The sequence below is a fragment of the Aplidium turbinatum genome, chromosome 18, assembly GCF_918807975.1.
Source record: "Aplidium turbinatum chromosome 18, kaAplTurb1.1, whole genome shotgun sequence".
In the NCBI taxonomy this organism is placed as follows: domain Eukaryota; kingdom Metazoa; phylum Chordata; class Ascidiacea; order Aplousobranchia; family Polyclinidae; genus Aplidium; species Aplidium turbinatum.
Window position 1 is genome coordinate 9,904,755 of NC_137489.1, and position 144,179 is coordinate 10,048,933.

The 144,179-nt window shown below is 36.7% G+C and overlaps 6 protein-coding genes across 8 annotated transcripts; 4 read left to right on the forward strand and 2 right to left on the reverse strand.

Moving 5' to 3' along the window:
* The first annotated feature begins 5,871 nt into the window (after positions 1–5,871).
* LOC145787720 (heterogeneous nuclear ribonucleoprotein A1-like) lies at positions 5,872–16,151 on the forward strand. Of its 3 annotated transcripts, none has more exons than XM_082599523.1 (12): positions 5,872–6,040; positions 9,546–9,737; positions 10,074–10,151; positions 10,626–10,713; positions 11,433–11,555; positions 11,870–11,956; positions 12,190–12,240; positions 12,643–12,705; positions 13,282–13,317; positions 13,626–13,799; positions 14,266–14,402; positions 15,018–16,151. In XM_082599523.1, the coding sequence occupies exons 1-11, from the start codon at positions 6,035–6,037 to the stop codon at positions 14,379–14,381; spliced, it is 1,014 nt and encodes a 337-aa protein (XP_082455649.1). In that variant the 5' UTR covers positions 5,872–6,034; the 3' UTR covers positions 14,382–14,402; positions 15,018–16,151. The 3 variants fall into 3 exon arrangements, with proteins under 3 accessions (XP_082455649.1, XP_082455650.1, XP_082455652.1); XM_082599524.1 differs by having other exon boundaries at positions 12,190–12,225; XM_082599526.1 differs by lacking the exon at positions 12,643–12,705.
* A 6,154-nt stretch (positions 16,152–22,305) lies between these two features.
* LOC145787613 (E3 ubiquitin-protein ligase RNF4-like) lies at positions 22,306–27,650 on the forward strand. Its single transcript, XM_082599384.1, has 4 exons — positions 22,306–22,446; positions 23,216–23,316; positions 23,577–23,726; positions 25,353–27,650. The coding sequence occupies exons 1-4, from the start codon at positions 22,416–22,418 to the stop codon at positions 25,509–25,511; spliced, it is 441 nt and encodes a 146-aa protein (XP_082455510.1). The 5' UTR covers positions 22,306–22,415; the 3' UTR covers positions 25,512–27,650.
* Positions 27,651–41,232: 13,582 nt separating this feature from the next.
* Positions 41,233–57,235, forward strand: LOC145787711 (nociceptin receptor-like). Its single transcript, XM_082599511.1, has 8 exons — positions 41,233–41,579; positions 42,205–42,366; positions 45,233–45,351; positions 48,522–48,661; positions 49,864–49,962; positions 52,703–52,902; positions 53,781–53,939; positions 56,559–57,235. Exons 1-8 carry the CDS (start codon positions 41,334–41,336, stop codon positions 56,712–56,714), a joined length of 1,281 nt encoding a protein of 426 aa, XP_082455637.1. The 5' UTR covers positions 41,233–41,333; the 3' UTR covers positions 56,715–57,235.
* A 967-nt stretch (positions 57,236–58,202) lies between these two features.
* Positions 58,203–81,893, reverse strand: LOC145787167 (uncharacterized). The gene is made up of 8 exons (XM_082598894.1): positions 81,739–81,893; positions 73,893–73,977; positions 73,625–73,725; positions 66,587–66,857; positions 63,107–63,679; positions 60,466–60,622; positions 59,176–59,302; positions 58,203–58,673 (listed from the first exon to the last, which is right to left on the reverse strand). Exons 1-8 carry the CDS (start codon positions 81,891–81,893, stop codon positions 58,478–58,480), a joined length of 1,665 nt encoding a protein of 554 aa, XP_082455020.1. The 3' UTR covers positions 58,203–58,477.
* Positions 81,894–104,126: 22,233 nt separating this feature from the next.
* On the forward strand, positions 104,127–105,949 carry LOC145787287 (26S proteasome non-ATPase regulatory subunit 6-like). Its single transcript, XM_082599000.1, has one exon. It carries the CDS (start codon positions 104,182–104,184, stop codon positions 105,358–105,360), a length of 1,179 nt encoding a protein of 392 aa, XP_082455126.1. The 5' UTR covers positions 104,127–104,181; the 3' UTR covers positions 105,361–105,949.
* A 4,148-nt stretch (positions 105,950–110,097) lies between these two features.
* LOC145787476 (tetraspanin-13-like) lies at positions 110,098–119,039 on the reverse strand. Its single transcript, XM_082599224.1, has 7 exons — positions 118,896–119,039; positions 118,105–118,183; positions 117,734–117,822; positions 116,964–117,044; positions 116,340–116,489; positions 112,309–112,449; positions 110,098–111,960 (listed from the first exon to the last, which is right to left on the reverse strand). The coding sequence occupies exons 1-7, from the start codon at positions 118,953–118,955 to the stop codon at positions 111,886–111,888; spliced, it is 675 nt and encodes a 224-aa protein (XP_082455350.1). The 5' UTR covers positions 118,956–119,039; the 3' UTR covers positions 110,098–111,885.
* Positions 119,040–144,179: the final 25,140 nt, after the last annotated feature.

Sequence of the window (144,179 nt, forward strand, 5' to 3'; positions counted from 1 at the left end):
TCCCTGGAATACATGCGGAAGAAGTTCTCCAAATGGTGATCACCTATGTATTGAGAACGAGGGATCAGAGACACAAAGCGAAAAATCCATGAATGGCATCGCGGACGTTGAATATACTTTATTTCAAGAGCTTTATGCCCCTAAAAAGAGCGATGTTGGTGCAGTGGACCTCATTAACACTTTCACTGCCGGCGTTTTGAAAAAATAGGAGAAGTTTTCCTCCTCCTCTTGTTACCATAGTAATGAAAAAATATGTTGCCAAACGATTGAAACGCACTTTGTAATTTTGGAGCAAAATCGGTGTTGCAATTGATCGTTGAAATGACTATTGCATTTACAAGCACGCCAGTCAGCTAAACAGTTTTTTTTTTTGCATTGAATCAACCTGTTCAGACGTGAAATCACTGTAAAGAAAAACAAAAGGCCAACTGAGTGATTCAACGTATTCAAACATTGAATCAATGTAGGCTAAATACGAACTGCTAGGCTAATTCGGTTCTTTGAACAAATTGAATGGCTTTTGTAAATGTTTTTCAGTTGCAACCTATACCTAGTCAGCAAAAGTTACCTTTTTACACGATTTCAACGTCTGGCGACGTTGAAACGATGTAAAAATGACAAGTTTAGCTAGCTGGTAGCTAGGCTACTGTACCAAAGTTTAACTTAACCAATTAGGCGGTTGCAAACATATTTCCTTTCGATGAAACCTATAGGCTACCACGTTTGGTTAGCCTTTACATTACATTCAAAAATTTTGTTGACAGACATAGCATGGTCATGGCCTATGTTCATAAGAAAATGTTTGCTTGGATTTTTTTAGCTACTAGGTTTAGGTAGCCTACAGGACTTCTAGCTAGTACCGGTAAGCAGTTTAGTGACCCTAAATGAATAGGTAAATTAGTCTAAACCTTAAAATAATAGAATATTTCAATTACCTTGCTAGATAAAAAGTAAGCTCTTTTACATGACCTATGTGCATTGATCAATACACTTTTTTTGACTAGTAGCCTAACTTTATACTAGTAGCCTGGCATCATAGCTCTGGCATCAGACCATAGATATCTTACATATAGATATGCAACTCAGCAATCGTGGAATTATCGTCACGCTCGACTGACTTTATGGACATAATCAACAATCAAGGTTGCCAGCTTGGCTAGCGTATCTATGGTAGGCTATTATTGTACGGTTTGGGCTTGGCGAGTGGTGGCTTTTGAGCTTCTTTGGAATATTTTTGATGGCGTATATTTCAAGTTTTTACAGAATAGCCTACTATGAAAAATCAAGACAATAATCTTTCTTCACGTAGGTTATGCAACTTCTGTTTCATGATCGTTGGAACTATCATTTAAGCTTATTTCCAGTGACTCATTAAAGCTTGTTGTAGGCAGTTTACAAACCTGAGAAAGAGGGGAGCCGGAACGATTTTAGGGTGAGATATACGGTAGCGATAATTGTCAAACATTTTCAGGGGTTGTCGAGGATTTTCAGGGGTTGTCAGGCATTGTAGAGTAGCTACTTTCAGGCATTGTTGGGAATTTCCAGGCATTGTCGATCAATATCAGTGGTTGACAGGTTTGGTAGTCATTATGGAACATTTTCAGGCATTGTCGAACATTTTCAGGAATTGTCGAACATTTTCAGGGGTTGTCGAGCATTTTCAGGGGTTGTCAGGCATTGTAGAGTAGCTACTTTCAGGCATTGTCGGTAATTTCAAGGCATTGTCTAGGATTTCCAGGCATTGTCGATCAATATCAATGGTTGACAGGCTTGTCAATCATTATCAGTCATTGTCGGAAATTTTCAAGAATTGTCGAATATTTTTAGGTGTCAGGGGCTCTCAGGCATTATAAAGTACTTTAGATTCTTTCTGGCAGGCATTGTCGGCAGTGGCGTAGCTAGGGAATGTGCCGCCCGGGGTGGATTTAGATTTTGCCGCCCCTTCAAGAAAAAGCATGTGAAAACAGGCCCGGATTTAGGGGGGGGGGCAGAGGGTGCAGGTATCCCGGACCCCCCGACTTTTAAAGGACCCCCCTACGTGAAAAAAATGTGATTTTTTTACTATTAGCTTTTGTGGTTTCTGCAAAATGCTGTGCAGTGCTGGATTGATGCTACTGTAGACGTTGAGGGGGTGTTTCGCGCCGTAGGAGAATTTTTTGCACGGGGGCCCCTGATCTAAAAGTGCCCGGGCCCCCCATTAGCTAAATCCGGCCCTGTGTGAAAATGAAATGCGTTTTTTATCAGATTAGAATCGTAGTCTGAAAGTGCCGCCCCCAGACGTGCCGCCCGGGGCGGTCCTCCCCTCCTTTCCCCCCCCTAGCTACGCCACTGATTGTCGGACATCTTCAGGCATTGTCTGGGATTTCCAGGCATTGTCGAACATATTCAGTGGTTGATAGGTTTGTTAGGCGTTGTCGAACGTTTTCTTGGGTTGTCGATCATTACCAGGTTTTGACAGGTTTGTCAGGCATTGTCGATACTTATGATAGCCAGGTCATTTAAACGCTGCTGTGTTTGTGTATACCGTAAATACGTTTACAACCTACGCAAAATAGAAAGGGATCATTCTGCTGCGCATGCAAAGCTGGGAATAAAAATGCATGAAAATGTTCGACAATGCCTGACAAACGTGTCAAAAACCAATAATGATCGACAATGCCTGGAAATCTTAGACAATGCTAGGAAATGCCCAACAATGCCTGAAAGTAGCTTAATCTAGAATGCCTGACTACCCCTGAAAATGCTAGACAACCCCTGAAAATGTTCGACAATGCCTGACAAACCCGTCAGCCACTAATAATGATCAACAATGCCTGGAAATCCTAGACAATGCTTAGAAATTCCCAACAATGCCTGAAAGTAGCTACTCTACAATGCCTGACAACCCCTGAAAATGCTCGACAATTCCTGAACATGTTCGACAATGCCTGAAAATGTTCCATAATGACTACCAAACCTGTCAAACACTGATATTGATCGACAATGCCTGGAAATCCTAGACAATGCCTGGAAATTCCCAACAATGCCTGAAAGTAGCTACTCTACAATGCCTGACAACCCCTGAAAATGCTCGACAATCCCTGAAAATGTTCGACAATGCCTGAAAATGTTCCATAATGACTACCAAACCTGTCAAACACTGATATTGATCGACAATGCCTGCAAATCCTAGATAATGCTTAGAAATTCCCAACAATGCCTGAAAGTAGCTACTCTACAATGCCTGACAACCCCTGAAAATGCTCGACAATTCCTGAACATCTTCGACAATGCCTGAAAATGTTCCATAATGACTACCAAACCTGTCAAACACTGATATTGATTGACAATGCCTGGAAATCCTAGACAATGCCTGGAAATTCCCAACAATGCCTGAAAGTAGTTAGCCTATTCTACAATACCTGAAACCCCTGAAAATGCTCGACAACCCCTGAGTATGTTCGATAATGCCTGAAAATGTTCGACAATGCCTCACAAGCCTGTCAACCACTGATAATGATCGACAATGCCTGGAAATCCTACACAATGCCTAGAAATTCCCAACAATGCCTGAAAGTAGTTAGCCTATTCTACAATACCTGAAACCCCTGAAAATGTTCGACAACTCCTGAAAATGCTCCACAACCTCCCAAAAAGCCGACAATGCTCGACAATGCCTGACAATGCCCGACAATGCCTACAATGCCTGACAAAGGGTATTTAGAGGTACCCTCTGTGACTGTGATTTGTTTTCAATCGCCAGAATCTCCATAAAGCAGTCCATGCGGAACGAGAATGTGACGTCATCACAAGCAATCCATACGTCAACTTGAAAACGAAGAAAGTTTTATTTAAACAAAAACTAAAAAAATATATTAAAAATAAAATTGTTTTGCTGTGCCAAGTTTGAAGTCAATGCATACAGCCATAGCTACGCTGTTAGCCTTCAAACATCGGTACGCACCACTGAGTTGCATATCTATATATAAGATATCTATGATCAGACCTAGAAGTTATTGCTGAATTTCAAGCTTCACACTGATTGGTGTTTTGATTTCTATTTAATTTTTAAAGATTTGACGGGGAAATGGGTTAAAAAACGTTTTTTTTTAGTTTAAAATTGAATCAACCTGTCAGGCCCCAGGATTGGCAACACATTAGGATTTTTGGGGCATTATGATGTCATGGGGTGAACAATTACATCACAAATGACTAGATATCTAGTCATTTGGCAGTGAAAGTGTTAAAAGATTTATACATGCTAAACTATCACAGCACGCTTGGAACAGTAATACATTTCCGACTAAACGTTTTCAACTTGTTTTTGAAATACAACACACCAATACTAACCAGCGCTGCTGTGGAACGCATGTTTTCACTTGGAAAGGACAATATGCGCAGGGGCGCCGGAAGCAGGGGGAGCGGATGCCTCCCTGCCCTCAAATTTCTGTGGATGGGGAGGGAAGAGGGGGTAATGGTGCCCTTTTAAAGTCATGTAAGCTACTGCACTCCTGCACACTTTGCAATATAACAATTTATGCTATTCGCTTTTAGCCTAATTATAATGTTCTATTTTTGCCTCAAAATAATATTCACGACACAAAATTCTCCATCACAGTAAGTTATATTACATCATTATAAAATAGCATGATGCCCTTCCGTGCCATTGTTCTTTGTATAGCGGACACTTGTATCATTACTCGATAATGAGCTGATAGATGAGCATTATCGCTATATCTTATCTTAAAAACTTACAAAAGAAATTGGCCTTTCAGCAACAAAAGTGCCCTTTTTTCATACTTCTGCCCATCCAGTCAAAAATCGCTCCGGCGCCCCTGAATATGCGTCCCAAACACAGCAGATTGTCAGACAAACGTTTTGATATGCTTGTTTTTCTGCAAGGAAATAACTAATAGGCTGAGCAGCTAATTACAATACAGTCTCAAAACATAATACCTGCTCTTTATTTATAGCTATTGTTAGCCTGAACTTGGTTGAAATATTTCTGTTTTATGAGACGCTGGCAAAAAATAGCGCTAGAAATTAGCGCTGACGCTGACGCCGTCAATTTCTGTAAGAGCTTACGCAGTCCTTTACGCCGTAAAGTTTTTAGGCAATTCGCGTTGACGCTGACGCCGTCAAATTATTTCAATGACGCGTACAACACTGTCACTATGTAATACTATCACAACAACACTGCCTTTGAGCTTGTTTCTAACTTTTACCGATTGATCCATAGTTTCAATGGCAGTTTGGCTGCGAGTTTTAAAATTATTTGACAACACAAATGTTCACTTTTCTCCGTTTGTTGAGCCACACGAACGAACTTTTTCGGGTTTGTTTGCAGAAAGGACTTTGAGAATGCGTTTGATTAAATTGTGATTGAGGACAGTTTAATGACAAAATGTTTTCGCTCTAGCTAGCACATCAATTAGGTTTGGATACTTTTGAGAAACCTGGCATAGGTAGGCTACGGAGACCAAAGGCATCGAAACTGATCATTTGAAGTTTGGGTGTGTTGAATTGTTTTTGCCACCAAGTTATTGATTTTACCAGGCGCTGGTAAAATTTTACTTGGTCGAAACTTGATTTTGAAGCCATTGTTGTTTGATTTTGCGTTCTTAAAACTTTCTTTAAAGCGCAATAAAAGTTCCCCTCGTTGTAATTTATTACAATTGCGTGGTCCCTTTAAATTGAGTAGAAAAATTTAAAACGATGCAGGAATACGTGTGAATTTGGCAAGTTTATGATTTTGTGTGACTTTGTGTCAATGTGCAGTGTAACTTACACAGTGTAAGCGTACCTTGTGTTGTGTGGTTCTTGCTTGCTTCGTGGATGTGGTCACTGGTCAGTGCCTCAGTGTTTGTATTTCATAGTTTTTTTTGGTCAAGTAATAGATTACTTACTACTTAGGTCAGACTTCAAGGCTGATTGAATTGATTAAACTTTCAATCGATAGCGGAAGTTGTTTTCTAAATTGTGGAACTGTGTTGTCTGAAAAGTCTTCCTCAATCCTACTTTTACTACAGCACCATCACTGAGTTTACGAATTACAATGCCAGTAAGAAAAAATCTTTTGCTTCAGTTCAGTTGTTTTTATTTCTAACCATTTCAGCAAATTTTTATGTTCATCAGACAATTTATAGATGTTGATGTTTGTAAAACTTTAGTTTATTTGGCTTAATTTTTCAAATTCATCGCTAAATTACATTCTATAGGCCTATACTACGGTATCTTGCATCTGCAAAAAATTCAGAATGTTGTCACTTATCAAGTCACTTACCGTATTTAATTAGGCAGTGGCTATTTAACCGGCACCGGTCTTTGAATCTGAAACACTATTTGACCGGTCATGACGTCACTTCTTTCTTTTTCTCTTTCAAAGCAAAAGACGAGAAGAGTGCGTAGGCTATATAAGTTCTAAATTCGACAATTATGTCAACTGATACGGTGGAGCGTAGGATACGTCTCGGACTGGTGTTCCAGAGGGAATGAGTTCAATACTACGCGGAAGTGGTTTTTTTTTTTAATTTTTAACTAAATTTTGACCCAAAGTGACTCAATCGTTAGGCTGCTGCATTTTTGTGGTCAATTTTTAATTTGAGTAGCCTACAGCCCAATTTTTTATGTCGTTTCAACTATGAGTTTTATACGCATTACATTTGTGCGTCGTTCGACAAATACGGTCACATCCTCTTATGACCAGAGGTGGGCACCCGCTACTTTTAAAGTAGCGCGCTACCGCTACTTGGGCCAAAGTAGCGCGCGCTACCAGCTACCGATACTCGGGCCAAAGTAGCGCGCTACCGCTACTTCTTCCGCTACTTTTGTCTTAAAATGACACTAGGAAACACTCAAGTCCCTAGTGACACAAAAATGACCTTGAAAACAAATGTTATCATTCGTTTACGCTGTCATTTTAACGTCGTTATAGAAAACACATTCTAAGGGAAATTTATTGTTATGCAACTTTCAAAAACACGAGCATTTCAAAATGAGAGTCACCAAGTCCTGCCCGCTTTTTTGGACCATAAGTCCAGCCCATCTTTTCCAACAGAGAAAAGTCTCTCCACCGCAGCACTGGAAGGAATGGGGGTGTTGTATTTAATAAACAAATGTTTTAACTCGGTATTCGAAAAGCTCAAGGACTTGCTCTTGTCCGAAAAAAGGGCGTCCACAATTGCTGCTTCCTTCTGCACCGACGTTTCACGGGATGGAGCAAACACTCCAAAAAATACATCCTCGGAGTCATGACTGATGTTGGTGTCACTCTTCTCGGTATCAACCTGGCTTGATGTCTCCCGCAACAGTCGAATTACATCTGTCTTGACTTTTTCTCGCAGTGCGTCAGCATCATCCGTGGAAACGTAGTGCAGAAATTGTAGCCATGACGTCTTGAAGGAGGGATGAAGACATGATGCCATAACGCATTTCATGTTGTTGAAGCACTTGTTGAATCGTTACTTCACCCCTTCAAGGACTTTCACTTTCAACTCCTCACAGGTCACAAGATCACTGATCTCGGTCAACTTCTTCTCGCAAATTGTGATAGTTGGAAGCAAGACTCCGTAATATGCCTTGGACTCGCCCTGGAGAATGTCTAAAGCCTAGCAGATAGGCTTCATCACACGGAGATATTCGCCGAAGAAGTTGACGTCAGCTAGAAAAGACCGAAACTTTGCAACCAAGCCGATTATATAGCTGCTTCACCACGCCAGCATTGCAAAAAAAACAAGCATTTTTTTCAATTTAATTTAAAAAGTAGCGGGTAGCGGGAGTGCGACTGAACAAAAGTAGCGCCTCTCTCGCTATCGCTACTTTGGAAAAAAATAGCGCCGCTACTCCAACTAAAAAGTAGCGCCGCTACCGCTACTTTTACCAAAAAAGTAGCGCCGCTGCAAAAGTAGCGCGCTACTGCCCACCTCTGCTTATGACAAACAGAAAATTATCCAGAGAAATTCTCAAATTCAAGAAAATTGAAAAACTCTAACTTTATTACTCATAGTTGAAAAGACATAAAAAATTGGGCTGTAGGCTACTCAAATTAAAAATTGACCACAAAAATGCAGCAGCCTAACGATTGAGTCACTTTAGGTCAAAATTTAGTTAAAAATTTAAAAAAAAAACGCTTCCGCGTAGTATCGAACTCATTCCCTCTGGAACACCAGTCCGAGACGTCTCCTACGCGCCACCGAATCAGTTGAACATAATTGTCGAATTTAGAACTTATATGATACGCACTATTCTCGTCTTTTGCTTTGAAAGAGAAAAAGAAAGAAGTGCCCTATATAGTGACGTCATGACCGGTCAAATAGTGGTTCAGATTCAAAGACCGGCGTTGATTGAATAGCCACTGCCATTTAATTACACAAGAAGTTCTGTAACACATAAATTTCCATGCATGCATGCATTGCTCCTGTATCATCATCTTAATGTACAGTGCCCAACAACATGGCTTGTATTATTGATATATTATAAATGTTATTATTATTATCATTTTTGTGAAAGTTTACGGTATGTATTGTTGGCAACAAATACCAGGATGTGCTATTAAAGAAGTGCTTGACTTTTAAAAGTCCCACTGAAGTGAAAATTTCAGGATGCAACCTAATTCGTACCATGAACAATTTGTACCATGAACAATTCGTACCGTCAGTTCGTACCTTGAAAAGATCAAAATAAAAAAAAGCCGAAGTTGCTGATTGCAGTTTCTGCAAACATTTTAAAATTTTCCGCAAACAAACAAAAACTCTTAAGATCATCATCAGAAATTTTAAAATGTTAGCGGACACTCCGATCAACCCTAATCCTTTAAAAATGTTTGCGGAAACTGCGATCAGCAACTTCGGCAAACTCTCAGGATCATTTCATTACCAGAAATTTTAAAATGTTGCCGAAACTGCGGACAAATGGAAACTGCGATCAGCGACTTCGGCTTTATTCTATTTTTTTTCTTTTGATCTTTTCAGTTTGTTTGTTTGTGGAAACACCCTAACCCTTTTAAAATGTTTGCAAAAACTCCAATCAACCCTAACCCAACCCTTTTAAAAATTTTGCGGAAACAGCGATCAGCAACTTCGGTAAACGCTTAGGATCATTTCATCACCGGAAATTTTTAAATGTTTGCGGAAAAACGAAAACTGCGATCAACGATGTTCTATTTTTTTTCTCTGGATCTTTTCAGCTTGTTTGTTTGCGGATACATCTAGGCTACCTGATACTCCTATACCCTAACCCTTTTAAAATGTTTGCGGAAACCGATCAGCGACTTCAGCTTTTTTTAATTTTTTCTCTCGATCTTTTCAAGGTACGAATTGTTCATGGTATGAATTAGGTTGCACCCAAAATTTTATAATTGTTAAACGTAGTGCCTACCAAAAATCATTTTTTACTCCAGTGAGACATGGTACTGTACGGTTGTACACTTTATTAATATTTTCTTAAAAAAAAACAAAAAACGGGGCTGGTGTACAAATCTTCGCTCTCTCAAAAATATCATCACGTCATAGGTTAGAATCGATTTATAAATACTTAGTTTGTATTCAAATATTTGTACTTTTTTTCAGTATACTGGCCGAAGTGAAGAAGAACAATGCAGAAAACTCTTCATTGGAGGAATTTCCTTAGAGACAACCGATGACATACTGAATGACTACTTTTCTGAATGGGGCAACATAACTGATTGTGTGGTTATTAAAGATGGTTCAACTGGTCGTTCTAAAGGATTTGGATTTGTAACATATGAGAGTGAAACGGAGGTTATTTTTTTTATGTGAAATTATGTTTGCTATTTAATCGAACTTAAATAAAACCCATATATATATATTTATTGTTTATAGTTTGCAAATTCTGTCACAAAATGTGTCCCCATAAACTCTGAAACCTAGGTGAGAGACCTGCAGGACTGAAGTGAAGAAAATGATTTGGCATCTAATATACAGTCTTTCGCACTTTCTCATTGGATGCACACTTTTTGTTTCTGTTTTATGTACCGTACGTTTTGTATAATGACCATCCATCTATCCTATATCTTTTTTTTAGTGCTTTGTTTTTAATTGTCCAAAATTTTAATATTTGTCATCTTGTATGTCAAGGCCGATGCCTGCATGGCAAAGAGACCACACAATCTTCTTGGGAGACAAATTGATGTAAAGAGAGCAGTTTCCAGAGAAGTAAGTTAAAAATTTTGTGGAAGTACTGTATTTTTATTTACTGGTCAACAAAGCATGTCTTAGAAAATTGTAATTTTTTTTTCATTTTTGGCAATTACTGTTTCGTATTTGCAGCCTATTATTATTATTCTATTTAGCGACTTCTGAATGGTTATTATGACTCATGAGAAATATTGTCGTTTTTTTTTTCTTTTTTAAACCTGCAGTGATAGTAAATTATAAGATCAGAAAACAAAATCATCTCAAGTATATGGTCATTTTTTCAACAAAGCTTTCTTTAAAACTCCAGTGAAAATAAACGTTAATGAAAAAAATGATCAGGAAGATAAAATCAGAAAATAAAGTCATTAACTAAATAATACTAATAGAACAAGCACTCTCAGGCCAATATGAGGCTTGTGTTGTACTTTTGTTGCTAAGTGCTTGATAGGCTTCTTTGTCATTGTGTTCCTAATGTGGCATTTCTTATTATAGGAATCTATGAAACCAGGTGCTCATGTTCAAGTTAAGAAGGTGTTCATTGGAGGTATTAGTCCGGATTGTACTGAAGAATGGCTAAGAGGTATTGCTGCATGTCACACTTCAATTTTTGCTGTATACATAAAGCTTGTTAGTTCAATTGTATGGGGGATGTGTGGTGCTGAATAAAGTTATGCTTCAAAATTGAACTATGTCGTATAATTTATAAGATGTGCGACCACTTTTCAAGCTAGGCTTTTTGTATGCAGAAAGTCCTAAGCCAAACAGCACCTGTTTTAAGAGAAGCTATTTATGTAATTTCTAAAAACACAATTAATTTGGACAAAGTTGGAAATTCTTTTATGTGCAAATTTCTCATATTCTGACAACCACCTTGAAATTTTCAGCAGATTAAGTCTATACATGCAATTTATTTTTAGAAAAGATTTATATATATATAAAAAGTTTAAGGCATTGTCGAGAACCAAAATTTGCTGAATTTTTTTTATCGCATGCCATGCCTGTTCCTGGCTTAAGTGTTCAACTGTTCATGCACAGTTTCCATTTAGCCTGGGATTTGACGGCATTAAAAGTTGTTTTGGTTGTAGCATGAAAGTGATCCTTAAAACTATCGAGAAAGGGTCAAGGATTCTGTTTTCCACATTCTTGTTTTTATTTGACTTTTCCGCAAAAAAAAACACTGTGTTTTGTTTTGCTTTCATCATAACGTGGCCAAAAGATGTTGTTTAAGAAAGCTTTGAGCGAGTAAGTTTTTATAATATAAATCTTTCATTTGCTATTATGATTCACTCTCTTTTTTAGAATATTTCCAATCGTTTGGTGACATTGACAGCTGTGAGATTCCACACGATCGTGACAACAACAAACCTCGTGGCTTTGCTTTTGTCACATTTAGCGACTTCGACACAGTTGACAAACTAGTGTGTAAGTTTAAAGGAACATTGAAAACAAGATGCAACATCTGGGCTAGTGTTGTCAATCTTGTAATAAAACTTAGGTTACTTTTCAAGAGTTTTTAGTTGTATATATTTGAGTGGTGGTTTTTCGCACCACACTAAGCAGATTATCATGAAGTATGACATTTAGGCGCAGTCAAGTAGCCTTTACTGTTGCGCTAGATGATTAAGGTGCTGCCTTACTCTGGTCTGATTTTGACACTATGTCTAGAAAAGTGTATTATATTGGATGCATTGTGGTGGCGTCCGAGCCGGTGTAATTTTTTGTCATTATTTTGTCAGCGAAACGAGTTCATGAATTTTCTGGAATGAGGTGTGAAGTTAAGAAAGCTCTTTCGAAGCAGGAAATGGAAAAAGCGAAAACTCAGGGTATGTTGTATCCTTTGATTCGATAGTTTGTTGTTTTTTGACAAACTTATAAAGCCTCTGAAAACTTGATTTCCGCAAGCAGCAAACTGCTCTGTTTGCTTGTGTCCTGCATTGCTGTGTTGGTCTGTATAACATTAGCCAAGAAAGCAGTGTAGAAAATTACCTTTTGCTGTGCAGTTGTACAATGTACATGTACAATTGTACATACAATTTTAAATTTCACTTCATTGCAGTTGAAATGAAGTCAAGCCAAAGATACGGCGGAAGAGGTGGAAAGTCTTTTGGTTTGTATTCAACATTTTTATTAATTCTGCTAGTGCAGTTTTAGTAGTAGTAGTAGTCCAGTTTTAATCCGGTGATGTCCCCGTTACAGAGTGTGGCCGGATTCACCTCCAAGTGCCGCAATCGCCTTTACACCCTGCCATTTTTTAAATTTATTAATTTTGTTTGAGGATAAAGATATTAATAATAGCTGATTCTAATAAAAGCATGATCATAGCTGAAAATAACTTCGTTGTGCTTACGGTGTGTTAAACATTACATTCATGAATGCTGTCTTCATTGATCTAATTTTCTGACCCTCAAACTTGAAAGTGCAGGTGGCATAATATCCTAAAACACTGCTTTCATGGTTGTTTTGTGGGTATTTCGCATCTGAAGAGCTAACAAACTTTAATTTGTGGTAGGCGGCGGTGGTGGCAGAGGTGGTTCCATGCGAGGCGGGGGGGGACGAGGTGGCGGTGGTGCAAGTATGTGTTGTTTCTTGTAGCTGCTTTAACATGTCAATTTTCAGTAAGACCCAATGACACCGTCAACCAATCAGATCGTGTGTAAGTGGCTATCGTCCAATTGTGACCCTTCTAGCACTCAGCCAGAGAGTTGAACTTTGTTTAGTAGTTACAGAAGAAAAAAGAGTAATGACAGGGGTGGGAATCGAACCTATGTCGTCGAAATGTATTCGCTTGCCTTAATTCTCATGTCACGCTGGCTACGACGGAACATTTACTTATGTTACTTTCTATCAGAACTGTTTGCTTTTTTTTTCTGTTATAGGCCTACCTCTAACTTCTAATTGGTTGAAACGCTATTCTACCTGTACGTCTTCTGATTGCTTCAAAGCTTTACTGGCTCTAACAAAAGTTGTTATGTTAAAGCGGCTACCATTTTTTCTTCTGTTATTAAAGTTTCAATCTAAAGTTTTTGTTTTGAAACTTCAGTGTTAAGTTTTTGCAGAGAATACAGATTCTCATACCCAACCATCATTTGCGCTTGTTGAACCACCACTCTGTGTCGGCGATAAACTGACTCGTTATTGTGCTTTTTAGGATACGGACATGGTGGTGGCGACAATAGATATGCAGGTAATTGAGATATTATAATCGACAAAAGGATTTGACTGCGGTTGATCAATGTGACTGATTTCTGTCACCAATGAGACAGAAGTAATGGACTTACAGCTTTTTTGAGTTAGTTCTGCGTTTTTAATTGCTCATAACGGTTGAAGTTGGTTTTTCTAGTACAGGAAATCACGATTTTTTGCAATGCAATTCGGCTTTGAAGTACCTTTTTTTGGCAAGATACCATTGTGTGCTCGAAAATTATGAACGTGCGTATTAGCATCACCCCAATAGCACAGCTGCTTTGATGATAACGAACTTTATGAACGCAGGAGGGGATTCTCATGGCTACAGCGATTACGATGACTACAGTGGCGGCTATGAAGGCTACGGCGGACGTGGAGGGTCTACTTACGGTCGCGGAGGGTCAAACTATGGACGTGGCGGATCAAATTATGGACCAATGAGAAACCAGTCTGGCTACCGTGACAATGGGCCATACGGAGGTCTCTTGTTGTCATGCAAATAATGTTTTGTTCTCGTGCTTCGTACTCAAAAGATTACCAACTATCGCCAGCTCTACTTTTGCTATTCAGCTACTCTTGTAAAAGATTAGACTGGACAGTGGACACGTTTGTTTATTTCAGTGGCATTGGCTTAGGATGACACAGGAAAAGCTGTACGTTTGAAACTTCTCTCGTTTTAGCCCAGACGAGAGAATGAATATTGAATATGGGGTACCTCGTCATAATTAAATTCCTTCAAAAACCTCATGCTGCCGACCACAGTCTCAGGGTCCAGCTTATTTAAAATCAAATTGTTGTTGCTACGTATGCAAAACTACTAGGATAAGCTTTAAACAAGATAATGATTTTTTTCTTATATTTATTTTCGTTGATCGCTACTATTACATCACCAAAGGAAGGATAATGTGCATTATGCATGTAGTTCACCTAAACTGCTTTTGTACAGGTGGCTATGGTGGTGGCAATGGCTATGGTGCCGGCAATGGTTATGGTGGATATGGAAGCGGTGGAAATGGAGGTGGTTATGAGAACAGCGGTTATGGCGGATATTCCAATTGGTAAAAACATGTCGCTTTTGGTCAGGTAAGTCTGAAATACTGTGTGTTTAACAATTAGATTTGCTCAACTAGTCCATTCCTTTAGTAATACGCTACTATTTTAGAGCAGCAATACATTACAATGTCAAAATGGTTTCATCATCAAGCCTGTTATAGCGACTACTTAATGTATGTATGAAACCTACTTACACATACTGTATTTAATCCATATTAAAAAAACATTCACTGTTATATTTCAATATTCTTTTCAAATTTTTATTTTTGTTATCTCACGTTGTGTATCAAATTGTTTTATGAGCGTTGAAATTCTTAACATCACCCCTATATTTTTATCTTCAACGATTTTAATCCATGAACCATACAGTCATGCGTAGCATGGAACCCAAGTAGTGGTACTAAATCATCATTCTATATATTCTTCGTGTACGGGAAGCGGTTACAATGCTTCTGGTCAACGCCACGGGTAAGTTCTATAACTACACAACAGCTGTTGGCACGCTGGAATATGGAACCCCCCGACCCCGTCAGCACATCCATGAATGAAGCGATGCTTAACGATCTATGACTATTCCTTAAAGGGTTTTTATTTTCACGTAGTTTTTCCTACACTTACAGCAGCATCATTATTTTGTTATTTCAGGTAGGTATAGGGTCCGAAGCACTAAGCGTAGGCGCCAGGGTATTCCCGTCCACTCTATAGGGAGCTTAAGGCACTGCTGTCATCTCTCAACGGCCAATTCGATAGGGTGAATAGGTCAACCAAGCAAACCTAGCTTCATAGCAAAGCATCCGCACTAGAGCAATAGGAACATCCGAAAAGATAGCTCTCGGTTAGGAACTCCACTTTTGTCACGTTCTATACCAGGATATTTGCAAGTGTACCATTTCCATGTACACAACAAGTTCAACAACTAACTGTAGGTAAATTTTTTTAGCAGTTTTAACGAAGATAACTTGCGGAATGTGCATTTGTTGAAGTTATTGTTATCGTGTGGGAAGCCCAATGCTGACCTTTAGCTGACCAACCCTCGCATACCTACCGTAAGATCAAAGCGACTTACCGAAATCCTCTTGTTACATGAACTTTGTTTCATGCCAGCTGTCTTGTGTCTATTTAGAGACCTACTCTCTTTTTTGTTGTAAAAAAAAAACGACAGAAAATCGTTTAATTCTCTATTTGGACAAAGTTCAGCAACAAACCTTTTAAGTTTCTGTGTTTTTGATCCGATGTTTAATATGTACATTTGATTCATTGGCAATGGCAATCAAGAAAATGTATTTGATTCATTGGCAGCGCAATTGCCATTTAGCATTGTAAAACAGAATCACTCCCCACATAACGTTCTGACCTTTTGCTACGTAGTTTGTCTTGCTGAAATATTTTTATTAATTGAAATTTCAATAAAAGTGCTCCAATAATGTGTAGTTCATGCTTGTAATGCCTTTCAACTGCCAAGCTGTTGAGCTCTAGTAGGCTAAATTAAATACCCCCAGTGATGACAAAATCCAAATCAATTTCAGTAACGGAATATTAATGCCAACAATTTTGATATGTCATTAGGAAATCAATATCAACTTTGCTGCGTTATTTACTGAGTTTTCTTCAGGTATTTCCAATGATGCATCTTGTTTTTACGGTTAACAATTTTAGTTCTGTAATATTTTTACAATACCTGGTTTTAATCTGTTGGATGATAGTGAACATGAATTAAAATGCGATTTCTTGGCGCCTTTTTGGATGTTGTGCTGTAGTAAATGTCGCCATTCATTTCAACGTGTCTTGAAATATACCTTCACTCCTTTAGCATTATTGTAGCTACACTGCCGTCGTAAAACAGATCCAAGTCATGCAAACCTTTTGGAAAATTTCGCACTTTCCAAACCAAACGATGCTTTTTGCGGAAAGCGATAGTAAAGCACTTTGAACTCTGTCACCGCACTATAAATGACCATATTAACTGATGGAAATCAGGGATGATGGAAATGTTTACCGCGTGTGGAAACTTTATTTCAACAGATAATTTTACTGCTAAATTGGGTCATGTCGTCTGGGGTGTTTGAAATGGTTGAATCAAGTTTTTCAAACTTAGTGCCGTGTTTTTATAAGGGATGACCTTCTTGGCATCAGCACAAGACTGATTACTCACTATGGAACAGCAAGTGGTGCGTTTCGCTTACCAGTCGGTCCCATTAGATCAGTGGTTGGTTACACGCCAGAGATCAAGCTGCACTTGTTATTGTTCTCGCTCTCGGGAGTGTGCACTTGAGCATCGTATTTTAAGACCACTCTCCATTCAGCGGAACCCAATCGATGGAATAATTCACTGACAACAATCGGAAACTTCACTCTGTCAAACTGAATGATCGGGCCTGCGTCAGTAGTGCAATGCCACTAGGCTACACAAGTACACATATACGAAACTGTCAGGATTAACCTCTCAAAGCTTTCTTGATCCGAGAATAAAAATTCCTGCAAGCAATCATACCGGGGTAGCCTCCACACTAGCCATCAAGACTTCTAAAAACACATGTTTTCAGCAGTCGAGCGTAGCAAGAATTTGTACAGTATTAAGTTCCGTGATATTAAAAAAAGATTGGTTTACATGAAGTATGTTAATAAATTGAAAAGATAGGCATTGAAACTAGGATCCGCTCATGTAACTTACAGCTCTGGCTGTATAAAAATGAACTTTTTGTGTCAGATGCGTAATTCGGACTCACACTAAAGAAAAATTAAAACTCACAAAAAGGTAGGATTTTATGCAAAACCTAATTAGTAATAATCTCAAAGCCTAAGGTGAATATCTTTGAAGGTCTCTAGTATTAAACTGATGGAGGAGTTCTGCCCGAGCTGCTACTATGCTGCGACGATCCTTTGTCCATTACTAGCTGGTCTGTCTAAGACATCGATGTCTCGCATAGAAGTTACATTTCGCAATTTTGATTCTCCGACATAGCCTATCCAGCGCCATGTGAGCACCATTTCACCCCCCCCCCCAAAAAAAAAATTTGCTATTGATCTCCTATGTTTAGTGATTACTCTTAAAAAATAGGACCAGAAAGCGTTTAGGGCGGCAAACTCCTTCAATGTGGGGAAGGAATTTACATTCATCATTTTAGCAAAGAGCAGGCTAAGTAAACATCTTAGATTTTATAGAAAAAATAGGCTATGCAGAAGCAAATCTAGAAAAAGTTGGGATAGGGCCAGAGTTTTAAAAAAGTAAAATTTATAACACAAATCAACAATGAAATGCAAAACTTAATGTTCAAAATAAATGAACCGGAAAGGGAGTGTGTAATAAAAAGCCCTTTTTTGCCAATAAAATCCTGGGCGGGCTGAATTTTGTTGAAAAAAAACAGGTCTTTTACAACTCTGTATAAAACTCTAAAAAAAAAGATTATTTGCAATGTTTTTGACTGTGATTCAAGCAATACCGACATTGTGAAAAGTGGTCGAAGTTGAAAAAAGTCTCAGGCTAAAAAAAGAATAATTGTTTTCCTCTTCCAAACAGAACGTACACTAGTGCAAGCAGTAGCCTACTGCAGCGGCATAACTAACCAAAATATAGCCTGCGACAGAAAACATAGGCGTATAATTGCGTTTGTTGAACTATTTGGAGCATGTTATATTTTAATCTAATTTGTTTTATTTAATTTGTTTTATTAATTTGTTTTCTTTTATATTAATGTCTTGGACTGGATCGTCATGCTATTATCTGTTTGTCTGCAATTTTTTTCTACGTAATATGCCGAATTGGATTTTTTTTTACTTTTATTTTGGTTTAACGTGTAAAGCATATGGTAGGCCTAACCCAAATTTCTCATATTACTGTGACATGCCACTACTACATCCCAGCCAGCGATGCCTGTCATTTTTGCATTAATTCAACGTTGGATCGGTGTGGAGGTGACGAGTTTAGCTGACTGGGGTCTAAAATTATCGCTTTATCAACGCAACTTTGTAACAAAGCACGCTTGATATCTTCAAGACATAAGTACTTTCCTGGGTATAATTGTATTTCCGCAAAATAATGACGTTGTTTTTGCTAGTTTGTTTTATTTGTTTTTGTCATTGTTTTCATGTCGTCAAGTTATGGCCTATCTATTTTGTGATTCGTGCAAGGCCTATGGTGCGTTCAGTGGCGTAGCCAGAAAAAAAATTTGGGGGGGGGCCAAATATTTGATGAATTGAAGAGAACGACAAAATGTTCGATTTAAGACATCGCCACCTGATGTGCAGTGGCGCATCCTGGTGGGTTAAGCAAGGGAAGCAATAAAGCTGGTGGAGGTTAGAGCGTGCCGAAGGCACGCGTATTCTAGGGGGGTCCGGGGGCATGCTCCCCCGGAAAATTTTTGCAAAATTACACTTAAATAATGGATTATAACGCTTTCTGGAAACACTTTTAGGGTAATATTTGTATGAAATTTATTAGCAGATAAACAGCTATTAACTTATCAAAGGTAGCTCTTATCTACACACAAACGGGCAAAAACTGCGGCTAAAATTAGAGAACACAAAAAACTCAGCTACACAAAAACCCTACAGAGTAAGCGATTCTGAAATTGCTTCCACAGATTAGTTAAAAGAAGCGTAAATCGCGTAAACTTTGCGCGATTTACGATTTGCAAAATTTATTGGTGTCTTTCTGTGTGTCTAAAACAAGTCCTGGGGGGTTTTAATACCCAGATGTCTTGGAAAACAATATAAATTTATACAAATTATATTATATTTTTAACAAAGGGTTCAACTTCGGAATCCAAACTTTGAAAATTGGGGGGGGGGTGGCCATGGCCCCGTTCGCCCCCCCTGGCTACGCCTATGGGTGCGTTGCGCTTGAAATGGCTTTGCCCGTGGTAGGATTTCTTTGTGGGGTTTTCTTTGCCTGCCTTGCTCTTATTTGCTATGAGCTAAACGCATCAAGACGTGTTCCCCTTACGACCATCAGCACTCTTGATAACGCACCATGGCCGATCTTCATAGCAACTGTCCATACAAATCTTAAATATATCAGCTAAAGCTATGTGGGCTAATAAAGTTATAGCCTAAATTTATGTTTTTTATTTTATTTTTTTGTAACATTTTATTTTTTTATTTTCCCTTTACATCTTAAATTTTTCTGAAGGTGTTGCGACCGTGCCAAATTTTTTTCAACTCAATAACTTACTTTGGTCACAAGCACGTTTTAACGTTCGCGTTTTGTCGCTTCTACCTTTTTCTCGACCTTTGCTATGTTGACGTGTATTGTTTTTGATATGATGGTCAGAAATAAAAACAACTGAACTGAACTGAATTTCAATTAAATACCTTAGTCGTCCGCTTTCACATAGCGTTGCACCTAACGCATTGAACACAGCCGTATGAAGGCGCAGTCGAGTGCCCTACAAAAAAATTCGAAGTTCGTTTCAAGAAGCCAGAGGTACCGTACTTAAAGTAGGTCTACAAGTCTCTAACCTACCCTCAGTCAGTGGCGTAGCCAAGGGGGGGGTTTGGGGGTTACAACCCCCCCCCTTTGGCACGTGTGTGACGTCACGATATTGAGAATGATGCTTTCAGTCTAAAAAAAAATTGCCTAGTTTTAAACAAAATTGCATTAAAAGAGCGAGTTTTGCCAATACCAAACATTCAAACATCTCAGCCAGGAATTAGCAACAAGAAAACACAGAGACTTTGCTTTTTTTCCGAAAAATGCCGAAGAAAACATGATCTTATCCTTTTGTTATGCTACCGGACAGCATCATTTTACAGGAATATTCTTACGCACATTTTTGTTGAAAATGCTCTCAGAATGCACCAAATTCAAAGTAATTTTTCAAAATTTTCTGGGGGAGGCCCCCCAGACCCCCCGCCGTTGGGTGGTCAAAACCCCCCCCCTTTCAAAATTCCTGGCTACGCTACTGCCCTCAGTGGGTCATTCAAAGTAAGCTTAAGAAAGTATCCCAACCTCAAGGATAACGATACATTTTCTCGTGCCAATTGTTAATTCGCTTTTGGAACAAAATCTTGTGAAAGCCGTCACACCTGCAGAAGTAGCCTAGCCTCTTTTAATATTGAAGCTGGCTGATGATTTATATGGTAGGCCAGGCTACTGATTATTGTGTTTAGCTTTTTAACGTGGCGTAGTCTAATTCAGCGGTTCCTGATCTTTTTTTTCATACAAAGGCTTGTAGGCAATAGCCTACGCATTAACTATGTAGCGTATGCCTCGATAAGTTGAAGTGTTCCTTTTTTTTATTTCAATTTGCACATTCTGCGTTCAACTGTTATTGCAGTTATGTCTTTGAATAAACCATTCTCCTGTAATCTGGAAAAATGTAGTAAGTCAATTTTTTGAAAAAATTCAGTTAGGCCCTTATTTGAATTTACTAGGTCTTCCCCCATCTATTGATCCAGTTAAAGTGTAAGTAACGCTTCTCTGTTGGCAGATTTTCAACTGGAAGAACCTAGGAAGTCATGTGAGTGATGTATAATGCTCAAGAAAAACTTTTGATTTCTCAAATTTGTGTTCAACAGACTTACTAGGTTTTTCCAGATTACAGGCGCATTATTGTTGGGAAGTTAAATTCTTTGGATGGGCCACAACACAGCAATTATTAAATGGGTTATGTAACGAAGGTAGTCACAAATCACAATCATTTGACTTCTGGCCTTGCTCAAACAATTCTCTTTTTTTTAGCACAGACAATTTTCTTTCTTAAAAAAAGTGTCTTTAGAGTAAAACCCTTTTGTACTTCCACTTCCTTTAAAATACAAACCTGAACAACGGAGAAGCAAACAATCAGGCTAAGTTCAAGTAAGTTGATATGTAGGACGCCTGAAGAACACCGATTTAACGTCAATCGTTAGCATGTATCTGTATAGTAGCATAGAAACTGCATTAATTCACGTTAGATTCAAAGATTGTCTTATTGTCCACTCAACCAAAAATTTTCAGCCGCTATGGAGTAGCCTACATAAATTAGCATACGACAAAACAAGTTCAAAAATTTCGTAAATTGCACAACACAGACTGGAGTGGTGTAAATAAACGATAGAGTTAACGTCAATGTGAAAAAAAAAGATAGTGTCCAATTTAACTTAATTTTAGGCTACGGTAGCTTATAGCTAAAATTCTCCCCTAAAAGCATGACATTTTTCTCCGGTTGAGAACTACTGGTCTAATCTTGACTTTTCGAAATAGTGTTGATTAACATAATAATTCGTGTAGGTTTGCAAACTGCATTAAAAATCAAAAAATAAGTCGCGACAAACAAGTTTGAGAAGCCTTGGTAACGTATATTTAAGTTTTTCAATGCAACCATCAAATTGAGGCCAATCCAAACAATTTTGTTTGATTGATGCAACTTATGTTAGCCTGCCACTGGGTGCCACAAACCACTTAATTTGCCCTTCTCCAGACAGAAGTGTCGCAACCTTTTAATTGGCAAATTAGAAACCAATTAGTTAAGTTGTACACAGCCCATAGCCTTAGTCTTAGGGGTAGGCTACGCATATTCATTTAATAAAATATTTTGCATAAATTAACGTTTATTAATATAAAATTAATGTTTATTTTGTGTATTTAAAAGTAGCCTTTTCAATTGTGAGTTTAACAGAAATCAAGCGCTGTGTATAAGCTATGCCAAAGACGAATTAGTGCGGTCACCCCTGTACGAAATGTTAAACGTCGAGCTGTGTCATTTCACTGGCATTTAATCATTGCCCTACTACACTATACATTACTGGTATGCATTTACTTTCACAGTACGCATTACGAGCAAGATTAAAGTCGTTTTACTTCCAAAGTGTTTTGTTTGCTTGACCAAAAGCCTTTCTATTCATACGAGCACGTTGGTAGATGCGCGTCGATTTCCTGGTTTATTCTCACATGTGCGTATATATTTAGCTTGCTGCAGCGTGCAACCAGTCATCTCGGCAGTTTGAAATGTCATCTACACTCAACAGACAAAACATGTGGAAGCCCTTTTGTTAGTTTTTAAAAAATCCTGATGAAAAGTAGGCTGTAGTAGAGCTAATAATTTGAACGATTTGATTGAAGACATGGGAAATATTCAGGGATCGTCTCGTCACAGTAAGTAAGGCATCAAATAATCGAATAAACAAGCGTTTTACGCTTTAGAAAAAAAAGATATGCTTAGCAGGTTTGGAACGCTTCCTTCTATATAACTCTGTTCACGTTTACAAACACCACAAAAATAATAACATTTTTGTAAGCATGAAAAGAAAGTCAAGCTTTTTAGACTAGGCTACTGTATTTCAGCACTATTAGCAAACCAGGAAGATTAGAATAAACAAGCTTACCTTTTTGCGAGTAGTTGAGCTTAGCCTACAACTCAATGTTTAGCATGTTGACATACTATACATATTTTTCAAAGTTTTCTTGTTGTATTAGCGTTATCGTCAAAATACCCGATTTGCCATAGCCTATATTGAGCCAATAACTAATATTACCATTAATCAGCTAAATTTAGTTAACTTTCCTGAAATTTTATAACAAGAACGTAAGCTCTTTTTCATACAAATATTACCATCTTGAGTCATCTTCAGTTTGGAAGATGGTTCCTCTCTCGTTTTATTTTTGAAAAGTGATTTAGACTAATCTTTACACAACCGACGTAATTGTTCATGTCCTGCATTTTGAGTTATACGACCACTAAATTATTGTTTGCTGTTTCTCTTCTCCACTCCACTCGACGGTTTCCTCTTGGGTTAGTTGTTGCATCAGGCAGTATTTCCATGTACGTATTGTAATGATAGGCTTAATTATTTTTTGTAACCTTTCATTTCTTTTGCACAAGTTTGACATTGCCCAACTGACTTATGTTTTTGTTTATACACAGTTGACTTGACTTTTTTTCGTAATCAATCCTCCACTGCAGACCTAAATGATGTGAAATCTGCTTCCCCACAAAAAATTGCTTCTGCAAGTTACAATCCAATGGTAAATGTTCAAATTTGTTGTATTTTTAAAACTTTTATAAAGTTTTGAAATAGGTGTATTCAAGTCAATGTAATTGTGAGTAGTTACCGTTTGTATCGAATCTTTTCATGTTGTTTATCAAGCTATCAATGATAGCCTACTATTCATTACTGACTACAAAATTGATCAGTCGGAAGCAACAGTAAAGTTATGGTGTGTCCGCAATATAGACCATTGTTACCACTTATGCCGCAAACTTTTTGTTGTTTTGCAATTAACAGCCAACAGAGCATCATCGAGAAGTGGCGACACCACCTGTGCCGACTACATGCAATTCTACCGACACTTCTTCTGACTGTGAGGACGATGCACCTTCGCCGCCTTCTATTTTAAAGTTGGCTTGTCCTGTTTGTTTGGAATCATTGCAAGAGGTTAGATGTGTAAAGTATTGAGATACCGTTTATACAAGTTCATGCAACCTCATGTGGAAGCACTGTTATTCTAACTCCATGCATTTCTAAAAAAAAAAAACAGTGAAAAAGCTACGGAGCTTTTAATTCTCAATGCACCATTGCGATGCAAGCAAAACCCATTGTAACAAGCATTGCACTTATCAGAGAAGTAGAAAAAGATAGCCAAATTGTTTCTACATTTTAGTAATGATTTTGCTATGAAGATTGCATCAACGCATGTGCACCTACCTGCTTACTTGAAATAGTATAATAGGTTGTAGGACTAAAAGCAATTATATACACTCTACAAAAAATGCTTTGTGAATTTACATCTTGAGCATAAATAAATAAAATGCTAACAAACTAAAAACGCCAGTCATTTTGATTTCATCGTAGAATGTTAGTGTATTTCTAAAGAGGTTGACTTCCTGGTTTCTAAAGCTAAATGGTTCCTGTTGACTTTGGTTTTGAATACGACTATGGCCTATCGTTGAAACGAATCGAATATGCTAAAAATAAATTGCAAACTTTGTAGACGAAAGTATGCAATGCTTCAAAACAAAGCTAGTGCGGTCAAAATCCAACAAGGAAAACAATAGACGCCTATATGGCTCTATAAATGGGTATTTATTTGGCACCTAGACATTTTTTTAGCGTTGGCTCCCTAGCCTATAGTAGCTTTCGAATTTCAATCAATCAAAATTACAAGAAGGGAAACGTAAAAGTTAAGGGCCCAGAGTCAAAAGAGCTTCATTAGTGGTCTGAGGAGAGGGGCTTGTCGGCCAGAAAATTGATAACAAACTTTACCTTACTTTGGTGACTTTCTGAATATTTTGTAACTCAAAATCAAAATAGCCTGCATGATCTTTTGTTTTAAGACGCAAATTTATTACTTTAACATTTACAGAAATATATGGTAGCTTTGATTAAATGACTATGGTCAATATTCCTGTAAATGTTAAAGTTAAAAGTTTTGGTTTAATGTTGAAGTTTAGTTTAAAATCATTTTTGATGACGACTAAACAATAAAATAGCTTTCAGTAACTTATTTTTGGCGATGTTTGGACTTTTGAGTAGCCTTTATGTTTGGTCTGGTTTTCGAAACTTTATCCTCGGAGTCGGACTGACAAAGCCTTGATAGGTTATTCCTGGTAGTTTCGCATACTTGCAGAGGCTCTTGACGCAGGGCCGGTTACCGAGATTGGCAGAGTGAAGTTTCCGATTGTGTTGAAGTGTTGCCGGGGAATTATTCCATTCATTAGGTGCCCCTTAATGGAAAGCTATCCTTGATATGCGTTGCTCAAGCGCACGCCCCAAGAATCGAATCAGCGCCGCTTGATCTTGAATCTTCTTCGTTCACGAAGTCACACGCCAAGGAACTGAGCCAATTCAGAGAAAGTGAGTAGGCCTACAGTGCAGCCAAAAAGTATACGAAAAAGTAGGTAAGCATGGTTTAGGCTTGGTGTCCAGGTACAAAAAAGAACGATTTGCTGGCTAGTCGGTAAAATGTAGGCTATTGTAGCTTATAGGAGGTAGCCTATATGTTGATATTTTTTCTATTAATTTGACCAGGCAAATTAACAGAAGCAATTTTTTGTATTGTAGCTGCTGGAAAAGGGCTCGGAAATTCGGTCAACAATCTGTGGACATATTTTTTGTGGGAACTGCATTGTTTTGGTTATGAAATCCAAAAAAAAGTGTCCAACCTGTCGGAAAAAGATTTCAGATAAACAAACACACCCTCTCTATCTTCCCATAGTTTGAAACATGGATGCTTCAGCAATTTCAAAAAGATATATCAATCATACTGTCTTGGCTTAATACTGTAGTTTTGTGCTGGTGAATTTTTGTGTTGAATTTTTGTGTATAAGTTAAAATGCAAAGCAAATAATTCTGAGATTTTTTTGAGTTGATAAACTTTTTATGACGTCATGCTTGCAGAAAGCCTTCTAATGAAGAAATGTTATCCAATCAGACCAAACAACGATAATAATGTAATACGTTTTTGAAAGCATTTGCGTGCCTACTGTGTTGAATTGAACAGCTCGAATCAAAACTTTCATACCACGCAAGCCGATTGGGTTGCCTGTCTTCCCCATTTACCTGCTTTCTCTTTCAGACTGAATTTTGACATGCAATGATGTTTATTGGGTAAGCCACGGTTTCTATTGCTTGTCTGGAGACAGTATTCGCTTCTTGCTGCGAGACATGCGTTAGGAAGCAATCAATAACACAGCATGATTTATTTATTGTCATTCTACAACTGCTATCGTTTGTAATTATCGATTGTAAATTTTCTCTCATATGTGTGACATTTCAACCCCGATATTTCTACCCAATTTTACAGTATTTGATAGGACCTAACCGGAATCGAAGCAAGTCTTATCCTACCAAAAAAAGTCACTGGCAGATAGCATTCAATCACTGGGATGACAAGAAGGAATAGATCACTTTAAGCAACGTCATCAAAATGAACCTTCAAGCAATGGCAAAATTGGTCTGTGGCATCCGTGTTATGCGCAATTTCATTTTTTGATCTTTCTATAGCGTTAATATTCTTCCGCGTGTGTAGCTGTAGTTTATTCCTTTGTTGTTTGGTCTTGAGTCAACTCACAAAAGATAAATAAGGCGTCACGGATATGACTGCGGTTTAAAAACAATTCGTCCACGTTCCAAACTCTCACGCTCTGTAAATGTCATCATACGAAAAACCAGCGTTTTCAACACAGCCATTGGTTTTGCATTTTTGCATCAAACATGCTAATGTGAGGCTACTTCGTGACTGCAGCAATGTGCTACTAAAATGCAACAATAGGTCTAGTTGCAACCAAAGGTCTGGTTCACTGGACAACGTTGCAGGAGATAAGCTTCATGTGTTATCTGGTGTGCATGGACCCACTGTAAGCCTGTTTATTCAGTTGGCAGTTTTCGACTAGCATTTGGCAGCACCAAGTCATTGCCAAAATGATGGGATGGGCACGTTTTATCTGTCCATGAAAATTGTGTACCGTCATTCCCCTAGTTTAAAGGCTACTCAAGTTTACATTGCGTGTAGCATCACCTTGCGGTTTATTTGTACACAAAATCGAAACAGATTCTTTTTCTTAAGTTTGTTTTGCCAAAACAAAATTGGCCTAAACGTATTTTTGTTTGCCGGGTACCATACGCATTTGTCACGAAAAGGTATGTTATTTCCAGTTCATCTTTCTTTACAACAACTACGATCAAAATATGTTAATTGATAATAAATCTATTGATTTTAAGTTCAATTTTCACTGAATAGTTTGTGTCTTTTTTTTATAAAGTACCACTATTACTTTCAAATGACAGAAAAAAAGTACATTTCTCAAAGAAAATGGGCTACTGCTGTGTAGATAAAAAAATTGTTTGCTATTTCAATCTAAGATTTTGCTGATGCTTTATGTTTACCATCAACTTGCGCGTAGTAAAACGACTCTTTCTCTGACATCAGGTAGATGTATTTGCCAAGATGTTCAAAGAATTTCTGCAACAAAAAGCATGCGTCTGAAACTATGTGACGTAGCCTATGTAGGTAGTACTAGCAACACTGATTGTTATTTTTGTCACAAAATGATGTGCCACAGCAACAGCAGTGAGATTATTAACATTCTATCATAGCACAAGCTGAAATATTTTATCTAATGTCGTACCAAAACAGAAAAAAGTTAATTTTTATCCTTTAATAGTGTTAGCCTATTTGTTGTTTTAAGATATCTATCTGATGCTGTAAATAAGAATGCATTGTTGTATTTTTCACACTACCAAATGATCACTTTTAATAAAATAATTAGTTTTAAATAACAGTCAACTATTTCCTGATGTATCGCCAATTAGCATTTACATTCTGCTGTAAGTAACACAAAACAGGAATTATTTTGCCGTTGTCTGTCACACGATGCTATTACCAAAAAATTCTTTTGCAGAAAATAGTTTTGATCGTCATCATCATCATCATCATCATGTTTCTTTAATTCCGACCATCAAAACAAAAGAACATTATCACTTGCCACAATACAATCGGAAACGTCACTCTATCCATCTGGGTACCGGCAATGCGTCAAAAGCCTCTACAAGTATGCGAAATTACCAGGAATAACCTATCAAGGCTTTGCCAGTCCGAGGATAAACATTCAAAACCGTTTTTGATAGAATAGTAACCATTTCTTACCCTCATTACATCATATTATCACTGAGAATGGCAGATGCAAGATAATAAACAACAAAGTAGGAACATAGGTAGGCTAGTCATCTATTCCAAACTATTTTGGCATGCCATTACGTATCTTGCGGAGGAAGCACAGATGCATGCTCGAGAGCGGTCTCGAACCGATTGGTCACAGCAGTAAACCATAATTTCTTCGTGGGAAAATTGTAACATAAGATTTCCGGATCCGTTCGTCTGTATGTAATGACCGAAAGAAACACTCTTTTGAAACCGTCTATTCAAAATTGTATTGCTGTAAAATTAGCCACCTGGCTGTCGAAATTGGGATGCAACACCGTACACCACTAAAACTTGTCACTACAACAAACTACTTAGATAAAGACGGAATTTTCGTCCAGCTGGCAAGCACTAAGCAAACAGTTAAATATGCGACCAACTTTCAAGCAACAATTTTACAAATGACTAGAATACATTGCTATATCTCAAACTCACGTAAACAGTTACTGTGACGTCATAGTGAAACATTGTGAAGCAATTCTCAACAGGTGTGATACAAGTCTTACGAACGATGGTGCAATCTTGGCTCATTTTTTAGGAAAAATTCCATGACGTAATACGTTAAGATTCAGTAAACCTGAACGGTTTTAGATGACGTTTGATTTGGTGAACCATTGTCGGGAACACCGATGTCCTATTGCGTGTCCTGCTCTCACCATTCAGCCGAAACCAAAGAAATATAGTTCACGCTCTACGACTCCACTCTTTTGAACGAGTTCAAAAAAATCCTACACCAAAATACACGACTGTAGGACTTGACCATTTTATTTTCCATTAATTGAAAAATTAATCGCATGTGTGGAAATACATAAGCCTATGTTTCATCTTTTATGATTGGTTAAGAAAATATTTAGCTTTGTAAGTCTGTTTCTAAATACTGTATTGCTTCTGCCAGTTTCATATAAGTTATTTAAGGAGGTTTTGAACAATTAGCACAAGCTCGGTTGCTGAGGTTGACAGTGTAGGCTAAGTTTTTTCTTTGGAATAGAATTATTATTGCCGACAAAACGCCCTAATCCCATCGATTGGATGATCAAGATAGTAATTCAAGAGTGTTTTTTTAAAGTGTGATGCTAAACTAAGCTACACATCTCGAAACCAAAACTTGACTTTTATTCCTTGAGTTGTCTCTATTCACAGACCAGTTTTTACCCGTTAAAATTATTGAGATCACTTTCCTTTGAAGTTGTTCTTTTGCTCAGCCGGAAAACGTAAAAAGCATTCAAAAAATAAATTCTTTGTTTAGAGCATTTTTACTCGAAAGCAAAACACTTTTCTGTGAAAAAATATATATTTGGCTAGCTTAGGTTATGCAGTTTCTTTACATAAGCCTAAGTTTCTAAAGAGACACGCATTCATAACATTTTCTAAGGCTAGGCTCGATTCCGAACAGAAACTGAAAATTTACTTGAAACTTAAAATAGGTTAAAAAAGTATCATAGGCAAACTGAATCAATCAAACTTCACTTTATCGTTTAAGTAATGCTTCGCTCTGTGCGGGAGGGTTTCGCTACTTGCAGGAAAAGGCTGTATAGTTACTATAATTATACGGATCGTGTTGCCTAGAGGGCCCGGGCCACTTTTAGATCGGAGAACTCCCGTGCAAAAAAAATTTTACAAGGTAACTTGAAAGACACCCATACCGTTGCTAATGCCTTTACGCCAAGCTCAGTCGCAACCTTGTAACTACAAATTAACCTTGAAAGAAAAAGGAGGCATTTTAAAGAAACTTCAAAGACTGAAAGAAAATAATAATAATAACACAAAATCAGATTTTTCCCCATCGGGAAGCCCTTCAAAAGGGGGCCGGGGCAACTGCACTCTCTTTCCCCCCTACATCTGGGCCTGGTACAGCACAGTAAGTTATATGCAGTATGAGCAGTGTTGGGCGCGATAACTCATTTTTCAGTTAAGCGATAACGATAATCGATAAACGAAAAATGCCTAAAGCGATAATGATAAACGATAAATCAAAAAAAAGTTAAGCGATAACGATAAACGATAAATTATCGCCGATAATGTCCGATAACGATAATTTTTTTTTTCTTGATTAGCGCTGCCCCACCCCATGCAGCACGAACTGTTTTCATCAACATGACGAAAAATCGAACATAATGTACTGTAAAGGGACAAAACTTTTTGTAAGTTATGCATGAATAGAATCGCAACAGCGGCAGCGGCAACAACAGCGCAATCAAACCACTGAGGTAACCGCCGTGCTTATAATTATACCTTCAGATACCAGTTGGATGCTTTTATCAATTGAGTTACACTGCCGCTTACGTGCAGTAGGCAAAATAATTAAATCAAATGAAAATACCATAAAAAATTCCAAACTTTGTATTTTGCTTTTTACGGGCTGTTTACAGCAAAGTCAGCAATAATTGAAAAAATTCCAAACAACGCAAAATGCTTGAAAATTTATCAGTAATCTTAAGCGTTATTGGTAGTAAAAATGTGCATACACTGTGAAATCCATCAAGCTTGTCAAATTAGTCGTGTTTGTTCAAGAACAATAACATAATTATCGTAATTTACTGATAATTTCAGATAAATTTTTCTGTTTTCTTTGTGAACACCATCATTAAAGCAATGGCAGAACGCTGAGTTGTTGAGATAAGAATTACAATATAGGCACTGTATACTGTTAGGCACTAATTATTATTATAGGCACTAATTATTATTATATTTTTATTAGTGGGAATAAAAATATTTGATTGAGCGTTGGCTATGTCGCATAGGTAAATCGTCGTCGTATCCAGGCTTACGCCCGGTGGTTGAAGATTTAGATTAAGTGGACGGGAAGGCAAGGAAGCCAATCTTCATGTCCACCTTCAGGCATGCCTTTAGGTGTCCTGCGAAAGACAGTGTCCTGCCCTTTCGATTGCCGTTCCAGCGCTCTCACCACTCGGCTATGCAGCATAGGTAAATGAGAAAGGGTATACTGTACTTAGCATAATTTTACCACGCAACTCGATGCGCCTATTGTCATGCAAAAACTATTACAAGATGCAAAAAGTGTGATGTCGGTCTGCATGTCAAATGCTTCATGCAATATCATATTCTGCAATGACTTGTTTCAGTGATGGTGGCGCGAAAGACCATGTTTCTGATGTAAAAGCGGCCTCGTATTGCGACACTTTCATAAACCACTTGCCAATTTCTTTCGCTTCGCTTCAAAGGAATCTGTACCGCCTGTGCGGTTACATTTTAATTGTAAAATTCACTCGCGATTGCCGATTGCAGCAAAACAACAAGAGACTTGTTGCATGCATTTCATTGCATTGCAATTTGCAACTCTAAAAATTATTGTGTTGTCAGGACCGTCGCTGCAGGGGGCGTGCCCCCTCCCATGACAACGACCTGTGCACACACACTTCAGGCACTGAAGAAGAACTGGTTTTAATTTTAGTTTCATGAACTAGGTGGCTAGTAAAAATATTACTTTTCATGTTCTTTCCACTTATGTGTTGATCCGAAATAAAATTTATCGGCGATTAATTATTATCGGCGATAATCAAATATTGCCTTTGGCGATAACGATAAACGATAACTGAAAAAATAATTAAGCGATAACGATAAGCGATAAAAATTTATCGCCGATAATTATCGCCGATAAATTATCGCCGATAAATTATCGCCGATAATGCCCATCACTGAGTATGAGTATAGTATAAAAGAATTGAAACTGCGGCGCAATGGTGGATGCGGCTCCAGGGTTAAATTTCAAGTCGTTTTAATCGTAGCCCGAATTGGAATAAAAAAATTTCAACCTGAAGCGCAACCTTTTTTTCACAATATTTTTGTCATTCGAAGCAGGTTCTCACAATTGATAAAACCGGTGCACGGTCGTTTGGTCGACAGACATTTGGTCGACAGGACGTTTGGTCGACAGGACGTTTGGTCGACAGGACGTTAGGTCGACAGAACGATTTATTTTAGGGTTAGGGTTAGGGTTAGAGTCAGGGTTAGATTAGGGTTATGGTTAGTTAACTAACCCTAACCCTAAAATAAATCGTTCTGTCGACCTAACGTCCTGTCGACCAAACGTCCTGTCGACCAAATGTCTGTCGACCAAACGTCCTGTCGACCAAATGACCGGGTACCGATAAAACCTACCCTTTTCTGCGTTGATGAACGCCAATCTCTTTTTTTTTCACTGTTCCTTTCTAATGCACTAGTTTTTTTGCAATTTAGAACAACGGTGGCAGTGACTGTAAGTTAGGTATTATTTTTACTTCAAAAATTTTCTTTGTTTTGATTTCGTTTTAAATAATTTTTCTAATGAATAACCGCGTTTGATTTTAGGACGTGGCTATAGCCTACCCATAATCTTGAAGATATTTTTTGCAAACCATCTCTTCTATTTTTTGATTCATTAGCCGGTCCGAATAATCCACTCATCGGCTCAACGCATTTCTGTCAGTGGCGGATCCGGAGGGGACGATTGGGGAAAACCCCCCCCAAAAAAACCCAGAAAAATAGCTTCGCCCCTGACTTCTGTAAATAAAAAACTCATTCTGTTTTGCAGTGGTAGGTTACTGCAGTTCATTTTGTGCTCAGTTTGCTACGTTATAACAATTCAAACGAAGTTAACATATCATGTTCACGCGACTGGAACAAACTATTCCCAAACAGACAAGGTAGGTTAAGCTAACACACATGATCACAAGTTTCAGTTGTAGTGGCTTTCTAGCATTACCTTTAGTGTTCGTTTGCCTCAAATGAACCCGTCTCATGGGAACGAGCACTTCCATCACACCTGTGGTCCAAGCGAGATCCAGTTAAGCCTCCAGGGTAAACATTGTTTCTAGTGAGCTAGTTTGAAAGGAATTAATGAACTGCAGTAACAGTTCCCAGGCAGCAAAACATATCTTTTTTACATTAATTTAACGCATGTTGGCTTTAAATCAACAGAAGACTTTTATCAATGCAAAAAATATTGCTTTTATGGGTAAGGCAGCACAGAATGTATTCATGCCAGCTCATAAACTCATCTTTGAGAGATACCTTGACAGCAAATCAATTTGCAGACGTTGAATCAATGTAAATAGTGGTTGCTCTGTGGGTATTAATACGTGCATTGGAGAAAGTGATGTTCACAAACGTGTGGTATTTTTATTTTTTGGCTTCGTTAGAAAGCAATTAACACCAGTCGAACCTGCAGATTTTCAGAATATTAACCATTAAAATCCGAGTAGCCTACGACGAGTAGCGGTTCTGGAAACGGAGCACGTAAAGGTAAACCCTATGTAATTTTCAAATCTGAAATGTTTTTTAACTTATCACGGTGAATATTAGAGCTAAAGTTAACTTAAACTGAGGCACGCTGAAAGGACTGTTGAGTTGTGTTACAGAAAATAATTGTACATTTTCTTTTGTAGTCTAACTCAATACCCAAACGATGTCACAGATATTTCTATTATTGCAAAAACAATGGATTTGATCTTAACTTACTCAACTTTTATTATTAATATTACTCAACTTCAATAAAATATCGCCTTGATATTTTGATGATCTAGTTCAAATAGCCTAGGCTTAAGTGCAGGTAATTAAAAGTAGGCTAGCATTACAGGAACTCCAAAATGTGTACAAAGACAACAATCCACAGCAAACCTTTTAAAAACTCATGATAGACAAAGCCGCATCCATCTTCACATCTTTGCTCCTTCAGGGCTAACATTGTGTAATTAGTTACTGTTCTTATTTGCAGTATTTGCGAGAAAACTGTGATGCCATCCCCTAGTAGCGTTGGCAGGGAGGTCCAAAGAGTAATTTTCGCCCCAAGCATGAGATGATTTTAGGGGCCGGTAACCTTTCTAAAGGGCTCGGGAACTAGAAGAAACCACCACGTAATCTTTAGATGTAATGTCTTTTTCCAAAGACTCTTGATTTGGGCCCCAGAATCCCATTGGTGCCGGGCCCAAATTATCCTCTCAACAGACCTGCCATGCATAGGCTAGTTTGTCCCAATAGGCCAGTGCCGATGTTCTACGCATATTTGTACCTGATGCATTCTTACCAGCAGGCTTTCATGATCGAATGAATTTGTATTGATTTGTAATTCATTCTGCTTAACTGATCAAAGTTAGGTGTAGTGCCCTGCTTTTCTGCTTAGGTCTTTTCAACGTTTATTACCGTCGTGAAATTGTCGTTCTTTTGTATATATGTGACGCTACTCAGGAATTCAAATAATTGTGCAGTTGTGCTTCAGGATTCTGAAGGCGTGATTCTCAAGAATTTGCATGCCAATAAGCTAAACGCATTCTTGCAACCGGCAGTTTCAATCACATATAGCCTACGTAGTTTTTTCGTCTCTTCAACGTTATAGCCTACAGATGCTGGATGCCTCAGCGACTATGTATATTGCGTCCTGGCCCTCAATTCAACACAAAGAGTATTATTTTTGGTGTAGAGATTATGTCAGAGCACGGTGTGATTTTGGTGCAATCAGTACAAATGATTTTTGCCGCTATCATAGCACAGTCTGATTTTGCCGCACCCAGTATGGCATAATTTTGGTGCAGGTCACTATAATATGATTTTGGTACAGTAGTGATATTACTTCTGGCTCCGTCAGTCAACGTTCAGTGTGCAGTTTCCTGGGTTGAACTTATGATTTGAATTATGTTTTGTTTTGGAAAGACAATTGCTATCTTTTAAGTTAGCCTATGTGGTGACAATAAAATCATATATGTAATAAAGAAGCCCAGACCTCGTTCTCGGATCATTTCTGCCGCATTAATGCGCCCGAAATGTCGCTGTAGACTTAGTATTACAACTAAGTATGGGCGGATAAGTTAAGTTACCTGCTGTCCGCTACATTAGACACCGATGGGCTTCTACAATCTACATCCAATCAGCTTACCTTGAGCACAAGGCAGGAATTTCTTTCAAATACATCCTCTTAAAAAGGGTTTGTTGATCTTTCTTAAAATATTACTGAATTGTTTGAAAAAGGTTAGCTGGTGACATTCAGTGATTTGAATATAAAGCTTCAGTGAAAACTATCGTTCAAAACACATGTTGATATTCATCTAAAATATGATGTACCGTGGATGGACTGATTCAATCAGTATGTGTAATTGCGCTTAAGTTTTCATAGCACATGGCAACCAATCGTGTTCCAACAATACCCTACCAGTGTTTTTAAAAATTAATGCTTTTACAAAGGATTGCAATGATAACACTGACCGGTTATGTATATTTTGTAGAATTACTTACGTATTGATTTGTGTCACGCTCTGGTGATTTTGCTTACCAGCATGATTTTTCAAAACAGATAAAGCTTTTTCTGCTACAAGATATGCAGTCTGCAAGACAAGCGCTGGGAGGTGCTTCATTGCAAATTTAATTTTTGCAATTGGATATCAGCGCAAGGTGCTACCACACACCACTTCAAATTTCACCTAAACCAATAAAAAATGCTACTGCCTTTCTGAAAGCTTTCTTGTGCTAAATGAAGATTTGCTTGTAGAGTTTTAGTGCAAGTCAGTTAAAGTTTATTTGTTGCTGCAAAGAAAGATGTAAAGACAAAACAAGAAGCGACATGTTACTGTGATATTACAACTCCAGGCCTACATTAATACACAAAAAATTGTTCAGTAAAGAGCAATAAGCAGCAGGGAAAGTGACCAGTTCAATTCAGTTTATTTTCATTTCTGATCATCAATAAGACAATAGCATAAAATGACATCGCAGGGGTCTAAACAAGATAGAAGCGACAAAATGGAGAAGTTAAAGTGTATTCAGGACTAAAATGATATAGGCTACTAAGCAGTTAGGCTACAGTGCAGTGGACACGTTAATGAAATAAATAATTTACAGAATATTAAACGCTAAAAATACTTAATTTATAATAGACAAACAATTTTTCAATTGCTTTGTTGGATTTTGCCTCGAGTTGTATTTTTTGATATAAAATTTCTGTACTTTAGAATTTAATTTCTTTTGATTAGACCTGTTTTTCACGAAAATTAATTAAAAATAACAAAAATAAGCCAATTTTAATCACTTCAGGGCCAGGCCAATGAGCAATCAGTTGCAAACAAAATTAGCCTAATAAATTTAATGCTATTGATGGCCATAGGCCTATTGATCATGAGACTCATCTGTAAGAATGTATTGCTTTTTTGACTGGCAATTTGAGGTTTAATCAGATATTAATTCGAAACTGTTGCTTGCTTAATTTTCGTGAAAGAAGAAACTTTAAGCCCATGCTAAATTTGCAATGTCATGTTCAACCATAATGGAAATGTGATGCTTTGTCTTTTTTTCGTATGAAAGAGATTTCCAAAGTTTAGGAGATATGGTACAAAGCCAAATCAGGGTAACTACGTCCAGGCTGCTATAGTATGCATTCCGCCCTTCTCCTTAGAAATGTGGCACTCAAGAATGTCATGGTTTGCTGTTTGTTCCTCCGCAGAGCATTTGCAGGTCGCAGAGGGAGTGAAACTATCTCTGGCCCAACTTAGATTTGCGAACTGAAATTATATCGGGATAACTGTATTGTTGTTAAAATTTTACTGTTGTTATTCATATCATTGTAGTTATAATTTTATAAGCATTGTGCAGGAAATTCAACTTTTTGCAGAAATTAAGCTTTATCTCTTGTTGCAAAGGTTTGTTACGTTAAGTGCTTTGGCCTTCTAAGCTCATAAATGCATTAATGTTTGTCCAGATTACTTAAACCAAGCTTCAACACAATGTGGCGTATTCACAATTTGTGAAGTTAGTTCAAGATCACGTTTTGTTTTCATAGAAATACAAAACGCTGGCTTTATTCGTCAACTTTAAGTTTTAAATCAACAACGGATGAAACACTTGAAAAAACAGCGTTTGTTGCTTTTAGTAGTTTTCTAAGTGGATTGATATGTCGAGGCAAACAAAGGATCTATCTACCGACGACGTAAACCCGTTTATCTTTGAAAATGCCAGAATATTGTTGAAGCGATACTTTAAATACTGAGTATAAAGCTGAATATTAAAAGATTTTTAGAAATTTCAGAAGGCCGGGGTATAGGACTAGATGTCTAATTATGATAAAGTTTAGAACTTCAGACAGATTAAGCATTTTTGTTTCAAAACCTTCAAATTATGGCATTTAAGCTTCGTTTAATTGTTTATTCCAGTTTAACAAAACACAGTTTTATATTTCTGTGCTTTGTTTTACTAAGATACAAATCACAATCAATAAGGTTTTGACAGGCAAGCACTTGGCATCATAAGACGCTGCGCCGAAAAGAATCAAGAAATATTGAATAATGTGCAATTCCATTGTTTTCCAATCGATACCAATCGATAGCCTACTTAAAATCAAATACAAATAGCGATGCAAAGGTTGTAATAAATGTATTTTTCAAAATTATGAAGGTTTTTAATCTAAATTGTGTAAAATCTGTTTAATTTTAATCAAAAAAATAGCCAAAGCATTTGTAGCCTACTACAAATTTTAGGGTCTATACTTACATTTCATATGGTGCCATCCTTTCCATTGCATGGTAAATACAAAGTATATTGTCAATCCAATGCATGCCTAAAACCATATATACTGTAGGCTATAAGTAGTTTTGACACGCTCCCTAATGAGGTCATATGACATCTAAATAGTTTGGTACTCTCTATGAACCAGACCAAGTAAATGCAGTGCTTGTTATCTGATTGTGCCATACCAACTTTTCAAAAGGTAGTCTGTGGCCAATCCAGGCTCTTTGTATTTGAGTCAATCTGCAGAATTTAAAATATTTTCCAATTAAAGATCAATCAATTGCATTTATTTCAGCATAGTTTTACCTAAGCGATTAAAAATTATTCTTACTACAGGATGTAAATACAGTAGAACAAACTTTGCTGAGAGATATACAGTATATCAAGACCAAAAGATGGCAAGACCCGCCATTGTCTCAAAAGTTTTAAATCAATTGCAAAATGCGACTACCACAACTGCCTGGTCCAAATAAGCATACATTCAAAAATAGAAACTCCTCTCACATGTCAGAGGTTTCTTTCCAAACTCTAGTGTAGCCTACTCCTGGTAAAATTAAACCCACGCGTTGTCCTTGTCCCATGTTTAATTGAAGCTTAAAGGATATTTTTTTTATTTGACGTTGATAAAGTGATTTTACAGGATAAACCAGTAAGAGATCCCAAGTGGCTTAGTTCAGTTGTAGTTAAAAATGGTAGCACAGCCTGTAATATATTGATTTGTTCATATGTTAGTGTTTCTGAGAGGGTGCTTATAACTTAGCGTACAAGTTAGCAATAAACAATCAATATAATTCAATATGCTGTTGAAACAGACTTGTCTGAGTTTAGTACCATTAGATAATTCGTTTCACCGCTTAGTTAAGTCGTGTACGTCGGTTTACTTTACTAAGTAGCCTATTGCGATTTGTAATACAATCCTGCAGTTAAATCAAAACAATTGTGTCAAAAGTCTCTACAAGTATGCGAAACTAGCAGGAATAGCCTATCAAGGCTTTGTCAGTCCGAGGATGAAGATTTAAAACCAACCAAATCAACAAACTATCAGTCACCTTATAATCACTACGTTCGTCGGCATGTTGGTTATGCGCGTTGTTGTTGCTGCAGCCTATCTGTTATCAAGGATTCGTTTCAGGTTTGTTTCATTAAAATTCCAGACTAGATTAACTAAGCCAACGCTATGACGTTAAAAACACACAAAAAAGATGCCGACTGGTGACCAGAACTTCTTTTTTCTCTTCCACATAACCTTTTAAAACGTAAAGCAGGGGTTTGATATTACAATATAGCAGTAGCATAGACAGTAGGATGAAGCAAGCAACACCTCGTCGGAGCATTCAGTTTGCTGGAAATTCTTCAATAAGAAATAGATGATTACAAAGTGCTGTGGCAATTTTGACAACAGTCTGCTGTGGCCTGTGGCGCCTTGTAACTTCCAGTAGGCCTAATCAAACGTATTCATGACAAAGTGAGCTGTTTGTACTTGGTGCCAGCAAAAGCATCGCCAGAAACAATCATTTTGGTTACGAGCTTCTTTATTGATATAAGATGCTAGGGCGAAAGTTTTCTTGCAATGGAGACGTGGTTCGAGAACAGAATAACCACAAATTTAAAAATTGCGATATTTGTATAATTTAATAAATATACAAAGTATTAACCTTTGAAGCTTGACCCACAAAAGAAGATGCAACAAAGCACTTTTTTTTTAAACAACGTTTGGCTATAAGAGACGACTGAATTATCAAAATTAAAGAATTTTAGTAGACCTGCAAATCTTCGGTTGACAACAACTGCTTTAACAACCAGGCCCGGATATAGGGGGGGGCAGAGGGGGCAGTTGCCCCGGGCCCCCGACTTTTGAAGGGCCCCCCTATGCGGAAAAAAATGTGATTTTGTGTTATTTTTTCCCTTTTGGCCTTTAAAGTTTCTGCAAAATGGTGTGCAGTACTGGACTGATGCTACTGTAGACGTAGAGATGGTTTTTCGCGCCGTAGGCGCAAAAATTTTTTTTGCACGGGGGCCCCCCGATCTAAAAGTGCCCCAGGCCCCCATCAGCTAAATCCGGCCCTGTTAACAACATTTAATTTGAAGAGTTTTTCTTCATGGCTTTATATGAAAAAAGGTTGATTTGCAATGTCTTTTCGTTTTTGTTGTGTGATTTAGATATGGACATTCTTGTCTGATGCAAATAAATAATAATAGTAATAATAATAACTTCTACCTCGTGCCCTGCCCTCTCCTCCCTGGCAGTTTATTAAATCAATTACCTTTTGCAGTAAATCGAAATACCCCTATAATCTCAAAGAATTGAGCGTTGCCTACAGCTTCGGGTATTGAAACAACAATGAGCAAACAGTTGAAGTGCCAGTTATTTCAGCAATATCAAGTAAAGTCAATGCACAGAAACTTTACGAACGATCGGTTTGAACAAGCATTCGCCTTGACAGAGAAGTCCAGGGTAAGCTACTATTGGAACCTGCAATTATTTCAGAAGGCCGAAGTTTTTCCAGTGGCCAGAAAACGATAAAACATCGAATTTTCCTTCGATTTATATTGTTCTCTTCGAATTTATTTTGTTTGGGGGCCTGGGTTCTCATTCTTATCGCACCGAAAATTATCCTCTCAAAGATTCTGAGAACGAAAGTTTCGTTTAGATGTATAGCTGCTTATTACGCTGTGATAAAGGGTATCTTTGATTGAAACAAATTTCTTCATGAAACAATCATTCGAACGAAATGAAATCAGATCAAAGAGTTTTGCATCGTAACAAAACAGATTGAAACACTTTCGAATACTTTTTAAATGCTTCTGAACTATTTCTGTGCTAAACACTCATAACTCTAAATAATTAGAAAGAACTTTTTGCACATTTTGTTTAGTGGATGTTTTATCGTAGAGTTACCGACTGTTATATAAAGGAAAATCACTTTTGCGTGGTTTTCTGTGTACGAAAAGCACGAAAGAACTCTTAGGTTCTTGTTCTTGCAATAAAGTGTCGTTATATTTTTAATCAGCAGTAGCAATATTAGAAACACAAGTTAATAATACCAGCTTAAGTTACGAGAAAGAAAGATATACTTTCAACACTGTCCCGACTGCTTGTTGATATGTCTTGTCATTCACATAACATTCCAAATCGTTGGAATTCAAGCTCAGGTCTGAAATTACAATGCGATAGTAAGAAAAGTGACGCACAAAAGCTTTTCAGAAATCCTGACAAAGCCTGTAAACTGGCACCGTGTTTTTGTTACCTATCGTACAGCTTGCGTGTGAAGTTCTGTTTCTGTCGACGCGAACAACCAACTTAAATTACTAATACAGCCCAAGGACGTAAAAGCGTATGAAAAGGCCTATCGCAAATTGACAAACTTCTTATTGTTTTTGTTGTGAATTTAAAGCAATTACTCAAAAAGCAATGGAATACTTGAGAACTTAGCACTACAGTTGTGATGTTTAAAAGTCAAATAATATTTTCACGTAAAAATTTCTTCAAATTGATTATGTCACCCCGACCGCTACAATTTTTTGCGATAGGTTTTTCTGTTGTTTTGCGAAACTTTTATGTAAAATTTTCCACAAGCTCTTTTTTTTTCAGTTTATAAATTCAGGTTTTCAATTGCAGCTTACTCTGTGCATTTCCAACCTCATTAAGGTGGCAGTAAATTTCTGGGTTTGCAACAGGTTTTAAAAAGCTAAGTTTGCGTAACCGCAACCATATGGCTTTTGTAAAAATGATAAGTTTTTATTTTAGGTTTTTAACGTTTTTGTGATCCTGTGAGTTTGTTTTTCTATGGAATTAAATGGCTCGTGATGCTTTGTATTGAAACACACCAAAGACAAAGAAAACAACGACTGTAATCATGACCGCTTATTCTTCTGAAGACGGGATGATGCTGGATTATCTTGATATGATGAACATCAACAGCAGTGATGCAAATTCCTCTTATGATGAGTGGGGAATGTGGGTAAAAATGTATGAAGAAAACAAAGACAAGGTTTCCGGGAGTACTTTGTTAAATCTGTGTATCATAGCAACAATTGGTTTCATTGGAATCATCGCCAATCTGATAGTGGTCGTTGTCACAATCTTTGGAAACACAAAACAGGTAGTTTGCATCTATGTTGTTGTCTTTTTCGAAAACATTTTTTTTTTTTTTTGAAAAATTTAGAAACAGATTTTTGAAGACCCGTAGGTTGATAATTCTTCGTGTAGCACATGGATAACGCATTTAAACTTCAGGATGATTTGGTGATTTATGCCTTCAAATGTTCATCTGAGCACCGATATCGCTTTTGTTGTTTAAAGCTGATAAACAATATGGAGCTGCTTTATTTCAAACTTATTTCAAAACAAGCCAAGACGACAAATATATGTTGAAATGAAGTATTTAAAAACGTTTTCAAAATATTTTTGTTTTGATAACAACCCTTCCACAAAACTATTTTTTTCCGTTTACGAATATTGAGCTGCTTACAAAAGGTTTTGTTATTTAATATTTCCTTAAATTGCCTAATTGCATGAATCAAATTTGCATCATTATAAAATATTTAGGCTTTTACTGCCACCCGAAAAAGTTTGAGACTATATGTTGCTGCAAAAATGCTATATTACTGCACTAAATACTTTCCAGCTTTTGCTACAGTGTTGTTACAGGTTATACGTTCTAATTACATTACTTTAGTAAGATTCCTCTCTGTTCAAAGTTTTAAATAATTAAAATAATTTTCCAGAAAGAGTCGTCTTCGATAACTTATGTGACAAACTTATCGATTTCCAACTTCGTCTTTTTACTCACCGTGCCATTCAGGCTGGTAGAAGATGTTCACCTTGGTTGGACGTTGGGAGAAGCGCTTTGCCAGATTATAACTTTGATCAAACATTTAAATTTTTCGGTAAGTTGTTTCATGGTTGAGTTTCGCAGTGCACGACCTAAGTGGAGTCGATACTTACAACGTGTAGAAATCCATGTTTTTATCAACTCAGTGCAAATGTTACAACAGAAATTCCAAAATAAGACAGCGCGTTCGTTGTACACGTGTTTTGTTTCACCCTTTTGGTTACAAATAGATCTTCATACATTATGGAGTCTCTGCTAGTAGCGTACTGCTATTGATTTTACCTGATGTTGCTCATATGGTATAAGCAGGTCACTTACAGTATTCCCATGTTGATGCCTTTAATGAAAGTAGTTTCAAGCGCCTGGCATCGTATCAGCGTCTCACGTAGTTTTAATGCTCATTTAAGTTAAAAATAATAAGCGTTTTGAAGCCTGTAAATAACGCTGGCAGTTCTGCACCACACAGGAGACACCAGTCACACCAGTTCTTAAACTCAGCAAGCACAACCTTTTTTTTACAAATGAAATTTCCATTGTGTTTGTAATAAAACCGATATCATAATTTTTCATTGCCGGTCAACAACTGCTGCTGACACAATCAGAAAGCCATGCTAGTTTGGCTAAGCAAATGGCGCTCTTCTCGTTGTGTTTATGCGTATTGCATGTCACAGAAGAGAACACATATTCTGGTGACACTGTGTGTTTATCTTCCCCTCACAATTCTCAATTTTGGATGGTTTTAAGAAAAACGTAGGATACCACGTTTTGACATGTTTTGGTATTACCTAGTAAAACATTTTTTTTTGTGAAATGCTATAGAAAAACTGTCTTTAAAAAACTGTCTTCAACATAGTGTTATAATACTTAAAAAATGCAAAATTGCGTTCGGCATTCTTCTTTGATGGTCTTTCAAGCAAGCCAATAGCCAAGCTTTGCTAAGACAAACTTTAGTTTCAAGGCATATTTGTTTGCAAACGAGTTTGATAAAACGTTTGCTTCTTGACTGCAAAGACGAAATGCAATTGAAAAATTTAGATTTGTCGCACAAATCGTGCAAAAATGTTTTCGGATCACAAGAAGTCATTAAACTCATTTTATGTTAAATACGGTATATAGAGAAAATTGCATTTTCACCTAAAGTGATGATGAAAAAGAACTTTCTAAATTTAACTTTTCTTTATCACGTAAAAACGTCTACAAAACTGCAAAATCATGCAGGTGGAGAAAACTTGCAAAAAACACGGTGAAAATATATCGCGTAACAAACAGCAAGATTTTGTTTTTTGGCAAGGAATGTAAAAAATTAAAATCTTTCATACACAACAAGTAGACCAAGGTCTTTTAGTGCAAAAACTAAAACCCTTGAACTTATTTTGACAATAAAAGGAACATTCTTAACATTGTTGACATGAGAGTTGCTGTTTTAGAAAGTTCACCATCGCAACGCACTGTTGACTATTGAGAGCGCTATCGTTCAAAGAAAATCGCTTTCTGTTTTTGCTTCTATCTCTAGAGTTACAAATGATCTACAGTGGCGGATGTAGAAAAAAAAAATTTGGGGTTGGGCACCAAATCTTCAACGAAGCAACAAATCCAAGAGAAAATAGACAATGCAAAATCTGAGATTCGAAAAAGCAAATAGTTAGGCCGGAGTCTGGAAGGTTTGCCTCCTAGAACATTTTGACAAAACTTCCCTTGTATTGGTCGATTTCTGTATGTTTTTGTTTTTTTTTGAAGTAATACTGTTTCTTTTCAAGACGTACACATTGTATTTGACCAAATTTATTATATAACTTATAACCGGATTCCTGAAGACTTAGAGCTACAAGAATGGGTTTAAATTCAATTTAAGTTTAAAGCATCTTTTACGACCACAACTATTTCTGAAACCACGCATGCCTAAAATTTAACAAAATGACTTTTTTCTTCCCCCCCCCTTTTTTAAGGGGGGTGAGGGCACTACTGACAATCTACCAATACAAACTACAAACCAAAACCGTGTTATAGCAAGGTTTGACCTTTGACTACAAGGTACCTAATTGGTATTGAAGAATACTTAACATTCATGCATGTATAATTGGTTACCATTCCGACAAATGGCATCTTTATGGTTTAGGACAGGGGCCACCAAACTTTTTTCTTTGAGGGCCGGATTGCTGCAAGATTTACAGCTGCGGGCCGGATGCAAATTGCGAAAAGATATACAACCGTTTAGAATCTCGATTGACTTGAATTGAGCACAATAAATAACAAAGTCAGCGGTAGAATAGCAAAGTTGTGATAAAAATTGAAAAGTTGCTGGAAAAGTTATCCCCTGCTGTGATACACTACAGGGCATCGTGCTCTTGAAAAAACAATACATCTTTCTAAATTTGGCCTAGGCTGTCCCGGTGTCCCCATTTGTGGTGGTCTAATGATAAAAACAGAACACCAACATTGTAGGCTGCCTGGTGGAAAAATGTACAAATTCAACATACAACAACGAACTGTAAGAACGAAAAATTTTATCAAAGAAGTCTCTATTACACAAAAAGGCAAAGCCAAAGACGGTTGCTAATGCCAAGAGATGCACGTGAAAGAAGAACTTTTTTCCTTAATAGTTGTAGTGCAGCTGTTAGTTCCGCAGCACGTGGCGGGCCGAATGAAATCAGTTCGCGGGCCGGTTCCGGCCCGCGGGCCGTAGTTTGGTGACCCCTGGTTTAGGAACATATTGCAAACAAGCAGACGAGAACATGACCCACCAACTTTTACAATTACTTAGTGATCATTGTCAAGTTACCAACTAGTATGCAACCGTCATAACACGCACAATAAACCTACAGTAGTACATCCCACAAAAATGTCTCTTGCAAACACAGTCGTTCAATAACTTTTTTGTGACTGTAAAAGTCACTAAACAACCTATTATGTTTTGTTCAAAGGTTGTTGCTTTGTTCCTGATGGTGATGAGTGTGGACAGATACCTGGCTGTCAACAAACCGTTAGCCGCGAACCATTTGAGGTCGAATCGTGCGGCTATATACGCTTCTTTGTTCGTGTGGTAAGTTGACTTTTCGTTCGGTTTAGTTCGTTCTCTGACAAAGCGAAGGTCAAGATAAAAATTCAAATCAAACTAAAATTATTTTACTTTGCGTTGGAGACATTTTAATTTCAGGTCGGTCTGCCACAGCCAGAAAATTGGCCCTTTTTGCATTGATTCAACATCTGCAAACCCTGAATCAATGTGAAAACTCTGAAGCTCTTCGATCTGCATAGAATTTACAATTTTAGTAGTGATGCAGACGAAACTACCTCGTGCATTCCGAGACTTCCCAAACTGTGTTACTGACTGACTGTTATCGGTCCTTGAACGTTTGAACTTTCTGTTATGTAACAACAATAAAATTCACCTATGTTAGGAAGTGCAGACAGAAATGCAAGAAGCAAGTAAATAGAAAAAACAAAATTAAAAACTTTAAATCAACGTTTAATTGTCCATGGATTGAACCTATTGCAACTTCTACAACAAGGTGATGAGTACAATTCATACTCATACAGAGTAAGATCCGTAGCCGAGTGGTGAGAACGTCTGCACGACGTTCGAAAGGAAGTGGGTTCGACATCGCTCCAGAGCACACGGCTGTGTCTCGACACACTTAATGAAAAGACAAAATAAGGGGAGCAGCTGACTTGAAGAACATTTGCCACTTTGCTGCTTCGTGTCGTCTGTTGTATCGCATCAGTGAATGCAGTGTGCTGTATGTTATCGCAATGGGTGCAAATAAAAGCATGATTACCATTTTTTTGCAACTTTAAATACTTTTCTAAATTGCGATAGGTTTTGCCATTTGGGAAATTCACTTCGTTTGCGAATAAAAACGAATGAAAAGAATGGCTGCAAAGACAAACTCTGCTAAAAGCGCGAGAATTCATTTGATAACAGTCGCAACAGTCTAATGGAAATGATATTGTTTCAGATAACGTGTTTCACATTTTACACACAGCTGCTTCTGCTTTGCTTACAAACCAACATTTGCATAAGTATGCAAGAATATCTGAATGCATGTGTATCTCAATAAATCTTCGTATAGATTTAGCTCCCAATAAATGCTGTCATAAATTGGACAGAAAATAACTTGTGTTACAATCAATGGCACGGGTGATAATTTTTGTGTAAAAGTACAAAATACTTGCTACAAAGTGCGATATCCCATGGGAATTGCAGACCCAACAAAATCTTTAAATCTATTGGTAAAAATGCTTTCTATTTTTCACTTTTTATCGATCTGTGTAATGTACAAGAAAACTACAACATAAACATTGTACCCGTTTATGTGGTATTTTTCTCGACAACGCTTACAGTGTTAAGATAAGTTATAAATACTTTTGGTTTGATGATTCCAAACGGTATGTAGCCTGTGCCTTCATTAGGCCTAGCACGTCACAAACGTACCTTGTCAAACATGCGAAGGTTCACACGCAGCGCTAAACCGCAAAATCAATATCAGCTGACGCTTAGTCAGTGATGTTATGGTTCCTGGAATTACTCAAAGTGGGTGGAGACAATAAAAATAGCTACTGCTCCCATCTTGTGTTGAAGTTGTATATGCATTCAAGGCCGTTTGCAACAAAATACATTCAAACTTTGAAATTATTGCTTTCGACGCATTATATTCTTAGCTTGGTTTCTTTTCAAGGGAAAAATAGTTGTTTTGTTTTTTTGCAAATTTGAAGAAAAAAAAAACAATGTGCAAATTATTCAGACTTGTGAGTGTTTAGCATAAAAATAATTCGAACTACTTCGTTTCGATACAAAGTCATTTGTCGTGACACCGCATCAACGCAACATTGTTGTCACGAATTTCATTTTGTCTCGGCCATGCAGTAATCGTTTTGAACGGCCCTAATAAGTAACCGTAACAACCTATCCAGAAAAACCCTAACCCTAAACTAACCCCTAATCTTAACCTAAATTCTGATCATGAATCAAAAGGTTTCGCGCTTCCAAGTGAGATCTCGCACCAAACTGGTTTTTATGCCGCTTAGTTTATATAGCAAGTTAGGATTCTTTTAATCAATTATAAAGTAACAGTTTTGTGAAAATGACTCATTTGCTTGGTGCATACACTGGTCTACAGTTCTAAAAACAAAGATTAACTGGTTCACTTGAGTTGCTAAAATTTAAACAATGTACAACCATGATTCAGCAAATTTTGACCAGTTTTTAAATTTTTTAAATTTACAATATTGTATGGAAATTTTGTTTACATAATGAGATGGAAATATTGAGATTACAAGGAGAGTTTAAAAAAAACGTAATAAAGCGTCAGAAAATACAAATGCAAAGTATTGTATTAGCCACCAACTCAATCATTTGTTTCATGTGGTGCTAAGATTGATTTTGATCAGCATGAATTTATTTCTGGTTGGTTTTGTGGCATCTCCTATTTCTGTGATAAAACTGGTTGTCTGCCATTTGCAACTTTTCTTTTTTCGATTTGTTTCGGAGATCACCATGTGCTTCGCTTTTCTGTAATGATGTAACAGAATTTAAGAAAATACATTAAACTTTACATTGACTGTGAGTGATAAACGATAGAAATACGATATCTTAGCAATAGCAACTATAAAATTAAGAAAGTGGCTCTTTCTCGAAATAATAAAATAGAAAAGTCACTACAAACAGAAACAACTTAAACGGTTGTAATTTTTGTTGCATTTTGCAACGTTAGTTTAGCCAACTACTTTCACCACATTTTATGAGCTCAATTAATTACCTAAACAACTAATGAAAGCATCTAACTGATGATAGAAAGGTTGGTGGTTCGATACCTGCCGACAACACATGGCTGTGTCTTAAAAGACACTCGCTAACACGCGTGAAAATAAACTCGACACTGACTCCCCTACCTTCCTTTGTATAGGCTATTTGTTATAATTCGAATTTTGAATTATCTGGAGTAGCCTAATCCTGTGCTTGATAATACAGCAATGCAGTTTGGTAATCTAATCAAGTTATTGCAAATTTGTGTGTAGTAGTTCTACGTGTTTTGTTAATTGCAACAAATACGGCTTTGTAGATAAAATAAACTACTATTCTAGAAGGAATATTCTGATGGGCGTGGAGGGTTTCGTTTTCACACAATCATGCAAATCATTTTAGTCAGTTTTAGTGCATCGATCCAATCTCAAATAAAATAAAGCTTTATATTTTAAAACCTTTCTTTCCAGGTCGGTATCATTTGCGGGTGCGCTCCCCCTGGCACTGATGCACACCACAAAAGAAGGTCTGCGATGCGTTCCACACTTCCCTGATCAACCTTTCATAAATATAACTGAAATTATTGAATCCTTTGACAACCAAACTAAAGGTATATAATCTCACTCTGTATGCTTCGATGATTTTATTCTTTCTTTATACTTGTTTTTATGCTGTGTATTGTTGTTACTTTATAGTGTTTTGTTCCTGATTGTCTTTTTATTTTGTATTCATTGGTAGCTACCAAAATTAGGTTTTATTAGAGGATTTATCACTCCCCGGTTATAACCGGATATAGCCAAGACACGGCTATAATTTCCAAATAGAGAAGTGCTTTCCAACCGGTAGGCCGCGAAAGGTTTGGACTTATTGCAATTTCCCTGAACTCAAACAAAACTGTCTTTACGTGCAACCGGAGCTTACCCAATACCCATGCATTAACAAAGCTTGCATTGAAATTTTCTGCCGTTCATATCTGTGTGAGTGTGTGATTAAGATTATTCACCTGTAAGTTTAGTAATGTTGAAGTCCGATAAGTCTTAAACCTGATACTCTAATGCTACGTGGCATGTGAGCTTAATTGGCATAATTGCTTGTGTTAGGCATTCCTATTGTTTTACTTCTGTTCCACGTTTAATTAGTGCTTCATTCTAAATTTGTCAAAGTATCTAATTAGTAGAGGGCACCACAAAATCGTCAATAAAAATGGCCCACAAGTCGAAAAGCACTGCTATGCGATGACGTATTTCAAACCATAACTTAGAAAACTTTGATGTGACATACGCATACTTTGGCACACACTTATACGTCACCAATTGGATAACTTTAGATTTTGAAAGATTTACCTAAAATAGAATTTACATTTTGTTTCGAATGTCATTTTAAAGAGTGAAATTGGCCGTCCAATACCATCCTAAATGAATTCTGTCGTCGATTAAATTAATCATACTGTGACTGTCACGCAGTTCTCATGTAAACCTGTTCGTTTGAGATTGCATTGAAAAATTTGTGATTTCTGAACGTTTGGGCATTCTGAGTAAGAGCAGTTAATAAATATAAACTGTGTTAATAGTTTAGTAAATTAATTTTTCAAACAAAACTATTTTTGACTTAGTTTCAAATTTTAATTTTAGCTTGTGAGTTTAAATTTAAAAGTCAAATCAATTCTAAAACTATAAAGATGAAAACAGATTAGATTCTGTAAGGCTTGTTACGCCCTGAAGTTAAGAAGAGATTTTGGAATTTATGTTTTTATGTTTGACCAACTTTATGATCATTTTTTGACATTGTTTTGTGCGTTTTTCTCCTGAACAGAATCTCCTATGTGCTATTACCAAAGACAATCGACAGCTTTTGCCACATGGATAATTTGCAACTTCTTCTACAGTTTTTTGATTCCCTTCTTGGTTATCAGTAAGTCATTCTTGTTATCTACATTCTACAGTAAGTACAATTATCTCGCTTTTGCATTTCTTCAGCTCTTGATTTAAACAGCTTTGTAGGCTATTCAGTTTCAACTTTTAGGCTTTCCTCATTTATTAAGAAATAAAATGTGATAATTTTTTTAAATTTTGCACGGTTGAATAATAGTTTTTCTTTAGCAATCACCGCAAAGAAAAGTTTGTATTTTAATGAATCCGCATATTCGCAATAACGGTCAGTTTCACAGTGACTGCGTAATGCACCTTTCCCCTCCGGTGCAGAGACACTCATTCGACAGTTAATCACGCAGAATAACTTTGCTTTATTGATACTGTATTTTCCTGCATAGGATTATCCCCTTCTAGCTCAGCATCAAAAATTTTTGAAATTGTTTTTATTCTTAATTATCACGTTTATTTATTTTATTTTATTTTTATTTCACACCGCTGTTTCCGAGTGAAACAAGCCAAATTTCTTGGAGTGATTAAATGCTTGATAATTAAAAGCTAGCTCATCTTCCCTCTAAATCCCTTTCTTTTCAATTCACAAGAGATAATTTCAAACTAATAATTCTTCATAAGTCATTTAAATTTTAAATGCATGATGTTAAAGCAAATTATTTGGTTATTGAATTTTTGATTAAGCCATGCAGTATTCATGGGCGTATGGTGCGTTGCCATGGTGGAAAGCTCATTAAAGTTGGATATAAAAATATTTACAAATTAAATTATTTATGAACTCTTCCGATTTTTGTGTTGCTGATTCAAGCACCAAGCATTGCTAAGCATAGCAAAACAATTAAATAAATTTTCGTAAACACGTAAATTTCTAGGTTTAGACGTTGTTAAATTGGGCTAGGTTAGTTTTTTTTATGCCGTTTAAGTATATGCCATATTAAACACAATTCAACCCTTCAGATTTTTTTTTCAAAGGTCATTTTGCTTTGATCTCAATGAAAGTTTACTGTTAAATTTAATTGTATGATCGAGTATACGTTTTTAATTTTTTTTTTAACAAACGATAGGTAGCCCAAAGCATCATCACCATCATTAAACTATCATAAAGCATCATTGTGTGGGACAGGTGATACTTTAATATTTTGAAACTCACTGGGCGAAATCTCAATGATGAGGTCTTTCTGTAACTTTATTGTAAAAAAGCACTGGTGCAATTTATGTCGTAATAATGATTGGAATATGATTTGTTTGCACATTATTGCAGTTTTTGCTGTAACTTATACGGTACCTTACAAGCTTGATTGCGTTTTGGGTCTTTTAATATTAAGAAAAAAAATCCATTTGAAAAGCAAGGTTTAAAATCAACGTAAAGAGAAAAATTCCACTAACATAATTATAATTAGCTTGCATACCTATGCTATGCATAACAAAGCCTGCCACACAGGGCACAACCCAAATGGAAGTAAGAATGAAAAATGGCTTTTGTGATCAAATGCGAAGGCAAGTGTTCCAAGATTGTTAGTTTTTTTCTTTTGTATCCCAACGCGAGTTGCCCTTACAAAAGTGACATTATTGCTATTACAGTAGCGTTACAGAATTTTATCAAGCAAATATTTCAAACATGTATTATGTGGCATAAATTATTTATTACCCTTTCACAACGTTATATGCTTGGATAAATCTTGTTCAAAATCAAACCAATCTTTGCGGTTACTGGATCCTGCTACAATAGTTTGCATAGAAGCTACTTGTTAAAAGCAAAAATTGGTGGAGATAGGAAAGAAAACGTCAAGGAATGATAAACGGCAACCCAAGCAAAGCTGCACCCCACGTGCAAAAGTTAGTCTTTCCTACACCACCTTCTCAAATCAAAATTGCAGCAAAGTAAAAAGGACGTAGCCCATACGGACAATTTGACTCTGGGCAGACACATAATCAACCTTGATTCAATTATCCGACCGTAAACCACTGATATTTAACCATCAGACGGTAAACTACAACGAATTATGTTAGACAAAAATATCATTTTAGCCTCCACCGGCTAAAAGAAATCTGTACGGCAAAAGCATTCAATCGAGGGTAAATTTACTCATTGTAGGTATAATCAAAGAAGGAGCAGAGGCGGATCCAACAGCTGCCTTAGGGGGAGGATTTTAACAAAACATAATCATATGTAGGTCTAAATCAATCCGACTTTACAAATACACCCCAAATAAAGTTACTTTTCTGTGTTTTTGGCCGCCACTATCAAGGACTAAATTCTGGACATTTTGGTTTGGTTTTAGAAGTGTACTGAGTGCGTCTGCAATCAACATTACAGAATTACTAGATAATGTGTATAGACAAGAACAGATACTTGCTACTGCAATTGTGTTTGTCGAGGTTGTGGACTGCAGTTTGAAACTGAACATAGAATTGCTGAGATTAAAATTCTTGAAAGGCGTTATAATGACACATGAATTATTTCAAGCCGTGTAAAACTGCATTGAAAAAAATTAGTTTTAAATTGTTATAATTTATCTCAGAAAACGACATAAACAAAAAAAATATATATTTAGTGCTTCGTAAAAACTATAAAGATGTTTTCCGAAGAGATGATGTTTTCATCGACCCACGGTCTTTCTTGCTACCAAGGGTGTCATTTTTAGATCATGGTAAAAAATCTATTGCTTCAGCATTTTAATTTACATTTTTTTTCTATTTGCTATTTTTGTTAAATAACAGTTCATTACACGCTATCATTAATTATCATCATTATTATTATTTTTTTTCAGTATGTTGCTATTGTGCCATTGTACAACGTGTAAGGCATCCGTCGGCCATTGTTAACGCCAAAGGGAAGATGCATCGTGGCATAAAGCGGAAAGTGACGCAGATGGCTGTAATCTTAGTAATATCGTATGCAATATGCTACATTCCATACTACGTGTGGCAAGTAGCCCTTCTTATTGGAGTGCCTGTTAACCAAGTCACGGTAGGTGTTTAATTTATGTTCATGACAACTGTCATTACTGCTTCATAGTTTAATACAAAAAAATTGTTGACCTTCTAGCAATTTAGTATCATTTTCACTTAAATTATTTCGATAACTGTTGAAGTGGGAGAAACTTACCTTCTTTGGTTATGAGATTTCTAACGGTCAATTTATCTTATCTTTCTGCTCGGTATTGAAATTCTCATTCTATTTGTGGGTTATTCAGAAAAACTATCTCGCCAATTTTCTTATTTTCGTGAATTAAAAGACGCGATAGCATCTTTTTTTAAGCAAATACTAGCATTTTTGCATTGAAAACTACTTTCGAAGGCGTCAACGTAACAACGCGATGTTTACTGCGGGAGATGGATTGTGGCCAATTTGCAGTCAAATAACAAAAATATTGAAAGAAGCAACTGATTGATATTTTGAGATAAATCGGTTCAATAAAAAACAAAAATAAAGCCAGAAAAACACTTCTTGCACATTACTGTCTTTTTTTTGAGAAAAATAGATGTTATTACAAGTTTTACGCAACGTTGTAGCTCTGAGAAACTGCCATGATAAAATGTGTGCCAACATATAATTGTATTTGAATCCTCCAGCCAATGATTGACAACTGTGACAAATCCTGAGGTGTCTGAAGCATTCATAAACTTTGTAAGGATGCAAACTTGAAAATATATTTATTATCAGAAACTGTTTTTGTTTATAAACGCTAATCACCGTTAGAATAACGAAAGTTTTTCATCACAGTTGAAACCTTGTAAGCAGATTGCTGTATTCATTAAATTATTTTTAACGGCTTGATTGACAATTCCAACAAATCTGGAATACGGCCCGTTTGTAGTTTAGCTAATGGCTTCTTTCTTCTTCAGATTTGTGCCCACGTACAAAAGTTCAACATTATCATGGCATATGTCAACAGTGCGTTACACCCTATCGTATATGCTTGCACCAGTGGGCAGTTTAGCTTGCAATTTACGCAAGCCAAACGCAAACTGCCCTGTATTGGAAATATGGGAAGATATCATACTGTAAGTGCTTTGAAGCCGAGGAACTAGCTTTCTTCTATAAAAGTTGATTGGGCACAGCACAATACTTCGGTACGACCTTGCATGAGGCATGCACACACTGTTGTCGTCCCCGTCTTACCAATAAACGCTTTGTGTGCTTTTGTTGCTTTGGTCTAGGCTTGATTCTATCACAAAAGCATGAAATACCTTTGCCTCAATGTTGTAACGTTTTCACAAAGAGACTAACAAAGTTTTAGCAAATTAACTATGAATTCAACAGACGTTCTAAATTGAAAACGTGCAACCACAGTAACAACAACACTAAGTGGTACTTCTGACATGCATTTTAATATAGTTAGCCCAATTTTTCTTATGCTTTTTGTACACTTAATAGGCTTTCCAGTGGTTTAGTGTGAGTGCAGCTTTAAATTTTATAAACATATCGAACTTGTGACCACGTCTGCTTTTTGTATAAAAAAACATGTTATATTTAAAATCTTTGGAATGACTCGACCTGAAATCGAACCAGGAGCTACAAAAAGCTTTGACGGAGGTATCGAACATTCGGCAACTGTAGGCTACTGGATATAATTTGACAGAGGCTGCTTTGAATCTGTTAGACAAGGATCAATTGGTTAAAATATTACAAATCAGCAAAGCGTCCGTTTAACGATTTCAAATGGTCATTTATTGCAACACAACTGATTGAAGGCCTAGGAACATCTCTAGCCGTTACTAAAATGTTAACACAAACCTTGATAGCTAAGATAAAAGCTGATTGCTGCTGCACGAATGTTTCTTTATGAAAAGGGCGTTGTGGAGAAACATTGCCGCTTGCTCAAATGCAACAAAACAGGCATTCTTTAATGAAACACTTTGCGCCACTTTATCGACAAACAACAAGTTGTTTTAAATGTTATACGCTGATTTATTGGCACCGTAAGCATACAAATACTTGTCAAAGTGTATCTTTTAGCTTGAGGTTTTAATATTGCATCTCGGATGTGTAGATTCTTATCTGAAATAGCTTTATCCTCTAAAATCGCAGTTTACAGTAGCCTACATGTCAAGTATATTCAAGATTCATGTTTGAGCAAATTTTTTGTTTGAATATTCTAAACTCAAGCTGAAAATACGCTGCCTTTCACCCAGTGCACAGAATGCAATATCTTTTTTTTTCAATATTTGGAATCGAAATTAAATTTTAATTGCATTTTTTGTGATATTTTTTTATTTGCTTCAAAATTAGCTTTTAATTAAAACTAATGTCACTGCAGGGACATTGGACCGGTGAAATTAAGCTTTATCAAACATCAATTGTTATATATGCCATTGATGTCTTGACCAGACCAAATTTGTAATGATATTTATCGTCTCTTCAATGTAAACAGAACAAACTGGCTAGTAGCCTAATTGATTGCTGGAGGTGTTTTCACCAGTTTGAAATTAAGCTTTTGGTGATTAATTGAAATTGCGCAATAAACCTTGCCTTTTGTGTTGACGTTAATTGAAAAATATATTCTTTTCAACATTTCTAAAATAATTTAAATTTTAATCAAATGAATTTCCTTTGTGAAAGTGAAAACAATCCACGTAATTTCGAGGTAGGCTACTTAAAAAACTATCCAATGTCAGCGATATAGGGCAACAAAATGTTATTGCATTCGATGCCGTTTGTTTTCATGTGAAATTCAAATGCGAGCAGTGGTGATAAAAGCACAGACAAAACCGACACTACAGTATAAGAGAAACGCAATAGTGAATAGTTTCCACGAGAAAAAAAAAGCAAAAGCAAGAAAAACGACAGAAAAGTAGCATTGTTAGACAAGCTAAGCGATTCCAAACACACAATTAGCTACGTTTAACAAACGAATGAAAATTCCATCTGAATTATATTCAAACAGTTAATTTTGCATGTTCAAGTCAGATACCTTATTTTAGTTAGTACTAACAGCCTGTCGCATCAAGTTATTTTTTCGAAATATACACACTGACATTTTGAAAAGGTTTGGATCAATAAATCCGTTTTGTTGTTGTTGATTGATTGATTGTAGGAGTTTTTATCCTGGGACTGAGAAAGCTTCTTTGAAAACTTAATCCTGGCATGGTTGCAGAGGCTTTGAACCACTGACGCAGGCCTGGTCACCTAGTTTTGACAGAGTGAAATTTCCGTTAATTGTTGAAGTATTGTCTGTAAATTATCTCATTAATAGTAACCGCTGAATGGAGAGCTGTCCTTGAAATGCATTGCTCAAGCGCACACCCCGAGAGTCGAATTAACGCCTCTTGATCTTTTTTATTTTAATCTGGCAGACAAATGGTGACATGATTTTTTTTTACTTTATAAACGTTATCAGGGTGAAAATAAGCAGTGTGAACTAAGCTACAAAACCATAGCTACCATGCACTTGTTCACAGTGAAATCGTACACATATCACTTTAAAAACAAGCCAAAACTTCACTTTGTCAATCTCGGTAACCAAGCTGGTGCGCCAGTGGTTCAAAGCTGCTACACGTATGCGAAACGGCCAGGCTTAATTTTCTAAAGACGCTTCCTCAGTCCAAGGTCGAAGATTCTCACATTCAATTAAATCCTGTGCTTTGCAGCCTGTAGCCTAAACAATTTTTTTTGTTTCTCAGAGCTTTGTGCATGCAAAGACTGCCATGACAAGCTTAAATGGAAGCAAGGACATAGAGTCGACAAGAAGCCCAGGGGCGTCTCATAAAATGAACAGTTCGAAAGGAAGTAGCGATGAAAAAGAACGTTGCCTTTCAATGACGTCAACAGAAGCTTGAATAAAGATGAAACGAATAAATTTCGAATAAATGGAACAGCTTTTAGTTTTTATGAAATGTGATTGTTGTACAAACAATTTGTTGGTGTTATTTGCTAAATGAAGCAGCTTTAAGAGATGGAAAACGTAGTCATCAGATGATGATGAGCCACGTGCATAAACTTGTGGTTGCAGACTCTCAGCAAACGCTCAAGCACTTGTAGCAGGCGCAAGCGCTTTGGCATTGGATAAAGCGTAAATAGGCCTACCATAAACTTCACTAACGTAGTTTTAAGCTTATTTTTTAGGCTAGCTAAAATTGCTATAAGTCCAGCTAAGATATATATTTTTCAATAGTTAGTATTTTAGCTTCAATTTTATTTTTATTGTTTTAGTATTTTCAATGTGATTTCGCTTTGACCATGGCTTTGACCAACACACCTCGAAAAATATGATTTGTTTATGCTTTAATATATGAAGTTCATTGTTTGAAATAAAAGCACTTTCTCCTAGTTCTGAACCAACATACTAAAATCTGTCAATGATATATAATTTTGTGAGCAACATTACACAAAGCAATCCAATTCTGTAAAAGGTTATAACATGACCTACTTTTTGTTCAACAAACTGTGGCCGTAGTTATAGGCCTACTACTTATCTCGAAAAGTGCCCAACTCCGCGAGCAAAAATGTGCATGGACAAACTCCATCACAAAATTATGTGTTTGAGTGCGTAGCCTATTATATAGCAATAGGTTTATCAGTAATCAACGTTTAAAAAAGCAAACTTATTTTCCTATTTCAGACTGGCTACAGTAGGCGTATTTGTAATCTGCAGGTCGCTGCAGCAGAGGAGATTTATTAACCAATCAGAAGATAAGATTTAAATCAGCTGATTGCAGTCACGTAACCCATGCACGTGATATTGTGATCGTCCTTCTGAGAGAAAGTAAATTAAGTGCACGTTTCGCCTAGCGATTTGAGGGTTAAGGAAGTAATCCTTTCGATGATGTGGTTCGATTCCAACCCCTGCCATCCATATATTTTCTATTTACCAAACCTGGGTTTGTGTTGGCCTTGTAGCCTGGATTTGTGTTGGCAGAATGTTGCCATTCCTGGAGTGAAAAGCGATCCTTAGAAATGTTAAAACAGAGTTGGGTAGTATATTTTGGCATGACTTCACAGCCCTGGGAAATTGGTGCTCGTAGCACATAAAAGTCAAAACAAGCAATTTCAAAGTCAAAAAGAAAAATACTGGACGTTAAATTTCAACAGTCTCCCATTAGTAGCTAACCAAAAATGTGTTTTCACTTAACGAAGACCGAAGTAGCTTATGGAAAGTCTAACTTATCAAAATGTGTTTGATACAACTGTTTCAGCTTTTGATCTAAAGCTCACAATAAGACTTCATTTCAACTGAAAATAGGCTACTGTGCACCATGAACCACTCAGCCTTTGTAGCTTCTATTTGTAGTTTTTAGGGTACACAATAGTTTTATATCGCAGGTGTAAAATTGTAATGGTATACGACCATGTATACGACTAAACTTCTATATCAGAAAAGCTACAGCCTAGTCAGCAGGGGCGGATCCATTAAGTATCTTCAGAAGTGGGAGCGGTTTCAACAAAACACAATGATGTGTAGGTCTACATTAATCATGCATTGCAAATATATCTTAAATAGCGTTACTTTTCTGTGTTTTAGTGGGGCAATCTCCCCATTGGATGCACCTCTGAGCCTAGCATACACTGCAATAACTAGCACGGCATGTGCACAGGAATCCATTTAAATATATCCAGCTTCTTCAGCATCATTCTGTTCATTATTGAAATCTGCTGGATCCTCAAAGTCACCGTCTGACATTGAAGTTAAATCTCCATCATTGTACGAATTCTCTTGTAAGTCCTCAGTGTCGGTTTCTGACTTAGATGAATTTGTTGATGTACTATCAGAAGTATCACTGTCTTGGAAGATTTCCATGCTGTAACAACGAGAAGCCATCAATCTCAAACGGTTTATATTTTGATTAAGCATAAGGTCAATAAATTTTTAGCATTGAGCAGTATTTTTGACTCGTACCATACTCAAACCGGTGGGATGGCGCAGCGGGTAAGGCGCTCGCTTTCCAATCATGCAATCCTGGTTCGACTCCCCACTTATGCTGGTTGTTGACAAATCACCGCTCACACCTCTACCTAGGGTGTAATGAATTGGGTGGGCGTAGTTGCTGAAGTAAAGACGACTGAGAGAAAGGAACTGGCCACCCTACTTTTGTTAGTGCCGAAGGCTTAATAATAATGAGAACCTTATCTTCTCATCCTCCAATGCTTTGATTCAAGTATGGGACTCACCTTTACCTTACCATACTCAAATCAGAAAGCGGTCATAATTAAACGACACATTCTTTGAAAACATGGTAAAATCTTATAGTATCCAGCTCAGGTAACTAGTTGTGAGCACGTGGTGCGGAGTGGCAGGCTCACCTGTTATGCTTTATTAATCTAGCGTATCCTTCAAGTAGATGAGGGTTCTTCAAAAAGTCACTTTTCCCCATGTGTGGTGTCTTCTTCCATTCGTCGTTTTCTCCAGAACAAGAGGACTTTGCTAAAGCTAAAAAATAAAATAAAGACTATAAAGCTTAGACATTAGAACATAAATTGAAGACAGCATGTGTGTATTTTAATGTGCAATGGCAACTGCTTTGGACACTGTAAGTGTGCCCACGAAAGTTATTACTTTCACTCGGGCTTGGAAGCACTAGGCATTAAATTGAAGAATACTATACTAACAGGCGACAAAGATAAGTGTTAAAGTCTAGTCCCTTGCTCTCAAAATCTTCCATCTCAACCATTGGTACAGAATTAGTGAAAGTCATAACAAATGGATGCCTTAGTTTTATTATGATACGGTGCATACAAGAAAAACAAACTACATTATTAGGATGCATATAAAATTATTGACACAAGAGAGGGATTTGTTTTTGGTACGGTCATGGTTAGGCCTATATAGCTGTTCCCGACAATGGTTTACCGAATCAAACGTCATATAAAACCATTCAGGTCTACTGAATCTTAGCGTATTACGTCATGAAATTTTTCCTAAAAAATGAGCCAAGATTGCACCATCGTTCGAAAGACTTGTATCACACTTGTTGAGAATTGCTTCACAATGTTTCACTATGACGTCACAGTAACTGCGTAAGTGAGTTTGAGATATAGCAATGTATTCTAGTCATTCGTATAATGGTTGCTTGAAAGTTGGCCGCATATTTAACTGTTTGCTTAGTGCTTGCCAGCTGGACAAAATTTCCGTCTTTTATCTAAGTAGTTTGTATCGTAGTGACAAGTTTTAGTGGTGCACGGTGTTGCATCTCAATTTCGACAGCCAGGTGGCTAATTTTACAGAAATACAATTTTGAATAGACGTTTTCAAAGGAGTGTTTCTTTCGGTCATTACATACAGACGAACGGATGCGGGAATCTTATGTTACAATTTTCCCACGAAGAGATTATGGTTTACCGCTGTGACCAATAGCTTAGGTTGATCCGAAAAAAAAAACGCATTTTTATTCAAATTTTACTTGGTATTGGTGATAGGCTACAGGTTTGTTACAGAAGAACTAACAAACGTAACACGGTATACTAAGCATTTAAGAGATTGTGTTGTGTAAGCATGGATAGTAAATTAGCCGTCGTCCGTAGAATCACACGAGCATATATTTTTTTAAACATAACATTTTCCCACAATCAACAATTCTACATGATGCTTCGTACCTTTCTTCATTTTCTGTTCTTTATGGATGACATATAAATGCCTCTTGACTAAAGAGATTAATTCCAATACAGTAAGTATGATGCAGCACACAGTCACACCAAACATAAAGCACAACAAAATGGATTTTTCTTTTGGCCTCGAAACATAGCAATCAACCTACAAATACAATGAAATTTTATAAAATATTGACAATTTAACCATGCAATCTCAAATTGCATCAAAGACCTGTTTAGGACTGGAGTGAATGTGAAAGGCAAGAGGACTTCGGCTTTTCCCCGAGCAAAACATTGTTTTTCAATGAGATGTTTTAATTCGACATCACAACATGGTAAATTGCTATGTAAAATTAAATTTATTGATGTTGTTTAAAGATTTATCCACCACTGTAAACAACTGAAGTAAGAGTCATACCAAAATACTTTGCAAAAAAAGGCAATAGACCTGTAGTGTATAACCTCGCATATTGATACCAGTAACCTGATCTTTAGCAACGTTGAAAAATGGTATGAAGAGAAATAGAAAATAAGCCTAGACTTTAATTTTGATTCCACTTTCGTGAGAAAGCTTCCGCAGGCTATACCACGACTTAAGCAACCGCTACAAAATACTGGATATAGATTAGCCTAGGTCTCAAAGTGAGAAAAACTAACTGGTAAAGGTGATCAGGTACTATGACACTTCCTCAAATGGGCGATCAACCTAACACAGAAAGCAATCATTAAGAAAATAAATCAATAGTTTTTTTTCAAGTCTAAACCTTAAACCATTTGACCAAGTAAACACTCACAATAGTATTTCAAATTTTTTTTAATATAATTTATGTTGTGGAACCGGTTTTCTTCCTATAGGATTCATCAGCACAACTGGATCGAAGCGAAAAAATTACAGAAGATTACTATTAGCACAACTAGCCCAAAAAAAAAACGCAAATTTACATGTTAAATAAATAAAAAAATAATAAAATAATATAATAATATAAATAATATAATTTTTATTTATTTTTATTTATTTAACATGTAAATTTGCGTTTTTTTTGGGCTAGTTGTGCTAATAGTAATCTTCTGTAATTTTTTCGTTTCGATCCAGTTGTGCTGATGAATCCTATAGGAAGAAAACCGGTTCCACAACATAAATTATATTAAAAAAAATTTGAAATACTATTGTGAGTGTTTACTTGGTCAAATGGTTTAAGGTTTAGACTTGAAAAAAAACTATTGATTTATTTTCTAGGTCTCAAAGGAACGAATTTCATTTAAAGCCTTTTAATTACGTTATTTGAATCGTTATTGAAGTTTTGAATCTTTACTCTCGGACTGACAAAGCCTCTGATGTGTTATTACTGGCAAATTTGCATAGCCTACTTGTAAAGGCTTCGAACCACTCACGCAGGACCGGTTACCAAGGCTAACAGAGTGAAGTTTGTGATAGTTGTTGAAGTGCTGTTCCCGGGAAGTTATTTCATGCACTAAATGCCGCTGAATGGAAACCAGTCCAGAAATGCTATGCGAACACCCTGAGAGCCGAACCAGCACCGCTTGATATTGAGTCGGACGCTTTACCACTGAGCCAACATCAGTGCGGACATAGTTATAAGCAAACAGTAGCTTGCATCAAACTTTGAACTTCATTATGAAAAAAGACTGCATACAGGCTCGTTGACAGGATTTCTCGGACCCGGTACCAATTTATTTTTGGGCCCCCTTCATCGACAATGTTATGAATATAAAGGTTGTGTACATACTTTTATTGATGGGCTGCTAAAATGAGGATGACACATGCCGTTCAAAGTAGAAAATTAAGAGGAATATGATTTATATATATATTATTATATTCTCAAAGATTTGTTGTATCCACGAATTTCCCCAACTGCGCAATTACGCATTAGGGATTTCTCCGTAAACCGTGAAATCCTTTCTCTCAATCACGATCTTCGTCGGTATGTTTAAAGTTGTTGGAGTTTTCGGCTGAAATTAATTCTTTGTAAAGTAGACGCAAGTAGCTAGAAGTGAATACCACCAAAAATATATACAGCCTACTCAGAATTAAAGAGTGGGTGAAGACAGGGCCGGATTTAGCTGATGGGGGCCCGGGGCACTTTTAGATCGGAGGGCCCACCTGTAAAAAAAAATTTTGCGCCTACGGCGCGAAAAACCACCTCCACTGTCTACAATAGCATTACTTCAGCACTACACAGCAATTTGCAGAGACTTTAAAGGCTGAAAGGAAAAAAATAACACAAAATCATATTTTTTCTACGTAGGGGGGCCCTTTAAAAGTCGGGGGCCCGGGGAACATGCCCCCTCTGCCCCCCCCTAAATCTGGGCCTGGGTGAAGAGAAATATTTCGTGTTTTTGAAAAAAAAATCGTGGTTAGGGAAATCCCTATACCAGGAAGGGGCCCGGTACTTTACCATCTGACGGCTGAAGTGGCTGTTTTAACCTCTGATGGCAATTCCTTTAAATCTGATTATATTAAGATCTTGAAGTCACGGGGAATCTTTTAAATCAGGGCCCCCTAATTATTCCGGGCCCGGGTCCAAAAGTACCACCTAGACCCCCCTGTCAACGCCCCTGAATGCATAACAGTTGCGTTAAAAAGTAAATATTGTCAGATCATTAAATCAATAGCCTATATACTTACTGTATTTGGACATGGTGAGCGATTGCATTTATAGAGCTCTGGTACTTCAAAGGGAAAGACAAAATATTGCAGAAATAAAAAAACAGCTTCTAAAAGCAGCCTTGTGAAACTCTGCAGAAAATATGCAATCGCAATTCTGTTTTGTATGCACTCAACTCGATTTGCAAAACGAATATATCCTGTACTGTTGTAGTTAGGAGGCAAACCGGCATCTTTTTTGTCAACACATGAGTTGGTTTTTGTGCTTTTTCGGACTAAAGAAGCATTGCGAGTTGTCGGTTTTATTCTGTTTGAAATATCCTTTCTTTCATTGAAGTTAGATGTACGAGACAAAGCTGGGCTACCGTGTGCAGAGTGCTTACTAAAGTTGTGTGACTGAAGTAAAGGTGAAGCCGGTCTACATTTGCTCATGGAGCTGTTACTTTTAAGCAACGAGCAATACGATTTCTTTCTAAGCGATGGAGACCTTTTCTCGAATAAAGCCCTTTCACTTTCAGAACGAAGCTGAATTACAGTCATGTGAAGAGGAGAACCGCTTTCCTGCCATGCATAACGGTACTCCGGAACATTGTTCTGAAAAAAAGATTTGCCAAAAGATTATTTTCTTCATTTATGCTACTACGGAATTGCTTCTGTTTTTTAAAATCACCTTTAAAAGATTCATCACACACCGTGTGCCCGTTTCTACAGGATGTAGGCCTACATCAACTTAAAAAATGGCAGAATCGACCCTACATCTCAAAAAAAAAATTACAGTGTTTAGTGCAAAGATGCCAACAAATGACACACGTCAGTAAATTATTCAACATGAAATCGCTGATCCTCAATTGAGATATACTGTACTATGCAAAAAAAAATGCAATTTAAATAAGTTATTATTCATGCAACGCTTGTCCAAAACCGATGCAATTTGCATCATAGAAAATAAGCGACTTTTGGTTTATATTGCAGGTCATGAATATTGAATATGTGATTACTTCAAACCTAACCTTGTGCCAACTGCTATTAAATCCGAATATAGCGTGTGTCTGTGCATGATCATGAAATAAAAAATAATAGATTCAAATTTTGTTGAATGCTGTCAAATAGATGCGAACACTCGCTTGGCCAGCTGTTATACAGGGGCGGGCAACTTCTCCAGTCGGCGGGCCAGATATGGGAAAATGAAGTACTTGGCGGGCCGGATTCACGAATTGCTACATTAATCGCGTATTTATCTACTTAGACAAGAAATAAATCGTATGTAATGTAAACTTGAAGTTTAAAGCATAGAGATCAAAAACAGTATTTAATGAATTTATCAACAATTAGCGTAATGTTCTTCAATAGCTGCTGAAGTTAGTGAGACATCTGTGGTCGATTTCGGTAACACTTTCATTGCAAAGCAAACATAAGGCCTACTGCTTACGTTTCTTGGCAAAATCAATGGGAAAATATTTATTGTAAATTCATAATCTAATTTTAACTGAAAACAAAGAATCTAAAAACACAAAGAACTGAAGAATAACTAACAGTCACTATTATTTGCATACGTTCTCCGTTTAATTATTACACTACTTAGCCAAATTTCACTTTGATTTATTTTTCCGGCTTGAGGCGAGGTTTGAGACTGAAGGAGATTCTTACAAGAGACAAAGAAAAAGGATGGAAGGGCCTGTTTATGACGTAACATAATATGCTTGTCACTTGACTAAAAACCGAAAACAAAGAGTCAAAGAACACAAACAACTAAAGAATAACTAACAGTCAGTATTATTTGACGTAGTAAGCAAGTAGTGAGTGATTGCGGCAGAGTGTGGCCGCGGGCCACATTATCAAGTAAAGAGAGGGAACTGTCTGCGGGCCGCTCAAAATCCCGTCGCGGGCCGGATCCGGCCCGCGGGCCGTATGTTGCCCGTCCCTGTGTTAGACGGTTAGCTGATTTATCTGTTTGGGGAAATTTAGTGTCATTGAAACGTTTCGCGCGCATCACTTCACCAGTTTACACTCTGCAGTATCAACAAACACAATGACAAGGTAAAGTGTGGTTGTTTCCTATGGGATAATTCCCGTGCATGGATGTCGCTGCAAAAAGAAGATTTGTATATTACACCGACTGTACGCCTACTAGGCTACTCCTATTTTTTTTTAACAATACAACAAATTTTTATTTGTTTTTTTTAGGTCATTGAAAATTTGTGGTCCTAAGAATTGTTTTTATCCCAAAATTTTTTTGCCATGTCATTGTTTTTACGTGACACTACTAATCTTCCATATCATAGCGGAATACTGTACATCTCTGCAAACCGCACTTTTAAAGAAAATGCCATCTATGTATACAGTAAAACCCTATGTCTTACATTCTTAACTAATGTAGACTATTTCGAAATATCTCTAATAGTGATTTAACAAGGTTATGGAATGTTTCTCGGCAGCCGATTGTAGCAAGAACTATGGTTAGCCAATCGCAACTGCTCGCTGTACTAATGCTCAGCCTTGTGCTGATAGCCGGAAGAACTTCCTTCACAAGCCTATGGAATATTTCAACATGGTCATTCGAACCCGTTTGAGTTGGTTGGATTAGTTACAGTGTACTAAACAACTCAACAATCTCAAAGGAGTCGAAAATATGAGGTTTAAAGTTTTGGAATATTTTTTCGTTAATGCTCATTATTCTTGCACCAATTCATTTCAAAAACATTGCGCGCAATGCAACAAATAGAGCCTTTTTTCATTAACCTACGCTCATATAATGTTCCACTCACCCAAGCACAAAGCAATCAAACAAACAATGCATTAATTTGAAAACTAATTAGTTGGAGAAAGACTTTGAAAGCTTAAAAACATATCGAACGCGCACATGCTGTACAATAAAAACAAGAGTGCGCCTAATACCTTAAACCGAAATAATTTTTGATGATTAGGGTCGTCCAAAACAATGTGGTTTCCTGCCAAGTCTGAATTAAGATTTTAGTGGTTCTGGATCTATATGGTTTTAGACGAGAGATCCGTAGGTCATTCTGATAAAGTTCGATTTATCTTAGGTCTGGAAAACACTTATTGCTCAAAAAGCATACACTTTAAAACTTCATAATGTTTTTGTCGTGGGCATTCAATTTGCTATGGTTTTTAAAAATTTCCATAATAATGGCGCAGTTAGGCTATTTGGCGTTTAGCTACTCTCCTGAATTTCTCGAAATACTATGCAATACCTGCAGTGGAAGTAGGCTACGTGAGAACACCATCTGATCAATGTCACTCAGGATTATATATCAAACGTGTTCCATGCAGGTCATGTTTATGCAAGTCCAAGAGAAATAACACTTTCGGCTTTGAATACAGCAGTCTACCTTCTTGCTTATACGCCTTTGTATTACTATAGAGTTTCAATTATTTATATTACTTATCAATCAATTTAAACCAGTAGCGTAGGTAAGAGGGAAATTTCCTTTCTGACTACGCTAATGAAAATGTAAACAATGTTTTTGTCCATCTACTTACCACATGAGAAAGTTGCACCACTGAGTAGTGAGGCGGAGAGTTGATCATTGATGTTGAATTGGAGTTTGGGTACATATCTTCTGAACATCGCCTTTCATGCACGACAGAGATGTGAGTGTTATTTACGTGGTGGTGTAATATGTCACCATCGCTATGGCGACGAAGTTGCTGCTGTGAAAAAGGGACAAGCAATTGTTGTTGATTCATTGGCTCTCCCCAGTTCGAAATCGAGTTCGCCTGACTTCTGGAGCTGTTCCTTCGTGGGGAAATGCTGAAACAAAGTCAACCTCTGTTAAATAGGCAAAAATACCTCATGGAATGACTTTCGGAATTTTCAAATGGTATAAAGTTTCACTTAAAAATGGCGGAACTATTGGGGTTTCAATCATTGAAACGCCTTGTTTCTTTGTGACACCAGTTATTCTGCATTACTCTAGCGTTTTGTCAGATACTATTAACTTCTTTACCGAAGTTGTAAATAGTATCTACAGTATTACTACAAATGTTCGATACTGACTGCCTGTTAAAAACATAGGCCTATTTTGAAGAAAATAAAACCATGTGACAGAATACTGGCAAAATACAAATATTATCTATATTCTACCAACACAAAAACAATAGGCTATTACTAAAATAAATTCACATATTGCAACATTGGAAAAGAATTTTAGGAATTAGGAACATTTAAAACTATCTGATAGCTTACTGCTGATATCTTTTACAGTGAGGACCATCTTGTCTTTGTAGAGATTGTGTGGGAGCGCTGGAGACCGAAATTTTATCGTAAAAACGTTCCCTTACGTTTTCACGATAAGCTGGGGGATTATCCTGAGCGATTAAGATAAATGTTGATTGATTTGAAACGAATCTATCAAACTAAAGTCTATTTCATGTGAATAGAAATCTCGTTAAGCAAACAAAAAAAATTGCAATTTGCAATCCATGCATTATAAAAATAAAATTGGGAAAGAACCAGGTCTATGACTAATGCTTTTGTGCATTCCAAAATTAATTTTTAATAAAAACGATCCTCCTGCCTTGAGAAATTTTGACTTAGTCTACAAGTGAAAGAAATAAAGCTTGCTTTGAGTGCTTTTTTCCAATAAAATGCACGTCATTGATTTGAATGACGTATCTGCTTAAATCCGATAATTTATAATCGTTCTTGTTTATTCAGTAGGGTTGGTGGTTGGTGCAGATGCAAGCTAAATTTCAAACATAGTTGAGATCCAATTTCAAAATAATGAACATTTTAACAAAACTATTGCGGTAATACAAAAACACACTTCAAGGATATAAAAAACAGCAAATAATGAAATATAATTTTGCTGCTGATCTCTTGTAATCATATTAAAAGACTACCAAAGCAACCATTAAAGTCTTGTGACTATTTTAATATTTTATTTGGCACGTTTTCAATATTTATTCTCAATGATCAATTTAGTTTCGTATTTTTTTTTTGTTATGTATTAAAGGTCCTTCCTAGGATTTCGATGCGTTTTGTCAAATAAAATTCCTTTCACATACCGCTAGTCGAAAACTTATAGAATATAAGCCATCTAAGCCGAACTGCCAAGGTTAAGCTGCAAAAAAATGCTTTCACAGTTCCAACATAAAAAGATGTTGCGACTGTGTCAAATCCTTTGTACTTATTACTGTACAGAAAATGATACTACCGACAGCAAGGTACATCACTGCGGCTTGCAGCACGCTTTATCGTTCTCGTTTTGTCACTTTCATCTTTTTCTAGAGGCCTGCTATAGCCTATTATGGCAAGTGTTATTATTTTTCGATTTGACAATCAGTTCAGTTTATTTTTTGACCATCACAACGAAAAACAATATATGCCAAGCATAGCAGAAGTCTAGAAAAAGGTAGGGACGACAAAACGTGGACGTTATAACGTGCTTGATACTCAAAGAGAACAATTAGTTAAAAAATATGGCACGGTCGCAACACCTCAGAAATAAAAAATAAACTTAATAGAACTTCTTCAATCCATTTCTTAATGAAACTTTGTTGACACAGTGTATGATTATTACTAAACTAAAAAATAAGCATAGCCTACCTGGCGAAATTCGTTGCTTCTTTGCCAAGACTCGGGGACTTTTTTAATATTTTTGCAACCGACCACTTCAGTTATAGAAATAGGGTTAGGAACGGTTTTCCATCTTGTTACTAAGTCGTATTTTTGCTTATTCCATTCATTGAGATCTTTCATTTTTTTCGGTGCTGGATGACTACTTGACGCAATCTCATTAGGCAGAGACGCTGTTGCTGCTTCACTAGAAGAGGGTTTTGCCGCTTCTGCAAAGAAACAGGAGAGGACATGATTTTTCTCAAACTACAATACTTACAGTCAGTGGCGCCAGCAGAGGGGGGCAGGCGGGGTAGTTGCCCCCTAATGTTTTGGCATCATCTTTTTAATTTTTTTTATATTAATATATATTGTTAATAAAATTAATTTGCGTTCTTCTGGTGACTATTTACTAGGTTACCTCGTGATGTTAAAGATGATAACTAGCTTTTTTTTCCGACGTTTCGTCAGTCAGCACGACTGACTTTATCAAGGTGGCTAAAACAGGTTAATACAACCTGTTCAGCAACGATGGCACAACACAAAAACATACTGATAAAATGAGTAAAGTAAAGCAGCAAGAATCAGAATTAAAACACGCAACAAGATACCTAGAGGTTAAACTAAATGCAGTGAATGCCTAAAACCAGTAGGCTACTTCCCGCAGCGTAAATTTATCTATCCATTGGGCCACTGTCAAGAAACGTTGAAAAGACATCAGACAAGACAGAAAGCAATGGGATTAGCAATAACAATGGTAGAGAAGACGCACTGAGAATGGAAAAGGTGAAGCTAAAGTTAAAGTAATTTGTTGTACACAGAGGGGAAATTCTGACCATCTTTTTGGTTAAGAGCATGTTGTGCCTTCTGGTTTATGTACCATTTTTCTGTGAACAATCTTTTTGTATAATCCTTTTCAGTTTTAAGAATGGTGGCGTTGGTCCAAGTAATTTTATGGTCTGAGTTTATAGAGTGTTTGCAAAGAGCGGAATGCTCTGGACGTTGAAATTTAATAGCTCTTTGGTGCTCGTTGATTCTAGATTTAAGATCACGTTTTGTCTGTCCAATGTAGATTAAATCACAGTCATGACACGGAACTTGGTAGATCAATCCAGAAACTTCACCTTCTTTCATGGGGTCTTTAGCCGAGGGAAGGTATTTACCTATTGTCAGATAGGGTTTCATCGCAACCTTGATTCCTATGCCATAGAGGATACGCTGAATTTTATCGGTTACCCCCCTTATGTAAGGAAGACAAGTAAAAGATTTATAAGGAGGAAGCGAAGGTTTCGGTTTGGGTCGCTGTATGCAAGCAAGTTTTCGTGGAAATCCGTTGAGCATTAAAGTGTTGTGAATGTTTTTCTTGTGGTGTGAACGTTCAGAATCATCCGTTATGTGTGTGTCCAGTCTGTTGTACAATGTTTTGGCCACTGTGAATTTTTGATGCTTGGGGTGATGTGAGTTGAACTGCAGGTATCTGTCTGTATGTGTTGGTTTTTTGTGTATGGTAGTGGTTAGTTTCTTGTTGTTGCTATGGCGAACCACTTTAACATCCAAAAATGAAATTGTGCCAGTGACTTCATGTTCTATGGTAAATTGAATGGATGATGAAATGCTGTTAAGGTGCTTGTGAAAATCATTAACTGCAGTTTTTTTGATGATGCAAAACGTGTCGTCAACATATCTAACCCATAAATGTGGTCTAATTGTATAATTGTATCTAACCCATAATTCACACTCCTCCACAATTATGGGTTAGATATGTTGACGACACGTTTTGCATCATCAAAAAAACTGCAGTTAATGATTTTCACAAGCACCTTAACAGCATTTCATCATCCATTCAATTTACCATAGAACATGAAGTCACTGGCACAATTTCATTTTTGGATGTTAAAGTGGTTCGCCATAGCAACAACAAGAAACTAACCACTACCATACACAAAAAACCAACACATACAGACAGATACCTGCAGTTCAACTCACATCACCCCAAGCATCAAAAACTCACAGTGGCCAAAACATTGTACAACAGACTGGACACACACATAACGGATGATTCTGAACGTTCACACCACAAGAAAAACATTCACAACACTTTAATGCTCAACGGATTTCCACGAAAACTTGCTTGCATACAGCGACCCAAACCGAAACCTTCGCTTCCTCCTTATAAATCTTTTACTTGTCTTCCTTACATAAGGGGGGTAACCGATAAAATTCAGCGTATCCTCTATGGCATAGGAATCAAGGTTGCGATGAAACCCTATCTGACAATAGGTAAATACCTTCCCTCGGCTAAAGACCCCATGAAAGAAGGTGAAGTTTCTGGATTGATCTACCAAGTTCCGTGTCATGACTGTGATTTAATCTACATTGGACAGACAAAACGTGATCTTAAATCTAGAATCAACGAGCACCAAAGAGCTATTAAATTTCAACGTCCAGAGCATTCCGCTCTTTGCAAACACTCTATAAACTCAGACCATAAAATTACTTGGACCAACGCCACCATTCTTAAAACTGAAAAGGATTATACAAAAAGATTGTTCACAGAAAAATGGTACATAAACCAGAAGGCACAACATGCTCTTAACCAAAAAGATGGTCAGAATTTCCCCTCTGTGTACAACAAATTACTTTAACTTTAGCTTCACCTTTTCCATTCTCAGTGCGTCTTCTCTACCATTGTTATTGCTAATCCCATTGCTTTCTGTCTTGTCTGATGTCTTTTCAACGTTTCTTGACAGTGGCCCAATGGATAGATAAATTTACGCTGCGGGAAGTAGCCTACTGGTTTTAGGCATTCACTGCATTTAGTTTAACCTCTAGGTATCTTGTTGCGTGTTTTAATTCTGATTCTTGCTGCTTTACTTTACTCATTTTATCAGTATGTTTTTGTGTTGTGCCATCGTTGCTGAACAGGTTGTATTAACCTGTTTTAGCCACCTTGATAAAGTCAGTCGTGCTGACTGACGAAACGTCGGAAAAAAAAGCTAGTTATCATCTTTAACATCACGAGGTAACCTAGTAAATAGTCACCAGAAGAACGCAAATTAATTTTATTACTAAATGCCTGGTGAACAGTCTCTCTCTGTTTTTAATATATATTGTTGTTATTTTTTAATATTTGGATTCCAACCTGAAGTCAACTCAACTTGCAAGGGGGGGAGGAGGGGTAAAAGCTTTCTTATTTATTTTAAACTAGTTCTTCTCGCTGCTGTTATTATTACGATTTTGTGATTCTTTTCACGCACTTCGCCTGCTGCCTGTCATGTAACAATTGCTACCGGCTGTTCAGCAGATTGGCTCTTGCTTGGTTCTTGAGTGGTGGGAGTGCGTACAGCAGTGGGTCATTCAATGTTTCAAGGATATAATGTAGATTTAACTCAACGAAGTCTACTAAAGCGAAGCTAAAGTAACCATTGGTTTGATGACTATCTCGGGCTGGAGTATTCAGAAACTAAGGATGCCACATTTTGCTTTTCCTGTCGAGTTTTCAACGGCTTGGTGTGTTATAGTCCTGTTAATATTAGTTAAAGTTTATTCTGTTAAACTGCAATTATGCTCCACCGGTGTTAAATGATTTTTTATTCCTAATATTTCTTTATCCTATCCACGAAGATTTCATGCGCAATATAAGGACGATAAAGTTTAAAACACAAAATGAACGAACAATTATATTAGCCTACATACCTATTAAGATGCAAAAAATGCAGTTTCGTCAGCATGACGAAATAATGCAACTAAAGTCAACATGTTCTTACGTTTATTGGACGTTAAAATACGTTTCACTTGCGTGACTCAAAGTGCCACGCCGAAACTTTTTCAACGTAAGCAATTTAATGAGAGAAATGAAAGTAAAAAGATGGCTTTTCGTTTTTTCCCCCCCAAAATTCATCAAGGTAATCACGGACCCCCAAATGCTTTCTCACGGACCCCAAGGGGTCCGCGGACCCCAGGTTGGGAACCATTGATCTAGATTCTAGATTAACATCTAAACAGCTATTCGTTATACAAAACTTGAATATATCAGAAATAAAGTCACTTCATTGTCTCAAAGCTTTTTGTTTGACACTCATCAAGATGTATGACGTCTATGACGTTATGTTTTCTAAACTTTGGGTTGATTTTAAAGCATAAAAGTTAGTGACTTACCGCAGTAAGATCGCTTTTTGGATCAACCATAAGGAGAAAATTGATAAATAATAAAACTGTAATAATCTCGCAAAAAAAGCAATCAACCTATGTCTCTAAAACAAAGTTTGCCTAATTTTAAACGAAACTGCATTAAAAGAGCGAGTTTTGCCAATACCAAACATTCAAATATCTCAGCCTGGAATTAGTAACAAGAAGACATAGAGACTTGGCTTTATTTCCGAAAAATGCCGAAGAAAACATGATCTTATCCTTTTGCTTTGCCACCGGACAGCACCATTTTACAGGCATATTCATACCCACAATTTTGTTGAAAATGCTCTCAGAGTGCACCAAACTGAAGGTAATTTTTCAAATTTTTCTGGGGAAGCCCCCCAGACCGCCCGCTGCTAAGTGACGCCTTCGGCGAACACGCCATCGGGCTTCGCCCACCGGCTGTCAACACCCCCTTTCAAAGTTTCTGACTACGCTACTGTCTTGCACTGTCAATATTTTGCCCCCCCCCCATTGTTGAAGGTTTGGCGGCGCCACTGCTTACAGTGTTGCCAAATCTTGCAAAACTACATAACGGTAAGTTGCACGCAGCTTGTAAATGTTTAATATTTAACGATCTTGCGTAATTACTAAAAACTATTTTGCAACAGTATCTTTAAGCCACGTTTTGCAACAATTCTTTTTTCAGAACAAAAAAACATTTTCCTGCAAAGACTGCAGCCTATAGCAATCGATTATTGAAGGCTGCTAACATCAATTAACATATAGTCATACTTATCTTAGAAGTTTGTTTTTTCTGTCGAGGAAACTCAATTTGTCTTCCAACCAGCTTGCAATTTGTTGACAGTTGAGATACTTTGTGCGCAGCATAGACCATAAATATCACAGATGGAGTGGCAACGATAATGATCTACCGAACAAGTGAGTTACAAATATTTTGAAAATCTATTCTAAAAGTTCTAAAATGCATATCCAATCTTGCTAGCAACCTATAGTCTAGGCCAGAATTTTATATAAGCCCATGCAAACGTCAACTAGTAGGCTGGATTGGAGCATCACATTGAGAACACAGATTACCTGAAAACCCCAAAATCGTACGTGAGAAATTGGTGAAAACTCGTTGAAACAAACATTTTCACATCCTGGCTGCTTGATATTGCACCTGAAACATAAATACTTGAAAAGTGAAAAATCGTATTGATCTACACAACACACGCGCGACGAACCATTTAGGCTACAGTCCAAGAGACCTTTTAATGCGGTTCTCAAGATTAATTACTATCATGCGTTTTACTGGGTTCTATACGAGGTTTAGGTGTAGGCGTAATAAAGGTAAAGATTAGGTTAAAAATATACATTTTAAATCAAGGTTTTGGGTTAAATATTAAAAATTGATATTTAGTTGACCATTGTGCCACAAGTCTGTAATGTCTCCACTTAAACAGTTTACAACAACCTTCACTTCTGTATCAATGAACGAGGGTAGTGAACGAAGGCAGTAACTATACTATAGGCCTAAAGGCAGTGAAAGCTGTGCATAGCCGAAAAACACTTGCTTATTTGAATGCCAATAGCTTTATTTTATTTATGCAAAAATGTTTTTCTTGTTTGTGCTAAATCAAATCTCAAAAGATCCAATCACAAACATCGATCCATTGGTAAGAGAAGCAATTAGAAAGGAAATCGTTCTTCGGTTCGTTTTGTTGGTTAATAACATGTAACAATAGAAAAGTCATTAACATTATTTCCTCGATTTTGTTTGCTTGTTTTATGTAATATTTTAGTGACAGTCTCTTTGCAAGATAATTTTTACATCGCTTTTTGCATCGGTTTACTTTTTAAGTAAATGGGGGCATGGATTTGGCACAACGTCCTTGAGAACTCAACATAGCAAAAACGGTGGAAGAGCAATTATTCTGATTTTATCATATTTTCTCTTGCAGATGTCTCATAAACACCGGTTATAATCACATCATAATAATACTATAACACAGCTTTTGTTGTGGGACGTCGAAGAAACAGTTTTTCTGTTGCTGCTTTTGTACTGTTTTGTATTGAACAGGCTTGAAAGGAAAACCTATCAGCTGCTTAACTTTATTTTATGAAGTGAAGTTATTATCGGAAAAAACATCGCGTTTTTATCACATGCAATAAAAAGCATATTAATTCCAGGCGAGGAATCGATATTATACTGTAAATGACATACCAAACGCAGCTTTCAAGTGTCAGAAAGACTTCGCGGACGTGATAGGCTATTAATCCATTACAAGTTACAAATTGATTAGAAATTGCATATTTCTTGTTCACTCGAACTTCATATATTGTCATCATTTCAAGAAACCTCTGGCCTACTGGCAAATTGGAAAACGATGGATAATGGAAAGTGGAAATACTAGGCTACTGCCAAACCATGACACCTGTCAGGACAGAATTGACGCTTTTAATTCCATTAACCACTTTAATAATTAATGACAAATGTTTGTCTGTGACAGTTTGTTTCGAAACCCGTTCATATTCTCATTCAATATCAAATGAAACGCAAAGTTTGGTAACTCGTATGTGCTTTTATAGTTTTTGCATGCAAAGTCATGACTTCTGCTTTTCTTATTATAACCGTGACAGCTTTTGTTAACTTGACCACTTTTTACTACTTGAGAGTACTTTACTGTTTGGGCAATTAGCGGATCATTGTAATGCAAGCTTCATGCGACATGTCTTGTAACCAGGCAATTTGAAAGCCTTATAGCCTGCAATCGTTTACTTCTTGAGTTAAAGTGATAGTTATTGCTATATATTACTCCACCAAGACGTGGCAGTCGTTGGACTACCATTGGGCTAACAAACAGCACCTTCCGATGCTCAATCCATGTAGTAATCTATTCCCATACCATTCTTGTTGTGTTTTTTTTTCATTACTTTAGGCCAACTCAATATTTAACATTGCAGAATTGCCACATATGCAAGCGCAGTTATTTTGGGTGTGTTCATGTACAGTCTTACTAGTTGCTTAACGACGTCCAATATAATATTTTGTGTTGGGATGAAACATGGAGGTAGGTTATATTTACACTTTAAACCAACCTTTGAGCAAAGATGTTCTCATGGCACTATATTGGCTTTTTAGGAAGCGTGAAAATGCACTATAAACTGTTTAGTGACATAAACGTTCCACAGGTAAAATTGCAGAATAGTTTAGGCTATCTACTTGACACAAAGTGTATCGCTTATCAGATTATAGCATAAATATATCAATATAGTTCATAAATAATTGAAAATAAGTGCCTAACCTTAGTGCCCATTCCTTACATGAGTAAGGTATTTGTAAGTAAAACCAGTAGTTGGAATTCAAGTATTGATATCACTTTTTTTGTTGTATCCAGGCAAGCTTATGCCCGGGAGTGGAAAATTTAAACCAAGTCAACAAAAAGACAAGGCAGCCAATCTTCGCGAACTCTTTCAGGCATATGCCTTTTAGTGTCATGCCAAAGACACAGCTGCATAAACTCTTGAGCGGTTGTATTTTCGAGTGCCGCACCAGGGCTCTCACCACTCGACTATGTAACCGACGATATCATATTGATAGTGGAAAATAAAATAAAATTGAACTTGATTGCATCATACCTGAAAGATAGAAGAATTTCTACCTTTAAAAAACGTGCATGGCTTCGGCTGCTCAAAGCACCATCAATAGCCATAAGAAGAACAACTTTTCTGTTATGAAAGATCTCTAGTGAGTGTATGATTCAACATAGACTCTAATAATTTAAGTATGTTGTAAAGTGTGGAAAAGATACAGCGCTGGAGAAACACCTGGAAGTATAAAAAGGAGAAGACCTAAATCCGAAGGACAGACGGTTTCACGGACCCTATTGCACGATGATAATATCCAAATTGAAAGAAAGAGTAATGTAGAGAGAACGGATGAAGAAACATGAAGACGAATGAAAAAGAGAGGTTTTTGATTCAACGAGATATCACTGCTTGCTTCATTGATTATAAGATATACAAAGCAACAATGTAAACTACAGAAGAAACGATTTTTTGATTACACAAAAAAAGAAGCGATTATATGGAAAGACTATATAGGCTACAGTATTTATCCGACTTTTGCCACATTACGTTTAATCATATATTTATCATATTTCGTTACAATAGTTATTATATTTAACACCAGAAAGTTGCTTATGTTTATTTATATAGTTTTCTGGCCTCTTCCTCCTTGATCAACGGTGTATCCCATGTAGTCTTCTGTAAACTGTCACAACAAACCACTGCTAGAAGCTTCTCATTCCTTTACATTGCTACAGGCGTTGAGCCAAACTTTTGGGGAAAAGAACAACCTAAAAACATATTTTACATCTCAAAACAAAATGCCAAACCTTTCTTACGAAAACTTTTTGTCTTGGATATTATTTCGAAATGATTGCATCCAAGCAATATAAATCACGCTAATTGCCGGTTTGAAAAAAGCTGATATTTTATGTCATCATCAATTAGTGGCGGAAACTGAGATAGCAACTGCAAAATTACGTCACTGCTTCAATTATAAAAAGAAACATTTTCTCGATTGCGAAAGCAGATTGGTGATATTGAATTTTAATTCAAAAAATAATTGATGTAGTCAAGCTAAAATTCCGCTCTTAAAAAATAAAATTGATTGAAAAATATCAAAGGAATGAAACATTTCACATGTAGGCTCAGTCATGATCAAGTTTTAAATGATTTTAAGTTTACACCGAATAGAAAAACCTCAAACAAACTTTTTATTAAAATTTAGTCACAAAAATATATGTGTTGTTTGCTTCATGAATATTTCATTAAAACGCATAACCTGCTGAAACAAACTTATAGACTCATGACAAAAATAGAAGGGAGTTTGTGACTTGTCGCTATGTGTAACGTCAGATGACTACACACCAAGACATAGCGGCGCACTGCTAAAATTTAACCATGATTAAAACTCCTGTTGTCCCACATGTGACAACAGGAGTTTTAATCATGGTTAAATTTTAGCCAAAACAGATGGAGCTCAACCAGAACTTACCTTTTTTTGCAACTCATCAGTCAGCACAAGAGTAAGTTTCTTCAGTTTAGAAACTTTTAAGCCATGCGGTTGTCTGATTGTATGGTTAACTTTTAAACTATTTGAATTCGACTTTCGGGGTGTGTGCTTGAGCAACGCACTTTAAGGACTGCTCTCCATTCAGCGGCATCTAACAGATGGAATAGTTCCCTGGCAACAAGACTTCAACAATCGGAAACTTCACTCTGCCAATCTCGGTGGCCGGGCCTGCGTCAGTGATTCAAAGCCTCTACAACAGTGGTTCCCAACCTTTTTTTACACCGTGGTCCCTTTGAAAATTTTGAAAAATTAATGGCCCCCCTAATTTTTTTAAAATTTTGAAATTTCAAAGTTTTGAAAAAATTAAGACACGTCATTTTAATTAAAAAAAGTTGTTTATACCTTGCAACTGTTTACAGCTTTACATAAAAATTTTATATTATTATTTTTGAAACAGTCGGGAATTAAAGACCATTTCATGAAGATTTGGGAACATGTAGCCTACTAGCATTTTTATTAAATTTTAATTAATTTCTTTTGTTATATAGTGTTAGAATGGACTTAGAAATGATAAATTAAAAGAATTATTATTTTTCCATGGCACCCTTAAAAAAGACTCATGGCCTACTAGGGGGCCATGGCCCCCAGGTTGGGAACCCCTGCTCTACAAGTATGCGAAACTGCCAGGATTAAGTTCTGCAAGAAGCTTCCCCAGTCCGAGGATAAAGATTCAATCAATCAATCAATTAGACCAGGGATGTGCAACCTTTATTACAGGAGGGCCAGATAAAAATAACTGCGTGAAACCGCGGGCCGCATGTTTATTTAACATATGATTTCTAGTAGTTGCAGGTACAAAAATGTATTTTTTTTTGTTATTCATGTTATTCTTATGGCATTATTTGGGGCTATCTCCTTGCAGAAATAATAAGTTAAGACGCATAAATTTCTGAAGAAAACTGCTATTCAAATTTATTGTCACACCCACTTTAAACGAGTTCAGTGAGAGGTCTGCAGCTGGCTTCTTTTCCCAACGACTTTTTCCAAATTTACTTTAATGGAAGTGCTCGCAATTCGAAGTCTATTTTCCAAGTGTTCGTTTGTCAGAACTAATCCATAGTGAGATTTCATGACGCCCTTTTAGAAAAAAATTGTTCGCACAAATACGTTGAGCCAAAAAAAAAACATTTTTGAAGCCATGGATTTTTTCAAATGTGGAAAGTCATCTTGGTCGAGATGTTTTCAGTAAAAATTCCCAAGATTCATTTTCAAATACTTTGCTTTCAAATCCGTTTTCTCTTGAAGATCAATCAGTTCCAATTATATCTGCTAGTGCTTTGTCAATGTCTGTGTGGAATGGCGAAGCAAATATACCAAACAAATGTTCATGAGATCTGAAGTCCTTGAAACGAGCCAAAAATTCATACAACAATTTTTCAAGTTGGTCTGCAAATTCAGTATTCTTCTCAGGATGCATTTCATAATCTCTCAAAGTTGGAAAGTGAAAAGATTTCCTGTCCGTACGTGAGCTTTCCAAAGTCGTAATCTGTTCATAATGCCTTTTATGTAGGCCTACCATATTTTCATCACCCAAAAAGAGGACATATTTAGTAAGCAAGTAAAATGCCAGTGAATTTTTACGTTTACACAATTTTTACATCTTCTTAGATGATTATAGGCCTATGTAGCAGTAGTGACAAACAAAAAACATACGGTAACAAATTTATTTGTCAGAGTCAATCAATGAACATTTTTCTGTTAATTTGATTTTCTCCAAAGAAAACATGCGTTTTACATTTGCATTTGGTTTGGTTTTGAATGTTTATCCTCGGACTGACAAAACCTTGATTGGTAATTCCTCGTAGTTTCGCATAGCCTACTTGTAGAGGCTCTTGACGCAGGGCCGGTTGCAGAGATTGTCAGAGTGAAATTTTCCGATTGTTGAAATGTTGTTGTCGGGGAATTATTCCATTCACTAGGTGCCGCTGAATGGAGAGCAGTCCTGAAATGCTTTGCTCAAGCGCACACCCCGAGTGTCGAACTTGCGACGCGTGATCTTCAGCTGGGAGCGTAACCATTGAGCTAATGGGGCGAATGGAATTTTGAGCCATAGCTTATTGCAGATGAAGAATTGCTCGATTTTTAACATATCATTTAAAAAAATCTATAGTTCTGCAATGCTTGAACTATTCTGTCCATTTTCTAAAGTGCCATGATTTAAACAAAGCTAATGCAAGCTAGCCATCAGGTATAAGACGCCTTTGCACTAGCTTTGGTATAGATCGAACAGTTTAGCATCATCAATGCCAACATTTTTCTCTGATAGATACTTCCACACACCGATGAAAAGCGTTATTCTATTCTTTGGTGTAAGACAGCATAAGCAATAAGCATCCAATCAAAGGATGTAAACTCGGAAAATGAAATTAGTGGTCATCCAAATAGACAACACAAAAATCGAACAATAGAAATACATCTGACATGGTTATCGAGTAACACTGCCTTCGTTTGCCACTGAAATAAATGTATCTACCATATCCACAGCAAGCAATGTATTGTCAACCTCAAAGTCAATAAACACTTTTCTTAAACAAGGAGAGCTTACTTCTGACACAGCTTACAGAAAACATACTTTTCCTTTTTGGTATCGTTGCTTAGCCTTATTTAGCTTTCGCCAAGGTCACATAAAAATAAAACCTTGTTAAAAATGATAACAATGCAAAAAAGAGGACATTTGGCCATTTTCAAGTGTCCTCGGAGGACATATCATTTTTTATGAAAAAAGAGGACAAATCCTTCTAAAAGAGGACATAGGGTAGCCCTAGTTTTATGTGACAATACAATTTTACGTCCCAAATAATTAAATACAATGGATTAGCGGTGGCCGGTGGGAGATTTCTAAAATGGTTAACAGAAGGTGTGAAGTCTACAATAATCCACTCCACAATGAATAATTGTTCACACGTAGGCTACCAGACAAAAATAAATTATAAACGCGTTTCGCGGGCCGCACACAATTCAAAATTAGCACATCTTCGCGGGCCGCATTTGGCCCGCGGGCCGCACTTTGCACACCTCTGAATTAGACGATAAACTTAGCTGTAGGCTACCACGCATGATCCTTACCCATTAGCATTACAAAAGCTTACTCTGGAAATTTAGAAATTAAACATCGTTTTCTATTCATTGAATGCGTTAACTTTCTCAATCATGCAAACTTTTACAGATTTTTACAAAATACAAAATACACAAACTTCTGTGAATGTAGCTGCAGTTGAAAGTGCAGAGCTACTCATAAGGTGGTTATTCAAAATATATAAACATTTCTAATTGCTGAGGAATAGAGGATATCTACTTTTAAAATTTTATTGCTGAAATGTTTGTGGACCGACGATTCAAGAACATACGTTTGTAGCCTACTGCTTCAGAAAAAAAAAATTTTTTTTGCTCGAAACGAAATATTTTTTTTTTGTAACTTGCCATTTTCCGAGACTTGTGTAATAACACGTGGACTCCTGTTATTTAATGTACAAAAACCTTGATAGGATTTAGAGTAGGTTAAACGAAAAGCCACTTCATGTTTTTATAAATATACGTCATGTTTCATAAGTCTTGGCCAATAAGTTTTGTTTAGTTCAGTGATTAGACAGTATAAATGCAAGGTTATATTTTGTTTATGATAACCAACAGTAAGCCTATTTTTTGTCAAAGCTGTGCTGCATGAATAATTAATTCAAAACTAACTTATGCGTTTGAAAATTAATTACTGCACTTTCGATCTGACACCGCGACTGTTGTGGGACACCATGAGATATGCGAAATCAATACAAAAGTATGTGATTTGAAATAAATGAAACCCACCTGAAAGCCGCTTGCTCATCGGCGTAAACTGTGTCCCCCATACGTGTTACTGCTATAACGCGGAATACGAAGAGAAGGGTAATCCATACTTTACCGAAAAAGGTGGATTGCTTTGTAACTTCATCAAATATCTTCTCTAACAAATGCCAAGACATGTCCTAGCATAAAAACCTGCAATGCAAGGACGGTTTTTAGACAATTGAGATATTCTGTACTTTCCAAACTCCGATTAGGCCACAAATCAATACATAGGCAGAGCAATATCATGCGTTTTAATTTGTCGATCATTTTCAAGGTTAGAGAAGAGAATAATCTTGAATACATTCTATAGAATAGGCAACGTTCATTCATCATTGCTATCTTCTTACTGTGAATTTCCGACGTGTTAAAATTGTCTGTTCTTTCATATTTTGGTCTAAACATTTCTTATCAATTATTTTATTGACATTGAATTCCAACAACATTGTACGCCTATATTAACTAAACACGATTTGATATTTATGTTTAACCATAAAACAGCAACAAAATCATTCCAACTAGACTAGACAAAAACTTATTTCACATATAAGCAAGCAAAAACGAGATTTTGGTTTCGCGGTAATACATTAGTAGCATCAGTTTAGGCCTACTAGCCTATCTGGCTTTGCAGTTGTCCAGATGATTTTTCATAATCTCTCCCAGAGCTTTTGATTATGTAAACCTGATAAGTTACCAATCTCGTAGCAAAGTTTGTAGAATGAAAGATGGGCTACTTATATTATCTTGACAGAACTAATCACTTCTCACACAACAAAAGAAGTTGATAGAAGATATTGTTTTTATTCAGCTTTATTTATCAAGAAATATACTGTTTGATAGCGTTTTTTATAATATAAATCTTTATTTGCAATTAAAAAATACTTTGCACTTGTAGCCTACATTGACAACTTTTTAAATAAAAAAGAGGTAGACTTACTTTCTTTCCAGTTATATATTTCTTCAAAATAGAAAGCCTTTTCTCAAAACTAACGTAGATTTCATTTTTTTGATTTTTCAATCTCGCTAAAGCTTCTCCAGTAATTTTCTTTGGGCCAGTAGCTAAAAGACAGGGTGTGATACATGCAAAATTTGAACAAAAGTCAGAAAGGTTCTTGCAGCTAAAACTGAAATGCTTATGCTACTATATGAAGAATCAAAAGCTTTCAAAAGAGATGTAGTGTTAGCCTATCTGTGCAGCTCAAGCGCGTAGGTAGGCAAGGAAGCCAATTTGTGTATCCACCACCAAACAGGTTATTTAATGTCTTGCCCAGACACACGCTTTGGATTAGTATCGAGACAATATTTTTTCAGCAGTCGATCACGGCCAATGCAATATAGTGGTTTTTTACTTTGTGCTTTCAGTTTATATTCATGAAGTGAAAAACAATCTTCTTGCGTACTTTTTTCTTTTTTTCTTGGGCTATCCAATGCGTCTATTCCAAATTTACAAACGCCTTGTCCTTTTCGGTTGCAGGACACCGACGTTTTAGAAAAGAACAAAAAAATTCCTAACCGCTTTTCAGAGAGTTCCAAGCAAGCTTAAGTATTAACACAACATTTCATTAATAAGCTACATGTGTCATCTTATGAACTTGGACTAAGATGACTGTGATTATGTTAGCATCAGTAGAAGGGTAACCTTTTTAGACAAAATATTTCCAAAGAAACATTTTTATTCCAAGGTTTACCAGTTTAGCTACTATAAGCGGATTAATCATCAAACAAAGTCAAGCGATCGAACAGCAATTTTCAAACTACATATGTTATTCAATTTGAGTGATGTTATTCCGCAAATCGATCTGTTATGAAGCATATTGTTTTACGCACAAATGCCATTCAACCTAACTACTTTGTTGAGCATCAAGTGTTCATGGTCGGTCTACCGTGAAATCACAAATCAACTTCCCTCTAAACTTCTGGTCTAGGCCTACTCTTTATTTGCAATAACAAAATGTTATCGATCAAACAGTTTAATGACTTTTATGTTTATTTTTGAGCCACAAGTTTACGGTAGCTTGCCATTTCAAAATGAATTCAACTAGTTTTACACTGTCTAAAAAAGAGTTTCACATTTTAATGTTTCCAAACTGCAAAGTCTAGGTCTAGAGTATAGCCACGCAGACTAGTGGTAACAGGCTAACTGCATCTGGGTGGAAATATTCGATTGTTATCACCTTACAAGCAAGAAGCAAAAATACTGTGATAGACTAATAATTTGATGTTTTCAAATCGACTGTTTGGGTTAAATGAGTAGGGTTCATTTTTGAAATGGGTACAAATTAGGCCTACCTTGTGACCTATGCAAGTTGTTTTGGCCTTTGTTTATTATAGGCCATGTGTCATTGTTTGTTTGTTGAGCAATTTAGGCCCCTTCCCAGGACTAACTTTGAATTGCTCTTACCAACGAGCTCTTGAATTGCAATCAACTGCCGGGTTTTGAAGAAATTCTCCTTGTTGTGCGAACGCAATTCACTCAGCCCGTTAGGGTAGCGAGCTTATCCCTCGACACCGATCGAGAGCAGAGTACTCAGCGGTTGAAAACGACGTCGAAGAAGTAGCCTACTTGAACTTACTCTTCTGTTGAATGCCAAGCAGGAATGAACTTTGGTAGGCTACTATTTTTTTAAAAGGTCTTTGGTATGACCAGATGAAAAATCGAATCCAGATTCCACATCTACTGACCACTAGGCCATTGTTGAAGGTGCAAATGACACCAGAATTGGTAATTGAGAGTCTTAAATCTTCCATGTCTGGAAGTGAATGAAAAAAAAATACATGTGAATTGAAGCAGAAGTAGTTGCCACAATGCCAAAAGGAACAAAAACTTGTCGGAAAAACAAACTGTTTATACAATAGCTTTTAAATCTTTGACAGCAAATTAACTAATTTTATTGAGAAACATTAAAAAAGCTTTTTAAAGATTGGGTCATCATATTAATGTATAAATGAGGATGGCAAAATTAGTATCATCCATTAGGCTATACTGCAATCATGTAGGAAGCCTATGGCCAGTAACCAATTCCCAGCTCGTTACTGTTCCATATCCCGTGTCAGGACGACAAGACAAATTGTAGCACGTTCAGAATGCTAAATAATTAAATACATGCTAAAAACGATCGAAACTCTCATGATTCAAACATGAATTTGCTCTTTCATTTTTTTATACATTATATTTAAAATTAAAAAAGTTTTGTGCGAAACCATAGTTGTTAGGTCAACCATGCTCCCTACATTTGTGGCACAAAATGCTTAGGCTATAGTCAAGTGTTTTAAGATGCAATATCCTATTTTATTTATTTATTTGTACCGTATCAGACAACAAGAATGCCCATATATTATAGCTCATTACCCATTTTAAACCAAGGTTTGGTTCAGAAGGCAAACGGAGTTGAACTGATCGATTTTGTATACTTTATAACAAATACAATAGAGATTGTTACGCAAAAATAACAGCTAACAATTTATTTCAGCCTAATTTTTTTCATTGTTGAATTAAGCTTTGTTTTATTCAATTGACGTCAACCAGAAACATGCCAAGGGAATTCAAAAACCATATGTCTGACGACGTGGCCTATAATTGCATGTCATAATTAATTAATCTACTTTTAAGCCTAGGCTACATAGCGTAACAGTAGTTAGACAAAATAATCTAAAGTAGCTCAGATGAAATGTTAGCAATATGCTTAGGCTAATTGCCAGCTGCTATTTTGAAACTACTCTGCTGTTCGTTGTATTCGGCGTAGGCTGCCGCATACAGAATAATATGTTTATGAAATGGAGTGTTTGAGATTTTATCTTATTGAAAACACCACGTCATACGTTACAATGGTGCTGGGCGCAAATGGTGCTGAAAGTTACTGTAGATGTTACAACATTTCGTCTGCGATAGGCTTATTACTAGGGCGATTTTTTTGTAATCTAAAAAACTCAAAAAGTGAGTTTAATTTTGTGAAAATTAACCAAAAAGTAACTTTATTCAACGAAAAAAAATGACAGCAATTCAACATAAAAAAACATCTAAATTAGTTTCAATTTGTAACTTACTCAAATCATAATTACCCATTCCAATTGCACATCTGTAAGGTTTTACATTCTCTGACAGGAAGTTTCTGTCAACCAAACACTTTGCAGGGAAAACAAGTGGTTAAATATAGTTAACACAATTTGCTTCATCCAAAAAAATTACTCACGTTTACGAGTTTTTGGGAATAGGCTACACGCGATACGAACAAGCATGTGCTCGTGCACACCTAAAATCCGTACCATAGTAGAAGATATATTAAAGTCTTGGCATTAGGCCTACATTGAATGCAAATTCATCTCTCAAGTAGCAATGAAAAATAAATACATAGGGAAATTAGGCAAAGTGACCTAACAAAATGTAACAAATGAAAAGTAACCTAAAAGCACAAAAAGTGACTTTTGGTAACTTTATAACTTGTTAAATATTGACCCCACCGGGCCCACAGCCATGAAATTTTGGTTCTACATTTCTTTTATTAATTGGTACAACTAAAAAAAAAAGTAACTTTAGTGACAAAAAAATCGCCCTACTTATTACAGAGCTCAAAAAATTAATTTTGTTATCTAATCAGATTTTTGAATGCAAGCATTATTTAAAGAGGCAATATACACTGACTTCTTGGTGCGCTTGTTAGCCTAAGAATAGAGCAATCTAGCACAGAAAGCAATTTCTATGCTTATTCAAAATATGTAAACGCAATAGGTAGGCTATATTTAGGCTTATGTAAAAGTGATTTTTCTTGTTTGTGTGACATTAAAGCTTAAAAAATTCAATCACTAACATCGATCCATTGATGAGGTGAGTTAGTCTTTGTTCGGATGCAAAACAAAACGTATAGGCCTATATCAAAGGCAAAGGAAAACATAGGCTACAGTGTGCATTCAATCAGAAAGTGTGAAAGACCGTATTGGTGTGAGAGGTCGTCGGGTTTGCACTCTCTTATTCAAACAGATATATAGGTCTACGAAAAAAATATTACGTTATTATTCAAATAACTTAGTAAAAGAAAACAATAAAAAAGTGAAAAAAAACGAGTGCGGACGAAAGAAATGCAAAAAAAGAAAAATAGTAATATGAGGAAAAAATGATGTGGTGGTTGTCACTTTGTCACTTCTATAACTTTGTTCACTGAAGAAGTATTTTTTTTTGCAAATTTTGCAGTTTATAACCCATGTCCATGTTTTTTTGTATTCAGGGGTAAATTGTCCCATATCTTGATTTCCATATCTTCTCTTGTTCGCCTCGCATCATTAGCGCATCATTTCGATTAGCGCATAGCAGTTCGATTAGTTCGATTAGCTCATCATTTCGTGAGCGAAAAAGTTTCAAGGTCAAGCAGCGCTGGTTCGACTTTCGGGTTGTGCGCTTGATCAACGCATTCTAAGGACCAGTGATGGGCATTATCGGCGATAAATTTTTATCGCTTATCGTTATCGCTCAATTATTTTTTCAGTTATTGTTTATCGTTATCGCCAAAGGCAATATTTGATTATCGCCGATAATCGCCGATAAATTTTATTTCGGATCAACACACAAGTGGATTTAGTGGAAGGACCATGAAAAGTAATATTTTTACTAGCCACCTAGTTAATGAAACTAAAATTGAAACCAGTTTTTCTTCAGTGCCTGAAGTGTGTGTGCACAGGTCGTTGTCAGGGGAGAGGCACGCCCCCCCGGAAAATTTTTGCAAAATTACACTCAAATAATGGATTATAGCGCTTTCTGGAAACACTTTTAGGGTAATATTTGTATGAAATTTATTAGCAGATAAAACAACTATTAACTTAAAGGTAGCTCTTACACACGAACGGGCAAAACTGCGGCTAAAATTAGAGAACACCAAAAACTCAGCTACACAAAAACCCAACAGAGTAAGCCATTCTGAAATTGCTTCCACAAATTAGTTCAAAGAAACGTAAATCGCGTAAATTTTGCGCGATTTACGATTTGCAAATTTATTGGTGTCTTTTTGTGTGTCTAAAACAAGTCCTTGGAGGTGTTAATAGCCAGATGTCTTGGAAAACGTAATAAATTTCTACAAATTTGATTACATTTTCAACAAAGGGCTCAACTTCGGAATCCAAACTTGGAAATGTTTGGGGGGGCATGGCCCCTTTCGCCCTCCCTGGCTACGCCTATGAATACGAGGCCGCTTTCAAGAAAGCATTGCAGCAGAAAGAGAACTCTGATTGCAGCATCGTGCATTTTACTGCACTTTTCAAGATCAAAACTCTGGAAAGTGGGATTTTATTGCATAGGCTTAGATTAGGGGCGTAGCAAGTTAAAAGTTGTTCCTGTTTAAAGGTTTAAAGTTAAAGAAAATTAGCCACGCAATAAGTATGAAGTAACTTAGATAGACTATGTATGACCGTCGAGAAAAGGTGCAAGAACAATGCAGTAGCCTAGCCTAGGCCTATAGTTCAGTGCTCTCGCCAGAGCGAAAAAAATAGGGAGGAGGGGCACCTGCCCAAAGTGAGAGAGCACCAAAATGTTAACCTAATGAACAAATCATAAAAAATCGGTCACATAATAAACGCCAAAAGTTTTCGTAGGGCAACAATATTATGAATGCTGAATGGTAATTTTGCAAATCAGAGTTAACAAATAACTAATCAACATAATAAGAAATCGGTTTATAAGGCCACAGAGACAAAAACGTAACAAATAATAGCCTAGTGAATTTGAATAAAAAATCATTTAAAATTCAGCCAGAGAACTGGGGAAGCGCTGCAAACTTACTCAGTGGAATCCGAGGATCGGAAGCTCATGGAGTTTATCAGAGAGTTTTTGGCATTAAATGGCTAATTTTAACTTTGAAAAATCCAATATTGTTGTTCCGATATAAATTTCGTTTGATTTTGTATTTTTTCGGAATTTTTTCAATTATTGCTGACTTTGCTGTGGCCTAAACAGCCCTTTAAGCAGAAAACAAAATGCAAATTTGGAATTTTTTATGGTATTTTCATTTGATTTAATTATTTTGCCTACTGCACGTAAGCGGCAGTGTAACTCAATTGATAAAAGCATCCAACTGGTATCTGAAGGTATAATTATAAGCACGACGGTTACCTCAGTGGTTTGATTCTGGATCAAGAGGTTGAAGATTCGATACCCACTGCCGCTGTTGCGATTCTATTCATGCATAACTTACCGTACAAAAAGTTTTGTTCCTTTACAGTATATTATGTTCGATTTTCGCCATGTTGATGAAAACAATTCGTGCTGCATGGGATGGGGCAGCGCTAATCAAGAAAAAAAATTATCGTTATCGGACATTATCGGCGATAATTTTATCGTTTATCGTTATCGCTTAACTTTTTTTTTATTTATCGTTTATCGTTATCGCTTTAGGCATTTTTCGTTTATCGATTATCGTTATCGCTTAACTGAAAAATGAGTTATCGCGCCCAACACTGCTAAGGACTAGATACTGCTCTCCATTCAGTGGCACTAAGGAGATGGAGTAATTCCTCGGTAATAACACTTCAATAATCGGAAACTTCATTCTGTCAATCTCGGTGACCTTCCCTGCAAAATGCAGACGTAGGCCTATAGGCTAAGTCATGCTAAGTTTGATATTTTTTTTGTCGATAAAGTGCATAGACCTATAGCCTTGCACGGTTTTTCTTTGATTTGCTTTGACAACATGATTGTGTAACTTGGGAATGCCAGCAAATATTTAACAAAATAAAGAAACTGAATACGGTAGTGAAAAGTTTGGGTGTTCATCAGGACAATTATCATTTCTAGCACTAGGCCTATAGCCTAGTTGCAACGTTCGTCTGATAAAAGTGAAAATAAAAGCAACGACAAACAGGTTGATTTTTTGCTTCGCTGACGTTTGTGAAACAATAAATCAACCTGCTTGTTGTTGCTTTTACTTTCACTTTCATTAGATAAACGTTGCAACTACCGGTAGCCTAGTGGTAAAAAAGAAAGTAAGTTTACAGAAATTGACAATGTTAGCCTTGGAACTCACCCACAGTGCTTCCACTTCTGACAATTGATAAATCCTCTTCAATTTCCTTTTTTGTCCTAAAAAATCCCTTTTTTCTCAGTCGGAAACCCGTCAAAATTTCTTTCATAGGCGAGGTTATTTTTGACGTTATTTACTAGTTAAAAAAGGTGCCAATACAACTTTAAAGTTATTTTAATCTCGATTTTTTCCGTAGCACCGGTATGTCGAAGCAACATTGTTGTATTAGAACAGTTACACAAAAGCAGCACATATTTTACAATATGGTTTACTTCCTTTGTTCACTGTCCAGCCAAAAAAACTGCTTGTCAGTTAGTCGGTTCTGGGACATTTACCACCTGGAGTCCTGAACATCATTTACCAATTACCACTCTCATCTTTCCCACCCAGAGTCCTAACCTATCCCAAACACCGAAAATGCACAGGTGGTAAATGTCCAGTAACGAATTATCCATTCATTAACAAATTTATTTTTGTGTTTAGTTCAGTTTTCATTGATGAGCTAACTTGTTCAACAAGTAGGATACCGTACTCAGTAACATCTTCACAATCATCTGAAACTGATAAAAAACTTCAGGATACTAGGCCTATTCATGATACTGACTCAGTCTGACTGTGTACACTATATTGTATACACATACACAGCCTAGATGACACCATAATAGGCTATAACTAACTTTTTCTAAACCGGAAGGATACCGTACCACTAGCCTAAGCTTATCATACCTAACTGTACGTCGAAGGTCAGTGAACTTTGTCATTGCTACTCAAGTTCAACAGTAAATCAACGACTAGCCTACCTAGTTTTAACTAAAAGGATTGAGAACTAGCTCACTCACATCCAACTCCCATAACGGCGAGACGCGAGAATAGAAATCAAGCGATGGAAAGGCGAGAATGGGAAAGAGGGTGAGGGCGAGGAGTTCCGGTCACTTCCGGATGGCCAGTGGCGACGGAAACCAGCTGATCATCGTTATTCCAGTCGTTTATAGAGCTTTTGTAAGGGAATATTAATATTAATTAAATATTAATAAAATTTTCTATAAAATTGCTAAAAACAACAATTCCCTTTTTAAGACAAAATTTCCTTGTAAAATTGTTAAAAATCCTTAAAAAATCCTTCCGATCTTCATTTCCTTTTTTTATCCTTCGAAGCGTTGAAAAATCCCTTTTTCGGGATAAAATCCTTCAAAGTGGAAGCATAGATATCTTGGTGGAAGCAGTGCTCACCCAGCGACTTGCCAGTGTTGCACCACGTTGCATTTAAAACGTATAATAAAACAAACGTTTCAATAAACTTAAATAAACAAAAATTCAATAAACGTAATTGAATTGAATGTATAGTATTTTGATTTTCAAAAGCTAAGAAAATTCAGGTTCTTATGGGGGATTGTAGCGCTTGCGGCTGTTCTTATGTTTCCTTGCGTCTTATTGCCGTTGGGAAACCTGTGATTTTTAGGAATTTGAAACGCTGGCTAGAAGTTGGGCGTTTCCTTAAAAATTTGTGCCGTTTATTGGGGATATGAAACGCTGACAATAATTCTGCGTTCTCCTGCAATCGGCAGTTTGATACATATACCGATAATGCGTAGTTTTACGTCTTGTTACTGTTAGCGTTGTGCAATGTGCATCTGCTGCATGCCACATTACTGCATTGCTTGGAGCATGGAGCATTCTAAATTCTAATCACACTGAGTTTCTCTTAAATCAACCCGTCTAGCGTTAAACTGAAATCAGTATGATTTTTCTCAGTCATTGGGTGGTGCATTATTTTCAGTCAGTTCACCACGGATTCTTTTCTTGAAAGTCACGGTGTCAGTTTAGTTGGTTGTAGTTCAATTTTATGTTCTGATTCATGATTTCGATTCAGTTCAATTCATTCTGTTTGTAATCAAGTTAGGCATTATTTGTCTGCAACGTCTCCGATCTGGAAGTTTGTTTTTTTTTCTTTTCTTTGCAATAAACTCATACTCGCAGAAAACCAAGGATCATTCTTAGATCATCCCCACCACCATGCTTGTACTCGGGTTGTTGCTGTAGAAGTTACAGCTAAGTATGGGCGGATACTCCAAACAATTCGACGTCTGCCACAGGGATCAATACAAAATAAGTTGAATTTTTATTGAAAGTACAGTATTTGTATTTTGCTCAATTTTGCAGACAAGTTCTGGTCCTTTAAAAATATAAATAATGTTTTGTACATTTTTAGCAATCTTTTTTTTCTGGAAACACTAAAAGCAAATGAACGAAACTTATCATCTTTCTGAATAATGGAAGTTGAACTACGGGACTGCATAGTGCATATTGAAAATTTAAATTTGCGTATGCGTATTCTTTGGATGCAGCTGGTTTATGACTTTTTCTTAAGGGTGAGGACTGGTTCGAATATTATTCAAGCTTGTCGTTACAACCCCCCCCTAAAGATTTCAGCAGAGTAATGGCATTACTCAGGGTTCCACTTTCTATGAAACAAAGGAATGAAGACTCTTAGTAAATTCATCTATTGCAAGCCTTAAAGCAGCCGGCGGCCATGGCCGCCAAGTAGTGCTTGAATGACCGCCGGTGCTACCTCCACAGTCGGCCAAGTTTGGCCGCCGGTTTCTTCTAGCCAATTATTTAATTTCGCAATAGAATGATCGTGGAATTAGAAGTCACTGATTGCAGTTTAATAACACAACGCCGAAGTCGCTGATCGGAGTTTCCCCAAACAATTTGAAACAAACTCGAGAGTTAGGGTTAGCGGAAACGGCAGAAAAATGTTTGCGGAAACTGCGATCAGCGAGGGTTAGGGTTAGAGCATAGATTACTCTATGGTTAGAGTTAGGGTAAGCCATGGATCACTGAATTAGATTTTTAATTCTTATTTTTAATTTTTATTAATTTCTAATTCCGTGATCTATGGGTAAGCGGAAACTGCGTTTAACGGAAACTACGATCAGCGAGGGTTAGGGTTAGAGCATAGATTACTCGATGGTTAGAATTAGGGTAAGGGTTAGCAGAAACTGCGGAAAAATGTTTGCGGAAACTGCGATCAGCGAAGGTTAGGGTTAGAGCATAGATTACTCTATGGTTAGGGTTAGCGGAAACTGGAGAAAAATGTTTGCGGAAACTGCGATCAGCAGACTTCGGCTTTGAGCTAATTTTTCTCATGATCTTTTCAGGGGGAAAATTTAAAAATGATTGCGGAAACCGCGATCAGCGACTTTGGCTTTTTTAATTTTTTCACTCGATGTTTTCAAGGTACGGACTGAGGGTACGAACTGTTCATGGTACGAACTAGGTTGCATCCAAATTAGACGCAGAATTAGGTCAGCAGCGCGTCATAATCGCCACTGTTGTACATATTGTTGCGGAACATTTCCTATTGTATATATGGAATATATCCAGATGCGATCGCCAGCGCTGTAAGTCTTGTTTGTAATTCCCGACGTTTATTTTAACAATGTGTTAATCCGAACTGCTAATTTACATTGGCTAGCAATATTGTCGTTTTCATGTCGATTCAATGTTGTCGTACATTGAATCGTTGTTGAAAAGGAGAACTACATTAGTTGACATCCGAAGGGAAAACACATGTCTTCATAATTGAGAAATGTTCCCGTTGTGGGTCAGTGACTTCCTGGTTTGTTTTTTTTCGCTGAGACTTTTCGGTCATTTGTCCGAAATGACTTGAAAAAATTTGGTCATTTTTTGTTTATTTTGGTCATTTTTTCTGATGAAATTGTTCCCTTTCAAAGAGCTGATAAAAACCAAAATTTGCACTTCCTGACTAGCTACAACATTAAGTTTTGCTGAGAAACGATGACGTGTTTCTCAGCGAAACTTTGAAACATTCAATGACCGAAAAAAAAACAGGTGACTTCACACCCTCAATGGTGACATCATAACATTATAAATGGTCAGGTTTTATGCAAATGCAGTTGAAGCAATTTACTGAGCTGCGACCAGTTGAAACAATTTAGTGTCGTTAGATGGTCCCGCAATACCGGATTACAATTCCGATAAAGCCGTTATTGTGTGGTACAACGATTCTATTGCAGGACATCGCCCAGACTTTAACAACGCTAAGTGATCATTTTAGCATTGTTGCAAGTTTAATTCTATTTACTTGTGCTATCGTTGTTTGTATTTTGGCCTCCAAGCACGCAGATTTGGCCGCCGAGAAGGAGCTCTCGGTAGGCCACGATGGCTGCCGGAAAAAAACAGGAGTTTTAAGGCCTGTTAATCATGGAGATATTTTGGTTGTAATTTTGTGTAGTTATAGTTGTTTGTTTGCTTATATCTGTGGTGATAGTTTATACCACAGGCGCCTAACTATTTTTTTGACCGTGGGGGCGAAAGCGTGTTTCATCAGCAGCAACGTAAATTCAGCAAAATGTCACGCAGATCGATGTAATTATGCCGTCACACTAGGATTGCTTTTATTTCCACACTCGGAGTTATCGCTACGTTCGACCTATCGTTAATTATTATAAACAAAACTCGATCACTTCTGTTAAGCAAACACATGCCATGCGTCTGCTAGCGGTTGATGGACTGCGACTCTTTAAACTAAGCACAACATAAAGTTCAGCAACGAACTAGATTTATTAGCATGAAACACGAGACAAAAAGGTTTAGTAAAAGGTATACTGTATTAATGGAATGACAATGTTTTTAGGGATGCACAATACAGAATACCTGGCTATTCTAGAATATTCTAGAATACTTAATTTCGAATCCAGAATTTCGAATCTATTCTGAAATTACGCGGCAATTTTTTCCAAATGATATCGAACAAAAAGCAAAAATATTTGTAGGTACATTATTTTGAATTGTATTAGTATCACATGTCAAACAGAGTACAACATATGATAAATCAAGCATCATACGATGAGGATTGCCAGATTTTTTTCTCAAAATAGTAAACATTTTGAAAGCGAGCGACCGCACCCTCTAACTACTACAAAAAATTGGTCATCATACTGCTTAGGCCTATAGTACAATAAACATGCCACAGTCATAGTAAAAAGATTGCAGTACACACAATATAAACCTACTGATGCTAAAATGGCAAGAAAAGTTTGCAAATACAACTCTGATAAACAATCCATTCATACTAACTAATCCCAACTGGATACAAGTGTTGCTGCTCTATTGAATCAAATGACATAGTAATATAGCTCATCAGATTTCTTAAATCATAAATCTAATATTAATCATAAATCGTGCTGGCCAAGCTTGGCTTTGGCGAAATTACACTGGGGTAGCATAGTAAGGGTTTTTCCCCAAAGCACCAGACTCATGTGCTTTTAGTCTCTAAGCAGCAGAAGTGTATGAAATATGTGGTTAATCCAAAATAAATTTGGCTAAAGTATATTGACAGAATTGTTAAGAATAGCAGAATAATGAACATGTTCACTATCACTATTAGCAAAATAGTTTACAGTGAACATTTTCTTTTTTCTTTTTCACGAATATCAAGCGCGTGATGAGTGAATCAATGCGCGCGCAAATGCACTGTACAGTGTACAGCACACGTGTGGCCGCACACACAAATTATTCACTCGTACGGGAACGCAATGCATGTCTGCAATTCTGATAACTGTGTGAACCCTATGAAGGAAGAAAAAAGGCGGTTGGAACAAACACTCCATGAAGAAAAAAGTCGGCGCGCAAGACGGAAAATATCAACTTTATGTTTGTTTAACTTCTTCTTCTTTCGTTTGAGACTAGATCAAATCAAATTTCAGGGCAGGTGCTGGAGAGCCAGGTGAGTGTAGCTTCGTCCAGCGTTGCTATACCATGCGTTCCATTTGGTGCCTTATAGATCGGACATTCGAGAACGACATGGTCAGCAGTTTGTTCCTCCGCGCCGCATTCGCAGGCCGGTGAGGGAGCCAAACCCCACTTGTGCATGTTGGAATGGAAGCGACCGACTCCGGTTCGGATTCTGTTGAGCTTGACCCAAGTCGGCCGAGGCAGGTCCATACCAGGGGGGCGCGCCACCGGGTGAGGTATAAAACGATGTAGTTTCGTGTCGGTGGCACACCACGCTGCATTCCAATTGTCTTCCATGAAGTGTGCTGCGCTGATGGCATGATCGCTGAACGGATGTAGTAATAGGGTGGAGTGAAAAAAGTTTTTTGTTTAAATCGAAAAAAACAAGGTTCTTAAATCCCGACAAATGACCTAAAACTTCATTAAAAATTGACTTTAGGGGGTTGCCCCCATTTTCCAGCCGGCAACCCCCCAATTTATGCGGGCGAGGGGGTAAAATTGTCTATCTCGGTAACCACTGGTCGTAGAGTCATGATATATAGCTCAAAAGCTGCCAAAACATCATGTTTCTATCTGTTCTAAGAAGAAAGTTTGCTCTATTTACAATACAAAACGAGTTATAGCCAAAAAAACAAAATATACACACATTTTTGTTAAAATTCAGCATTTTTTCTGACAAATTGTGATCTGTCATCAGTTTTTTGAAAAAAAAACCTGATTTGTTGCACAAGATATAGTAACACACTGATAATACCGAATGTGAAAGATGCAGGGAGGAACTACGGCAAGAAGAGCAACAAAATTTCAGTATAGTGAATGGTCTATACTTTGATGGACGTAAAGATACAACACAAACGGTTGTGCAAGGTCCAAACGAAAAGCACTACAGATCTGTTCAATTGGAAGAACACTATACTGTAGTTGGCGAGCCGGGGAGTTATTACCTCACCCACTTTTCACCTGAAGATGGCAAGGGCAGAACCATAGCTCACCATCTATTCAATTCATTACAAGGTACAGAATTGCAAAATAAACTGGCAGTTGTTGGTACTGATGGCACTGTATCAATGACAGGAAAACACAACGGATGCATTCGAGGCCTGGAAGAGTTGCTGAATAAGCCACTTCAATGGATAGTATGTCTGCTACATAGGCTACAGCTAATGAATTGCCTTTGGGACATGTGTTTGCAGGTCTCGATGGTGCTACAAGTGGCCCAGACACATTTGCAGGTCCAATTGGAAAAAACTACATGGAACTGTATCCTGTTGGCCAATTACTCAATTCAAAGAGCTCTCGCCACCACTTTTGGCCTTTTCAAAGCTCCCATCCGAAGTTGTGAATGACTTAAGTACGGACCAGTTCTATGCTTATAAAATTTGCTGGGCAATTACTGAAGGAAACGTTGATGATGATCTGGCTTATTTGGAGGTTGGACCAGTTGTGCATTCAAGATGGCTAACTTTGGGATGCAGAATTTTACGTTATTATGTGACAGTGGATGAACCGCCTTTAAACCTGGAGATTCTGGTTCGTTTTTGCCTTGAAGTATATTTTCCGACTTGGTTTGAAATCAAGCTAAACAACCATATAACAAATGGATCCATAAACTTTTTCAACTTGATTCAACGAGTTTTGAATTTTTCTGACCAAAACGTTCGGGAAATTGCTTTGAATGTGGTGACAACAAACGGTTATTTCGCACAGCCCGAAAATATTCTGATTGCAATGCTGGGGGATGATAATGAAGACATACGAAATAAGGGTGTGACCAAGGTGCTTGCAATTCGCAAACATGCCGCTGAAACAAATTCACTTATGGACATTGAAAGTCATAGTAGTTCCAACCCATTGAACTGCAGTCCAATTCGTTTGTTCTATGTTCCAAAGTTGAACTTGGAAGCAAAGGCATACCACGAGTTAGTTGATATTGAACCTTATCAACAACTTTCTCCAGCAATTGAGCACTTAACCGATGCAGAGTTGGAAGAATGCCGCGAGAAGCCTCTGATTTTGTTTTATCCATGCCACAGTCAAACAGTGGAACGACATGTGAAGCTCGTAACAGAAGCATCAGCACAAGTTTCAGGATTTGAAAGACGAGATGGACTCATTCGCCAAAAAGTTAAGTCTCGTAAACTGATGAAAAAATTTGACACAAAAATGCATTTTAAATAAGCCGTTTTAATCCAATTGACATTCCTATTCAATTTTTTTTTGTGATTATCGTGCCATCAGAAAGCCTGAATTGTCATTTTAAAAACAGAGCCTTTTAGGATTAGCAAAGCTCACACTTGAAATATTTCAACTGAGGAATTACAAATCAACGAAATTATGAAAAAACGTTAAGTTTGGGGGCGACTGGGAAATGAATTTACCACTCTTCGAGTCTCCAGCCCCCCAAATATATGTCAAACACGATCTGCCTTCAGCCGTAATCAAACTCGTGCTTTGCCGCTGCAGTATTGAAAACCACGAGCAGTTCCGCTCGGCCATGTCGCTAACATGTCACACCAGGCAAAGCAACTTGTTTTTGCAAAATGAATATGAGTTCTTTCAAGTTCATCACCAAACACCTGTGATATTTTTGCACTGCTGCAATTAACATTATGCTTAATGTGAGTGCTTCATTATGATGTTTTGAACTGATGTTAAAAGGACTGTGTTGTGAATATTTTTAGATTATGGGCCCAATCTTCGGTATTATCAGTGTGTTATTATATCTTGTGCAACATATCAGATTTTTTTTTCAAAAAACTGATGACAGATCACAATTTGTCAGAAAAAATGCTGAATTTTAACAAAAATGTGTGTATATTTTGTTTTTTTGGCTATAACTCGTTTTGTATTGTAAATAGAGCAAACTTTCTTCTTAGAACAGATAGAAACATGATGTTTTGGCAGCTTTTGAGCTATATATCATGACTCTACGACCAGTGGTTACCGAGATAGACAATTTTACCCCCTCGCCCGCATAAATTGGGGGGTTGCCGGCTGGAAAATGGGGGCAACCCCCTAAAGTCAATTTTTAATGAAGTTTTAGGTCATTTGTCGGGATTTAAGAACCCTGTTTTTTTCGATTTAAACAAAAAACTTTTTTCACTCCACCCTAATGTAGTAATTCAACAGCAGCTGGCACAAAGGAGTGTCTTGACTTTAATTGCCGGGAGATTCCTGAGGTGGGATGTTGAGTTTTGCATGAAGCAAGTAGGTAGGATCCCCTGCCCGGCGAGCCAGGTGTATAAGGGCTCCCTTTCGGCGAAGCTCAGCAGGTTGGATGCCTGCGAGGATTGGTAAATACTCTGTTGGAGTTGGGCGCAGGCATCCAGTTACAGTTCGCAATGCGTCGTTGATTGGGCTGTCGTTTGTTTAACGTTGCACACTGTTCATTTAACAGATTTATTTTTGAATCCTGATATCCGAAAATAAACTGCAAATGCGATTCGAATACATTGAGATTCGAATCTCTAAGATTCGATATTCTGTATTGTGCATCCCTAAATGTTTTGAAAATGGAATCCAAATACTAACTTGATCATACGCTTGAAAATATACCTGTTGAAAGTAAAATCATTCATGTTTACATCAATTCAACAGCACGTCACCTTGAATAAATTTAGAAGTTGCTGACATCCGTAAACAGCCCTTGAAAATAGTTACGGAGAGACGTTTGATTAAGTTTTCCACTTGACATTTCTCCCTTTTCACTACAATGTCGCAACTTATGACTGATCTGCTTTCAATTCGCTGTAAAACGCCCGTTTTCGTGTTGTAGTTGAAACAAAAGATGCACATATCCCCGCCTTTGATCGGGTTTCTATGGCAACGGCCATGTGTGCGCAATGCGGTTTGTACCAGCCCTTGTTGCGTTGGTTAATGTTAGTGGTTACCTCGGGTCGAGACTTCAAGTTCATTTTCACAGCGAGCGATTTACTGCAGAGGTTTCGACTTTTGAAAGCGACATCGAGCAACGCATCGAGTCTGTTTGCAAGTGCATAAAGCTAAACGCACGCTCCGTGTCTACGTAGCAAATTGTTTTGTTTTTGGGTGCGTCTGCAGACGTTAAATCAATGTAAAATGACAGATTTTGTTGTCTGGTGTGGGATTGTAGCATCGCTGCTCGTTCTGGTGATTATTTATCGCAAAGCTGTTGCGGTTTGCATTTAAAAAATGTTTTCCTGCTGCCGATCGCTAGTTTATCTATTGTTTTATGTATCATTACAGCATAAAAGTTGCCCCCACGGAGAAATATGCGTGGGGGCCGGGCCCTTACGGGTTAGGCGCCTATGGTTTATACTTAACCTTTCAAAAAGTGCACCAAGAAAACATAAGATATATATTGTAAATTAGGTAGCAAGAGTTTTAAACTACCGTATAATATCCTATTTCTTATGAAATTGTGATTGATAGTATGACCTTAGTAGGCTATGAAATACATGGAACCAACAGGTTGACCGCCAAATTTCAACTAATCGAAGATTTTCAACTTCATTGGAATTTGAAAATTTCCCTTTATGAAAATTTCTTGAGCAAGCAGGGATGTTGCCACATTTTCCAGCTCAGTTTATTTCATTCTGTTGACATCTAAAGAAAAATATATAAAAGCACAATAAACACAAATAATTCGCACAGAAGGATGGCAACGAAAGACGAAAAGGTCACCAACAATCCAACATGTAATTGAATGCAACCCTACTCCACAAATGTTTGCTCGAGTTTACCCAGTGAAATTTTGTTTTGCTGTAGTTATTTTCCACTTGAGTTTGGAAAATGACTGATCCTATGCACAACATTTCTACTTTTAATGAGTGTATACTTAGGTTGTGTACCAAGATAAATTACAAAGTGGCTATTTTTCCATGCTATCATGTTTGCCATGGTTGCCATCAAGAAGAGTTGTTTCATGGCAAGGGTTGCCAGAGTTAGTATTAAGGTTAGGGTAGAGTAAGGGGTAAGATTAGGAAGTGGCTATGGCTACAGCGACGTAGATATGCCCGTTTCATGCTCTTTTTATCTCTGCTTGCACTTTTACTATCGGAGCAGTTATTGTGCTTACATGAAACTGTCAAGGCTGGCGCAGCAGTTTAATTGACAATCCGGTCAAGGTCGGTTGAAAGCTAGGCGCAATGAAGTCAAGAATTTTTTGGTTGGTTGAGCAGGCCTCTAAGCTACCGGCAGTCATGGTCACTGAGAAGTCATTAAATGGCCTTCGAAACTACAGCGCTGATAGGCTTTGTTTGGATACTGGCTTCATTTTTTTAATTTGGCATTGACAATTGCCGAGGTAAATGCTTATCATACAATACAACAATTATGCTAATCATACAGCAAAGTGTAAAACTTTGCAAAAAAGTGCCAACACAAATTTGGAACATCATGTTAATTATCTACGCAACAAAATCTCATTTTTACACTGCAGACATTGAATCAATGTAAAATATACATATAGTTTTCTTACAAAGTTGTTAAATATTAACAAAAAAGCGAGGGGGTCGAACATATCACACCCCTCTATGTAATGTATGCAAGATACTGTTAAACGATGAAGATTGAATATTGCTGTTGGTGGATGTATCGTTTACAACTTGTCTAACATTTTTACATTATTTTGTTGTGTTGGCAGTGTTTTTGTATGATCAGAAATGACGCATTAACACCGTTTATTACCGCTATTTTTGGATAAATAATTATGGATAAGCAATTGCCAACGCCATTTCACAATCTCTAATTTTACGTCGGCTATGATGTTGTAGTTACTACAATGGTACCGTAAACCGGGGTGGCTTTGGCCCAATTTTACTATTATTTTTTATGTTTTCTGTGATATTCTGATTTCCTAGTGACCTAGGGTTTATTTTATATCATTATATTGTAGACAGAGCTCTTGTGTTATCATAACCCAAAAAGAATTCTCAAATTATTACAATTTAATGTGTTTTTTTTTTTAAAACAAAACATGGGCAAAAAGCCACCCTGTGGTTGGGATGACTTTGGCCCATGTCCACTTTTGCCTTCCCATCCTACCCAAATTTAATTTTGAACATTGTAACAAAGTCAGGAGGGTGTCTTTGGCCCAAACACGTGTTTAAACAAAGGCAATATACAGCAGCCATGTCACAATACATTGACAATTAGGCATACAGATACATTTATTTTTCTCATGAATTTTCAGGTAGGGTGAAAACGTGTTCTTGAAGTTATGATATTATGAATGAATTACTATGTAGCCTAATCTGCTTATGATTTGATTAGCAGCATGTATTATTGTATATGATATACAATATTGGACACGTGGATTGGATAGGTAATCACTGATATAATATTGTTGTTGAGTTCATCATACTTCGTCCAAGCTTATACATTGGTGGTAACGTTGTTGAAAATGTAAAGCACCATTTTTATACATTATTATACTATTTGGCATTTATCTGAGATATATATAAAGATTTGTGGAAACAAAAAAAGTATATACATCCCATCACAACATCCCAATAACCCATTTTAAATGAAAAAAAATAATTATAAAATTATGTTTTCCATACTTTGGCCGAGAAGTTTGAGAATGTTTTTTCGTCAAAAGTTTGACATTCTTTAACCTGCCTAACATAATATCATAAAAAGTTTCCTATATTTGTTATTCATAACACTGATTCCTGAAATTGAAAATACAGATTGTTATCTTTCATTTGACACCAAAATTGAGTATAAAAATGAACATGTTAAAAAATAACATCATTTCAAATAATTTTATAAATTTTGGGCCAAAGTCACCCTCAGGGCCAAAGCCACCCCGGTTTACGGTAACTACAGCCTTTGTCAATTTAAAAACCAATTTTGTGTTGTCCTTTAATGATTAATGAAACAGCTTTAGATCATACTGGAAAATATTTGTAACTGCATTGTTTCAGACTGGTCAGTTCTCTTTAAAACTGCATGAGCCATGAGATATCGTAATGGTTTTACTAATGATTTCTGAATAATGCAATGGTTAAAAAAGTGCCTTTATCGCTCTCGTGTAACTTCAAATTATTTGTGCAAGTTTGTATGACTGTAAATATAGGCTAGTAATATAATAACAATATTAAAGCTTAGTACAATTTGTATATAGATATCACAAATATTAAATGTTGTGAAAAACTGTTAGGTAATTTGTTTTTCATTAATTCATCAGCTGTTACATGGAACATCACACGGAGTCTTGTGCAACTTTGGTCAAATGGCTTGGTCGAACAATGCAGATACGCATGTCAGATGGTAGAACACTGGTTGGTCAATTTTTATGCACTGATCGATCACAAAATGTGATATTAGGCTCTGCACAAGAATATTTGCATTATAATGAAAAAGTCGACGAAAAGGATCCAAGAATGCTTGGTCTTGCCATGGTTCCTGGAAAATATATCACTTCAATACGAGTGGATGTAGACTGACATACAATTTTCCTACACTGCCTCACTTGTGTTAGCTGTGACTCTACAGATTTTGGCCGTTTGCATGATTTCTTGGCTGGGAATGATTTCTCTATGAAAGATGATGTTATTACAATTGAAAATCGCTCTTTTCTCATTGTTATGTTGAAATATCTGTTGTAGCTAGTAGGCTAAAACATGTTAAACAAAACAATGACATGACTGTATAGTACTAATGTATTAAAGCAGTTGCAACCATGCATTTTAACTAATTTGTACGTTTTATGTTGGTATGATATCATACATAAATTAATCACAGCTTACAACATAATATGAAGTCGTGATATATCAAGATATGTACTTTTCCTAAATATCACACTGGGTAGATGAAAATGTACTGTGATTCTGCCTTAATACCCATTGCTGCACTTTGTGTGGGTATTTGATAAAGGAATTCACCACACAAACTTTATACAATTATACATGTTTAGGATTTTTTGTGAGCCATAAATTAAGTCCATTAGAGAATAACTGAGCTGATGCTAATCTATCAAATTTAACTAAAATATATAATTATTTATATAACAATGAAAACTATTAATACTACAAAAAGTGCTCAATGCTAAGCAAAAAGGCAAAGCAGAGTGAATTAAATCAAATATAGTTATTACTATCTGAATCCTTAACAGCCTGTTTCACCTAACGGAACATCAGAAGGTCTTATTTAAATAGATACTATTTGAATTCTATTTAGAATTCTATTTGAATAAGACCTTCTGATGATCCGTTAGGTGAAACAGGCTGTTAACTGTTAAGGATTCAGATAGTAATAACTATATTTGATATATTTATACTGTATATTATATATCTACAGTGAATTTTTATAGCTTTTCAGAAAAATTACTTATTCTATTAAGCATTATAGTCAAAGAGTAAAGCTTTATTTAAAATGTCTTCTGAGAAAGCCCAAATAATGTAGTTACTGGTATCTTAATTTCTAACCCAAGCTTTACTCAAAATTTTGTATTGGAAACAGTGCCACCATTTTTATAGACGATTGTTCCGATTTAAGCAACTACCAAATATAATAATAACATACTTCCTTTTGATACTGTCAATAGCTGTTTAACAGTGCAGATGTTGTGTAAAATTATTTGCTGATAACATTTATTGCAGTTTTTTTTATTTGCATTTTAGGAACATTAGGTTGATTTTTGAACTATTTAACATCAAAAATTTAATTCCATCAAGTGAACATGCCTGTAGAGAATTTAGAAGAAGAAGGCTTGTCCAAAATTCCAAATCTTGACATTGCTAATCTAGCATTCCAACTGCAACTTCGGAATGGATCGAAACATGCTGAAAACATGGACTCAGATGATACAGAAAAATTAATGGAATACATCAAGAAGGATAATATGTCGCCATATTACGAAAAGATTTGCAAGGATCTTGGCTGGAAAGTTGATGCTAAGCTATTGCAAAAAATGAAGAATGAAAATGAAAAGGAGATAAAGAAATTTGATGAGAAAATTGCAGAAGAGGTAGAATATGAGTCAGATGAAAAAGATGCTCTTTTGGTCAAAGCTGAGTATCTTTGCAAAATTGGAGATAAAGATGAAAGCCTTGTGGTATTTCGTAAGGCGTATGAGAAAACAGTTGCCCTTGGTCATCGACTTGATATTATTTTCAATTTGATTCGTATTGGCTTGTTCTATATGGATCATGATCTTATAACTAGAAACATTGACAAAGCTAAGCAATTGATAGATGAAGGTGGAGACTGGGACAGAAGAAATCGGTTGAAAGTCTATCAAGGCTTATACTCAATAGCGATTAGAGATTTCAAAGCTGCAGCCACTCTCTTCTTAGAAACCGTTTCTACTTTCACATCATATGAGCTGATGGATTACCAAACCTTCGTCACTTATACCGTTTACGTGTGTATGCTTGCGCTTGAACGCACCCAATTGAGAGAAAAGGTAGTCAAGGGATCGGAAATTCTGGAGGTCTTATTTGAGGAAAAGAATGCCAAAAAGTATTTATTTTCTCTCTACGATTGCCAGTATGCTCAGTTTTTTACAAGTCTTGCTGATGTTGAGAAAACTCTGAAGGAAGATCGTTACTTTCACATTCATTACCGCTACTACGTTAGGGAGATGAAGATTCTCGCCTACACTCAGCTCCTGGAGTCCTACCGAAGTCTGACCCTGGACTATATGGCAAAGGCATTTGGAGTTAGCGTTGATTTCATTGATAGGGAATTATCAAGATTTATTGCTGTTGGTCGTCTTCATTGCAAAATAGATAAAGTTGGTGGTGTGGTGGAAACCAATCGACCAGATAGCAAGAATTGGCAATATCAGGAGACCATCAAAAAGGGCGATTTGCTCCTGAACCGTGTTCAAAAACTATCGCGAGTTATAAATATCTAGTCATTGTTTGTGCAAAACTGTTTTTGTTTTTTTAGTGTCCTGCTGGAACCGATTTCTTTCTATGATGTAAACAGTTTATATCTTAAACCTCTAAGCCACGCTGTGGTGAATGCATAAAATTACATTCAATATTTGCTGCGTATATGTCGTAGTAGTTTTTAACTCACAGTGTAACATAAACCGAATTGCATGATTTGGTCTTGAGCATGAAAAAAATAATGTTTACTCTAGGCTACGGGGCCTACCCATGTTAAGTTTTATTTTTTTGCGACTTTACCCTGATAAACAAACTTAGTGTATTCGATCGTTGCTGAGTTGTGTAATTGGTCTAGCATATTGTTAAATAGTTTGAACAAATATTCTTAGAATCGAAATGAAAGGTTGCCGGCCTTTTACTGGAGATTTGAGATCATGGAAATGCGAACCCTACATCCGCTTTTGGCTTATCCGCAACATCAGAAGGGTTACTTTTTTTTCTGATTCAAGAAAAATGTGCTTATGGGTTATGTAAGAGGAGTGACGTTGGTTTTTAGTAATTGAATGTTTTTTGTTGAAAGCAATCTAATAGCAAAGCGTAAAGAAATTGCAATTGCCTCTTCTAATGTTGCCGGAAAAGCGGAGCTGCGCGTCCCGTAATTTCCCTAGTTTTTACGAAGGCCGTGGAGTCAGTCCAAAGTGCTTGGCTTCACAAGTTTTCTTTTTTGATTGGCGAGTAACTATTTACTCTTCTACTGGGTGTCAAATTCAGTCCACAAACATCGGAATTTCGCTGTGCAGTATTTTAAGGATTGATTCTTGAGGCTGACAAATTTCTACGCCTTCAAAGCTTTCTCTACACTGAAATAGGTTTCCGCTGATGAAAACTGATTGCTGACGTATAATAAGCCTACAAGGTTTATTTGTCGGATACTAGGAAAGAATTATCTTTCTATACACCTATAAAATTTTGCCAATTTTTTGCAAGCAGCTTAATATTGGGCCTGCTTCTTATACGTTCCGGCGCAATAGCTCAGTTGGTTAAGCGTCTGCCTTCACGAACGAAGAAATTTCAAGATCAAGTGGCGCTAGTTCGACTCTCAGGGTGTGCGTTTGAACAACGCATATTATGGGCGGCACCTATAGTGGATGAGATAATTCAGACAACAACAATCGAAAACTTCACTTAAACTAAGTGACCGGCTGCGTCAGTGTTCAAAGCCTCTGTAAGTACGTCTATGCGAAACTGCCAGCTCTCTGAAAAGCTTTTTCAGTCTGAGGATAAAGATTTCCTCAATCCATATTTTCCGGAAAATAAGATGAAGAGTTCAACCAAATCAGTCAACATTGTTTTAACAGCCAGGTTTATATTTCTCATTTGAGCAATCAGCTTAAAACCAATGTCACTCACATCTGGTGATGGAAAAATTGGTCATTTGTTCTTCATTGTCAGACGTTAAAGTAATGCAAAAAGAACGAGTTTTGTTAGCTGTGGAAGCAAATTGCATGGCCCGAGTCGCTTTTACAGGAAATTAAACCAACTCTAACTGGACGTGTTTAAGTTTGCGGTTTACTGGCTGTATACCGGACTATACAACCTCTGCAGGGCTCTATTTCAGATACGAGATATTAAGTAGAGTCACATGCATCGTCACAATCGCTAATGTTAGCTTCCTAACTTTGTAGGCCTGCTGCAATAATTTGGCACTAGATGTGTAGCGAAAAATGTTCAGTCTGTAGAGCCAATTTTACTTATACGGTACAGTATATGCACCAGTTTCCACAGATGGGCTGATGTCTTTTACCCGTGCACCTGTCAAAACGACACTAGCAAAGATAAATCTAAAGCAACAGCATCAAGTATCATAGAAGTTTGTGATGCTTCCCTTGATGGTGATTATTTTTTTAAAGTGCTTTTGCATCCATAAATTGACATATTAAACCTCTACTACCATTTTGCGGTGGCCATTGCCTGTGTAACGATTTGCGGTCAAAGTTCTAGCGTTTGCAGGTTTACGTTAGCTCCTTGTGTAAAGTTCAGGAAAGCTCTCTGTAGTCTGTAGTGGGAAACTTTGAAAGATGCACATCGAAAAGCCCGAGAAGAAAGCAGACGAATGGAAAGTCAGTCCAATTCGCCTTTCAATGGTGGCCAAGCTATAACACAGATTTTGTGAGGCGCTCAACAACTTCCCTTGCCTTTGAGCATAGTTAATAAATATAGCCTACCTCCAATCATTCATCAATCAATCATTTTATTTTTCGTCATTAACGCGTCCGGGACGAAAAAGATACTAACTACAAAAATCGATATAGACCTACCAGCACGTTAACGAACGGGAAAAGATGGCAAAACCTTGGAAGGTTTAAAACGTGCCTGAATGAAAAATTATTTAGTAGGCTATATATCAGTAGTTAGCACGGCCACAAAATCCAAAAAAACAAATAGCAAAAAATAAAACAAAAACAGAGAAGCACACATGTAGTACTGTACCTATATTTCTTAATTATGCTTTGAGCGTTTGTAGTGGGCCACAGGTTACTTTGTCGTAGCAGGCTACCTGGTGATAAACGTTTAAACTCTTCGAGAGTATCTAATAATATAGGCCTAATCTTTCTTAAATTTTGTGATCAACTAAGCAGAAAACCAATACGAAATTGGAGCTCACGACGCCCAGGGGCGGCTTATAAAATTTTGTTTGCAGTGTAGACTATTCTAATTTTGTAACATTAAAGATAAAACTGTTGTGTTAATCGCGATTACGGTACAATTTCAATACAGTAGGCTAATTAGTTCATTCTATCCGCTTTATTTACAGTAGCCTACCTATAGCCTACGTCGCGATACAAGAGAACAGCAAAGCTGTGAAATGTGATGTAATTTGCAAACTATCAATCTTTGTTACTGTTAATTAGCTTTTTCTTGAGCATTCTTTTATCGAATCAGCACTAAATGAAAGAGCGTAATCTTTTCAGCAAATTTAATCTTGAAAAATCTGTCGTTTTTGATTACCATACCGGTACAAAGAATAGCGAACAATCCAGCAGGCATAGTTAAAACGCCGCGACGAACTTATCCCTGGACGAACTCTTTTGTCTTTGGCAAAGTAAATTTTCTATCGTGGCTGCTACTGAAACGAAACAGTCAGACATCAGGCCTGTTTTTTTATTGACACTAATCGCCCAGTTGTTGTAACTTCCTTAAAAAAAAAAACGGACCTGGCAATCTTACAGCAAAAAATACAAATAAACTTGCACATTACCCCACGTTCTTTCAGTGTGAACTTCGCTTTGTTGTTGTTTCATCATGTAAAGCTTTGTTAATATATATATGCGTCATACAAATTCATGCTGCAGGCCAAATAAAGATTTCCAGTGAGGTTTAGAGAGTGGTACAAGCAAAACCTTTGTATTTTGGCCAGTCATCATGGATTTTTGAACTATGGGTTTCGGGAACTCACCTTGATTACACACCAAGCTCCTGTTCCAAGTGGATCCACGTCCCACCTCACGGACAACAGCCTCGACTGGTTAAGACTTATTAGACATCCTGCTGCCTTGCAGGAAATGCCTTTTTAGATAAAGCCCATTAATAAGATAAGGCCCACTGCCCATAACTGTGGTTATATTAGATAAGGCCCACTACCCATAACTGTGGTTATATTAGATAAGGCCCACTGCCCATATCTGTGGTTAGCGTCAGAAAGGGCACCCGACGGGAAAACTCACCGAAAACATGTTTTACAAAGAAAAAATTGTGGAGTGCGGTTTGGATGTTACAATATACCGGTAGTAAGTTTGTGTGGGAAAGAAACCTAAATATGTGAAGAATTGAGAAAATGGAGAGTGGGCGCCTAGAAAAGTAAGATAGAGGAGGCAACCATTTACATTACCGGTAGTTAAATATTGCAAAAAAGTTTCTGTCATGGAACCGAAACAGTGGCCAACTTCTGTTATTTGGGTGATCAAAAAATAAAAGCGGTGAATACGAAGCAACTGTGACAAGAAGGTGAAGGCGGGGTTGGGCAAAGTTTAGGGAATGAGGGGAAATGTCATACAGAAAACAGTTTTCGTTAAAAATAAAAGGAAAAGTCAATGGAGTTGTGTGTGGTCTGCAAGAACGGAAAGAGCAATGTGTAGGGTAAAAACTAGGAGGGAGAAAAAGACTAAAGAACTGATGGAAATGCCAAAGATGAAGGAGACTATTGAACAACTTGTCAGGGCAAGCGGAGTAAGATGGTATAGACATGTAGCCTACTAACGAGGGAGGAAGTTTTCTTCAAAAGGCTTTGACTTTGAAAGTAAATGGGAAGAGGAAATGGTAACGTCCAAAAAGAACATGGAAAGAAGAAGTGAAGAGTGAGGCATACCAAGTCGGACTGAAGGAAGATGCGATGAATAGAATAAGATAAAGAATAGGAGTGAAGGCAATCACTGCAAGGAAAGAATCGGCCAGCCCCACTTGTGGGAACAAACCGAATTTGAATGATGAGTGCGTCGAAAACGTTTGAGAACCGGACTATTCAATGCATTCCGTCAATCGAAATCCAAATAATGTGGTTACATCCGGCGATGATCCCGCTAAGAAATTACAAGGAAAAGGACATTAACAGATTGCAAAGACAGAAGAAACAAAATCCTTTAGTGGAATCCCACAACAATCAGTACGCCGAGGCTTTGGACCACCCTATTCTGATCATCCCACTTTATAAATTTACTTATCGACGACCTTTGTCCTTTCAATCGAGGTGTTTACAAAGTAAATACAACCACTGCTTAATTATGTATTTTTACAGATTGTGATACAATAAAACAGGACACCAATTATCGCTCTGTTTGTTGTAAGCGTGCAAAGCAAACCAGCAAAACAATAAATAAAGCTACAATGTCACGTAACCCATTTGCAACTTTTACAAAAAGTGATACATACGGTACGCAAAATCACCACGTTTGCATTATCGTGTAGGTTCCTTGAAACTTTCGACTACATTTCATTCAAAATAACTTGGTGAAAATGTGCGGTGTTGAGCTAAACACCAGTTCCTATGAATGCAACACCAAAAACGCTTAAAATAATGTCACCTCCGCGCATGCTAAGTATCAGTTGCGTGGACATGCAAAGCGAGTGGTTATTTTTCTAACTGGCACACTCCCTAACAATTGATGAAATAATTTATAGCAGTTGAAAATCAGTTTTAGTTGTGAAATGGAACATGAAACGGACACTCGGACAGATGTTGTTTAATCGTTTTGATATACCAATTTTTAATCCACGGTTTTAGTGAATTGAATGGCGTCATGCTTTTCTACATTCACTAATTGTTAATAAGTTATGTGTCAGCTACATAATAGTTAGTTAGTTACAGTAACAAAACTAAGCGAAAATTACAAACGAAAATACACACAACACAAATATTAATCCCACCAGCGTATATACACTGCTTGCAAATATCACATGATGCGATTCAAAAACAGTTTATGCAGTACCGTTTTTGGCAATGGTTTGTGGAAGCACCAATTTTCTGCGTGGCAACACTGCTCCAAAGAAGTGCTACAAAATCCTTGGCGATGTAGAAAAATACCAGACTCTGGGGCTTTGTGCAAACCAGCGTTATTTAACTTATTTCGCATATTCTACCCCTCTGTCAAACAAGATCGGAAGATTTACCTGAGATAGGCAAGAAGTGTGGTAGCTGACCAGGGTTGCCATTTATATCTGGCTTTTCAATACCCATGCTTCATCATCGCCTTTGCCAAGTCTCAGACCAGTTTTGTGAAAGCATCAAATCCTACGCCCAACAAACAACCTGACCAGTGACGACTTAACTATGATTCAGCATTTAAATTACTGACTGCAAATCAGGAGAAAACAAAGCATCTTTCCAATATCGCCATTGTATCTAAACACAGAAGAAATCATCACAGAACCAAGTGAACTTGCATGTTCTTTGGCGTGGGATTACCAACGTTACCAATTTCTGTACGGTGATGCAATTTTCAAGTTATTTCATCAAAGTGGCAGTTGCAGCCAAGAAAAGACATCCCACATGTTGCTACCCTTCGTAAAACTTAACGCTAAAAGTTGCTGCAACCGCACAGTCTTCTGAGTTGATGATGCAATGCATCTCTCAGTAGTTTTGAAAAGCATTTAGAAATTCAATCTCCTACTGGCGTAGCGAAGACAATCTCAACATTTCTAAACGATGTGTGTACTTTGCAAGAAAAGCCTCTTCTCAAAAAAGACCACTACCGTATACAATACAAGTATTGTACATTGTACAGCGACATTTCTACATTCTATGGTGAATTGGTGATGTGATAAAACGTGAATAATTTCATTACAAGCTGTTATATAAATGTAAACAACCAATACAAAATAATATTGATGCACAATTCCCTGCTGGTGGGATTAGGCATGTTCCAACAAAATTGCTAAAAGGATATTTACGTTGCGCTATGACTACACAAAAGCTAAGCATAACTCGCTTACTGTCAATGCTTAATCTTAGCCACGATACTGCTAGAAGTAAGTGAAACAGAAGAATAGTTTTATCACAAAAATTGACTTGGGTTTGCACTGGGATCTTTCTGATTGCGAAATCGCACAGCCAGCCACACGCCCAACATCTGCAAGAAAAAGTTAAGCGTTTTAGTTCATTCGACTACATTGTTAAAAAAAAACAACAACAATGGAACAAAGCATTGGAACTTCATTTCTAATGTTTAACAAGAAGATTTTCCATTACCACTTTCATTAGGCGCTCCTGTATATAAATTTGACTTATGTGACTTCAAGTACCTCACAGTAGACTGAAAAATGTAAAGATTTTTTTTAACAACTATACTGCGTTATGCTTGCATCTCTTGATGCGATGAGTATGCGTGTTGGAAGAGTTGCAACCATAAAAGTATCTGCGACTTGACAATAAAGTAATGTGTAAAACTGACCGCAAAAAGTGTAGGCTATTATCGTACCTCAATAAAGCTGAAAAAAAGACCAATTCCGCCAGTTGCTTCCAGCATCTTGCTGACTGCTTGCGGGATGACTTCAGAACATGACTTACAAAGAGACTGGTCAGTCGTATTATTGAGCTTAATAGTCGTGCAGTACTTTTCCTAAATGCCAAACAGCCTGTTAGTAGGAACTTTTCTGGAATTTGGCGAATGATATACCGTACCATAAGGTATGTTTTTCTGAAAACTTTGCTATCAGTATAAGAGACAATCAGCGGATGAAAGAAATTTATCCGTTAAACATTTCCCATAGTGTTTGAGTATTTTGACTGTTAAGCAAAATGAGTTGGCCCACACCAGGGATGACAAATTTTTTTATTGCATGGGTCACAAAAGAGACTATTTAAAAAAAAACACGGGTCATACATGTAATAACATGTTAATATATTATACGGAACTTGCTGCTGCAACCTCTCTGCAAATCATGTTATCTTTGGTTGGCAATGAGTAGTTTTAAGCTTCACACATGTAGTACTCTTATTTGAGCTGATACAATTCCGTGAACTTGGTTTTATAAAATTCATGTGCGAAAAGAAAGATTTGCATGAACATGAAGAACCAAACATGATAACAAAGCCACCGCAATTTTTTCGTGTTGCTAACGAATTTGTATTTTCAGACCGCACTAATCCCAAACAGCCAAGAGGCATGTAGTCACTGTTCGCACCACGGGGTACAAACCAGTAAAATGATTTTCTACCAATCAAGAGCCCAATAGTTTTATTACGTCGAAAGCACCCAGTTACTTGTGATAGCGCACTGCTAATACTACGGAATGGCCCGTTTCGACTAGTCCGATTCGGCTAGTTCCCTATTCGGCTACAGGTTTGAATTGTATTTTGTATTTAATGCCACAATATCGTTTCTTTTGCATTCCGATAAAGAAAAATAAGTTGAAATGAAATTTAGCGCAAAAAGTTTGAACTATTAAATTGAAATGTTTGCTCACATAAAATCGACATGTATCCTACGTCACCGTCTGTATGCAAACTTAGAATATATTAGAATCTTCAACTATTACAAAATTCTAAATCCAACGACGCCTTCTGTTTATTTAGAGAATTTTGTATTTTATTCCACAATATCGTTTCTTTTATAGTTGAAATTATCGAAACTTTAGATGAGTGGGGTTTAGACCTAACCACTAAGATCTTAAATCATATTTTTGACACCGGAAACATCCCTAGTGATATGGTACGTTCCATATTCATAACTTTACCAAAGAAAACAGGAGCAACAGAATGCTCACTCCACAGAACAATTAGCCTTGTGAATCATCTAACATAGATCTTACTTTGAATCATGATGATGAGATTGAGACCAATACTAAAATCGGAAATTTCAACGACACAGTTTGGATTTGTTCAGACAAAGGGACCACAAAAAGAATTTTTACATTAAAAATGATAACAGAGAGATGTATGTCCGATTCTTCTGTTCATTTAGAGAACTTTGTATTTTATTCCACAATATCGTTTCTTTTGCATTCTTGCATTTTATCTAGTGTTTACCTTTGAGTGCCTTCCCAGATGGAAAAATCCGTCATTTGTACATTGATTCAATGTCTGCAGACGTTGAATCAAGGTGAAAATGACGAATTTTGTTGTCTGGGTTCGTTCAAAATAAGTGTTTTACATCAAAACAACATTTTTCATGATTAACAATAGAGGTTAATGAGATAAAGTCTCAGCGAAAACGTGTCAACGAAAAAAAGACAGTTGCCAAATAGCGTTTCACATAAAAGATGAAGTGAAAACCTAAGTGGCAGTTTAGAATAAACCTGGGTTTCGGCGTTACATGATCTGGAATTCCTTTGGTTACTTCCTTCGTAAGACTCTCAGTTGATGTTACTTTATCATGGCAGAGGAATCGATTAGTACGCAATGCAAAGGTTAGGTTTTTCTACATGATGGCTACATGTTTAAACTAGCTCAATATAGTGCAGACAGGCTAAGAAATGCTGGCGTTGTTCTCGACGTGATGAGAAATGCAAGGCTCGCATCCACACTTGTGCGGCAAAAAATCAGGTAATAATGTGTGTTATGATGACTAAATTTTGATCATTTGAGAAAATGTTGTGCCAAGAAATGTCAAGTACTTGAATTGTAATAATTGCAACCATTGTTTACCTGCATTGACGCTGGACCTGGGAATGCACCACAGACTGGCCTACCCTAGTAATTACAACTGCTTTGATAGTGACGTTGTGCTATTACTTATTACTAGGGCCATTTTTTACCTAAAAAAATTGAAAAATATGACTTTATTTTTTGAAATATATTTATGATAAGTAGCCGAATTAGACTGTAGCCGAATAGGGAACTAGCCGAATCGGACTAGCCGAATAGTAGCAGACCCGTTAATACTATGGCGTTAGTTGTGTTAAGACTGTTTGCTATATATGGCAATTCGGTATGGAACTAGATTAAAATAGGGTAAGGCCTTATTACAAGTATAAATTTAGAGAAGCAATTATTCTTGGCTGAACTATTTGTTTATATCTCGTTACATTTTAAAAGGCAAGTGGGTCACTACAAATATGACCCGCAGGTCAGCGGTTCGCCACCTCTTGCTTACACAGTATCTGAATTCCCATATTATATCATATATCCTACTTAAATAACCATACGCCGTGGCCTACGAAAATACATGGCCTGAACAACGTGCACAAACTTCAGAACTGACGGCTGACTCCCAAGTTTGTGATAAAGAAAAACGTCACTCTCAAAAGAGATTTTCCTTGCGATTGGTGAGTCATATGCTAGAGTTGATAAAATTTGTTTTTCTTTTACGTCGTTTCAACATCCGTAATCGTTGAAACAATATAAAATATAAAGCTTTGCTAGCTAGGGCCTGCTGGGTGCAGTCAAGTGCAGCTTTTTACTGAATTCACTAGTATTAACAGAAGCTCAAAGATGCATATAGCCTAAAAAGTAGAGTTTAAATTATAAAGAATACCTGTAATGTGTTGGTATCTGGAAGCAGGATTTATGATTTAGAGGTTATTTTGTAGTCCTGAGAAGGTTTACAAGGAACTAGTAATTGTTTCACGGTAGGAAGGGTTATCATAATATGCACTCAGGTAGTGGCAATGAAATTATTTGGAAAGCCCTAGTTGGCCAGATATTTTTATTTTGTACAATCACTATTTGTAGCCTACCGAAAATGTGTTCAGTGTCCTGATTATTCTTGAAAAGTTTTTAGCTGACCACAGTAAAAACTTAAGTGAGGCAGTAAAGTAACAAACAAGACTTGTAGTTAAATTAAGGCAATTCACAGTGTCTGTTTAAGGATAACATCAAGTAAACTTTATATGATAGGCCTGCATCAGTGTAGCCCTAAACAGACTATAATTATACACAATTAAACCATTCAAAAAGTTTGCTCTAATTATCCATTTCATGTATTTTTCAGTTTTCGTTTGACATGTAATGTTTACGTGTATTATTTGAAGATGCCCTTACTTAGCACATTTAATCTGCAAGCTCTTTTTGGAGAATGCGCTTTCACACAGTCGACTTTTTTGCAATCTATGTGTCAGCATATTGATAATAATGTGATGATTATATCAGTAAAACTTCGGAAATACCAGTACATTTTAAGCATTCCATTCAATGTTGAAACTATTGAATTGTGTTTGTATGTTGCTTGATAAATGCTATAATACTTTTTTCTCATATTAAAGCTGCTTGTGATCAGAAAAAAAAAACACTAATGTGCTTGAATGAACATTCTTGACGAATATCCAACCAAAGTACGTTTTTCATCAATAACAGACTTCAACCTTCAGTTCTGAAGGCTTGAACGGTGTCCACTGTCCAGGCCATCTATTTTATAGGCCACGCCATACGCACATGTTTCAGTAAATCAATATCACTTAAGTTTTTGTCATTATACCAATGGGAATCGCATATAAACGTGAGGTTGAAAAACAGCATACAATTTGAAAGCGTGAAGATTATAAAAAAAAAGTATTAGACAAATAAATATACCTCTATACAAGCTGCAAGTGTGGCATTATTTGGTGTATTCCAATCGCAACAATGAAAGTTATGTTGGGCTTCGGCCAATAATTTGTTTGTAGTACCCGCTTCGGAACTGGAATTCTTCAAAGTACCCCACAAGTTCGACAAAGCGTCGTTCTGTGAAATATGTTACGGTATTTTCAAATTCAATACAAGCTATCTGTGACATTGAAAATGATGCAGAACTGTCACACACCATGGGGATACGATACGTTAGTTACATGAACTATTTGGCATGAGTTCACTCTGCTATGTGGTAGAAAATAGAAAAAAAAAATAAAACAAACTTATTGCCAAAATAGTATTGAAATACGGTTATTACAACCAGCCACAATGTTGAAAAGTAACGTGAAACAACCAGACTAGAGAAAACAGTTCTTCTAACAAACAACCTTTCGCATCAATGTACAGTGTTCAAGGGGAGTTCAAAGGGAGTCACAAGATAATTTGTATAGCTTGCTGATTAATTAAAAATGTTTTCCATCGATATTAGACAGATAAATCAGCTAAGAACAACCTTACAAAGATTATAACAAATTTATTTACAAGTAGACCAATTTGCTTCAGTTAGTAATGAAGTAGAGTACTTACAACTTGATTTTCGGAAAGAGCAAGGCAGGCAATTGACACTGAGAACTGGATGATGAAAAGAAGGAACAGCACAACAATGTACTGAGGAGGACAAGTTAAGGAAGTTATCTTTGTTGGATTATGTAAATAAATTGGAAAAGAAAGCATAAACTTGCATATGTTTATGAATCACTCTTTGCTTATATGTCAAATTTTCTTATATGATGCAAGAAACTTGCTTGCAATAACAGATTCTGCAAAGCAGCGAAAATTACTATGAAATTTGATCGAGAACAAGACATCTTGTCGCGGCCGACCTATCGCCAGGACATCTCACCATCGGGGACATCTCATCACTAAACGACTTGACGAAAATTTCTTACTTATCTGATTAATGCTTCGTTATCATAGCATGCCCGTAGCTTGTTTGACTTAAATCTTGAACATCTGTTGATCTATTTTAGGAAACAGCAATAGAGTAATCCTAACACTCCGAACTCCAATACCAGTTGATCGCTAATGTTTTTAATAATTTAGCCTACTATTGATGAAAAATATTTAACATAGAAAGATCAAAAATATAAGCTGCCTCCGAATCAAAACTGTACATTATTCCCTTAATTATTCTCTCATTCGGAAATGTGATCACACCAGTCCAATGCAAAATTTATGTACAACAGAACAGGGCTTGCAAAAATGGTTCTTATCCAGTTAGGCATACTCAATATATAACTTCAAATACGGATACTACCAAATAAACTGTCCAGCATGAGACACATAAAAAAGGATACAAAAAACAGTAAAACTTGATGGTGTTTTGCTCCAGCAATCAGACCAAGAAAGGCAATGAGAAACAAGAAAAGGCCAGATGCTATGATACCTGCAAATAAAAAAATGCCTTCTGTATTAAAGGAATCAGATAGGCTACATACACAACATCGCCTACATACTAACATTTTTCTGGAATAACTACACAGAAGACACCAGGTAGACCATTTGAAGGTAACGCAATAATGACCATAAAAAACACAGGAGTGCATTGCAAAACATACGAAAAACACTATTTTTATAAGAAAACATCACTAGCCTACTGGATAAAAAAAATTGAGTGAATACATTAAAAATTCAACATAAAAACTCTGCTGTTGTACAACAAACCAACCTCCAGCAATTTCAAACGACTTGATGATAGCAGCAGCTTTTGCATATGCAGCTACTCCAATCAGCAAAAACGAAACAAGCTGAAAAAACATTTTTGTAATATTATTATACCATACTTGCTTTGAAGCTCGAATATCTTTAATTCAAAAGTTCAACAAAAAAATCATTTTTTCAAAGACAATGCCTACCGTAGTTTAATGATTTCAAATTGTCACAATTTGGTGGCAAATGTGCAAGTTTTTCTTTCCTGTTGGATTTCAAAATTTTGTCAATACTGTATCTGCTATTTCACAGTTATGAATTTAAATGTCTAATAAAGCATATGATAATTGTATAAAGTAAACTAAAAGTATAATTGTGTACTATTTTGAGAGTAAGAATTTATTTTTAGTATGATATATACTTAAAACTGTTTTCAATAAATTTTTGTACACTATATAATATATCATATATATAAATTTTAGTTTGATATCAGGAAGATATTTGGTAACTTCAGTTAACATAGCATATATATAATCAAGTAACTTTTTATCATCAAACTGAATCTGCTTCAAAAACGATCTGAAAATTAGTAAACTAATGCTTTATAGTAATCATTTAACATAAAACAAATTCAAACGTTCCTAAGGTTTAAGTCGGCGTTATCACTTATTTACAAGATAACATTGCTTCTCACAACCCAACAGTATAAAAAGGTCGTGTCTGAAATTACTTTTAGTCAAAATTTACTATACCACACAAATATAAATTAGTCTAAGATTATACTAAACGAAACAAAAATAATACACTCACCAGAAACAATATGTTAAGAAAAGCCAAAGCATTTTTGGAACATGTGAATCCACCACACATTTTTCAGTCTTCTAGTTTAAAACAAGGTAAAACAGATACAACACAGCAAAGAAATAATTTATATACTTAAATTGATATCTAGCCTTACACACTGGAAAGACATGATTCTTGTCAAGAAAGACTAACAGATCCATAAAACTAATATATAAAGTTCTCTTAAAACTTCAGCCAGCTAGGCAAGTGTAGCATACACCCAGATACACAGCACTCTGACATGGCCGACCTCACATGAGACAACTGACTGCATTGATAAGTTAGTTGCGTTGATGTTCAAATAAAAATTAAAAAGAAGAATTGTTGTTGATAAAATTGTTGGTAGTATTCCAGTGAAACACTGCGGTTGTACACAAAATAATACGGTATGCCTTACAAAATTAGGGAAGGGAGGTGGTGTACAAGTCTCCGCCGTGGTCAAAAATACCAAGGGTCGACCTTAACTTTTTTTCGCACTGGCCAACCGGACCAGTGGCTCACCATTTGCACTGGTCCGCACGAGATCGCACTGGTCCATCCCGTTTACTGATAAATTTTGTAAGAGAACTTTATTGAACAGAACGCGAATTCTTTAAGCAATCTTGCATAAACCTTAAGTACGGTATTTTTATTCAATAGTACCTAATTCAATAATAACAGTCAACAATCATTATTAATTTAACCTATTTATTAAGTTAATTTGATGCCTCATCACTCACATGCTCTCTAAACTCTAGCACAATCTTAACATTTTTATGCATCAAATCTCTTGAAAGTACTGTACTAGGCTACCAGAGCTCACGCGTTGTTGCGATTCCCCTTTTTCTTTCGATTTAACATCGTCACGTGATGTTGCGATTGCTTTTTTCTTATGATTTAACACATGATGTTGCTGACTTTTTCTTACGGTTTAACACGCACGGATCACGTGTTTTCTTGTTTTTTGAATAGAAGCGCAAACGAGAACCACGCACTCTAAGTCCGGTGTAGTCCGGGAACATCGTGAATCTGGGGTGGTAAAAGGATAGACCCTCGGCCCCAGACGCTCACAAGACGACGACGACGATGCACTCTAAACGATCAAACGACAGTCATAACTCATAATACAATGATATTTTCGCACTGGACAGTCGGACCAGTGCGAAACGATTCGTACTGGTCCGCGGGGAACTCGCACTAGACATTGGCCAGAGGACCAGCGCTAAGATCGAACCCTGAATACTATGATGTCATACATTGCAATCGACCAAGAAATATATAGTAACCTGTGTGAACAGCATTCAACCAAGTTAAGCTGTTTTATGCCTTTCCTTTGCTATTTTCTTAACCTAACCTTTTGAGTTCAAGGTTAGATAAAAGCAAAGTTGTGAAGGCGGTATTCACACACTTTAGCATGAGTTTTTCTGGTCGATTTGAATCTACAAAGTCATAGCGTTTCGGACGGATGCAACCTATTTCGTCCCCTGAACACTTCGTACCCTCATTTCGTACTCTGAAAAGATCAAGAGAAAAAAATTTAAAAAGTCCGAAGTCGCTGATCGCAGTTTCCGCAAACATTTTAAAAATTTTTCCCTGAAAAGACAGAGAGAAAAAACACAATAAAGCCAAAGTTGCTGAATTGCAGGTTCCGCCAACACAACAGATTAAGCTATTAGATATGTATATATATTTTGTATTCTTTTCATGTTTGTGACAAATAAATAGGTTAAACTGTTTGTTTGTCGTATCCAGGCTTACACCCGGTGGTTGAAGATTTAGATTAAGTGGACGAGAAGGCGAGGAAGCCAATCTTCATGTCTACCTTCAGGCATGCCTTTAAGTGTCCTGCCAAAGACACAGCCACATGCTCTCGAGCGGTGTCGAACCGGGGCCCTTTCGATTGCCGTTCCAGGGCTCTCACCACTCAGCTATGCAGCCGACTGATTGATTGATTAAGGCTATGCAGGCTAAACTGATTGATTGATTAAGCCTTTTGTTATTAATAATAATAAATATTTGATGTTGTAAGCACCGAGGTGCTTTTTCATCATTCTGATATATATAACGCATTTGCTGTTAATTAGGTTAACAGCTAGTTTCATAACTAATAATTCTAACCATCAATGACATCTGATAACATATATAAACTTTTAGAAGACATATTAGTGGGAGCAGAAAATGAAAAAAATATGATCATACGTACATGAAAAATACATACACAATAGTACTGTCACTTAATACATAACATCATAAGATGATTTCAAGGTAAATTTCAATGGATCACTGCTCCAGTGCTTGTCAAGCCTTGCCTTGAATGCATTCGAGCTAAGTGCATTTATGACTGTTGAAGTGTTGGTGGTAAATTATTCCAGGCATTTACTACACATACTGTGAAAAAGTTGCTTCTCAGCCTTGACGTAGTTTGTGGCCAGGCCTCGAAACTGAAGGCGAAACTGAAAACTTAACCTACAAAAACCGACATTTTGTCCGCCGGGTCTCACCCTTCCGTCGGCCGCATTTGTCCGCCATGACGTTCCGAGACAATTTTACGCAAGCAGCCTTGTGAATAAAGTACTTTGTCACTTAGGTAATCACAAAGGATTAGAAAGCAGTCAAAGCACCCGATAAATCACAATACACACTGTCTATGCTTTAATTGTTAACATTATTGATTGACCCAGCAGCTGATGTCTGACGATAAGCAGGATGCAAGTGACATCACAATCCACTTTATTGATGCAATATATTCAGTCTTCGAAATTAGCGTCAATAAAAATGCCAAGGCCACATGAGCGCTTGTAAGGTTAGGGTTAGACATTCCTCCCAGTCGTTATGGCACAGCCATAGATTTGTTCCTTAGTCAACACCCTGATGGAGCTCTACGAAAAAGAAAGAGGCGTGTGGATTGGTATCAAAGCCCGAAAGCCGCAAAACGTGGACGCTTCATTGCGAATGGCGAAGACGGTGTAGATTTGCAGCTAAGCGATGAGCCTCTTGATGTGTCTGATTCCAGTGACGACGCGATAACCTCGTGCTCCGATACAGCATCTGATGATTCCGATTCTGACAGCTAGTTCTTTATCAAACAGACTTTGTGTTGTTCGCAGTATCCCAATTGTGCCGATATTATGTTACTGTACACGTAAATCGAGGCAATCTTCTCGCAGGGAGCTATTAATTTGTTACCGGTACCTGGTTGAGCAATTAACGTTATTTTATGATCATTCAACGTTGTTAGATGTCGAGTTAACGTAAAACAAACGTAAATTTTTTATTGGGCATTGTTGTTACGCAATATAACCCGCCGGAAAATTAAATCGATTTGTGCTGACTCGAACGTTGAATCAACCCAAAATTAACTTACTTTTCCCCCGTGAGTTATTTAACGTGAATTACTGTAACAGCGTGCGACGTGCGTATCTTGTTGCTCGCTTTATCGCTACTTTTGGTATTATTACATCACAACAAATCAAACAATGCGGTCGTGATAAACTACTCTAGTATATTTTTCGCTTCTCGTTTTACATGTTTTGGAACAATTGTTTTGTAATAAACGTTCACAGCAATTGCCGATGCAATTTCAACTTTTGTCGTTTGGCCTGGGCAACGTTTCTGCCAAAGTAAAAATGTGCTAATTTTGAAGACTGAATTGATGCGTGTCGGAGTTCCGATGGCCGCCATGTGCTTGTGATTGGCCGCCGAACAGCTTGCTTCAGTCGGACATGTTGGCCGCCGGAAAAAAAAAGTTGTTTCGAGACCTGTGGCCTATACAATTTTAAGTTATGGCCTCTTGTATCATAGGCATTTGAATTCATTTGAAACAATACAGTATAATTTACATCATAAAAACCATTTAAATATTTATACACTTGAATAATATCATGGCAAAGACGTCGGAATGCTAGAGTAGGCAAGTTTAATTTTTCTAACCTTTCTGAATATGACAAATGCCTTAATCCAGGAACTAATTTGGTTGCACGCCTTTGAACATTTTCTACTACAGTTACAGAGTAGCCTACTTATATGTTGGGAACCAGATTAAATTATTGTATTCCAAAATTGGACAAATTAATGCATTAAAAAGAGTGACAAATACCGTGGTATCAAAATGAGATATAGAAAGTCGAATATTGCTGATGTAAAAAAGTTGTGTCATATTTGTTATTTCAAAACTGATGAATTGCCTTCATATTCATGTAAAACAACCATTTGAAAATGAAAACTAAATATCGACACCAATGCTTCTTGAAAAGTGAAATTTTGAGTTGGAAGCTAAATGTAGCCCTGTTACCAAAGGTGGGCATCTGCTACCTTAGAAGTACCGTACTGCACTACCCGCTGCTGCCACTCAGGCTAAAGTAGTGCATGCTACTTCTCCCGCCACTTTTGTCTTAACATAAACTCACACAGGAAGCACTTTGTGATGTCAAAATGACCTTGAAACTGAATGATATATGCCTATGTAAAACTTTTATTAGATGATGTATTTTGTGTTCATTTAAGCAACTATACCGTAAATTTATGTCTTAGATTCTTTTGCCTCGCTTCTTTGATGTTTAATTTGTAACTTTTTCTTTTGTTGAGGGTGGCTGCTCAACTAGAAGACCTTCCAGGTCACTTCGCAGCCACCCGTTGCAGTATCCACACATTCTATGTTACCGTTTGTTTTATGTGACTTTGCTGAATATGTGTGTTTATTAGGGTGGCTCTTAAAATTGAGTTTTTGAATTTTGCATGGGACACCCTTTCAAATGGTGAGGTTGTCAGAAAAAATAACTCTTGCAAATTTTTTTTTAATTTGAAGTTGATTTAGAGGTGGCCCTCCCCCCCTAAAGTTCCGTGCCCTCCCTCGAAATACCAAATCTGCGTATCTCGAAAACCACTTGAGCTAGAGATACGGTTTTTGTTTTAAAAGATGCAAAAAACATGGTTTTCTATCTGCTTTCTGAACATTGAATGCATCTATCATGAGTAGAAAAGCAGTTATTTAGAAAAAACGCATTTGACCAAATCTTGATTTTACAACCTTTTTTGTGACCACGAAACCGTCCATAAAATTTCGTTTTTTTTCTTAATTTTTGCACCTTAGAGGGAACACTGGTAACGATATTCATTTCAAAATGTAATTCTGGTCAGTACTGCAAGAAGCGATATTATCGACAATATTTTACATATTGCCTTGCGTATCGTGACAGGATGTCTGCGACCTACATAATCGGACAATTTCCCTGTCCTTGCAGGCAACCAACCAGCTGAGTTTTGTCGCGAAGAAGCCATCCTGTCTCTTTCTCGGCATTACGAACCCCAACCACTTGCTCCACTCAAGTCTCTACAAGTCTGTGAGCGAGCAATCGAGAATCCTCGCCAACTGAAATCGAGACACCCATTTGTATGTGACGCACAACTCCTGATGAAAACCGCTGAAAACCAATCCATCAGCGCGGCTACCTGGGAGGACAACAAATGGAGCTCAGAGAGGAAGAAGAACTCCTCAAGGCTCTAAAGTTTTATCTTCGACACCAGCCCCCATCCAACCAGAATGCATAATTTGCCAAGGAAGGCCTGGGTGTGGCACAACCGCCTGCGTACTGGGCTACTGGAGTCAGACTATTCCGCTCAAATATGCACAAATTGGGGATGGCTCCATCCGCAATCTGTGAGTGTGGCATAGAGGAACAAACCACTGACCACACCATCTGTAACTGCGCCAAATGGTGTGCGTGGTCTGCTTGAACTGGATGACGAATCAATGCAATTGCTACTCGACACCTGCTCAAGCATCTAAACCACATCGGCACTGCCCAAGGGTGGTAAAAGATAGAGCCCCTTGACCCCTGGAGTAACAAAGAAGGTTTAAACGAAGAAGAATCGACAATATTGTTCTTGTTGGAATTTGGATTCAACAGTTTCCTGTGTTCAGTAACAACTTGCAAAAGAAACTGAAGTTGGTACTCATCTTCAGTTGAGAGTTTGTTAAAATCCGGGATTAGACTGAGAGCAACTCCTCTCTCTGCTTTGTCATTGACTACTGAAAGTCCCTTCGCCATGTGTAAACCTTGAATAAATGCACCATCTTCAGTCCAATGAGCAGGATCCTTTGAAAGTCTAATTATTGCTTCATCTTCACCCAACAGCTGAAGCCATTTTGAATTAGAGGTGCAATACTGTTCTAGACCCTTATTGCTAAGAAACGCATCTACTTTGATGCTTCGTCTCCTTGGTGGACGTTCTGCTGTTTCATTTAACATGGTTGCCACCATTAGCTTTTTACTTTCCACAGACAATCGAGAGTCAAACAAGGCTAGTTCAACCATTTCTTCAGACAGATACCATAAATGCAGACCAAGCTTTTGCATAAATCGCCTTCGCCATCCAACAAGTGCGATGCATAGCACCTGAAGCTTGAAAGCGGATTCCACGCTCAGGAGTTTCTCCAAGGAATATGACAAAAAACGGGCATTTTAGCTATGCATGAATGCATAAAAGTTTAGGAATACTTATTTCGTTTATTACTTTACCAGTTTTACAGGTTAGTTTATGAACTTTGTTTATTGAATAGCTTGGGCCACAATACTTGTTTAGCACTGTTTTGTGCTAGAATACCGAAAACAGGTTTTTTCTAAATAACTGCTTTTCTACTCAAGATAGACGCAATCACTGTTCAGAAAGCACATAGGAAATCATGCTTTCTGCATCTTTTGACACAAAAACCGTATCTCTAGCTCAAGCAGTTTTTGAGATATGCAGATTTGGTATTTGGGAGGAGGGCGCAAAACTTTAGGGGGGGAGGGCCACCTCTAAATCAATTTCAAAGTCAAACATTTTTTGCAGGAGTTATTTTTTCTGACAACCTCACCTTTTCAAAGGGTGTCCCACACAAAATTCAAATTTTTTTTCATTTTTTGCCAAATAAGAGCCACCCTAGTGTTTATACTCGCAACAAAATAAAAAGTCAATCAATCAATGCTACCATTTATTGCGAAACACCAGCGGACAACACTAAAAGGCGGAAATGCGGAAGGCGGAAATAAGCCGGGCGTGGAATGGCGTATTGTCCGCAGAAGTACCGATTTAATGCCGATGTAGAAAAGGCGGAAGTACGATCTTGGCGTCCATATTGTTTAACATAGCGATAACTTTATCATGAAAGAATGAAATGTTGCAACAATTGCATTTTGCTTCTAAAAAATAAAAAGGATGGTGCAATATTTCAAATGCAGTCCTCAATGACAATTTTGTGAATATACTTTATGACAAAAAGCAAATATATGAGATTTCATAATTGTATACATATTTTTATTTGGTTGAGTTTATTGCTTACTCAAAAGCCTGCCTAATGTGACGCATTTGGAAGTGTTGTTTTGTCATAATAAATTAAAATCGTTGTTTAACTCTACTTGTACTTTACTATCGTTTCAACTTTATAAAATATCTTCTCTCTGGCTATGACGACCATTCTTTTGTACTGTACACTGTAACACTGCACATGCCAAATTTGTGTTTTCACCATTGCATTTAGTGCATGCTTGCGTCAACAGTATAAAAAAAAATTGAATCGAACTGCCACAAAGAAAAGAAATGTAATTATGCATTTTCTCTCCGCTCAAATTTGGAAACAATACCGCACTTCAAATAAAATACAATTAAAACAACCAAAGCTATCAATGACGTCACAATTGCTTCCAAATCATACTTTTAATAATAACTATGGTATTACCAGAATCAAACAATTTAATCACCTCAAAATTGCTTTCAAACAATATCTTTCAATGATATTTCAACATAAGAAATACTTCACTGTTGACTTGGGGCTAAAATTCGCAAGTTCGCATATTTCCTAGGCTATATTAAAGAATTCCTTCAAATATTCGAAATTTACTCCAATAACTGTGGAATTAAAACAATTAAAATATTTAATGACCTCACAATTGCTTCTAAACAATATCTTTCAATGATATTTCAACAGAAAAAAGTGTTCGGTATTGAGTTGTGGCTAAAAATCGCATTTCCGCCTTTTTCCTATTTCAATGGATTCCTTTGAATTTCTAAAATTTACTCTAATAACTGTGGAATTAAAACAATTAAAATATTTAATAACCTCACAATTGCTTCTAAACAATATCTTTCAATGATATTTCAACAAAAGAAAATGTTCGGTATTGAGTTGCGGCTAAAAATCGAATTTCCGCCTTTTTCCTGTTTAAATAATTTCCTTTCAATTTTCGAAATTTACTCCAATAACTGTGGAATTAAAACAATTAAAATATTTAATGACCTCACAATTGCTTCTAAACAATATCTTTCAATGATATTTCAACAGAAAAAAATGTTCGGTATTGAGTTGTGGCTAAAAATCGCATTTCCGCCTTTTTCCTATTTCAATGGATTCCTTTGAATTTCTAAAATTTACTCTAATAACTGTGGAATTAAAACAATTAAAATATTTAATGACCTCACAATTGCTTCTAAACAATATCTTTCAATGATATTTCAACAAAAGAAAATGTTCGGTATTGAGTTGTGGCTAAAAATCGCATTTCCGCCTTTTTCCTGTTTCAATGAATTCCTTTGAATTTGTAAAATTTACTCAAATAACCGTGGAATTAAAACAGTCAAAGTATTTAATGACCTCACAATTGCTTCAAACAATATCTTTCAATGATATTTCAACATAAAAGTAGGTTCAGTGGTGAGTTGTTGTTTAAAATCGCATTTCCGCCTTTTTCCGGTTTAAACAAATTCCTTTAAATTTTCGAAATTTACTCCAATAACCGTGGAATTAAAACAGTCAAAGTATTTAATGACCTCACAATTGCTTCTAAACAATATCTTTCAATGATATTTCAACAAAAGAAAATGTTCGGTATTGCGTTGTGGCTAAAAATCGCACTTCCGCCTTTTTCCTGTTTAAATAAATTCCTTTCAATTTTCGAAATTTACTCCAATAACTGTGGAATTAAAACAATTAAAATATTTAATGACCTCACAATTGCTTCTAAACAATATCTTTCAATGATATTTCAACAAAAGAAAATGTTCGGTATTGAGTTGCGGCTAAAAATCGCATTTCCGCCTTTTTCCTATTTCAATGAATTCCTTTGAATTTCTAAAATTTACTCAAATAACCATGGAATTAAAACAGTCAAAGTATTTAATGACCTCACAATTGCTTCTAAACAATATCTTTCAATGATATTTCAACATAAGAAAATGTTCGGTATTGAGTTATAGCTAAAAATCGCACTTCCGCCTTTTTCCTGTTTAAATAAATTCCTTTCAATTTTCGAAATTTACTCCAATAACTGTGGAATTAAAACAATTAAAATATTTAATGACCTCACAATTGCTTCTAAACAATATCTTTCAATGATATTTCAACATAAAAGTAGGTTCAGTGGTGAGTTGTTGTTTAAAATCGCATTTCCGCCTTTTTCCGGTTTAAACAAATTCCTTTAAATTTTCGAAATTTACTCCAATAACTGTGGAATTAAAACAGTCAAAGTATTTAATGACCTCACAATTGCTTCTAAACAATATCTTTCAATGATATTTCAACAAAAGAAAATGTTCGGTATTGCGTTGTGGCTAAAAATCGCACTTCCGCCTTTTTCCTGTTTAAATAAATTCCTTTCAATTTTCGAAATTTACTCCAATAACTGTGGAATTAAAACAATTAAAATATTTAATGACCTCACAATTGCTTCTAAACAATATCTTTCAATGATATTTCAACAAAAGAAAATGTTCGGTATTGAGTTGCGGCTAAAAATCGCATTTCCGCCTTTTTCCTATTTCAATGAATTCCTTTGAATTTCTAAAATTTACTCAAATAACCATGGAATTAAAACAGTCAAAGTATTTAATGACCTCACAATTGCTTCTAAACAATATCTTTCAATGATATTTCAACATAAGAAAATGTTCGGTGTTGAGTTATAGCTAAAAATCGCACTTCCGCCTTTTTCCTGTTTAAATAAATTCCTTTCAATTTTCGAAATTTACTCCAATAACTGTGGAATTAAAACAATTAAAATATTTAATGACCTCACAATTGCTTCTAAACAATATCTTTCAATGATATTTCAACAAAAGAAAATGTTCGGTATTGAGTTGTGGCTAAAAATCGCATTTCCGCCTTTTTCCTATTTCAATGAATTCCTTTGAATTTCTAAAATTTACTCAAATAACCATGGAATTAAAACAGTCAAAGTATTTAATGACCTCACAATTGCTTCTAAACAATATCTTTCAATGATATTTCAACATAAGAAAATGTTCGGTTAACTTAACTTTACAAACAAAAGTGCGATCAAAGGTTGCATTGTCTCATGTGCAGCGTGTCACAATAACGTTTCGAGGAATCCGTTTAAATTCATATCCACTGGCCGAAATCTTTTTCATATCCAACATCAATCAAAAATATTTGAAGTCATACATTTGAAGTCATAGCTTACATTTATCATAAGAAAAATAACTTCTTATAAACGAACAATATCAGGCCTCGAAATTTGTACTTTTTTTCCGGCGGTCAAGCATGTCCTACCGGTGGCCCTTTCAGCGGACATTTAATATTTCAACCGGACATATTTTTTGCATGTAGATTTTGCACAAAATCACACTACAGTATTGTGTAGTCGTGTTTGCAGAAGAAGATTTTCTACAACAGAATAACTCTGCAATGGTTGATGGCTTAATTAACCGACCCTGAAATATACTGGAGCAGATTGCTTGCAAATAAATCAGTGCGTTAATGAAAGTCGTGAAATGACGCAATAAACACAATTGAAAACAACAATCCAAATTTCCTTATTACAAAAGCAACTACGATCACTTATTCCGTGGTTTTCGCGTTATAGAATCGTTGTGCCAAGCGATTACTGCCGGCGCGGGGTCGTAAATCTCCAGCTCAGGACCGTCCAGACAAATGCGCATTAGTGACTCAATAGTGTAAGCCCTCAAGGATGTACGCCAATCACCCAATATTATTTTCAGCAAAGAAAAACACCTCTCAACATGTGAGGAAGACGATGGCACTGTTAGTAAAATCTCAATAATATGCAAAATGTTCAAGAAGGACCCGCGATAGTTTTCAAATATAATTGGCCACACACAATGAACAGTTTTTGACATTCTCAGTCCTTTGATAAAAACTTTTAACTTCGTCTATTCTATCAGTATCAGCGTGAATAAGGTCGCCACATTCGCCTAAGCATGTGCGGAACCCAGCTGAGACTTGCTTCTCTGTGACGTTTCTTTTTAACAATCGATCAATGTAACGCGATAATCCTCATTGTTAACATTAGAATACATATCCTGCCGAAAAGTTCAGACAACTTTATTTCAAGGCAACATTGCAAGGCGTTGAAATGATGTAAAAATGGCTACTTTTGCCATCAGCTCGTTAACCACGCGGCCACTCTAATGTAATCTTTAAAGCAATTGCCTGTAGGCTACTATTATTGTTTCAGCTCCGTATTTGTTTGCGTTAAACCAGTGGTTCCCAACCTTTTTGTCTTGGTAACCCCCTTTAAAAATTTTCGTAGATACCGCGACTCCCACTTATATTCTTTCCTAAATGCAAGTATATTAATAACAAATAATAGAACAAAAGGCAGCACTAAAAATGTTCAACTTTCGCCGCACTTGCATCCCCGAGAACCAGCTTTACCGTTTTTAACAAGCATGGCTTCACAAGTGTTTCCCCAATAGTGTGAGGTTTTTTTCCTTTGGCAATTTCCAGTGCGACTTCATAGGACGCCTGAATTACAGCCACATTTGCCTGATGAAAGTTTCCAGTTGCGTCAAGCCGTTGCCGCTTGAGACCAGCTTCATAGCGTTTAAAGAATACTGCATCCTTTTTAGCATGTTGAGGGTGTTTGGTTTCTAAATGGCGTTTCAATTTTAATGGTTTCAATGATTCTGCGCTAAGAACAACGTTGCAGAGAACACACTGTGGCTTCTCAACACCATTAGTCAATAAAGAAGTAAAGCCAAGGTTAATGTACTCTTCAAAGTATTTTCGTTTTTTTCTCCATGGAACGATGCTCCCTTTAACTGTTTTTTTAGCAATCTCGAGTATTAATTGATCTCTGTTGTCTAATATACAAGGCTACTTCCTTAATAAAGTTTCAATTTACACTTTTACAGCGAATAGTCCTACAGACCTACACAGTACACAGTATGACTCCACTGTGATGTAATAAACGTGACTGCAGGACCTACATTCACGCTTATTAGGGGAGACTGGGGTTAGTTGGAAAGTTTTTTTTTTAAGTGGAATTTAAAGTAATTGGTGCATAACCTAACAACTTGAAGCGGCTTAAATTATCGCCTATGTTGTCCCTTATCATATAACTAAAAATAAGTATTCAGTCAATTTAACTTTTAATGCAAATTTAAAAAAACAAACATAAAATTGATTTTCCAACTAACCCCATGCCTGGGGTTAGTTGAAAAAATTAACTGGATACTCTTTTTTCAACCAACAAACATTTACATGGGGTTGTAAGCAAATATATTTACTTGCTTTGAAATCATAATGCAATAAATTCTACACCCATGGCCACCTGGAGATGCGACCTGATTTGTCACATTTTGCAAATTTTGATTACAGCTACTGCTAATGCTTGACTGACATTTTTTGAGATGTTTTTACTTTTTGCGGTTTCCTAATGACATAAAACTTTTTGTTGCCTTGGGGAAGCAGTAGCAAATAAGAAAAAGTAAGTTGCAAAACGCTAAATCAGACTGTTATTGAAAAATTAACAGTCTGACTAAAATCTTCGAAATCAAATTTTCTTTGTTTTTCAACATGTGAGGATGTTAAAACCTATTGTGTCATCTGGGGAAAAGAGTAAAGAAAGCGTAAAAATCTAATTTTTAGAAAACATTATTTAAACGTTCGCCCAAAGTTAAAAAAACCTGGAAATTTCTGCAAAATGTGACAAATCAGGCCGTATCTTTAGGTGGCCATGCTACACCTAATCACCGTAAAAACGTTTTTTAATAAACTCATTCTTAAAACTTGTGATACCGTATATATTGCACTTTCCAAGCTATTCAAATTAAAATTTTACCAGTATATCTGCTTAAAACAAGTACTACATTGGAGCTTATACTACGTACTATCTTACCACGACGATATAGTCGCATCATATTACATCGTCATACTGGTATCAAAACATTTTCCAACTAACCCCACCCACTATTTTCCAACTAGCCCCATTAGCATATGACAAACTATTTTCCTAAATTATTCAAGCATGGTGCATTTGACTAAAATTTGTCTATTTCTTGGTGTTTTAGAACACCTACAGCTGACACACACCAAAAAACTTCTGCCTATCTTTAACGACATCGATGCAAAAGATGTTTCTTAAAACGCCAAAAATTTTACTTCGAAAGTAAGAAAATACAAAATTGTCCGCCAAACAGGCATAACTTGACTCAACAAATCGAAACTGACATGGATTATGTGTTTTTACAAACTACATCACATGGTGGCAGTAAATATTTAAAAAAGTCATCGAGATTTAAAAAAATGATAATTTTTCAACTAACCCCACTCTCCCCTACATCACAGTGGACGCATACTGATGCAATAATGCTGTGCTACAAGCAATCCGAATGAAATGGCTAGCGGACCGGTACCTCGTCCTACTTATATTCGCTTTTGTTGTTGCATGAACAACAGCTTCGCGATCCCCTACAAAATGCTCTGCGACCCCCTTGGAGGTCGCGACTCTCAGGTTGGGAACTACTGCGTTAAACAAACAATTGTAATAATTCAAATTTAAAATATATTTTTGCTGCATTAGCTCTATTTTTGTCAAGAATTTTGCGCGGTCATTTATGACCAACCAATGAGTCGGCTTCGGTAGACATTCGAGGTCATTCCGGAGGTCATGTCCGCCATGACCGCCGGATATTTCGAGGCCTGAATATAGCTAATGAAGAAGAAAAAGTATTACATCACTTTTGTAGATTAGCGCATGCAAAATAGGTTCCGGTAAAAGATACTTCTCCTGGCAAACATGATTCGTGGAACCACTGTCGGCAAGTGACGCAAAACGCTTGTTTTTCTTCAGGAAAATTTCCACAGCAGTGAACCGCTGCGCAGCATGACCAAGCCAGAATGTTGCTAGGTGTATCAAAAATACCTTTGCACATTTCTTGTGCAATTTCTGTTAACTGATAATTCTCGTACCAAATTTTTTCAACATCTCGTTTTGCTTTCCAACGTAAAGCTTTAGATTTAGGAATGAGGTCACTAACTTGCTCTAGAAGAAGACTTTTTACCCAGTGTCTACTTGCAGTAGATGGAATGTTTGTTGGCAGTGGAAGTTTATTTAAAATGCAATAAACATTTATGATCAGATGAATTCCGCAATCAAAAGAGTTGTTTTGTCTTGGAACGTCAGAGCAAGAACACAATTTCCAATCATTTGCACATGTACTTTTCCCCGCTACGGCAAAGCTCGCTCGAACTATGTCGAAAGTTTGTTTCATAATGACTTTTAATGCAGAAATGTCTGTTGACAGAGAGTCTATTGAAGCAATTAATTTTTCTTTATATTTAACGACAATGATGAACCAGTGGAAGCCGGGATTGGCAACTAAAAGAAGATTATCATAATTCAACGCTTCGTTGTTGCAAATGAAGCTGGCAATTTGTTCATGCACATTTCTCGAAGCGCATGACAATAAAAAGCTGTCACACAATAGAAATGTTTCACACTTATTAGATGGCTGCTGCGTATACTGTTGTAGGATGACTTTTAGGGCTCGGTCAATAGTTTCATCTACTAGCCACTTCTCATTATTTAAACATTGGAACAAAGGCAAAGAACTCCTTTCTTTAGGGACTTTGGTGACACGTTCTTTGTCCCACGGATATCCTGAGACTTGTGGCGCATGTTTGAATGTGTCCGCATGTTTCTCGTCACTTGTTTCGGAAAATGATGCAACATCGTGTTCTACGATGGAGGATAGATTCAAAATATCATTGTTTGAGACGCTTTCTGACTTTTTTGGAGTGGAAGATTTTCTGATAACTTTCAATGACTTACAATTAGCAGGGCATTTAGCGTCAGGGGCAGCAGAAACGGTATAGTCAAAATCGGAACGTCTTGGACGTTTGCGTCCAGATTTCACACCTTTGCCTCGATTTTGTTTTAACATTGTCGACAAAGAATAGCGAGCGCAATCCTGAGGAGTATCCGCACTTGGAATCTCCAGCGACATTTCAACAGCTATCACGTGAAAACATTTTCCAGTACTTGGACAGCTGCATTTTGATGGTAGAGGATACAATTTCACACTATGCACTTTTCCGTGGTAAGGATTTACTACGGAAAACGACGATGTGGATGCACAGAAACCTACAAGGCCTCGCTTGATGCATAGATGAGCCATAGCTGTTTGTGTCATTCGATAATGCTTTCCTTTTTCGATTCCTTTTGGCAGTGGACAAGCATTAGATAAAATTTCGTGAATAATGTTATCTATAGTGGTGATCTCTGGCAAAACAACATTTTGTCTGGATACAGATAAATGATCAAATTGCTTTTTTAGCTGATAGTTTCCAAATCCTGTTTTACCACGCAAGAACTCGTAACAGCATGTATCTTGAACTTGCTTTATGATTAGTATCATAACATCAATTGGCAGTTCTTTATGATCAGTAAGCGCCTTTAACATGTTATTTATCGATTCACTTACATTGTTTGTCGCCACATGGTCATTGAAAGCAGCAAATTTTTTGGTAATGAATGCGCATGAGTGATGTAAGATATCACCTTTGACATTAGCAGCAAAATATTGTTTAAAGTCATTTGTCCATGTGCTGGAAATAACTGCATAAATTTTCAAAAAATTTTCCGGATAGTCCGCACCTATTAACTGCCTAACATCGTCGGACAAAACCTTCAAGTCATCTTTTTTGCCGCCATGTTGCCTCACCCATCTCTCCACATCTCGAATAATGTGATTTGTGCAGAAGATGTTTGTTAGCATTGGAAAACATTTTTCAAGGCATTTGGTTATATGCCATTTTCTCGGTCAGTTACAATCGGTACGTTGGAACCATTGCTTAAGCCAACGAGATCGAAGATTTCCGTTAAAAAGAATTTGTGATCTTTGAAGTACTTTTTTGTGTGCAGTAAAAAAGCAATTGGAAAAATAGGATCACCTTCAAACAAAACATTTCTTGCAACTAACACTGATAAATAAAAATCTCCCAAACAAAATGTCGTATCATAGCATACCATTTGACGGAGGTCGCTGTTCTTGTTCGAAATTGAAATCAATGATTTGGTTTCTGCAATAATTTCATCTGTAGCCATATGAATCACCACGTTCGGATAAACCGTAAACTTTTTAACAAAGTTGTCTGTTTGAATACAAAGTTCAATTGCACTAAAGATTTCGTCATTGGTTAGTTTTCTTTTTATTGATTCAGCATACTTCACGTTTTCGCATTGTTTCAGGTTGCGTGGTCGATCAACAGCCATTCTACTTTGATTTTTTGCTTGGCTCATGGTGGCCTGTATGTCATTATACACTCGGGTGGCACTTTTTTTTCTGTGTTTGTTCAACGACGGTGTCCAGTACTGCTTTCAACGTTGGAACATATATCCCCGTCTTTTTCTTGGAGTTTCCGTGTTTGGTATCTTGATGACATTTTGAATCGCCCAAATAATGCATTAAGCACAGTGGACATTTATCTGTGGTCGAACAAAATGTGAAAACATGGCGTTGAAACTGTGCCAGCTTTTCCTTGCCTTTTCCTAATGGGTTTTTGATTTTATAATATTTTTTTTTGGATATTGATGCTTGGGTGTTTGTAACATCCATCGTAAATAAAACGCTACTGATCACATTTAAAATCATTTTTTGATGCTAATGAAATACCTTTAAAAAAATATCCACATCCTCCCGGTGGTTGAACAGCAGGTAGGTGACAGATGTTCGTGGGGTTCTGTAGAAGCTGCAAGGCGTGCTCATATGCAAGAGGGGCGTTTCCAAGATGGAGGAGGTGTTTTTCTTTATCTTCCATATCCAACTTCGTTTGATATTAAGTATTTTTATCCGACCATAAAATATTTCACTGCCAGCTTATTTCACGGCATCTCAACTTCACACACAAATTGTAAACTGTAAACTTCAAACTGTTCTGATCAATGCGTTTGGATTTAGACAGAGACATGCGAGTGTGCTTACGATAATTAATTGAAGCGTAGAAATTACGTTAGTAGACGACACAATGATTCCTTTAGTTGTAGAACAGGAGCGGCGCCAGTCAAAAATGAGTGGGGTGGACAAAAATATTTCGAGGTAATATACTACCGTAAAGTATGGTCACTAATATTACCGATTGCGATGTGATTCACTGCAGCTCGGTTGTGAAATTTATTGAAAAATAAACAAAATAAATTGCAAGGGAGCAGCAAAAGCTCGTTTTCCATTGAGAGCACTCTGAATTACGTACAATAGAATACATAAAACGGAAAAGATAGCATCTAGCCTTTTTTGATTTTAGCGCCTGATCTTCATTTTGTTGCGGATTTAGATGTCTTGTTGATATTGAAGTCGAAGCTGGTAATCCAGCAAGCTCTTTTCCTACTTGGGTCTACAAGTTTCTTCTCTTTCATGCATGCATGCTTTTCAGTGTCGTGCTGCTATTTTGTCCTTGCAATTGATGCCGTATCACAAAAGCATTGACAGCAGTGACATCGATCATATTGTAAAATAGAGCTATAGGCCATCTTCTCGTCATTCTTTTGGAAGTGTATTTCCTAACCATTGTGTCAATAGTGTCGACTACTCTTTTAGTGCTGTTGTAATACAAGATTACTCAGAATGCAGCAGGCTTGGGGTCCGTTGGACCCCACGGTACAAGATGCTATTATTTTTTTCTAGGCTACCAACTTTTGTTTCAGATCAATAATTATTATATTGTCCTAAAGATCAAGCAAAGCTGTGAAAAGTCAAGGTATATCAATATCGCATCTGCAATATGCCCTGAGAAATCGCAGAACAAAATTTGTTTTGGGGTCCATTGGACCCACGGTAGACAGAGGGTTAAACAGGAAAAAAGCGGAAATGCAATTTTTAACAACAACTCACCACCAAACCTACTTTTATGTTGAAATATCATTGAAAGATATTGTTTAGAAGCAATTGTGATGTTATTAAATACTTTGACTGTTTTAATTCTAGAGTTATTGGAGTAAATTTCGAAAGTTTAAAGAGAGTTCATTGAAACAGGGAAAAGGCGGAAATGCGAATTTTAGCTATAACTCAATACCGAACATTTTCTTATGTTGAAATATCATTGAAAGATATTGTTTAGAAGCAATTGTGAGGTCATTAAATACTTTGAATGTTTTAATTCCACGGTTATTGGAGTAAATTTCGAAAATTTAAAGGAATTTGTTTAAACAGGAAAAAGGCAGAAATGCGATTATTAACCACAACTCACCACTGAACCTACTTTTCTGTTGAAATATCATTGAAAGATATTGTTTAGAAGCAATTGTGAGGTCATTAAATACTTTGACTGTTTTAATTCCACAGTTATTTGAGTAAATTTTACAAATTCAAAGGAATTCATTGAAACAGGAAAAAGGCGGAAATGCGATTTTTAGCCGCAACTCAATACCGAACATTTTCTTTTGTTGAAATATCATTGAAAGATATTGTTTAGAAGCAATTGTGAGGTCATTAAATACTTTGAATGTTTTAATTCCACGGTTATTGGAGTAAATTTCGAAAATTAAAGGAATTTGTTTAAACAGGAAAAAGGCGGAAATGCGATTTTTAACAACTCACCACTGAACCTACTTTTATGTTGAAATATCATTGAAAGATATTGTTTAGAGGCAATTGTGAGTTCATTAAATACTTTGACTGTTTTAATTCCACGGTTATTTGAGTAAATTTTACAAATTCAAAGGAATTCATTGAAATAGGAAAAAGGCGGAAATGCGATTTTTAGCCACAACGCAATACCGAACATTTTCTTTTGTTGAAATATCGTTGAAAGATATTGTTTAGAAGCATTTGTGAGGTCATTAAATACTTTGACTGTTTTAACTCCACGGTTATTGGAGTAAATTTCGAAAATTGAAAGGAATTTGTTTAAACCGGAAAAAGGCGGAAATGCGATTTTAAACAACAACTCACCACTGAACCTACTTTTATGTTGAAATATCATTGAAAGATATTGTTTGAAGCAATTGTGAGGTCATTAAATACTTTGACTGTTTTAATTCCACGGTTATTTGAGTAAATTTTACAAATTCAAAGGAATTCATTGAAACAGGAAAAAGGCGGAAATGCGATTTTTAGCCACAACTCAATACCGAACATTTTCTTTTGTTGAAATATCATTGAAAGATATTGTTTAGAAGCAATTGTGAGGTCATTAAATATTTTAATTGTTTTAATTCCACAGTTATTGGAGCAAATTTCGAAAATTTAAAGGAATTTATTTAAACAGGAAAAAGGCGGAAGTGCGATTTTTAGCCACAACTCAATACCGAACATTTTTTTATGTTGAAATATCATTGAAAGATATTATTTAGAAGCAATTGTGAGGTCATTAAATACTTTGACTGTTTTAATTTTAGAGTTATTGGAATAAATTTCGAAAGTTAAAAGAGAATTCATTGAAACAGGAAAAAGGCGGAAATGCGATTTTTAGCTATAACTCAATACCAAACATTTTCTTATGTTGAAATATCATTGAAAGATATTGTTTAGAAGCAATTGTGAGGTTATTAAATATTTTAATTGTTTTAATTCCACAGTTATTGGAGTAAATTTCGAAAATTTAAAGGAATTCATTGAAACAGGAAAAAGGCGGAAGTGCGATTTTTAGCCACAACGCAATACCGAACATTTTTTTATGTTGAAATATCATTGAAAGATATTGTTTAGAAGCAATTGTGAGGTCATTAAATATTTTAATTGTTTTAATTCCGCAGTTATTGGAGCAAATTTCGAAAATTTAAAGGAATTTATTTAAACAGGAAAAAGGCGGAAGTGCGATTTTTAGCCACAACTCAATACCGAACATTTTTTTATGTTGAAATATCATTGAAAGATATTATTTAGAAGCAATTGTGAGGTCATTAAATACTTTGACTGTTTTAATTCTAGAGTTATTGGAGTAAATTTCGAAAGTTAAAAGAGAATTCATTGAAACAGGAAAAAGGCAGAAATGCGATTTTTAGCTATAACTCAATACCAAACATTTTCTTATGTTGAAATATCATTGAAAGATATTGTTTAGAAGCAATTGTGAGGTTATTAAATATTTTAATTGTTTTAATTCCACAGTTATTGGAGTAAATTTCGAAAATTGAAAGGAATTTATTTAAACAGGAAAAAGGCGGAAATTCGATTTTTAGCCACAACTCAATACCGAACATTTTCTTTTGTTGAAATATCATTGAAAGATATTGTTTAGAAGCAATTGTGAGGTTATTAAATATTTTAATTGTTTTAATTCCACAGTTATTAGAGTAAATTTTAGAAATTCAAAGGAATCCATTGAAATAGGAAAAAGGCGGAAATGCGATTTTTAGCCACAACTCAATACCGAACATTTTCTTTTGTTGAAATATCATTGAAAGATATTGTTTAGAAGCAATTGTGAGGTCATTAAATATTTTAATTGTTTTAATTCCACAGTTATTGGAGTAAATTTCGAAAATTGAAAGGAATTTATTTAAACAGGAAAAAGGCGGAAATTCGATTTTTAGCCGCAACTCAATACCGAACATTTTCTTTTGTTGAAATATCATTGAAAGATATTGTTTAGAAGCAATTGTGAGGTTATTAAATATTTTAATTGTTTTAATTCCACAGTTATTAGAGTAAATTTTAGAAATTCAAAGGAATCCATTGAAACAGAAAAAAGGCGGAAATGCGATTTTTAGCCACAACTCAATACCGAACATTTTTTTATGTTGAAATATCATTGAAAGATATTGTTTAGAAGCAATTGTGAGGTCATTAAACATTTTAATTGTTTTAATTCCACAGTTATTGGAGTAAATTTCGAATATTTGAAGGAATTCTTTAATATAGCCTAGGAAATATGCGAACTTGCGAATTTTAGCCCCAAGTCAACAGTGAAGTATTTCTTATGTTGAAATATCATTGAAAGATATTGTTTGAAAGCAATTTTGAGGTGATTAAATTGTTTGATTCTGGTAATACCATAGTTATTATTAAAAGTATGATTTGGAAGCAATTGTGACGTCATTGATAGCTTTGGTTGTTTTAATTGTAGTTTATTTGAAGTGCGGTATTGTTTCCAAATTTGAGCGGAGAGAAAATGCATAATTACATTTCTTTTCTTTGTGGCAGTTCGATTCAATTTTTTTTTATACTGTTGACGCAAGCATGCACTAAATGCAATGGTGAAAACACAAATTTGGCATGTGCAGTGTTACAGTGTACAGTACAAAAGAATGGTCGTCATAGCCAGAGAGAAGATATTTTATAAAGTTGAAACGATAGTAAAGTACAAGTAGAGTTAAACAACGATTTTAATTTATTATGACAAAACAACACTTCCAAATGCGTCACATTAGGCAGGCTTTTGAGTAAGCAATAAACTCAACCAAATAAAAATATGTATACAATTATGAAATCTCATATATTTGCTTTTTGTCATAAAGTATATTCACAAAATTGTCATTGAGGACTGCATTTGAAATATTGCACCATCCTTTTTATTTTTTAGAAGCAAAATGCAATTGTTGCAACATTTCATTCTTTCATGATAAAGTTATCGCTATGTTTTTTTTTTTTGTTTGTTTGTTTATCTTTATCCTGCATTGCGGGAAAGCGGACTTGAGCGCTATGCATCGGTGTACGCCTTCCGACATACACCTGACCCACGCTGCAGCCGACGGCAATGTCTGTTTCCGGTTGTCTACTCTACTTATGACTTAAATTTGGTACTACCCATTAGCCTACTCGAAATCGATCACTAGGTAGAGGCAATTATCGTAAAGTTTCTTGCCCAGAGAAACAACAGCAAGTGCGGGTGGCTGGAGTCGAACATGCAGACTCTCGACTGCGAGCCCAACGCGCTAACCACTCAGCCGCGCCTTTTCTACATCGGCATTAAATCGCTACTTCTGCGGACAATACGCCATTCCACGCCCGGCTTATTTCCGCCTTCCGCATTTCCGCCTTTTAGTGTTGTCCAACACCAGCATTTCAAAATGTGAGTTGTCGAGCAGTGCTTCCACTTTGAAGGATTTTATCCCGAAATCGGGATTTTTCAACGCTTCGAAGGATAAAAAAGGGATTTGAAGAAAAAAAAGGATTTTTTAGGGATTTTTAACAATTTTACAAGGAAATTTTGTCTTATAAAGGGATTTGTTCTTTTTAGCAATTTTAAAGAAAATTTTATTCATATTCCCTTTCTAAAGTTCTAAAAACGACTGGAATAACGATGATCAGCTGGTTTCCATCGTCACTCGCCATCCGGAACCCCGCTTACACTTTTTCCCATCCTCGCCTTTCTATCGCTTGATTTCTTTTATCGCCACTTTGGGAATTGGACGTGATTGCAGACTGTAGTGAGAGAGTTAGTTCTCAATTCTTTGAGTTAAAATTAGGTAGCCTAATCCGTTGATTTACAGTTGAAGTTGAGTAGCAATGACAAAGTTCACTGAGGTTCGACGTACAGTCAGGTATGATAAGCTTAGGCTAGTGATATGTTTAGAAAAGTTAGTTTTTGCCTATGCTAACTGATAGTGTGATAATAATAGAGGCTATGTGCTGTAGTATGTATACAACGTCAACATGTACCGTATAGATAGTGTACACAGCAGTAGCGTAGCCAGGAATTTTGAAAGGGGGGGGTTTGACCACCCAGCGGCGGGGGGTCTGGGGGGCCTCCCCCAGAAAATTTTGAAAAATTACTTTGAATTTGGTGCATTCTGAGAGCATTTTCAACAAAAATGTGAGTACGAATATTCCTGTAAAATGGTGCTGTCTGGTAGCATAGCAAAAGGATAAGATCATGTTTTCTTCGGCATTTTTCGGAAATAAAGCTAAGTCTCTGTGTTTTCTTGTTGCTAATTCCTGGCTGAGATGTTTGAATGTTTGGTATTGGCAAAACTCGCTCTTTTAATGCAATTTTGTTTAAAACTAGGCAATTTTTTATTAGACTGAAAGCATCATTCTCAATATCGTGACGTCATACAAGTGCCAAAGGGGGGGGTTGTAACCCCCAAAACCCCCCCCCTTGGCTACGCCACTGGTACACAGTCAGACTGAGTCAGTATCATGAATAGGCCTAGTATCCTGGAGTTTTTCGTCAGTCTCAAATGATTGTGAAGGCGTTACTGACAAGGAGAAAAAAGAGATAGCCTAGCCAATAGTGTTAAGTTGGCGGCTTAGCGCATCAAGGAAAACTAAACTAAACACAAAAATAAATTTGTTAATGGATGGATAATTCGTTACTGGACATTTATCACCTGTACATTTTTGCTGTTAGGGATAGGTTAGGAGTCTGGGTAGGAAAGATGAGAGTGGTAATTGGTAAATGATGTCCAGGACTCCAGGTGGTAAATGTCCCAGAACCGACTAACTGACAAGCAGTTTTTTGGCTGGACAGTGAACAAAGGAAGTAAACCATGTTATTGTAAAATATGGGCTGCTTTTGTGCAGCCTACTGTTCTAATATAACAACGTTGCTTCAACATACCGGTGCTACTGAATAAAACAGAGATTATAATAACTTTAAAGTTGTATTAGCACCTTTTTTAACCTAAATAACGTTAAAAATAACCTCGCCTACAAAGGAAATTTTGAAAGATTTCCGACTGAGGAAAAAGGGATTTTTCAGGACAAAAAAGGAAATTGAAGAGGATTTATCAATTGTCAGAAGTGGAAGCACTGTTGTCGAGTCCTGTCCACTTTACCTTTAACAGCATGTCTTTTCCAATGAAGCAAAATCTCTCTATAGCAGTACTGGAACAAATGGGAGTGTTGTAATAAATAAAGAAACATTATAAATTGTCACTACAAAAAAGCTCTTGGAGTTCCTTCTGCCTGAAAAAAGGCTTTACAAGTGACTTTTTTTTCCGTACCGACATTTCATACGATGGCACCAACACATAAAAAAATTCATCTTCGAAATTGTGACTGGTATTGGTGTCACTCTTGTCGGTTTTAATGTGGCTTGATGTTTCCAGCAATAGTCAAACGATTTCTGCTTTGATTTTTTTACACATTGTTTTAATGAAGAAACTTTAAAATTGAGTCATTTTATCACTTTAGGTTTGAAAGTAGCGGGTAGTGAGAGTGCAACTGGAAAAAATGTGTCTTTGCTACCGCTACATTGAAAGCTGCTAAAAAGTAAATTCGCTAAATTCTTAGGCTGAAAAACATATAATATTTAGTTGATTTATCTTCAGAAGTAGTCGGAGCTATGAATATAAAACCTTTAAAAAAAACTTAAAATCCAATATGAATAAACCCTGTTTCTATTGTCACAACATTGATGATTTTTTTGCAAATTGTTTTGGATTGAACAGCGTTGCTCAGCTAGGCTATGGTACATACTAGGCTATGTGGGCTGACATCTTATGGACGTATTCAAGTCGGCCTATACACTGAGTTTGTTATAAACTAGACTTTGTTAGAGTATGAAGTTATAAACTATGATTACTTGTGGAGTTTATTTTTAATGAACACCAGCCTATCTTGTTTCAACGTAATTTGCTTGACATTTCGTTTGTCACATTAAAAACAGCTGAATAGGGTAGCAGTTGACACGATAACTGACATAGCCGTTCGCTGCTTCCTGCCTGTTGCGGAATCTAGATTGTTATGGTGCTATTTTATTCGTATTATTTATAATTGTACTTGTACCATATACTATTCTCGCAGCAAATGAAATAAAAGTTTTTCTTTCAATTTGTTAAACTGAAACTGAAGCCAATCAAGAAGACACTAGTGTTGCCAAATGTTTTTCAATATGTACCTCATTTAACAGTTTGTCACTTTATAGTAGCTTATGCTGTAATTAGGAGAGTAGGCTCACACTTTACCTTATGATTCTGTGAAGCTGTCCACCAGGCACAAGTTTGCCTGCAAGTACTACTTTGAATGTAGAATTGGTTACCAAAACACTTTACAAATTGCAATAGATGTAGTAATTGTAATTGTAGGACTATTATGACAAAAAACATTTTATTTTTTCTATCTCTCTTCTAGGTTTGGTGGCTGCACAATTTT

Coding starts and splice junctions, on each gene's coding strand:
- LOC145787720 (XM_082599523.1), top strand. Junction 10,714..11,432: donor TACTGAAGAATGGCTAAGAG/GTATTGCTGCAT, acceptor TCTCTTTTTTAG/AATATTTCCAATCGTTTGGT. Junction 11,556..11,869: donor CACAGTTGACAAACTAGTGT/GTAAGTTTAAAG, acceptor TTATTTTGTCAG/CGAAACGAGTTCATGAATTT.
- LOC145787613 (XM_082599384.1), top strand. CDS start 22,416: ATGGGAAATATTCAGGGATCGTCTCGTCACA. Junction 23,317..23,576: donor CTGCAAGTTACAATCCAATG/GTAAATGTTCAA, acceptor TGCAATTAACAG/CCAACAGAGCATCATCGAGA. Junction 23,727..25,352: donor GTTTGGAATCATTGCAAGAG/GTTAGATGTGTA, acceptor TTTGTATTGTAG/CTGCTGGAAAAGGGCTCGGA.
- LOC145787711 (XM_082599511.1), top strand. CDS start 41,334: ATGACCGCTTATTCTTCTGAAGACGGGATGATGCTGGATTATCTTGAT. Junction 41,580..42,204: donor TCTTTGGAAACACAAAACAG/GTAGTTTGCATC, acceptor ATAATTTTCCAG/AAAGAGTCGTCTTCGATAAC. Junction 49,963..52,702: donor GATTCCCTTCTTGGTTATCA/GTAAGTCATTCT, acceptor ATTTTTTTTCAG/TATGTTGCTATTGTGCCATT.
- LOC145787167 (XM_082598894.1), bottom strand. CDS start 81,893: ATGTCTTGGCATTTGTTAGAGAAGATATTTGATGAAGTTACAAAGCAA. Junction 66,858..73,624: donor CTGGTTGGAAGACAAATTGA/GTTTCCTCGACA, acceptor ACTTTGTTTCAG/CATTTCCCCACGAAGGAACA. Junction 63,680..66,586: donor TGGTGCAACTTTCTCATGTG/GTAAGTAGATGG, acceptor TCTTTTTTTCAG/AACAATGTTCCGGAGTACCG.
- LOC145787287 (XM_082599000.1), top strand. CDS start 104,182: ATGCCTGTAGAGAATTTAGAAGAAGAAGGCTTGTCCAAAATTCCAAAT.
- LOC145787476 (XM_082599224.1), bottom strand. CDS start 118,955: ATGTGTGGTGGATTCACATGTTCCAAAAATGCTTTGGCTTTTCTTAAC. Junction 112,450..116,339: donor CACTTGCAGCTTGTATAGAG/GTATATTTATTT, acceptor TTTGGCATTTAG/GAAAAGTACTGCACGACTAT. Junction 111,961..112,308: donor TTTTTTTCAGCTTTATTGAG/GTACGATAATAG, acceptor TTTTTCTTGCAG/ATGTTGGGCGTGTGGCTGGC.